At 40.7% G+C, this 142,281-nt stretch overlaps 10 protein-coding genes across 19 annotated transcripts; 3 read left to right on the top strand and 7 right to left on the bottom strand.

The window, feature by feature from the left end:
• Positions 1–42,333: 42,333 nt before the first annotated feature.
• Positions 42,334–92,296, bottom strand: neil3 (nei-like DNA glycosylase 3). 2 transcript variants are annotated; one of them, XM_085938265.1, is made up of 12 exons: positions 91,542–92,296; positions 91,268–91,380; positions 89,734–89,874; positions 89,366–89,579; positions 88,899–88,973; positions 88,087–88,253; positions 86,608–86,774; positions 86,019–86,256; positions 85,005–85,179; positions 84,056–84,170; positions 79,307–79,396; positions 42,334–42,425 (listed from the first exon to the last, which is right to left on the bottom strand). In XM_085938265.1, the coding sequence occupies exons 1-11, from the start codon at positions 91,644–91,646 to the stop codon at positions 79,308–79,310; spliced, it is 1,599 nt and encodes a 532-aa protein (XP_085794391.1). In that variant the 5' UTR covers positions 91,647–92,296; the 3' UTR covers positions 42,334–42,425; position 79,307. The 2 variants fall into 2 exon arrangements, with proteins under 2 accessions (XP_085794391.1, XP_085794383.1); XM_085938257.1 differs by lacking the exon at positions 42,334–42,425 and adding an exon at positions 60,557–60,924.
• On the top strand, positions 71,252–85,956 carry aga (aspartylglucosaminidase). 2 transcript variants are annotated; one of them, XM_085938325.1, is made up of 9 exons: positions 71,252–71,538; positions 77,315–77,468; positions 77,538–77,650; positions 80,089–80,201; positions 80,619–80,724; positions 81,379–81,454; positions 81,528–81,635; positions 82,716–82,849; positions 83,653–85,956. In XM_085938325.1, exons 1-9 carry the CDS (start codon positions 71,430–71,432, stop codon positions 83,745–83,747), a joined length of 1,008 nt encoding a protein of 335 aa, XP_085794451.1. In that variant the 5' UTR covers positions 71,252–71,429; the 3' UTR covers positions 83,748–85,956. The 2 variants fall into 2 exon arrangements, with proteins under 2 accessions (XP_085794451.1, XP_085794443.1); XM_085938317.1 differs by having other exon boundaries at positions 83,647–85,956.
• On the top strand, positions 90,997–100,547 carry LOC147061080 (zinc finger protein ubi-d4-like). 5 transcript variants are annotated; one of them, XM_085938298.1, is made up of 13 exons: positions 90,997–91,126; positions 92,482–92,600; positions 92,702–92,846; positions 93,728–93,888; positions 94,437–94,544; positions 94,656–94,849; positions 95,082–95,174; positions 95,672–95,756; positions 96,221–96,355; positions 98,433–98,564; positions 98,682–98,794; positions 99,463–99,544; positions 99,987–100,547. In XM_085938298.1, exons 3-13 carry the CDS (start codon positions 92,815–92,817, stop codon positions 100,070–100,072), a joined length of 1,221 nt encoding a protein of 406 aa, XP_085794424.1. In that variant the 5' UTR covers positions 90,997–91,126; positions 92,482–92,600; positions 92,702–92,814; the 3' UTR covers positions 100,073–100,547. The 5 variants fall into 5 exon arrangements, with proteins under 5 accessions (XP_085794424.1, XP_085794400.1, XP_085794432.1 ...); XM_085938274.1 differs by having other exon boundaries at positions 94,653–94,849; XM_085938306.1 differs by lacking the exon at positions 96,221–96,355 and having other exon boundaries at positions 94,653–94,849.
• Positions 100,548–101,470: 923 nt separating this feature from the next.
• Positions 101,471–108,972, bottom strand: LOC147061079 (sodium/potassium/calcium exchanger 3-like). The gene is given in 18 exon segments (XM_085902637.1): positions 101,471–102,183; positions 102,272–102,337; positions 102,685–102,797; positions 102,946–103,060; positions 103,507–103,673; positions 103,766–104,024; positions 104,581–104,628; positions 104,631–104,752; positions 104,905–105,041; positions 105,120–105,173; positions 105,250–105,275; positions 105,413–105,487; positions 105,570–105,673; positions 106,354–106,438; positions 106,552–106,626; positions 106,706–106,782; positions 108,303–108,407; positions 108,580–108,972. Coding segments are annotated over 18 exon segments (1,854 nt in total). The 5' UTR covers positions 108,695–108,972; the 3' UTR covers positions 101,471–102,072.
• A 518-nt stretch (positions 108,973–109,490) lies between these two features.
• On the bottom strand, positions 109,491–112,466 carry LOC147061078 (uncharacterized). The gene is made up of 9 exons (XM_085906695.1): positions 112,374–112,466; positions 112,188–112,238; positions 111,993–112,070; positions 111,853–111,945; positions 111,692–111,751; positions 110,862–110,926; positions 110,299–110,434; positions 110,129–110,187; positions 109,491–110,049 (listed from the first exon to the last, which is right to left on the bottom strand). Exons 1-9 carry the CDS (start codon positions 112,464–112,466, stop codon positions 109,851–109,853), a joined length of 834 nt encoding a protein of 277 aa, XP_085762821.1. The 3' UTR covers positions 109,491–109,850.
• A 94-nt stretch (positions 112,467–112,560) lies between these two features.
• Positions 112,561–115,798, bottom strand: zdhhc24 (zDHHC palmitoyltransferase 24). The gene is made up of 5 exons (XM_085905389.1): positions 115,693–115,798; positions 115,237–115,567; positions 114,725–115,002; positions 113,093–114,516; positions 112,561–112,605 (listed from the first exon to the last, which is right to left on the bottom strand). Exons 2-4 carry the CDS (start codon positions 115,539–115,541, stop codon positions 114,224–114,226), a joined length of 876 nt encoding a protein of 291 aa, XP_085761515.1. The 5' UTR covers positions 115,542–115,567; positions 115,693–115,798; the 3' UTR covers positions 112,561–112,605; positions 113,093–114,223.
• A 576-nt stretch (positions 115,799–116,374) lies between these two features.
• On the top strand, positions 116,375–120,163 carry LOC147061076 (uncharacterized). 2 transcript variants are annotated; one of them, XM_085905386.1, is made up of 11 exons: positions 116,375–116,580; positions 116,699–116,755; positions 116,850–117,003; positions 117,092–117,175; positions 117,607–117,694; positions 117,764–118,081; positions 118,159–118,297; positions 118,441–119,028; positions 119,115–119,261; positions 119,338–119,384; positions 119,458–120,163. In XM_085905386.1, the coding sequence occupies exons 1-11, from the start codon at positions 116,474–116,476 to the stop codon at positions 119,541–119,543; spliced, it is 1,815 nt and encodes a 604-aa protein (XP_085761512.1). In that variant the 5' UTR covers positions 116,375–116,473; the 3' UTR covers positions 119,544–120,163. The 2 variants fall into 2 exon arrangements, with proteins under 2 accessions (XP_085761512.1, XP_085761513.1); XM_085905387.1 differs by lacking the exons at positions 116,375–116,580; positions 116,699–116,755 and having other exon boundaries at positions 116,854–117,003; positions 117,089–117,175.
• Positions 120,164–120,248: 85 nt separating this feature from the next.
• Positions 120,249–125,365, bottom strand: pola2 (polymerase (DNA directed), alpha 2). The gene is made up of 18 exons (XM_085905388.1): positions 125,012–125,365; positions 124,739–124,863; positions 124,584–124,669; positions 124,428–124,485; positions 124,214–124,323; positions 123,925–124,124; positions 123,668–123,756; positions 123,440–123,592; positions 122,326–122,388; positions 122,176–122,227; positions 121,939–122,057; positions 121,798–121,836; positions 121,625–121,698; positions 121,302–121,404; positions 121,121–121,227; positions 120,765–120,821; positions 120,561–120,687; positions 120,249–120,452 (listed from the first exon to the last, which is right to left on the bottom strand). The coding sequence occupies exons 1-18, from the start codon at positions 125,094–125,096 to the stop codon at positions 120,300–120,302; spliced, it is 1,800 nt and encodes a 599-aa protein (XP_085761514.1). The 5' UTR covers positions 125,097–125,365; the 3' UTR covers positions 120,249–120,299.
• Positions 125,366–126,042: 677 nt separating this feature from the next.
• Positions 126,043–132,516, bottom strand: top6bl (TOP6B like initiator of meiotic double strand breaks). The gene is made up of 14 exons (XM_085905540.1): positions 132,230–132,516; positions 131,945–132,047; positions 130,350–130,403; positions 130,163–130,275; positions 130,011–130,094; positions 129,875–129,930; positions 129,521–129,592; positions 128,981–129,176; positions 128,747–128,840; positions 127,016–127,171; positions 126,808–126,929; positions 126,564–126,674; positions 126,390–126,488; positions 126,043–126,307 (listed from the first exon to the last, which is right to left on the bottom strand). Exons 1-14 carry the CDS (start codon positions 132,248–132,250, stop codon positions 126,272–126,274), a joined length of 1,317 nt encoding a protein of 438 aa, XP_085761666.1. The 5' UTR covers positions 132,251–132,516; the 3' UTR covers positions 126,043–126,271.
• A 713-nt stretch (positions 132,517–133,229) lies between these two features.
• Positions 133,230–137,605, bottom strand: LOC147061073 (thiosulfate:glutathione sulfurtransferase). 3 transcript variants are annotated; one of them, XM_085906356.1, is made up of 5 exons: positions 137,484–137,605; positions 135,701–136,481; positions 133,850–133,974; positions 133,549–133,711; positions 133,230–133,401 (listed from the first exon to the last, which is right to left on the bottom strand). In XM_085906356.1, exons 2-5 carry the CDS (start codon positions 136,477–136,479, stop codon positions 133,347–133,349), a joined length of 1,122 nt encoding a protein of 373 aa, XP_085762482.1. In that variant the 5' UTR covers positions 136,480–136,481; positions 137,484–137,605; the 3' UTR covers positions 133,230–133,346. The 3 variants fall into 3 exon arrangements, with proteins under 3 accessions (XP_085762482.1, XP_085762480.1, XP_085762481.1); XM_085906354.1 differs by lacking the exons at positions 135,701–136,481; positions 137,484–137,605 and adding an exon at positions 134,803–134,971 and having other exon boundaries at positions 133,850–133,978; XM_085906355.1 differs by lacking the exons at positions 135,701–136,481; positions 137,484–137,605 and adding an exon at positions 134,241–134,367 and having other exon boundaries at positions 133,850–133,978.
• Positions 137,606–142,281: the final 4,676 nt, after the last annotated feature.

The following is a 142,281-nucleotide window of genomic DNA, read 5'->3' as shown; positions in this document are numbered from 1 at the left end:
AAAACGTAACATCAATCATCCGAAGGATAGGCAGACAACACCTGTACAATGTTATTAACTGCAGCTGTCTTTACAATATAGTAGAGGATACAGAAGCTACTGTTCCAAGCTACAAATACACCAAGCATACAAGGACAATAATGCCAGTTAATGCTACAAGCTACAGTATAAACGTCCGGTCAAAATGTAACTGGATATATATCCATCCATCCATCTCTCCCTCCCTCCCTCTATCCATTACCAGAACCGCTCTATCGTCACGAGGGGCATAGCCGGCCGGGCTGGTGCCTATCTCAGCTGACTTCGGGCAGTAAGTGGGATACACCCTGAGCTGGTTGCCAACCAATCGCAGGGGACACATAGATAAACAATCATTCACACTCACAATCTATGCAACTAATGTGAGAAAAACCACTCGGGCACAGGGAGAACATGCAAACTCCCCAGAGGAAGGCCTGAGCATGTGCACGCATGTGGACAGTTGTACAATCAAGGTAGCACGCAAGAGCTATCATGTGTGCATTGTAGAAAACTTAGCAAATGTTTGCCATATTTAGCTAACCTGACCCCTCTAGCAACTATTAAAAACAAAAAACAAAAAAAGGGAGAAATAATGACAGTGGTCCTAAATGTTGGCAACATTCTTAATTCCTGCACGGTGTAAGAAAGAGGGCCAGGAGGATATGTTTTGTCTAAATACATGTTGACTTGGTCCTCAGCAAGCATTCCAGTTTCTCATATGGCCTCTTTTCAAAAGTTGTCCACCTTTGATGGAGAGTCTGTATTGGAGTTATACCTGTGATTTGACTGTTTCCATTGTAGACTATAAATGCATACTTTATTAGTCTATTACTGTGACAACCTGGGCTCCCTTGGTAACAACAAACTTGAATCTATCCATACATCAAGTGCTTTTCTTTGCAATATAATAGCCCATTAATCAATCAATAATCAGATAAGTTTCTGACGCAAAATCAAAAGTGCATCTTGGAGACTGACACATGAATAAAAAATATACTAGTGAAGCGTGCGTACCCCTGACAGCCGCACACACAAGCATTTTTGCAAAACAGATGAAGCCACCGTCGCCCCGCAAATGCTGAAAGGGCAACTCTTCCCTCCGTAAGCAATTTCTCGCGCCCCGGTACTGTAATTATATTTCCCGCATCAGCCAACATCTCCCCGTCGGTGACCTCTGTAAATAACGCTAATAAAGCTCACCGGGGCAGCTCCCAAAGAGCGTCCACTTGTCAGCCAGAGTGGCCTGGATGGCCATGGTGACAACGGGCCATTGAGGGGGAGAAGAGGGGACGTGGCCAGAGGGGCCTGGCGGCGTCTGTGTCTGCAGAGCCTCCAACAATGCTCGCCCCTGACAGCTTTGCATAATTCATCTTGTCGAGGCGCTCTCCTGCTCTCTCCTGGCTGTCGGTGCTAAGGGTATATGGGGGGGTTAGAGGAGGGAGTCAGGGCAGCATTCTATCAGATGATACCTGTTTTTTTCCGTGTAGTTTTGGAGTTTGAGTGCAGCATATTGCCTCGACTCTGAATTTTGAATGCCGTTGCAACCAGATTGTCTTCTTCTTCTTGGTGGAGGCTCAACGCCTGAATGCATTTCACTCTTCCATCCTGAAGGCTCACTCACGCTTCTAGTAGATGTGGAATAGATGCAGGAGCATTGTAAAAATGTGGTGGGCTATCATATCAGGGGTGGGATATGTTCTTTCAAATGAAAAACATCAAAACTGACTACTACCACCTTTGTAGAGTGGTGTCCAGTCCTGCTTCAATGTTCCTGATGGAATTTTAAAACATGATACTATAGATCAGGGGTCTTGCAGGATTATTATGAGGTCGATTATTTGAAAGGTGTGTTGGGGCAGGGAAAATTATAAAAGGCTGCATAGGGACTCTCGTGTAACCGGACTTGGACACATTTTGACTGGAATCATGATTGGAAGCACCAAAATAATCAGTGGAATTTTCAATGAAAATGTCAGTATTCCAGTTATTGTCGATGGAATCTCAGACAGACATTCAATATAGCGCCAATGTTTGTCTCATTGGAATCCCCGATCGAAGCATCAATTGATTAGAGCCATTTATGGACTATCATTGGAACAGCCAGTGGAGTCTTCTTTGAAAATAACAATGGAATGTCAATAGAATGTTCTATTAAAGAACCACAATGGCACAAATATTATGACAGGTATGGACCATGAAAAAGGAAGTAGTCCACAAACTTATAGACATGCTGTATGGGTTTTTTTTCCCGTATTTTTGTGAAATTTAAGACTTTGCCTTTAGCACATTGTTGTAAACTCTGGACACTGTCAGAACCAGATTGTCTTTTCCTTTGTGGAGGCTCAGCGCCTGAATCCATTTGACTGTTCTGTTCTTATACTGCATCCAATTGTACATGTACAGTGTCCTTAGGCCACCATGTGTTTGAGCAATGCTCTAAAGGGGGTTTCAGAAAAAACTCCTGAACTCCTATATCACGACATAAAAATGTACAAAAGTAATTTTTTTATATATTTGATATAGTATGGAAAAAAATAGGTAAAGGACAAGAAGGTAAAGGACAACCAGCCCTTCTTGTTAGCTGATGTCAACATAAAACTACCACTATTGTTGTTTTTATAGTATTATAAATCCGAAGTTCAAACTTTTACTGCATCCTTCATTTCCTTAAAAGGTGACAAACTATCTATGCCGCATAAAAACAACTATTGATATTTCCTAAAATACTTTCCAAAAAAGAGAAACATTTTATTTTGCATGCTCCTAAAAGAAAGGCACTCTATTGATGGTGCGCTTTGCTAAAAAGATGACTAACTTTTGATTAGCATTTCCCGAAAGAAAAACCTTCAATATTACACTTCCTGAAAAAAAGACAAACTTTTTCATCTCACATGAAACAGAAAGCATAAACAAACCCTGAAGGTTTTTTGTTTTTGTTTTTTAAAGCCTAAGGGCTGAGAGGGGCACTGTTATATGTTGCCATTAGTTTGTTTTGGGTGGATTACTATAATCTTAAAATAACAGTGACAGCAGAGCAACGAAGGGGACAAAAAGGAAAGTGTATGAGGGCGGCAGGAGGAACAACAAAAGTTGACTGCATTTACAAAGCAATTCAATCGCAGTTAACCACACTCTTTTCCTCAGTGACCAATGATCTTACTCCGGGTGGGAAGATGATGAAATCCTGCTGCTAAATCTCTTGTTTTACTGCTGCGCCGAAGATAGGCTGGGAATGCAAATCTTGGACACACGCGCGCACACACACACACACACACACACACACACACACACACACACACACACACACACACACACACACACACACGCACACACACACATCACCATATCTCATCCTAACCAGTTTGATTGTTTCTTTTTTTTCATACCCAGGCGAACATCGCATAATATGCTGAAAGGGGATATTTGCAAACTCCCCAAATAACCCCTAGCCAGTGGCACACTGACTTGTATTTATCCATGCAATCTTAAAGTTAAAAAAAAAAAAACACGACCACAGCCAAATTAATTTTTTGAGTGGAATTGCGCTGCACTGGAAGGGGGGAAAAAAACTGTTTTGATAAATGTTCCTGCAGCAAAAAGTTGCTCTTTTCAGTCGTATGCCTTTATCGACTTCCAATTTTTTATACAGGTGACAGCCTGAATGTAGCCAGCAGGTTGTTATTCACTTATGAATAATTTGACTGCCATTTGATTTACCACCAAGGACCATCTTAAATATTCATCTTCTTTCTATTTTCATACAGTATCTATCTATCTATCTATCTATCTATCTATCTATCTATCTATCTATCTATCTATCTATCTATCTATCTATCTATCTATCTATCTATCTATCTATCTATCTATCTATCTATCTATCTATCTATCTATCTATCTATCTATCTATCTATCTATCTATCTATCTATCCAACGATGACATGTAAATAGATTAAATAGGCCAGATTCAGTTTATTGAAAAACATTAAGCAAAAAAGATTAAAAAAAAAATACAAAATCTATTTTCATAAAACTTTGTAGAAGGCTGCTGTAAGGGCAAAGGAAGTGAGGAAAAAGTAGATCAAGGAGCACATGGCAGAATTTAATTAGATGCTTGTTTCATTTCTTCTGAACCATAAATTCCTAACCATCAGAAAAACTGTTAGTGAAGCATTTGAAACATCTCTCAATGGAACTGCCAACGGAGGCGTCGAGAAAACTGCCAATATAACTGTCAATGTAATTCTTGGTAAAAGTAATTTGACTCAAAACTGTCATTGGAACCATCAATGGCACTGTCAGGTTTTTTAATGGAATTGTTGATGTAATTATCAACGGAATGTCCAATGGAACAATTGATGCATCTGTCAATGAAATCATCAGTAAAACTGTCAATTGAACAGCAAACGGAACCGCCGTTGGAACCATCGATGGACTCATCAGTGGAACCGCCAATGGAACTGTCATAGAAAGCATCGATTCAACTGTTAATGGAAGTTCAATAATGCCATCCTCACCTGTGTTGTTGGTCATCCACCAGTGGTGGTCCTAAATAACCTTTAGACCGACAAAGAACTTTTTCCCGTATCAATCTTGACGGAGATTGGCACTCTTCTGGACATATATACATGGCAAGAAAGATGAGCGCATTTCATTCTTTTGGTCCAAAAACTATTTATTGACGACATTAACACTTTGTTCCTTTCTCTTTGCCAGCAACACACAGTATAGTGACGGAATAAAACTTAGATAGCAATCAAACAGTGTACCCAATGTTTATGACATATACTTGGTGGTGTGCAATATTTTTGTCCAATGTAAAATACAGTAACTGTGCTGTTTTCATTAAACAAAATGTTCAGGTCATTTCAATGCGGAATATGGAAATTTTTATTTAGTTCCAAATGTTCACTCAAGCATCAGCCTTATTTGAGGGTCAAATGTTGTTCCTTCAAACACATTTGAAATGCAGCGGGCATCACGCCAAGCTTGCCTGAGAATGCATTCTCATGCAGAGGGACGCTCACAAAGCGCTGACGCCGGGTGCAATTCGATTGCACCACGCACATACAGCCCCACAAACCGGGAGGGCGCACAGTGGCAAAGTGGGGCGGCGGCCGTGGGTGGGGTTCGGAGCATGCTTCCAGCACAATGGCAAGGGGAGAAAAATAGAGGGGGGTGGAGCGGGTGAATGCTGCAATGGCGGTGCAACAATCATTCCAGAAACCAATAAATAAAACATAATTTGAAGAAATGTCTTCTTCTACTTTATACAGAATATTATATCGGCTTTGTTTTATCTTAAGGCATCCTAAAAAAATTAAAATACATCAAGTAACTGCAGGATTTTATTCATTGCTTGTCAGCGTTTTAAGGAGAATGTAGGTCACCGCCGCGGATTGCCGTCGGCATACCAAGAGACTGCGGGCCTTATTAAAGAAACATCAATCTGAAAATTTAGTAATGTCGACGCCGGCTTTTTGGGCATCCTTAGTAGGCTCAGCCTTGGAATGAACACGCACTTTTTCCCCCAGTGTTCCCATCACACAAGCACACCGCCAGTGCGGTGGACAAGCGTTAAAGATGATGCCTCACTCCCCACTGGGCTGTCCGGAGACCACAAAAGAACAGACTGGAGATTCCTGGCAGTTCCACACAGAAAACTACAAAGTTCGATGCGCCTTTGAGCAGTACAAGAGACCTGACGTTCCGATGTTTACAGTCACTTAAGGCCATGTTCACATCAATGCACATTTTTTAAACCGAGCACCAGGCAGCTAAAAGGTCCCTATTTAAATGAATCGGCTTCCAGAATTCATACTCCATTTAGGGAATTCTTTTTTTTCTGGTATACTGTATGGATGGATAAGGCTTAATTCTGAATATATTTTTTTGCCTACACCATCTAATAGATGGAGCATGGCATCATGTTTGAAGATAATTTTGAAGATTTTCAGCAAGTAAAAAAATACTGGTTTTATCTATTAACAGGACATTGGGTGGACAAAGTGAAATTCAATGTCTGTCATAACCAGAAGCCATCTTGGGCAAACTCCAAGGCTTGTACTTGAAACTACATCTATTAAGAAATGTCCCCACAAGCTTGTTTGCTCTTTTCCCCCATTCATTGTTGTTGCACCATTTCAGGGAAATGGCTTTCTTCTGGCTTGTAATTAACTGAAATAATAGTCTAACCATTGGGAGTAATTATACATTTTGAAAATGTGGTTTTAAAGAGGAGATTTTTGTTTTGGTGTATGTTGGTAGTTTTTATATGCGAAGGTTCGGCGGGGAAGTAATTCTAAAAACACCCAGCAAAATGTGTACCCCATCTATATGTTAAAGATGGCTTCTAATAACATAGTGGTGACAGAAGCAAGAACAGAGAGCACAATACACACGGCGTATGTTCCCCTTCCCATCTTTGCCACACTCACTCTTGACCCAGAAAGTCTAGCAGAGCACAGCAAACCATAAACATTAATCGGCTGGTTAGAGGCCCGCGTCGTCCTGCGGCTAATCGCAAAACTGTCCACTCTATCATAAACAATTGTGTGTGTGTGTGTGTGTGTGTGTGTGTGTGTGTGTGTTCTTTTTAATAGCAACTGCCCACTCACTCATACAATACATAAATGCAACACAATCATGTAGAACGCACAGGGTTGTGCAGCCAGCGTGCGGCGGCCACTGCAGACGTTGCCTGGGCGACCCGACTTCCCCCGCTCCGATGAAAACGCGGAGACATGTATAACAACGCTTGTGCTCTAATTTAGAAGCCTGATAGTCTTGGGCTTAATCCTGCCAGTTTTTCATTGATTATATTATGAATAATGTTGAGTTATTTGGGCCAAAAGTGTTTGACAAACAGCAGGCATGGCATTGTACGCTGTTTATCTAACTTTGGACTGAATATCATGAATTCAATCCTCTTCAGTTTACATTCATATCTCGCATTTGTATGATTGTGCTTTAAATGTTGTCTGCGGGTCGTGGCGCATTGGTAGAGTCAGTGCTTTAAGTAGAAAATAAAAAGTGCCTGTACTATTTTTATTAGACTGTTGCCAGGAAAATTGGCCGATGGGTAAAAGCAGATCTTTAAGTAAATTAAATAATACATAATACATAAATGAATCATAACATTCAGCTCAAGATATCCCTGGTTTTAAAGCCATAGGTAGAGTTGGGAGTGTTTTGCTCTTTTTAAAAGAGTTAAGGATCAGTTCCTTACATGGGTGAGAAGAAAAAAACACTGCTCCGCGTTCTTAACAAAATATCAAAAACATCAAGAACAAAGACATAGTAGATAAGAAGACGTGTCAAGTCAACTTGATTTACAGTACATAGATTGCCTTTAATCAAAGGAACGTGTCAAAGAGCTACAGATGTTCACATTTGACAAATATCAACGACCCCTTATGACGCTTGTTTTAAATGTTTGCTTTAAATTTGTGTTTTAACATATTTTCAAATCCACACACAACTTTTTCAAACATTGAAATGTAATTTAGAAATAATTTGCCCTATGAATTCTAGTACATTGCAAAATATTTTCATTTCATAAGTTGTTGCATATTTGTCACAAATCCTGCAGTTGGACAAATTCTTCAGGCTCTAAATGACCCTCTGTCATTTCAGGTATGACTCCTGAAGCTTTTTTTATTTGTCTACTCGTTACAGACATGTCAATAAGATTTGCTGTTGATTTGTGAAATGTTTCAAACATTTATTGAAAAACCTTGAGTTGTTAGAATTTTGTGTTTTAGTGTGAATCATCAAATTTTGCAGTCAGGTTCTGGCCGTTTCCAATGACAAAAATGCAAATATCTTACAATTTAGCAACATCCGCCTGTAATGCATAAGTAATTAGAATTTGCTGTGCAATCAGATGCTAGTCAAGAAAAAAAGAAAACCTTTTTCAAGTTCCTCCTTTGAACGATTCTTGGAAATTACCCTGAAATCTCAAAACCAAAAAGGCAGTCTTCTTGTACGCCGTTTTCATGCATGGTTGCTTGTGGCTTTATTACAGTTTACTCATGTTGCCCTACCAAAGGTCATGCTATATACCTGTTGTGAACTATCCAGTTTGTTTATCTTTCCCATAATCCTAAATGTGCCACAACTTATTTTCCTATTTCAATTATTCATCAGGGCCTCTGTGTGTCATTGTGGGAGGAAATGTACCGTGTTGATGTGCCAACCACTAACACTAGCCACGGGGTAGCTGAGTGTTAACAGTAGCGGATTAACGTGGCCACAATTATGCCGGGTAAATATGTCACAGATGCCGCAGTGCATTTGACCAGTTTGTCAGGCGGCGTTAACCTTGGGGCATTTGATACTGCTGTTTGTCTGCTATCTCAAATTCATATAAAAAGGTCACACCACTGACCCCATCACGTCCATCGACTTTACGCCATACTCGTTTTTACGAGGGTGAGACTGCTTGATTAGCTACTAACAATATAGTATCTGGCCCCTGAGGGCCGTCTTGAGTGCTTCCCACAGGTGCTGATTGTCATCCCACACAATACTTCTGTGTGAACTATGATTTTTTCTAATATCCTTTCAAATTTGTGGTGTACACAGCATGGTGGACTACAGTGACTACACGTCAGTTATTCGCTCAAAATTTGACTTAATTAGTCAGAAACCTGGGTCGGTTTCGTCAAACAGAAACTATTACACAGGTGACTCGAGATAAAGGTTTAGTCCAATTTGTGACCACAAAAAATTCAAAATACTTACATAAGTGCATATTAAAAGAAATGGAAATGCCACGAATACTTTCCAACCTCTCCATAAAAACACAAAACGTTATGTTCTACACTTACTGCACTGAATGATGTTGTACCATGTCAAAACATATAATTATGATGTAATTAGTAGATTGTAAAGAGTTAAAACAGTTTTTGCCACTTTTTGTTTTTAAATTTAATTCAATGGGCATTGTGTTGCCCCTTTTTGTTTGTGCGCCTTAGCCACTTAAGCCATAGATGGGGCACAGTGGTTGGGAATCATTGTATTCAAGGGATATATTTTTAGAGTTATTGAAGGAAATACCATATTTATCTGACAAATAAAATGATGCTTGCGTTCTAACTAAAATGTTGAAGCGACATTCAGTTGTCATGCTGCACACAAATGAAAAGTGCTGCCAACAAAAGTGAAGTCAGCCGACAATGGTTTTAAATACAGGTTAAAAAATTGTTCTTTTGCCCCAAACCTTTCATTATGATATTTTATGACATTATATATTATATATTATATATTATAACATTTTATAACATTTTTATAAAATTTTACAGCATTGTCTTTTAGTAATTTTACAACCAAACTTTTATTTCTTCACTTTAGATTTTTGCTAATCTATTTAAATGTTGTCAATGCAATTCTAATAATTTTGGTAAGGTACATTTGATTTCTCTTCTTTGCTTCTGAATAATTTGTAAATACATTTGTTGTGTTTGTAAATAGCCTGTTAATTTTAACCTCTATGTTGTGCATGTGTGTGTGTGTGTGTGTGTGTGTGTGTGTGTGTGTGTGTGTGTGTGTGTGTGTGCGCGCGTGAGTGCGTGTGTGCGTGCGTGCGTGCGTGCGTGCGTGCGTGCGTGCGTGGACAAGAGCATCTACGATCGAAGGTAAACACAGCTATTACCTGTCTTTTGACTAATAGTCAAAAGACAGGCTTTTTTTATGTAGGCAACTAATTGGGTCACTGGATCTAAGAGGGACATATTTGTGGACATACAATAATTATCTGAAAAATTAACCCCGTCAATAGATACCACACTTGGAACCGATTAATTACAGTTACTTTTTTCCATATTTATATCCAAAAAGTTCTAAAGTTTACCTAATAAATCTTCATTTTGTGTGACGCTTTTAAATGTCACTCAGTGTCTATGAAGTCATTGAATTGCTTTATTATTCTGTTGTTAGGAGGATCATTAAAAAATACATCTGGGAAATATGTTATTTCATTACATATTCAACGCTGACAAACATGGATGTGGGACATTTCATTGAGTATTTCAAAAACAAGCTTAAAGGTTATCAAATGTCTACTAACATGGTGATGATGCACTAAATTCTAATAACTCAAACATCAAATTTGGTAAGTATATCTAGCATGAGTATGCCCACAAAAAGTCTAAAAAAAACTTACAAGAAAAAACAAAAAACGTTTTCATATATGGGCACACAGCATGAAAACGGACACATCTAGTTCATAGAGTTTTGGAATTTGGCTGATAATGTTGCACGTCTTTGGCCGTTCTGGCGGGCTGAGGGTTTTTTTTCTATCACACACTCATGGCACACCTGACAATTTGGTGACAGGAAGTCAGGTCTAAGTCATGGTGGTGTAACAATTTTGGTGGATTTGATCCAAGCGCTGGCAGACAGATTCTGCGCTCGGCTGATACGTGTTAGATGTTACTGGATTTTGGTCTTATTTAGGACATCAGCATGTATCAAAACTGCTGAATAAATGTAGAAATCAATTCATTGTGTTCAATCTCACAAACACCATTTCGACCTGCATCAGTCAACAAAAATAGAGAAAGAAAACCAACCACCCATGCGCACTGCACACTTTGAGTGCACTTTGGGCGAGATTTGAGCTGGGCAAGAACATAGGGCTCGTGAAGTCTTCCATCTTGGTTCACATCAGACCATATGCAGGGGTCTGTTATGCATAAATTCAACTTAAAATTTTGTCTGATTGCTACAAAAATTGCACCATAAATACTAAAACAAATGTGAGATTAGAAACTGTGAAGAAATTGATGTGGTTATTGTGTGTGGGTGGAGACAGGCAGAATTTTATATTAAGTTTTATTGCTCGCCATAAAATATGGAACTAATAACTCAACAGGGTGGACATTTGAAAATTGACCCCCCATTGCCAGTCTCACTTAGTAAACTGAAATTTGTTAGGCTTATGCATGTTGAGCAGGACCACAAGAAGTCTCCTTGCCTAAAAAGACACAGAAGTGCATTTTCGATCCACCAATTTAAGATAATTTCAGACAATTTCCAACTCATCCAAGAGGGTTCATCCAATTGCTACCAAATTTAAACCACATATGCTGGACAGATGAGCAGTGTTGGGACTGATGGCGTTAGAAGTAACAGCATGACTAACGCCGTTTTAGATCTTCAGTAACGGATCATCTACTCCAGTGATTGTCTACCTAATATTACGTTAAATGAAGTACTGGTCTATGCTGTTCCACTCTATGCAACTGTATTGACAAATTCTCAAAAATCATTGAACGTATTGGAAAATGCACTAATTACTTTTCTTTGTAACTAGCAACATTTATAAAGGAGTAATTCAATTACTACTACTTAAGTCAGTAGTTACCTTTTTTGGAAAGGTAACTAAAAATTGTCCATCCATCCATTTTTTGAACCGCTATGTCCCCACGGGGGTCGCGGGCGTGCTGGAGCCTATCCCAGCCGTCATCGGGCAGCAGGCGGGGGACACCCTGAACCGGTTGCCAGCCAATCGCAGGGCACACAGAGACGGACAATCATCCGCACTCGCACTCACACCTAGGGGCAATTTGGAGTGCTCAATCGGCCTACCAAGCATGTTTTTTGGCATGTGGGAGGAAACCGGAGTGCCCGGAGAAAACCCACGCGGGCTTGGGGAGAACATGCAAACTCCACACAGGGAGGGCCAGAGGTGGAATCGAACCCGCACCCTCCTAACTGTGAGGCAGACGTGCTACCCAGTGCTGCACCGAGCCGCCAACTAAAAATTGTAACTAATTAAATTTTGGAAGTAATTTGCCCAACACTGCAGATGAGTGATGCTAAACACTCATGATTGTGCGTGAGAAGAGCATGGCAGCCAATTTGGATGACTGGTCTCATGACGCGAAAGTCTAATAATTCAGCTCCATAATGCTAATCAGTTTCACTTAGCAACATTAAACTTAGTAGACATGTCTAAGAGAAAAAGAGAAAGTTTCAGAATTCATCCACATTTGTTTAACGGCATTTCACATTTGTGCCATACTAAGACTGTCAAAAACGATCTGAGTCCTACCAGGCCTACATCGGAGCTGATAGTAACACAAGCAGCATGGCAAATGTTCCAAATGTTCAATATGGGCCAATAAGTGTCATCCCAACGCCTCGCAAAGCAAGACGGACGGCTATCTTGGCGAGATCGGAGACATTTTCCACGCCCCGGGCGAAAGAATGACAATATCCATCACGTTTAAACAATCAGCGCAGACGCTCGCCCAACCCTAATCAAGGTAAATGATGGTGGCGTGATCCTCCCGCAGGGGGGGTTAACAAGCCCTTCATCTCACCAAGACGAGAGTAAAAATTCTTTTTTTTTTTGGGGACTCTGAAAAAAAATGAAGCTGCTGTGACCTCCGCTGCAGGGCCACTTTGCGACAAAGGCTATAAATCAGTGGGGCCCATAACAGACGCACTTCTCCAACAAAATCGGATCAAGCGCTTGCGTAGTGAAGCACTTAAAGGACTTCGTCGATGCTTCATGCTGGAGACTCAATAAAAGGCAAAAGAAAAGAGGGGGTGGGAAATGTCCAGACTTGACTTTGCGGCGGTCACAATTGCATCTGGAATCGCTGCACTTGTACTCAAATGAGATCAAAGTACTAAAGAGCAGCCATTTTCCTTGGCGGAGGCCTAAGAGTAAGAGAGCAGAGCCAATGTGTTGCATGTGGTCCTGGTAACATTCTGCCTTTGATGCTCTGTCAGCGGTCGGCAAATAGGGGCCCGCGGGCCAATTTTGGCCCGCCATCTATTCTGTCTGGCCCGCGAGATGACGTTAATATGATGTATTAAAAAAATATTTTTTATTATTTTTATTTTTTTTTTCAACCCCATAATTTTTTTAAAGAAAAAAAGGGCATACCTTGTATGGCATATAACAATCCCATCAATTCTAAACATTTATTGAGGTATGATAGTCCTTAGTGACAACAACAGGTGGAACATCCTGTTTCAGTTATCCATGAAGCACGTCGGAACGGTATTGACACGCGAGTGCGCGTAATCTTATGCAAAGAAAAACCAAAGTGTCCTGTCTCCCTCCTCCAGTGGCCAAGGTAAAAAACAGTCTATATTTTGTTAAATTAACAACATAACAAGGTCTGTTCAAATAGAATTAAATTAAATGCAAATTAAAAGTAAGATGATGATTATTTTAATATAATAGAATAATTATTAATTTAAATAGTAGGGCCCCCCCCCCAAAAAAAAAGCAATGGCCTGTGATGCCATTGTCTGAATTTTTTTGGGCCCGCGTCCAAAAGTCATTGCCGACCCCTGCTCTACGTATTAATAAAATGAAAATTCCTTTCCATTTTTTGCATTGCAAATCTTAAGAGTCGAAGCAATATGGGCTTCTAACACTGCGGCCATCTTGAAATCTTCATTAACTGTACAGGTGACGTCACATCATCAATTGTTAAAAGAATATAAAAAGTTTGACACTGTCACATGAGATTTTGGTTATACAAATGCATTATTTAAAAAATCACTATCAATATTTGTCCTTCATGGCTTCTTTTAATTGTATTGTACTCGTGTATGAAATAAAATTCACTTTTTAATGTTTCGTCTATAAATCGTTACGTCTTTAAGTTGTTGATACAGTGACAGTGGGGCAAGAAGAATTTGTGTTTGGTCAAGGGTCAATGCGCCACATACACGATGTGGCTTATTACACTCGTGAAAATGCTTTGCATTTACTCTCACTTTTTTTAGGCAGATCTGCACTCACAGGCATGCTTTTCTAGTCAATCAAATATTCTATAAATTGTGTTAGTGCTATACTAATGCTTAACCCTTGTGGTATACAAAAGGACGGTACAGACATTTTGTTACCACACCACGGAACTGTTTTAAAAATGGTAGAAGGGGACACAGTATATCAAAAATGAAACCGTTAACTGAAAAGGTAAGTGTTATTTCACGTCATATTATTGCCTCATGCAGGTCAATATTCAGCAATTTTAACTGTTATCCAAGTGTAAAAACAAAGTCAGTAGTAAATACGATAAAACAGGCGACGTGATGGCAACACTTTTTTTTCTAAAATGATGCACAATGACATGAACAACACTGCCACCACCTGCTGTTAACCAGATGAAGAATTGCCTTTTTATCACAGTGGCTTCTATCATTATAATATTACACTATTTATTTCATTTTGAAAATAAATCTCACAAGTCACGCACAACCAATTCACTCATACAATAAAAAAATAAAGCTAATAAAATTGTCTCAAACTTGTAATTATACTCGAATAATGATTCAATTTAAATGGATGAGCAAAAATTGCACTTATATAAGGTTTGAAAACAAACACTTTTAAAACACTAAATGCAAATGTCTTGTACATAAATGTTTAATACATTTGAACTCTACTTTAATAATCTACTCTACGGGACTGAGAAAAAAAACATTTTAATCACACAGTTTGAACATTCAATTCAGTGTTTCTTTGTGCATCACCAGAGGAAGCCTGTGGACTTAACACGCTCTCAATCACTGCTCTTGACAATTACAAAAAAATAATGATAATTTACATTGTATTATGATTGCTGCGGGGTTATGTTCTTGTGTATTACGTGAAGACATTTTGAGATATTCCTCAGTGGAAAACCACATGCCAACACAACCCAGGCATTGGCAGGAGTGGTTTTACGAGATTGTTCGGTCTTGGCGGTGGTCCAAAGTGTACAGTAGTATCAAAAGCAAAGGTTTCATAGGAATATTTTAATGTGCACACACACACACACACACACAGAGAGACATACACACAAAGATCCAAACACACAGACACTACAACTGGAAACCATAAAATGTGCATGATGGCGAACTGATGAACATTTCAATATTATTATGGGCAAAAAATTGTCAAGCATCTGAATGACGACTAACTGACGGATAGTAATAACAACAATAATAATAATAATATACAAATTAAATGAAATTGTATTTTTTATTTTTAAGAATGGTAAAAATGCAAATGTGAAAACTTAAAGTAAAAAGTTAACTAAAAGTAACTGATTTATAATAAAAACCTATCAATAAAAAGTAAAAAATTGAAAACCAAGCCATATATCTAAATAATTGTAAAAATAATTAAAATTAAGAATTACTTATTAAAAATCTATACAAAATATATTATTAATTGCACAAATAAATGAATGTATTAATATACAGTTGAATAATCAGTTGATTACAAAAATTAACAGTTAATTTATAGTTGAGAGTAATTTCATTAGCTATATAAATAAGTACATAAATTGACAAGTGGGGGCAATTCATTTAATTCTAATAAGTCTAATAATGATTAAAAGGGAACGAAAAAAGTTATTAAACAAATTATTAATTTTAACAAACTAAATGCCCTTATTGTAATTTTTTCTATGCTAAATATTAATAAGAAGGGCACATCTACGTGACGTCACAGGTCATTTTATTTTTGTCTATGTTTTCAAAACGCGTACAGGCTCTCTCTTAAAGACATTCAATTTGCAGCGTGATATTGACCCCACCGCTCTGAGCAGAATTACTAAATCGCATTCATCAATAGAAGACAAGTAAACACAACTGACCTGGCCTATGCGTGAGGCTTGCGTGCAAGTCAACTTCCAAACTTAGAGTACGTGCACGACGTAGCGCACCAGCGTCCTCGCAAGCGGACAAGTTCACCCACGGAGCTCCAATCGCGAAGGTCCTGGAAGGCAAGCGAGTACACGCGTGGAGAGCGCTACCGTAGAATTTGCAACGCTGAAATCTTCAGGGTTAGTCCCCACAAAAGCTACGTGTGCAGATGGAGGAGTATCCTGGTTGCGGAGGTCCGGAAAGGATGGCGGAGAGGGTCCGTCTCGCTCAGCCGCTTCCTCCGGGAGCCGACGTGCACTCGCCAGCTGATCAAGTGCGCATCCCGGCGCTCGTCGATGCTTAGCCAATCCGCAACCAGAGAGGAAAGAGAGATGGAGGAGGAGGGTCCGAGTCTGATGATGACGACGAAGATGATGTTGTGCATGGTGGTGGTGTCAGTTGCGTGGTGCGACCTCCTGCAGGTTCGCGGCACCTTTACTGCTGCCACTTGACTATTAAGTGGCTTTCCAGCTTGGAAAAGAAAGCAAGTCAAATGTTCCACAAATGAAAAGTTCATAGTTCCTTTCACCCGTTCCATTGACACAATGTTGAATTGCAAAACACAAGGTGTTGGGTTTGTTCAATTCCTATTTATTTTGAGAACTTCTTCGACAGGCTCTCAACTTGACTTCCTCATGTATACTATATGTACCTCTTTTCTCGACTCCCGTCCTCGACCTGTATAGTTCATTTAGTGGCAGGACCAAGACACCACACACGAGTATCCAGGTGCCGCTATCGCCCTACAATCTTAAATACATGAGAAAATTGCTTAAATTATCTTTTTCTTTCATGAGTTGAAACAAAAACATGATTGTGGTCCAGAATGTGCAAAGACAAACAATCTGCTGTAGGTGCCAGACTAAGGGAGGAAACAAAGGATGTACAAAGGAAGTGCAAAACATTTAAAGTAACATTATATTTGCCTTAACTTACAGTGAATGTATTATATCTTAACTTGTTTGTCCAAAGAACCAGAAAATGTCAATGATTTGGAACATAGAAGTGCAAAAGGTTAAGGTGCAAAGCCCAAATGAATTACTAAAACAACAACATAAAACAATCTCATTAATAGTAATTCATGGTTCAACGCTATTGAGCACACTGCAACGTCTCCTAAAATTCCTGAATGCTCTCGTGGGATAATACCTTATCGTTGTTGTTTGACAAGAAAAGGCAAGTGGGGCTGCTTGTTGTGCGGCTAAGTTTACATCGACGAAAGTGTCAGAGCACTTTGTTCGGTCCTCCATGCACACGTCGCATTTGATGACGGACGCGTGGTCCGGGATGCCAAATCATTTTTCTCATATAAATATATAATAGATATATTTAAAAAAAAGAAATTATATATATATATATATATATATATATATATATATATATATATATATATATATATATATATATATATATATATATATATATAATATTGCATATATATATATATATATATATATATATATATAAATATATATATATATATATATATATGTACACATACGGCTTATTATATATATACGGCTAGTAGCTAGCCGTGCCGTTATTTAAAGCCATTGAGCTGGACAGGGTGAGTCTCAACAAACAACTTTCTTTTTTTATATATATATATATATATAAACTCAAACTATGAAAACCTAGCTTGCTTTGTGCAAGGAGTCATTCATGAAGGGTGTGGCCTTGAAGGGGGGGGATTAGTGAATTGAGGCTGCACATATTAAGGAAATTAAACTGCTAAAAAAACATCACTTGCAATCATATGAAAGAGACCTGTGCAAAATATGAGCAGTTTTAGAATTGAGGTGGTTTAAGAAAAGGTGCTAAATGTGCTAATGAATATTGAAGAATTCTCGTGACCCTATTTTTCTTTGTTTTTTTTCTTGCTAGGCATACTGTTTGCATGCAGCTTGCCATGCATATGTTTGCCTGCGTGCTAATTGGCCAACTTTCACATCTTCGTTTTGTCACCTATTCTTCTCTGACAAGGCATGCAGAAAAATACTAATTAAATAAACAAAGATGCAGCGTGATCTAAGGTGTTAATGAAATCGTTAGAGGAAGGATAAAGATAAAGACAATGAGAACCTTTCACAGGCAGACAGGGAAAGTCTGTTTGGCAATAACAAGTAAATGCACAACAAATGTCTAATAGGACAACAAAGAAATGTGAGCATATATGGCTGAAGATTTTATCGTGGGGCTTTCGAGTGCTGAGGGCCGTCTGATCTGATGTTCTGCACTCGAGGAAACCTAATCCGCATCAAGCACACTGACCTCCTGCAGGCGCACTTGCCACTTGAAGCAAAAATCACATTTGCTTTGAATTAATGTCCAAATGCAACGCTGATATATCGGACGGGCTGTGCGGGGCAGCGTTAAGCTCATGTATTGTAATGGTGATGGGCCAACAGTGTTCAGGAACCGAATGAGGGAACAAATGCACATAAAATAATTATAAATCAAGTAAAATAGTCATAAAGATCAAGGAATGCTGCACTAAATCTTCAAATACTACCATCATAAAAAATATCAATAAAAGATTATGAATAAATGATTGAAAATATATAAATTACAGTAATTTACTTTTAAAATCAAACAAAATCAGTGGAGGGAACGAAATAAGATACCAAGTATAATAAAGTAGAAAAAAATCCAGGCTAATTTAAACAAGGATGCAGAGGTAATCAGATAGTGGCATATTGATTAAAACACCCATACATTATTCACTCAGACTTTCACACCATCACCAAGCCAGACCTCGGCTTCTGTTGATAAACACATTAATGCTTTCATTGCTGAACTTTTGGCTGGAATGGATGCCTTTGCTCTAGTTAAGACCAACATGTTGTCAGTCAGGAAATACAGCCACCAGATCTCTTGGGTCACCGGCCTAACCATAGAAGTCCAAACCTCAGCAACTTTTTTCAGCTTTTCGAGCGGCATCCTAAGACATTCTCAGGCCAGCCAGGATAGTCTCTTCAAGCACCTCCCACTGGGAAGAGGCCCCAGATTCCCCAGCCACTCGATACAGAACAGCAGCGACCCTGACGCTTTCCCACTCCTGCATGACTAAGCTTCACTCTTAAGGAGCGAATGGACATCATGTGGAGGAAACTCGTTTCGGCCGCTTGTATAGGTGAAGGCAGGAATGCAGATCAACAGGTATACTAAGATATTTGCATTTCATATCAGCTCCATCTTCAGCACGATGGCCTGATCCAGTCTGAATCATGGCAGACGCTGAAAACTCAAATGTCTCTACTTTTTCAGATTTCTATGTACACGTCAACGTGCTGAAAACTTGGCGTACATGTGACGTAACTCCCCCACGACTGAGTACCTCATCGTGCAATGCTTCACATTTGAAGATGTTTTCCCTTTTGTTGGTGTTCGTCATGCAAAATCAGTCACGAGCACAAAGGTTCAACAATATTGCAATAGCACCGCAGGGTTCCGGTTGGGAGGAGGGAGCGCATTCCCGCCGATCATGCCCCTCCAGGTCTCACTGTCAGAAGAACGAAGGGGTCCCCAATGGGAGCAGTCTCCATTACCCCCTCCAATGACTTAAAAAGGATGGGTATTCTGGACTGCCGTTTGACACAAACAACAGTCAGGCAGCATAAACCCACTGGAAAGCGGAGGGGTGGAGGCTACACTCTCATCCGCTGTGATAGACCCACAACTGCGCTGTGCTTATCTCAGAGATGGAGGCAAACAAACGAGTGCCGCGCCGCCTTGTCAGATGGACGTCACATGAAAACATTTAGAGGCCACGTTCATTCATTTCAAAAGTAACAGGCTGCTAATCCTCCTAGAAAGACTGTTATGCCTTTTCACATGTGAGGCAAAGAATAGCCGCGGCATATCATAGACCTTGCAGCTTCTGCTCCGAGGGCCCCTGCACCTTGACGGGAGGCCCCAACGCCACCGCCTCCCCTCCCCTTACTTTTGTTTAATCCCATTCTTGAATTTAGTCCACGTCGGACCACATGCGGCGATGAAGTTATCAGTGAGGACACCAGAAGCGCAACCACCGCCTTTCGGCGCTTTGAGTTTGCTCATTGTAGCCGGATCACATCAAATAAAAAACCGGCCTCCGTCAAAATGTATTATCTGCATGAAAGGCGACTGAGCGACTCGCAATCAATCTTTGTCCTTCGCTGAGTCGTGAAGGACATACACAAGGAGAGCAAATGAAGGAAGATTGACCCTGTCGCCACCCTATTTTAGGTTTTCTATTCGTTTATTGGGAATTTTAGGCCTTTGCAGAGCAACTGCTTGCACGATAAAAGTTAGTTACTAGGCAACATATTCACATTTTCAATGTGACTATGCAAAAGGGTTAGCTAAAGGTTAACAGAAAAGAAGTTTCTGCACGAGCTCCATTTTTTAAAATTACTTTTTTACTTTAAAAGAGAGCAGCTTGTGCAAGAATTTAGTAGCAACTCCAAATGTAGCGCAAGACAATGTAGTATAAATACAAAGATAAATCATGTAAAATGATAGAACCAAAGTGGATAAATAATAAAAACCTGTTGAAAACAACATCACGTATAACATTTTATGCAATATAAATTCAAGACATGCATGATAGGGTGATTGAGCACTCCAAATTGCCCATAGGTGATCTGCCGTTGCTATTCTTTGTGTGAGCGAGAATGGTTTTCTGTCTATGAGTGCCCTATCATTGACTGGCGACCAGTTCAGGGTGTACTCCATCTACGTTCAAAGGCTGGTGGGATTGGCTCCTGCGCACCCACAACCCTCGTGAGGAGAAGCGATTTGAAAGATGAATGAACGAATAAACGAACAATCAATTAAAAATAAATAGAAGCTATGACAAAAATCAAGTAAATTACAAGTAATTGCAAGATTACAATTGAATGATTTGCAGGTAAATAAAGTCAAACAATGTGGGTCTCCCTCCATTTATTATTATAATGGTGCCTTTGCGAGAGAAAAAAGAGGGGGGGTGGTTAAACAAAGATAGTTATCAGTTAACATGTTCACATTTTTAACATTGCCACAGCGTGTCGCGTAAACATTAGCAACCACAACCCGTTGCAAGGGAGCAGCCAGTGTTCTACAAAGGGGGTGAAATGATGCAAAAAATAAATAAATTAAACAATGAAAATGAGTGCAACGTAAAAACGAAAAAAATAAATTCACAAATAAATAATGCAAAAAAAACACCAAGCAAATGAAGCTATGTTTGTAACCCACAATAAAACTCGAGATAAACATTTCGTATTCTGTCTGAACATAGCATTAGAGAAACTTGAATACCTCACACAGAAAACTGGTTGAATCCGGGGTAACCTTCCTGTCGTCACGAACCACAGCTCGTGACCATAGGCGAGGGTGGGGAAGTAGGTCGACCGGTAAATTGACGCCCTCAACGTCAAGGCTGAATTTGAAAATTCTGTCCATAAAGAATATGAACCAACTCAATGAGTAGGGGCAGTGTTTGAGTCCAACCCTCACTGGAAATAAATCCAATTTACAGGACTAAACTCGGACACCAGTTGTACCGTCGACGTGGTGGAATGCCTTCTCCAAGTCCACAACACACATGTAGACTAGTTGAGCAAACTCCCATGCATCCACTGCACCAGTATGCTTTTTTTTTCAAATCCTTCTTGAATTACTATTATGTGGATATAATTTAGATCTGTATCAGATACAACTGCCATTTGGACGTTCAGGTCTGGCTCATCCAACCGACACTGTACATTATCAAAAGGCACCAAACATCACAAAACAGACGGCGTGAAAAGCAAGGGTAGACAGAGGAGCAGAAAACAGCCAGTGGCAAAAACAAAATGTGGTTATTTCAAGCACTTAGACCAACATTAAGGGTCATATTTACCACAGTGGCACAGATTTTTTGTTTTGCACGCATGCATGTCACTTTATGGATACTGTGAACAACGACATAATCACAAAAAATCCCATCCCATAGACTGCAGAGTCTACCGCTGTGGCACCAAGAGCTAAACACACAGCAAATTTTTGTTTCAGGTTGTTGTTTTTTTGTCTTATGGAAATATACCATCTCAGGCTACTTATGTGGTGGTACACATCTAGACCAGAGAAGGTTTCAGAAAAGAGGCCACGTTACAAAATTATACACTTGCAAGCATGAATTTGTCCCTCGGGGGGTCAGCCAGCACGTCGGACGTGTTGGCAGCTGGAATCTCCGGCGAGGAAAAGGCAGCTTTTTTTTCTCCCTCTCAAGAGAGTCAGTGGCCAGGCCAGTACGCAATATGCAACACAAAAAGAAAAAAGGTGCCATTTTGTGGAGCAATCACTGAGACACAGAATCACAATATATCCCGGGAAGTGGACTTCAATTTCCGGCTGGTAATCAGGGCTCTGTAGGACGTCTTTTCTTGAAGACAAAAAAGGTGCAGAAGTACATGAGAGCTTTTTGCCTAATCTGCACTCACTGCGGGGCACCAACAGCTGGGGGATATTGCTTGAGCCCTATTGATTTTTTTTTAAACATGCATGCACTTGGAAAAGAAGGACACATTTACACAAGCTCATATTGTGATGTAGCATATTGTGTTCTCTTATAATACAGAACGGACACTCAAGCACACTAATATTGTAGCCACAATCAACATTGTTGTTTCCTTAGCGACCTGGGGCAGAGGTCTAAGCTGCATCATAAGGCAGAAAAAAGTCAGGAAAGTCAGCAGAGTCAGCAAAGACACATACTGAACAAACAGACTGGATAGAAATCATGAGGTAATGCAATACCTTTCATACAAAAAAAGGAATTAATATTGTGGAAGCAAAACTTGTTGGGAGACAGAACTCACAGGGCTCATTAATTTGTGCCCTAAGCTCTATTTTAAGAAAACCATCTATTAATGAAACAAATGTAAAACAAAAGACAAAAATATAACTCCGTCTCCTGTACTGTATAGAAATTGTATTGCGAAAAAAGAGAAGAGGGGTCACTCCAGTCAAGTTGCGACTGTGGAGTATACTAATGCATCTTACTGAACAAAGACACACCATACATGCTAACCTAGGACAACCAAATTCTCCTATCCTAAAGCACAGATGGCATATTTGTTTTCCTCATTTCCAGGCTTGTGTCTTCAAATTTTCGCCGGATATGTATCCGGCTCATAATGGTTGACTGGGGGGGTGCAGTGTCTGCAGCCGAGAAGAGACGGCGACGTCAGATACACAAATGCATACAGTAAGCAGCTTGAAGCTCTTTTCATTCACATGTCACGTAATCCAATAAAGGTTAGATTAAAAGAAGAGTGTTTCCTGGCTTTGGCGCGAGAAACAGGATTTAATGGAGGCCAAAGAAAACAACATTTAAGTTTGAGCGTGTCGCGTCTGGTCTTCTGCGAGTTTAAAAGGCAGGCAGGCGGACAATGGGCGGTGCACTCGGCTGTATTACAGCAGCACTGTAAAGGCTGCCGACTTTCTGTGTAAGGGGATTGGACAGAAGTGCTCTTTTCATGTGGAAATGAGCATTTTCAAAAAAGAGAACAAAACCGCATTGAGCCCCACCCACACCTTCACACGGACGGAAAACTACAACTTGGTGCTGGACGACAACCGCGACAATGCGCATTATGTTTATTTAAGGACTCGTAGCCATGAGGAATAAGGAATGTCACTTGGAAACTACTGCATCCTCAGACACCTGGCATTAACTGACACTACTTAGTACCTGGTGTTATCCAAATGCTACCTGGCAACAGCACTCCCTGCTATTATTCTCTGGCACTTCTGGCACTGCCTACCACCATAACCTGGTACTCTTGGTATGATATATTACCTCATGCTATGTTGTGCTACTACTGACATTACCTGGTTCTATTCCTTCATACTCCTGGTATTACTATCCATAATCTAGTACTATTACCTAGTGCAGTTACTCCTGTATTAACAGTTCTATTAGCTAGTACTACCTGGTACTAGAACTTCTATTAGCCGGTACCATTCCCCTGATGTTTGTGATATTATCAGGCAAACCTTGCAAATCCATCTGACTGACAACCAAAAGTCAGCCCGTAGCAATCATGCAGCGTTGCTGTAATGCTGGCTAAGTGGCTCCATTATGTGCTCCCTTGCCGCTTATTGCACTCAGCGGCAGCAATAACGTTGATTCCAAGAGGGCTCGGTTAAAAGTGGGCAACTTTTGTTTCTTTTGGCGTGTGCTCAAAGAAGACGAGGCGAGCGTGTTCATCACGGGCTGAGCGAACGCTACTATACTCGCCGGGTGCTGGCTAATGAAGAGATATGTCCTCCATTAGGCCGCCCCGCACTCGGGATGCAGCGATTAGAGGAGCCTCCAGAGGGGCTTCTCCTATCACAGCCCCTCCATCATTGAGTTCAGCAAATCTTAATATCCAGCATCGTTTTCATAAATTGAATCCTAATGAGGGCGGTTGACACGGCCGTGATTTATGCTCTCCAATGGCTTAAGCAATTTCGGCCGCTGCTCTGCAAATCATGAATGTCAAGGGTTTAATCACACTCCCAATGTCTCACAGCCTTTATTGTGCGTTATGATAACTAACAAAAGTTAGCTGGTGTGCTAATAAGCTCCCCCAAGGCGTGGGGGCCATGTTAGCAGCAATATTCCGATGAAGCGCTCTCCTCGGAACACCGCCACAAATTACCTTGCCGTCGCTGTGAGTTCTTTCAGGACACATTTAGCCAGCAGCGGCGATGTTGATGATGTTGTGTGCGTAAGGCGCATCCCTTTGTATCCCGCACCGTAATTTGACTCATTGATTTTTAATTTCTCCCACATCGGAGCTGCATGGCCACTAATTCTTCTGCCGATGTTTTATGGAGAAATGAGCGGCTCTTCTATTAGGCCAAATATGTCTTCCTGCATTCTTGGTAAGAACTCAATTGCTTTTGGATAATACCTGCCACAAGGACAGAGGTAGAAGACGAGCAAATGCGCTTTAAATGTTGCGTTTCCGCTCTACTTTAGTCATATAGTAAATTGTAGGGATTATTGTTCTATGACTAATATCGGCTCCATGATTTCATTTCCACTTGTCTATTCATTATTATTTCTCTTCTCTTGACTGCACTGCACCCAGAGCTGTATGAATTTGGATGTTACATACGTATATTTGTCCAATCAGATTTCGGCCTCCATGTGTTGCCATGCAAATCTATTTGATCCATGGCCTTCAGAATCAGTAGTGTTGCCCCATGTATTTTAAACAAGGCCAGAGTGCTGGCCTTGAAGTTGTCAGCATTTTTTTTTTAAATCTTTGATATATATATATATATATATATATATATATATATATATATATATATATATATATATATATATATATATATATATATATATATATATAATTTACTTTTTAATTTATTTATTATATTACTTATATATATATGCTTTATAGCAGGGGTCATTTGACTTTTTCGCGTTTGCTACTAGTTGACCTTCTCCGGTGATTTAATCGTAGTAGAATGAAGATCCCCAGTGTTGGATCCTTGAAGAGGATGAGGTCATATTAGAAGACGCACCACTCTCATCGTCTGTCACTGTCAATCCGTAATTGTCCTCCGAACGATTTTGTTAGTTTTATTGCCGCCCTAAACGGTGACTTGTTGTTAGCGATTTACAGCCATGTTTTAAGAGCACATCCTCTGCGCTCTTGATCGGCGTCTTCCTGCGCACTCCAGCGCTGTGACAGCTTTCCAATGACATTGCCCTTTCACCTTATGGAGCGGACGTCGGCCATTTTGAGAGCACACCACCGTTATCGACGCGATAACATCTCAGTCGGCCCTAGGAACGAGAGCAATAAATTGAGACGAATGATCAGTCGATGACAATTTCCATAATCGTTATCCCTTCCGTAATTCATCAAGGTAATGATAGCCGCATCCCTCCAGTGTCACATTTATTCCATTTTGTGCACAGCGGCTGTGTGGAGGGAGCGCTGCACCCGCCTACCATCCCCGAAGGATTGATGACATACTGCACAAGCGCGCGAGCGACATGTTATCTGACCAAAAATAACAACTAAGGGGGGGCGGGTGGGGGGGGTTCGCCAAATGGAATCTAATTCCCCCACCCACCTCACTCCCACTTTGCTCCATTAGGGCCTCGTGCGACTCATTGAGATGCACCATCATCACATCTCTGATGGCACAGATGATAAACAATGAGCCAAAAAAGATTAAAAATGTTTCAATTTACTATAAAAATATTTTGTTGTCGTCAGTAGAAATGAGTTACAAATAATGAGATATTAGAATTTAGTCTGAAAAAAATATAATAATGAGTTCAATGAGACATTGCCAAGAGAATTTAAAAGGAAATAGTAAAAAATGTAATTTTGAAATCAAGCTTACCAAAATTTTAAAAATACAAATAGGGCTGATTTTTGTATAAATTGATCAGTGAAGACATACACCACTGATTTTCCTTTTAAAAATCAATTAATTTCACTGATAAAGGGTGAATTGCTGACTATTATCATTCACAAGATAAAAATAGTTTCTTTGAAAGAAAGACTATTAAGTATTTTTCAGAATTTTGATGCCTAATGTTTTTACCAATGTCTGTTTCAAATGAAGTTTCATGATTTGCAAGGTTTCCTCAAAATAAAATTTCCGTAATGTTTTCCATTTTCCTGTGATGCGTTTTCCATGAATGATAAAATAAATGCATCCCAAATATTCTTAGAGTTCCGTTGTGTTATGCTTTAACAAATGGTCCTTTTTTCTCACTCAAGTGGCTTTTACCCAGTGAATGGAACTGGAGAAAGTGTCATTATGTTGTTGCAATACACAAGCAAGATCTGCGATCTTAAGTGTCAGGATCCGGCAGCCATTTTGCATTCACACAATAGCAGACAGCAAAACAGATGGTGCTATTTCAGAGGTATGTATGAATTTGCGAGTGTTGCAAGATTTGCATGTCTTTACTAGTAATGATTTTATTGAGATAAAAATAAAAATGTGATATTGTATCATCAGTTACTGACTGATTTAGGGGTTGTCAAAAATATTTAGTAGGGGTGGTGTTGTACAAAAAGCACAAGATTGACTAGAAGAATACAAATATTAAAAAAAAAATGAAAAAAGTTACAGAAAAAAAAAAAAAAGACTAAAAGCGTTTGCCTGTTTGTTGTTCATAGGTGAACAAATACTTCCACTGGGGCATTATCATATAACTTACAAAAAGATGCAAAACAAAAGCTTAAAAAACTATTAAAAATATCACAAAAAAATTAAGCAGCGTCATTTGGACCAAAAAATGGGAAAGTGAGTCACACTGGGACATTATCAAGTGCATTAAGTTAGCAATACTATGAAAATACAATGTTCTAAAAAAGCTATTATTAAAACAATTCTTTAGAAAATGATTTCATTTGCTTTAAATATACATTTTGCAGTCATTGAGAAATAGGTTCTAACAGGATATTATCACATGACAATTTAGTAGGATATTGTATTTAAGTAATTAAAAAAACCTGAAACAGTTTCATTTGCTCTAAAAACTTGTCTTCAGTAACTCGGATGTGTGTTACAGTGGGACATTATCACGAGACTTTAGCAGGCAATTGTACCCGTAGGTACCCTCAATACAGATTTTAAAAAGGGCTTCATTTACATTTAAAGCATTTTGTTGTCAGTAATAGAGCAAATTAGTTCCAAAGGGGTATTATAACATGAGAGCCATGCTCAGAAAATAAGTCACCATTAATGCTTCTTTTCACATACAGCAACACAAAAAGGAGAATAAAATGTGGAAGACATGACATTACTCGATGCAGCAGCACAAAGATGCAAAACCTGCTTTCCGAAGGCACGGAGCGCCGGCTCATCAATAATGTATGGAGTGGCTGTCATTGTTTGCTTTGGATTAATACTCACACTGAAGCCATCTTGGAGTCAATTGGGTTAAAACAATTGGAGTAAAACGATTGGTCCGAAATCCAAAACTCAGCCGACAAAATTCCATTTGACTTGGGAACAGGAAATATGGTAGATATGTCGATAATTGTAAAGTTTCAACAATCAATCCCCAAAAATAAACAAGAAGTCTGCCCTTTATGTTTACAGTGTTTGTATTAGCCCTCAAAGATTGATTTTGTCCAAAACCTACTAAATGTTACACTCCAATAAAACCAGGTCAGAGTTGAGCATCACATTGCAACGTAAAATCTGGCAGACACATCTGTCATTAGTAGACACACAAACAAGATGCCATGCCCGAGATAACACAGGCATTTTGGTTTAAAGAAGCAATTTGCTGTCTTTTTGGACATTTCAAAGGGCCCACAATGACAATTTTGTCCTTGAGATCTTGTCCAATTGCTACAAAATTTAAAGGGAGATTAGACAGCTGGGTGATCTTAAATAAAAAACTTTGCTTTTTCCAGATTGTGCTTGGGTAAAACATAGTGGCAAAGTTTGCTCACCCCCCCCCCAAAAAAAGCTCTAAGTAAGGCCACAAGGGCACGTTCAGTCAGTATCATTTCACCACTTCGAAATTTGGTAAGCGTGTTCATCACAAGTAGCTCCAAAAAGAAGTCTAGAGAAGTCATGCCCCCCCCAAAAAAAGTCTGCCATTTCGGTCTGGGGCAAACATTTTAGGGCTAATTTTGGATATAGATATGAAAAATGTTCTACAATTGCTACCTGATTTGAACCATATTTAGCAGATGGGTGATGATAAAAGATGAAAAATTTTAGTTTTTCTCATTGCATGTTTTAAATGTAAAGTATTTTTAAAGTATCCGTCTCATTATCCGAGTTTCGATCGAGAAATGGAAGTATTGACAGTATCCACTCAAGATACGAGCACACGCATGCATGAACACACACGCACACACACACACACACATGCACACACACACGCAAGGGCACACACACACGCACGCACGCAGGAATGTTCCATCAGGGCCAAAAGTACACCAAGGTTCCTAATATGGACGGGGAATTGTTTAATACCTCTGCAACCCGCCCGAGTTTTGCACATGCGTTGGGGGAGTTTACCTCTGCAGGGCAAAATCATTTGATATAAGAGCTGGGCCGTAATGGAGGTCTATGGATTTCATTTTTTGTTGCAGAGAAGGAAAAATGGAGGCGTGCTTTCACATAAATCCACTCATAGTCTCTGAACTCCCTTGGTAAATGTATCATAAACAGGGGAAACATTGCCGTCTGTATTTGGTGCGGAAGCAACCACCAAGTGTTATTAGTGAATTATAAAACATTAGAAAAATAATTCATAGATTATTATATGCGGTATAAATAGAAATAAATGAAACCTTGGGCGCCACTACGATACTAGTACTGCTCTGAGCCTTTGGGGTTTTCAATTTTTCAATATTTTTTTCTCTTTTAAGATAAGTATAGTATGCTTTGTTTTTCTACAAAGTTGCCTTGTGTTAATGTTCCTTGTTAACTATTTTCTCAAATTTGGGGGGGGGGGGGTAACAAGAAGGCTGTGGGCTGGGAATCATTGTAACAAAATGACAGGGTGAGTGTTGTCTCCAACCGCTCGTCAACATTTACACAGAGCAATTCATTTTTCAATTAAATAAATTCACTTTTTTTTTTGTTCATTTGGAAAAGCTTTAATTGTCAGTGGACGAGTCAGGGCAACCAAGTGCAGCACAACTGTTTTTATTTATGACTTGGAGAAGAGGAGGACGGGGGCAACTTGGTTACTGGTGGAGTGGGAGCAGCGCTGGGATCACGCACAGCAGGTCTTGGAGCGGACAAGGGACAAGGCAATCTCGTAGTCGGGGATGGGCAAATGATCAAACCTGACAGAGCAAGTCGCGGCTCAGGCAAACCGACAGGCAGGATATGAGGCAGAATCGTGGTTGAGAACAGGTAAGAGGTCAGAGCAGGCGGCTTTCAGGATTGGTCGGTCAGACGAACAAGCGAGGTAGGACACAGGACTCAGACGGCGACTAGCCCAGCGTTCAACAGGGCGTAACAAGGGACCATCTCACAGAAAATGACAGGGATGCGGGATTTATATAGGAGGGCTAATAAGCTGGAAGCAGGTGTGATAATGAGCTCCAGGAGTGGGCAATCGGGGCATGACAGGACGGGAGGCGCAGGATGACAGAAGACGAACCGTCCGAGGAGCCAACCGGATCGGACACATGACATTAATACCTTTACAACATTTGTAATTATCATCATCACCATCCTTTATTGTTCTCTAATCAGCGTAATCAGTGAGAAAACAACATCTGCTTACTGCAATTTGTTAGAGAATAAGAATCCATTTGCGTGTGATAGGAATTTAATTGAAAGGACAAAAGGTTAGTGTACTGTATGTCATTGTTGCCTGCAATTGACTGAGCTGTTTTTACAGTTGCAAACAATTATTGCACTTGTTGAATCACTTGTGCAGTTTGTTTGCGAAACAATACTTAAATTAGATGCTTGACTAAAAAACTAATCTCGCCTGTTTCTGTTTAAAATGATCAGATTGTCGTAGTTTAAGCAAGTCATCAAACTATCCCGCCACGCTGCACCCACATGTTTCTGTAATTTAGTGTCAGCCATCTGTCAAGCATACGTGTTTCAAATTTAGTTACAGTCAAACTAAATCTCTATCCATCCATCCAGTTTTATCCGCTTATCCAAGGTCGGGTCGCGGGGGCAGCAACTTTAGGAGGGACTCCCAGACTTCCCTCTCCCCAGCCACTTCATTCAGCTCATCCCAGGGGATCACAAGGCGTTCCCAGGCCAGCTGAGAGACATAGTCTCTCCAGCGCGTTCTGGGTCATCCACGGGGTCTCCTACCGCTGGGACATCCCCGGAACACCTCCCCAGGGAGGTGTCCAGGAGCCATCCTGATGAGATGCCCGAGCCACCTCATCTGGCTCCTCTCTCAACGTGGAGGAGCAACGGCTCTACTCCGAGTCTCTGTAGGATCACCAAGCTTCTCATCTTATCTCCAAGGGAGAGCCCGGACACCCTGCGGAGGAAACTCTTTTCGGCCGCCTGTATCCGGGATCTTGTTCTTTCTGTCACGACCCATAACCCGTGACCAAAGGTGAGGGTAGGAGCGTAGATCGACCGGTAAATTGAAAGCTTTGCTTTTTGGCTCAGCTCTCTCTTTACCACGACGGACCGGTATAGAGTCTGCATTACTGCTGACGCTGCACCGATCCGCCTGTCGATCTCGCGCTCCATCCTGCCCTCACTCGTGAATAAGACCCCAAGAGGAAACTCTTTTCGGCCGCCTGTATCCGGGATCTTGTTCTTTCTGTCACGACCCATAACCCGTGACCAAAGGTGAGGGTAGGAGCGTAGATCGACCGGTAAATTGAAAGCTTTGCCTTTTGGCTCAGCTCTCTCTTTACCACGACGGACCGGTATAGAGTCTGCATTACTGCTGACGCTGCACCGATCCGCCTGTCGATCTCGCGCTCCATCCTGCCCTCACTCGTGAATAAGACCCCAAGATACTTGAACTCCTCTACTTGGGGCAGGATCTCATCCTCGATCCGGAGAGGGCATTCCACTCTTTTCCGACCGAGGACCATGGACTCGGATTTGGAGGTGCTGACCCTCATCCCGACCGTTTCACACTCGGCTACGAACCGCTCCAGTGAAAGCTGGAGATCTTAGCTTGAAGAAACCAACAGCACCACGTCATCTGCAAAAAGCAGAGACGCGATGCTGAGGTCCCCAAACCGGACCCCCTCAATGCCTCGGCTGCGCCTAGAAATTCTGTCCATAAAAATTATGAACAGAATCGGGGACAAAGGGCAGCCTTGGCAGAGTCCAACCCTCACTGGGAACGAATCCGACTTACTGCCGGAAATGCGGACCAAACTCTGGCATCCGTGATACAGGGACCGAACCGCCCTTATCAGTTGGCTCGGCACCCCGTACTCCCAAAGCACCCTCCACAGAACCTCCCGAGGGACACGGTCGAACGCCTTCTCCAAGTCCACAAAACACATGTGGACCAACGACCTTATGGCCACAGCTCCGGTCGGCTGCCTCAACAATGGAGGCGCAGAACATGGTCCACTCGTACTCAATGTCCCCCGCCTGCGCCGAGACGTGGGAAAAGCTCTGGCGAGGTGGGAGTTGAAGCTCTTCCTGACAGAGGATTCTGCCAGACGTTCCCAGCAGACCCTCACAGTACGTTTGGGCCTGCCAGCTCGGACCGGCATCTTCCCCCACCATCGGAGCCAACCCACCACCAGGTGGTGGTCAGTTGACAGCTCCGCCCCTTTCTTCACCCGAGTGTCCAAAACATGCAGCCGCAAATCCGATGACACAACTACAAAGTCGATCATCAAACTGCGGCCTAGGGTGTTCTGGTGCCAAGTGCACACATTGACACCCTTATGCTTGAACATGGTGTTCATTATTGACAATCCGTGTCGAGCACAGAATTCCAACAATAGAACACCGCTCGGGGGCCGTTCCTCCCAATCACGCTCTTCCAGGTCTCACTGTCATTGCCCACGTGAGCATTGAAGTCATCCAGTAGAACAATGGAGTCCCCAGAAGGAACGCTTTCCAGCACTTCTTCCAGGGACTCCAAGAAGGGTGGGTACTCTGAGCTGCTGTTTGGTGCATAGACACAGACAACAGTCAGGACCCGTCCCCCCACCTGAAGGCGGAGGGAGGCTACCGAGCCTTCGAGCCCCACCTCCAGGCCTGGCTTCAGAAGGAGGCCTCGGTGACCCACGTCTGGGCGAGGGAAATCAGTCTTCATATATGTTTTTCTTCATAAGGGGCTTTTTGAGCCGTGCTTTGTCTGGCCCCTTCACCTAGGACTCTTCTGGTAGGGTCACCCATGGCAAAAGACTAAATCTGTAGAGGCAAATTTGTCGTTGAAGGGCCCCTGGAAATTGTTAAAACGGGTAGATTGTGTCTTTTTAGCGGAGGCTTTTTAAAAGTATATTGTGAGTCTATTCCTCGTAGACATGCATCCCAAATTCCACCTTTCCGACTGAAAGTGGCTCTGACCTTGTAGAACGGATCAAGGGTTTTGTGAGTTGGTGAGTTGGTTTTTTTTTCTTTTTAATTGTTTATTTCGGCAAGTACACAACACATTTATAACAGTTCCATTTCACATTTGGCGTGACTTGTCGAAAAGGGGAACGGGTGGAAGTAATTAGCTTATTTATTTATATAGTAAACAAACTTTGACGCCATGCTTTGCCCACAAACAATGACAAAACGTGTAATTGTTATCATTGTGCATATGTCAAGTATACAGGGTTAAATTTTGGTGACAATCTTCACCTCATAAGGACAACTGGTAGGTACTATGGTTCTTGCAAATGGGAACAAATTTAGGTAGTTTGTTGAGATGTATTTTGTCCACTTTTTACAGTGTGGAAATGAACTGAACAGGAGGGGCGTCGCACTCAGACTTCTTTCGGATTCACAATTTACTTGACTAAAATTGTGAAAGATTAGACTTGGCTTGAACTTTCTGTCTTGTGTGCATTTTCAAGATAGTGTGCCTTTTCTTTTCATTAAAAGGAATGTTGTTTCCCTTTGTAGTGTGCACGGCAACTACACTATGATTCCGAGTATAGGATAGGGGGGGTTCAAAATGCAAAGTTTCACAACTCAAAGATTAGTCACTGTCGTTGGTGCCCAGGCTCGTTCATTCCAAAAATATCATGTATTAATAAATATTCATAGGGCCAAGTCCAAAATGTATATATGTATTGCAGTGATATTTTATGTCTTAATGAGCATATTTGATATTGGAGTCACACAAAAATAATTTGTAATAAATAATAATTAATTATAAAGTACTCAAGTTACTTTACTTAGATAGTATGGTACGTACATTACTAACTACATTTTCAACAGTTGACTAGTAACTGTACTAGAATACATTTTCAAAGCAATACTCTCAACTCTGGATCTTTTTTGTCTTTACGCTACCATGACCCAACATCCGATTTGTGTCACTGGAACCAAAGAAAATTCCACCACGGAGTTTCTGATGATAAACCACAACGAAAAAGAGAACCGTTGTGGGAAGTTTAACTCCACCATCAAGAACTTATTCATTTTAAAAAGAGGGGGGTATTTTTTTCAGCAGAGAGAGCAGGAGCAGCGGGGAGTGGATATAATTGAGTGTCGCGTTTTCCCTGTGGCAATTACCGTTATTTAAATCCGAGGTCTGCGTGCCATTGGATGAGCCGGCTCTCTCATCCCTTTCCTTTAAAGAGAGGCCCGTCTATTAGGCCAGTTACTGTCATATCTTTGATAGAGGACCTCGCGTTTCAAGGGAGAACGACATGATTCTTTGACCGTGTCCTCGTCAGATTCCCACAATGGATATTTTTACAATGCCCTTCTATCTACAAGCATCTGCTTCAAAAACATCGCTCCTTAAAGCTTATTTCATCAATGTTAGATGAAATCCAAGCCTCGTGCATAAGTATCATGATCTGTTTATGTTACTGTAAATGACAGGCTTTCCTAAGTTACTTGTCACTGTTCATATGCTGTAAAACGTACCTTCAGTAGTGCATACATTTACCATACCTATATTTTTCATGTGAATCAAATCAGCTAACTGTGATGTTTGCCATATTAAAACTTTTTCCATATTTTAGTCATCTTCAGGCTATGAGAGTGGAGCAGGTCTTTAATAATTTATTAATAATAAGAAGAAGAATAATTTAATTTTCAATAAATTCATTTGGGCTTAGTTTTGTTTTATGTTTATGTTTATGTTTGAATGTCAGGAGTTGTGCGCCTTATTGGTTACATCATACGAGTGCTTTTGTTACAAAGCCTAATATTCATTTACTTTTATATGCAATCTTAAAACTTTATCCATTACTGCTTGCAGGGTCACACTGTGGCCGTAGTTTATTTGGCTCTCTTTTTCCTCTTGCTTCTTACACTCAACTCAATATTCTCTCAATGTCCGTTCCAATCCATTCATTCACAGCCGCACACATTTCTTCCTTACATTGCTCTGCAAACACACATTACACACGCACAGCTGTCGTATATAACATTCGCATTGCGTCTAAATGGAATGTATTTGGGATTACACACGCGAGACAAAGAAGCGTGTTTCTGCTTCCCTCAGTCGTTAGTGAAATGGCCATCAGTGATGGATTGAGATGTTAGTTGGGACTTGAACTGAGAAGGGACAGTTACACGGAAGAACAAAAAAAACACTTCAAGTCCATCATTTGTTGAAATGTTTTTCATTCTTTGTCCACACAATTAGTGCCCGTCAGTGACATTGGTTACACCATCAGTTTGAATGTAATATTCACGAGCAACAAATACAGGTGCCTCGATTGAATTAACGTTTGTTTCTTTGCCCACTAACGCGGCCCTCCCCACAACACCTCTACTGAGTATACTATAATGTCCTTAATTGAAGCAGAAAATTTCACTTGTTTATACTTTGAGCTGCGCAGCTGATTGTAAAGGGGATAATCAATTGCTTGTTGCGTCTCTGCCGGATCAATATTTACAGGCGGGAGAAGTGAGTGGAGATGCTTTGCAGAAGAGGCGGTGGGTTCCAATGGTGTCTGCAAAGATAAGCCGGATGAGCCTCCAAAAGAAAAGCTCTTTTCGGGAGCGTTAAACCCTTAGAAAATCTCATTGCCATGTTAAAAAAAAGTGGCACTAAAAAGGGATTTTGACAGAAGTGCATCCAATACTATTAAAAAAAAAAAAAGCTCTCGGCTGCACCAGTTGAAGCTATTTGCAGCCATTGCGGTCAGAATACATGTAGTAAATGTCAATTGAGCAGTGTTCTCCATTGAAGCGCTACATTTCATAGTGGAGGATTTAGTGGATTATTAATCCCAATTCTGGGAGATACACTATTGTGTTGCATATAAAAATAATTCTGCATACAGATTATAACACCTCGTGGTGATGACGCTGGTGACAATTCTCTGAGCTTTTCACGTAAACACATTCATATAAACTGAGTATACTCTATGGAGAGTATTGATGCATGGGTGGTGTTCGCATACAGAATTCCCCCAGGGAACTAAGGGTTGAAGGGTGTGTTGAGAACGTGTTATTTGCTGTGACGCACTTGCATGTGGTTGTTCGTATTCCTTGTTCACGAGATGTTGAGTAAAGTCTTTTGCGACACACCGCCTACGTCTCCTATCCTTCGGCACCACACTCGTGATCAGTACTGAAGTTTCAGCGGCTGTATTAAGCATGGCGACGAGCAATGTTCTCAAGTTGCTGGAGTTTTGGGATACATCCATGATGACCTGCTTTACTTAGACTGAGGTTCAGGTTGTTCTGCACAGGATTGCTGATCACGACACACACTACGAATAGGTTGTTTCTTGTTGTTGTAGGGAGCGCCACTGCCTCAAGAGTGGTGGGTTTCATCACATCGCCTCCCGCTCAGTTTAAGTATACATAGTTCAAGGCTCCTCTCTTCAAGATCTTCGAGCTGTCGCGGTCGGAGCAAAAGATGGCTTTTTGCCATCAAAGAAATGGGGGACAGTAAGCTGTCTGAGTTCATGGATGCTGAACTTCCCTAGCAATGAGGAACCCAACTTTCTCTTCATTTAACTGTTTCTCCAGCACATGCCTACACATGTTCAGACTGCACTTGCCCAAACTATAATCACAAAACCTCGTGACCTAGCAGAAGAGGTGGATCGTCTCTTCCTTGGTACTCGGCGTTTTGCTCCCGATGTGACAGGCGGACGGACGGACCGACCAACGGACGGACGGACGGACGGACGGACGGACGGACGGACCGGCAGGCAGGCAGGCAGGCAGGCAGGCAGGCAGGCAGGCAGGCAGGCAGGCAGGCAGGCAGGCAGGCAGGCAGGCAGGCATCTAGACAGACAGACGGACGGACGGACGGACGGACGGACGGACGGACGGACGGACGGACGGACGGACGGACGGACGGACGGACGGACGGACGGACGGACGGACCGACGGACCGACCGACCGACCGACCGACCGACGGACGGACGGACGGACGGACGGACGGACGGACGGACGGACGGACGGACGGACGGACGGACGGACGGACGGACGGACGGACGGACGGACGGACGGACGGACGGACGGACAGACAGACAGACAGACAGACAGACAGACAGACAGACAGACAGACAGACAGACAGACAGACAGACAGATAGATAGATAGATAGATAGATAGATAGATAGATAGATAGATAGATAGATAGATAGATAGATAGATAGATAGATAGATAGATAGATAGATAGATAGATAGATAGATAGATAGATAGATAGATAGATAGATAGATAGATAGATAGATAGATAGATAGATAGATAGATAGATAGATAGATAGATAGATAGATAGATAGATAGATAGATAGATAGATAGATAGATAGATAGATATACGTGTGTGTGTATGTGTGTGTGTGTGTGCGTGTGTGTGTGTGTGTGTGTGTATGCGTGTGTGTATGTTATCAACAGTTATGAACAGAAAATTATCATTCTGCTGAATTTAAAAAAAAGGGCATTCAATTGAACACATAACTCCTTCAAGGCCAAACAATCTTTCTGGAATTTTACTGTTAAGACTCATGCATCCTTCACAGAAAAATGGAAGAATAAGCCGAACAAAACATTTTGCTGCAGTGGATCCTTGAACCAAACCCCAAACAAAATGGGATGATTTATTTCTTTGCCCACATCTCATTCTCCACTGAACTGCTCTGGGTATGTTCCGAGAGCTATGTTCATACACTACTATGAACCACAGTAGAGGGAACATTTTGTAAAATAATCCTACACTTTCATTGTTACTATGTTGGTAAAGACTGAATTATTGATACAACTCTCGTATTGGATCTTGTACATATGTAGCAAATGATTTGTTTTTGGGGGGGGGGGCTGTACATTGATAGCTTTATGTTTGCTTTTCCAACTCTAGAGCCCCCAATGAAGACAAAAGTATTCTGGAGAAAGAAGTCACTGCCACACCAACTGCTGCTGCTGTCACTCAGCTGACATTTTTCTCATGATAAATTCATGGCGGGCAGACACGGCTGAGAGAGTAGCGGGTTAATTCATCGGGAGGCCCCCCTGGCCAACGCTGGTGGCATAATGACAGAGCACAATGTCAACACGTCTTCACAGGCTAAGTGCAAGTAGGCCGTGAAATAGACAGCTGCTCTTAATATTTTTTGTGGATGGATGGATGGATGGATGGACGGACGGACGGACGGACGGACGGACGGACGGACGGAGGATACGCACAAACTTCATGATAACTAAATTTGTTAACAAAGCAAAAGAGCATTCCTAAAAAAAATATGTGAATATTAATAGTGATTTGCCCAAAGAAAGAACATCCTATGTACTGTATGTTCATGATGGCTCTTCAAATCCGACAGGAGGTATGACCTTTAAAAAACGTATTTCACATGTTGGTAATTGCACCGTGAAAGATTCTATTAACAGATGCACTTAATCACCATCACTTAGCATTGGCGATCGCTTGCGCTAATGGTGACTGTGGTGTTTGCCCCCATGAAATAAACCTTAAGTGGGCTGATATTGTTGTAAATTTTTTCTTGAAGATATAGTGCCGGAAAGTGCCTATTTTCATTCACATTAGTTGCTTGGCAACCAGAAGAGCATAGTGTATGGCATCTTATAACCGGTGAAGCGTTTCCGCCACCAGCATTGTTACATTCGACCTGCAAAAGGTGTGACCTTGTACTTGTGGACATTTTTAACACGGATGTAGTTGCAATGCCCGATAGCTGTTTTTTACAGTATAGTCTTTATAGTATATATAGTATACACACAGTTTAAATATATTTATTTATGGCAGTATATAAACCATGGCACTGGTTAGCACGCCTGCCTCACAAGAGGTGCAGGGTTTGATTCTGGCTCCGGCCTTCCTGTGTGGAGTTTGCCTGTTCTCCCCATGCCTGTGTTGCTTTCCTCCGAGTCCTCCGGCTTCCTGCCATATTCCAAATGTATGCAAGGTAGTTTAAATTGTCTGTAGGTGTGATTTTGAGTGTGAATGGTTGTTTGTATGTATGTGCCCTGCTATTGGCTGGCGACCAGTTCAAGTGTACCCCGCCTACATATCTATATGTAACTATTTGTATATGTATTGGTGTATATCGAGAGGCATTTTTGTTTATTTTACACTTGGCTTAACGTATCTGACATTATAAGAATATATTTTATGTCACAACTATGGTACGCCGTTATTATAAAAGGGTCACTTTGGCGTCAGTGAGCGAGCCCACTTTTATTGTCCACATTTGTTTATGTTTCACTGCTGAAACATGCTTTCCAAAGTCTTGCAAATCATCATTTCTGTGTGTGAACCCAAATATTTTTGTAAAGACAGGCAATGTTCCGGTAACGAGTATTTGAGTTTAATTAGTGCACGTTCACACCATCCAGCTAAGGGATCAAGTAACCTCCAGCTCAAGGGACACACTTCCACTCGGAAGGTCTTGAATCGGAATGAATGATTAAGAGGCTGGGAAATGTAAACGGCGCTGGAGCAGAGTGTGACAGAAACAAAGATGGAAGAAAAGGAGTGTGATTTATCCTTGGTGGAGCTATGAAGAGAAAGTAACAGCCAAGGTAGAATCATTCATCATAAAAACTTGTGATGGCGTGAATCTTCCTTGACGAGCATTCAGAGATGATTCATGCTAAATTCATGATTTGGAGCAACAATGGAGTTTAAGCAATACCAACAGTAGATTCATTTACTGACAGCCGTACCATATTGTCAATACAATACAATCTACCCGAGTTACAATTAGGTTCGCTCTAATTGTGATGACATAAAATTTACTACAAATATGATGCACTGTAATATAATTTACTCTAATTCTAGTGTACCATTTAGCCCAATTATATACGAATTTAGTCCATTGACGAAGCAATTCACTGTGATTGTGATACTATTCACTCCAATAGCAATGCCTTCCACTTAGATTACAATACCAAAACATTTTACTCCGACTAAAATGTAATACTTTTTTATTTGAAACATGACACACCCGACACAATTCACACCATTCACAATATAAGGTAATCCACTTCAATTCTGTTGCAGTAAGATTCACTCTCTTTGTGATGCAAAGCACTCTAAATTTGGTATAATTTGATACACAATAAATTATAACAGAATGCAATTCATAGTTGTACTAAGTTCATTCTGTTTCCTTTTTTCAATCACTTTTTGGTTCTTTTATCACAAACAGGGTATTTTAGGGTGTATTACCTGACATGTTTCGGCATGAACTTCCGCCTTCATCAGAGTCAAACATGTCAGGTAATACAACCTAAAATACCCTGTTTGTGATAAAAGAACCAAAAAGTGAGTGAGAATGCAATTCACTGTATTTTCCCTAAAATATTATTTACTTCATGCTATTCATTCCAATTACAAGATGGTTAACTCAAATTACAATTCATGTTTCACTCGCATTACAATCAAATGTGATTCACTCCAATTACAATACAGAACCATTCACTACAGTGCCTTTCCAGATGACTGACAAATGCACAGGACGAATGCGCAGGAAGATCGTGTGCACACTCCGTAACATCAACTAACAACACATGCAAAAATTTGCTGATCCCCCACATATAAAGATTTTAGTCTCTCAATCGATATGTACCAAATCAACAGTACAGTACTTCCTTTCCATCAATTACCAACTTCCCAATAGCCAGGGCTTTGGCACCATCTTGTGTCATTTTACAGTGTTTAAAAAAAAAAGAGCACAAAAAGACATTATAGGTTAAGCAAACAGCAAGGGATAGATGAGACAAAAACAACGTAAAGAGCTACATTCATGAACAGTGAACCACTGTATCGAGTGTTCAATGAAAAATGTCCTTACGGACATACTACGTATATGACAACAGTCAGTCGACACCTTTACCCCATCAAACCAAATCAGTTCGTTTTTCCTCGTGTTCTCAGTCAAACATGCAGATATAGAGGCGGAGCCCAAGTCCATTTCTTCCCCGCAAGGTACAACCCGCACCAATGTACCTCACAGCGCTAATTAGTCATCTCCAACATTACAGTTTGAAGTCCTCAAGGACCAAAAAGGTGCCGATAACATGGAGTAATGCCTCTTAATCCTAAAAATGGACATTTCGCGAGCAGCCTCGGGCCTCATTAGCCGCGTCGCCAAGTCACTGTTGGCAGGGCTGCTTTGGACCCGCATGAGGCCAACTAACGAGGACTATCAAGGCCACTCAACTTGCTTTCAGAAATAGTGGTACAGTGGGAAGCCGTTCCTGTTCCTGAAGCCACAATCGACACTAATGTGCCCCACCGGGCTAATTATTGGTCTCCAAGGTAACAGCTTTGCATGTATTCCAAGGGCCCAAAAAAGAGTCACTGATGTTCTGAATGTGTAAATGCTACAAGCGCTTTGAGGGCACCCACCCCAATAACAAACCATTGCACCCTGACGAAGGCAGTTGTCTACTTTTTGCACTCAACTTTTAAATGGGTCTTGGAACTGCTCAAATGATTTTAAGTGCAGTCAGGCTCAAAAGCAAGATGAACATTTGATAATGGATTAAAAGCAGAAGATCAAACAAAGCTCACTTTTGTTTGGCTCATCCTACACAGTTCACTTCAATTACCATGTCAGTCTAAATATAACTTGATACAATTTACTTCGATAATATGTGAAACGAATCACTCCTATGGTGATGCTTTAATGGTCACAGCAAATTATGCGGTGATGATGCAATACAATTCATGTGAATTTTTATTTAATACAATACAGTCTGGCTACGATGCAATGTTGTTTAACTCCAATTAAGAGTCAATGCAATATTCGCTTTGATTAAGATGCTGCAATAGAAATCCCTGAGATTATGAAACGATGCACTCCATTAATAATTACATTTCATTACGATGTAATAATTTTCAGACCAGTTACAATACTTTCAAGTCTATTGCTATTACGATGTGATACAAAATGATTCACTCCAATTAAGATGCAACACTTTTCACACTAATTATGGAATACACTTGTTGATTCCATGAGTCACTCCCATGACAATGTGATATAGTTCACTCTAATTGTGATCTAGATGTGATTCACACTAATTAAGATATAATACAAAACCACGTATCGCGATTCATTCAATTTACAATTACAATTGACTCAACAAATTATATTTTTCAGTGCAATTACTTTGCGATACTTTTCGATCCAGTTGTGATACTCAAGGATCCCCTACAATTAAATTGCAATACACTCCAATACATTCCTTCTTTTGCACTTATGTGACCATCACCACAAGAATAATTATTATTAGAACAATCCATCTGAATCCCACTCAATGTTTCTGCATGACGTTTATCTAATGTTGTTCCACACAAAGCACAATTATCATACGCTTGTAGTGCTAACTGAACCCCGTTTCTCCAGGAACCACACACTTGGGAAATGAAAGAACCAGAAGAGCTGTCACCTTGACAAGCGGACACAGGGACGACGATCAATCGCACTCAAAGCGATGTAGCCAAGACTTCTCTTGGCATCCGATTGGCTCATTGAATCAATGATGCCACAGAAAAGCCGTCACTTCTTCAAGACCATAGCATTATTATCTCCGTAAAGGTGGAATTCTTGCAGAGGAAATTATTCCGTTGTGCTTGTGTACCTCATAAGGTGGTTGGATCATTCTGCTCTGCTTCATTTTCTTTCTTTAAACGACCAATCACTGGAAGTCTCGCCTTGTCGCACAGAGTCCATTAGTCTGCAATAAAAAGAAATGGGTGTAATCAAATATCAGGAGATTAGATTACATAAACTGTCACCTTCCATTAATCATGCTCAGATCCTCAAGTCCCCACCCCCCAGTCCCCCCAGGGGTCCCTGACCCCAAACTCAGGCAAAGTGCCTGTGTCTTTCCTTCCAACAGATGATGTAACCTGTAAAACATGTCACAAGAACTCTTTTTTTTTTTTTGTCATAACTTGAAACTTTTCTTTAGAAAGCTTTCCAGCCTCTTATGTCAATTTGTCCTGGTCGTTTCACTGTGTGTGTGTGTGTGTGTGTGTGTGTGTGTGTGTGTGTGTGTGTGTGTGTGTGTGTGTGTGTGTGTGTGTGTGTGTGTGTGTGTGTGTGTGTGTGTGTGTGTGTGTGTGTACACTCCACCAGTCCAATGGTGTGATGACATAACACCGATTAAATTCGAATGAGTGACAAAACAGCTGTATGTGACCTTCACGAAGCTCGATCCATTCATGTGCTGGATGAAGCCATATGGCTGTGTACACAGTCATTTGAACCCCGCCAAACTCAAATCCAAGCCAGGTAAAATAACATCACAGGACAAAGCTATGGTCACTCATTGTCAGTTGAAACTAAAAAAGATGGCTGTGCGGTTATCCGCATTGTCAGTAGAATCCCTCAAAAATCAAAACAAACTGATAAAATACAGGATCTGGAATCTGCTGTGAAATCATCCATAGGCTATAGTTCAAAAGTTGACAAATGCAAACCTAGGTGTGATAAATGTGAGTTCTGGATCCATTTTAGCAATTATCAATCAAGCATGTGGCCACCCTGCTGCCACGCAGGTGAAGAGCTGAAAATGATGACGAAGGGGACAATTACGGCAGTAAGCACGCAAACAAGTTCCTCCTCATATCAAAGCCGGATATCGACAGGGTAACTTGTTATTTGACAGTGTAACGATGTACTAAATGGAAATATGTATGTATAGATGTACATATCAGGCAATCGCGTTGCTTAACTTCCTGACATCCATTCTGAAAGAGACAGTTTGGATGTCATCGGCGGAGAGCATTCAGGGCATCTCAGCAATTCACTCCAATTACTATTTAATACATTCCAATTACAATGCAGTTTACTAACATGCTGTTCAGGCCAATAATGATACAATTTATTCCAATTAAGATGCAATTCATTCAAACTATTTTAATTACCTCATTTTCAATATGATTCACGCCATCTATCATACGATTCACTCCTATTATGATACAATTTATATATTATATGATTTAATCAAATTACAATGACAGTGGCTCCAATTATGATACCATTTCATGCAATTACAATACAATTAACTCTGATTACAATGTTATTCACGGAAACTATGAAGGAAATTACATTCACACGATCTAGGTACAATTTATGTCAGTTTCCCTAAAAATTTACTCCAATTATGATACCAATCGCCCCAAATACGAATACAAATCACTTAAATTCCATTTCACTCCAATGATACAATTTATAACAATTAAGAAGAAATTGAGTGTTCATGATTCAATTGTGATATGACACTACAATTATTATACGATTCACTCTAGTAGTGATAGTGTACTCCATTAAACGTAGAACTCACTCCAATTACAACACTAGTTACTTTAGTAACAGTACAATGCGATTCACTGAAACTACTGTACAATATGATTTATTCTGATTGTGACACATATTGATGCAAGTCACTCCAATTATGATACGATTGACTGCAAATTAAGACACAATTCACTCCATCAAGAATATGATTCACTTTAATCGCAAATCACTCCATAGCCATTGGATTTTGATTTGCCGAAAATACAATGCACTGAGATCAAACAATTCAGATCAACAGTGTCAAGGGTGCAGCTCGTCATGAAACTGATTAAATGTAAAAAAAATATAATATAAATATGTATAAAAAATATAAATAATGAACTAGAGGAACATAAAAAGCCATCCCTACACTTACACTCCTCACATCCGTTCTGCTGAGAAACGAAATTACGTATGCTGCATGTAAGCCAGGCAGCAGCAGGGAACATTAAGGGGGCCTTGGCGACTGGGATGCCCCCCTGCTGAGATGAGAGGGGAGGCTAGAGCCAAGGAGGCCCACCAATCAGGACCCGAAGCTCGGGGGCTGTGTTGCCTGTTTTTCTCTCATGTTGTATTTCTGATTTTTTTTTTCCACACGTTCCTCATCGTGTTTGCTTCTCTAATCGCATTCCCTTCTTTTACAAGGGTCTCACACTTTTTTCAAAGGACTCTCTCTTATCCAGTAGTTGTCAAAACCTGGATGGATGGACCCCTTCATATTTCTAATGGCTTAAGTTTTCATTTCCGGTCAATAAAAAGGAACTTCAACAAATTGAAGCAAATATGAATCACTTGGCAGGTAAAATGCACAGCTGACACTAATAAGATGGCTGCAAATAGAAAGGAGATAGTTTTCCAGTAAGTGTTGCCAATTCAGCACAGCGGTCACTTATACTATTTCATTTCAGAAAGTGCTGGGACAGATTTGACAATTTAGGTATGCCCAATCCCCATCTTGTACAAATAACTATTTTATACTTCACCAGAAGAAATACGCTCCAAGCGCGTGATGCCTCTCTGGATACACCACCGTTTGGTGTCGAAGCGAATTTCCGAACGGAACCCTGGGTGCATGACACCTGTGTGACCTTGCTCTGCTCATTTTTAAAATGGAGACTGTAGCAAACTAAAGAAAAGTTGACAGAGAGGGCTGCGGCTTCCAGGACAAGCGCATTGGTTTCACTGAAATATGAAACAAAAGTCTGCCTAATTTGCTTAAAAACTGTGGCAGTTTTCAAGGAATTCAACATCAATGGCAGTTCAATATCAATTCACCAGTCAATATCAAAAGATACAACCAAATGAAACATGCACGCAACAACAAGGTGACTGAGAATGAACGCTGTGAAAGATTAAAGCAACTGGAAGCTGAATGTCACGTCAATGTCATTTGCATTTAATCAAATCGAGCCTTCTTTCCAAAAGGTTTGGACACCACAGGGTTGGGCTGTTTTAATAATCATAATAATAATAATGGATGGATAATAATAATCATCATCATCATCTTCATCATCATAATCATCATCATCATGTATCAGACCTCTATAGACTAATGACTAACTAATGACTTTAAAACTGTCCATTAGTCAAGTCAAGTCAAGTTTATTTGTATAGCCCTAAATCACAAGCAGTCTCAAAGGGCTATTAGAAATAAGCAATAGGGCCACACCCCTTCCATGTCTTGGTGGGAGTATGGTAGGTACCGGAGACTATTTCAAAGTCCTTTCAGAATCATTCTAAATACATGGTTAATAATGTCAAAATAGCAGGGATCAATCATCCCCAAAATGTGTGTGGCTAGCTATACTTCAACCCATTTCAACCACTGAAAATATGTCCCCCTCCCCCAAGTCCATCTTCATGGACTACACCACAGATGTCAAACTCCAGTCCTCTGGGGCCGCATTCCTAGTTTCCCTCGTTAAACACACCTCCCGATACTCAAAAAGTTTCAATGACGTCCACGCAGCCATTCTCTGCATCTCATATGACAGTGTTATGAACAAAATTTAAATGTTACCCATATTCTCAATAAGGCGTGCTCGCCTTCCAACACTTTTCTCATCGCTCAGATGTGGCGAATTCAGGTCCAAATAGTAACTATCCTGCCACAGTTTGACTTATCCACACGTACAAAACATAAATGGTAAACGAGCCCAGTTACCTGCTAGTTGAGTCGAAACACCTGTGGCGAAAGTCACCCTGCTGGCCTACCCCACCATCAGATTATCATTCTGCCAGTTGTCACTAAGGAGACGCACTCGCCATCCATCACAATGTACAAATTCTCCATGCGCTGCTGCCTAATTAAAACGCCTTTGTACTTGTTTTCTTGTGAGATGATTAGACTTTCATCTCACCAGGATGCCTCAGTCCATAGATCCATTCTGCACTGGCGGGGGGTGGATGTAAGTGGGGGGTAGTTTGAGATGGAAATAAATAAAGAAATTCAAGAGGTCTTTAACCACTCTCCTCTGGGGTAGCAGTCAATAATTAAAGCAATCGTTCAATTCCAAACACAAAAAGTCTTGAGTGAACGGACGGAAAAGCTAATATAGTCGATTCTTGCAGGGAAACTGAGCAGGGGCTGTGGGAGAACTGTTTTTCATCATTGATTGCTTTAGTGGGCAGCACAATGGTGTGTGGTTGTCATGTCTGGTTCTCAGATTGAGCCATTCTGTGCATATTCAAGCTACAAAAGTCTTTTCTTGGTCGAGTACATATTTTCATCACTTGTTGCTAGGCAGAATTCATAAGGCTCAATTTGGCTCAATCTATGGGTCAATAAAAAAGCCTGTTACACAAGGCCCACGAGTCATGTTCGTCCAAACATAATAAACCCCTGCTCTGTAATAAATATGAAATAGAGCAGTTTTACACTACATCTGGAGCCTATCCCAACTCACTATGGGCAGTAGGCGGGGGACACCCTGAACATGTTGCCAGCAAGGCGCTGATGGACAAACAATCCTTCGCACTCCCACACACCTACGGACAATTCAGAGTGGTCAATCGGCCTACCACGAATTTCACACTTAAATCCCTTCTCCTGCAGTAAATATGAAATTCTAATATTAAAACAGATTGTGAATGGCTCCATCTCAATGAACTGGGGGACTGCTCCCAATTGCCCTTGCAATGCAGTTGCCTTATTTCTGGTAGTTTTATTTCTATTGTGCAAGGTGGCGGTTTTTAAGTAATTGGCAAGCAAAACCATGGTATTACTCGCACATTGACCATTTGGCTTTAATTTTTCATTCCCTTTTTTTTCCCCGCAATTAGTTCTGTTGATTTCTGTTGTGTATAATAAATGTGCCACGGTTGAATGAAAATGCCCACTACAGTGTAACCAAACAATCTGATTCCAGGCAGCTGAAGGGTTGAATAATTGACGACAGCCAGCATGGAGGGAAAGTCATCGGACGTACCAGGCTATTGTGTCCATCTGCTAGTGAGGCGTTAATGTACGTAGGCAGTCAGAAGAAAATGAAAATGCGTCACTTTGTTAGCGTGCGAAAATTGTGATGATTGCGCTGTGTGCGGAGTTGCAGAGGTAATAATTACCTCACTTCTGATTGTAATGATGATTGGGATGCAGTTTACGACAACGATGGCAGCGGCAGAGTGTAGCGACCTCGGTGATGACTACACATGCTGTGGTGGTGCATCACCACACAAAAATTCAAAAACTTAAAAAAAATAAACTAGTCATATGTAGTTTATCATTGACAAAACCAGAGGGCCTTACTCTATGGATCATTTCTAGTTGTTGGACTTATTTGTTTTGTGCATCGATTATCACAAATAACTGGCAAAAGGAGCCATGACAATGTGCAACGAATGTGGCACTTTTTGGGGGGGATTCTGCGTTTTCTTATGCAAATTGGTTATCATGAATAACTGTGTTTTATAATCAAGAAAATGGCACTCTATAATAGCGTACTTCTTGCAAACATATAGAAATAACAATTTAATAAAATGTAAATAATTAAACAGTTTGTGCTTCATTATTCATTCGTCTTGGCTCCTGTTGTGCACGAATATAATGCAATCATTCAGACACAAACAAAACAGGTTTCATATCTTCTGTAAGTGACTCAGCAAAGTGCAGATAATTTCTCACATAAAGAATATATCTGTTGCTGAAAGTGAAATAACACCACCACATATTAATAGATATTTATTGGCCCACCTATGTCATTTCTCATTACTTGTAAGCAATTTATGTCCAGAATGTGTAATTGTCTTAGTGTTAGGTTTAATTGGACTCTAAATTTGACCAGAAAGTGGTATTACACAGCTTTTGTCCACTTTTTGAAGAGTTGTTTCCTATCTGACAAACTGATCCTTGAAAAACAGCTCGTATCTAAAAAACTCACAAGTCAGGTCACTTGTATATGAAGCATGTGCTGTACATTTCTGTTTTGTGCGGGATGCCAAGTTAACACATCCCATCTTGCAACGTCACCTTGAAACAACAATTGATTCGACGACTACCACAACTTCAAACAGAGCCACAACGAAGGCCATTGTTGCCACAATCTGTTGACAGTTTCACATAAGCACACCTGCCAGTGGAACGAACAGTCATCATTTTAACATTCGACAGGCCGATGAAAGCCTTCAAGATCAATAATAGGCCGGCATTCATTATATAAGTGATATCAGTATTCATGTGTTTATCCCCTGAGTAGCCTTCTTCCTCAGCACCTAATAAAGTTAGCAACGATTACCCGACTCAGGTGGGGCCGATGTGGACCTACCATGACAAGGGCGCAGCCCGGGATGGATCCGTTTTTGTTTTCTTTTTTTAAATCAGACAATGTCATAAGATTGATAAAAACACAGCTGGTGGACGTTCCCGTGAATAATTGCAGGGAGAGTATTTGCTCTTGAAGTCAAAGTGACAGTAATGGTAAAAATATGCTTTAATGAAGTGATTTCTGTCAAGCTTTCAAAGCTGTTTTGAAGCCCCTCCACCAGCACTCCATTGAATCTCACCAACGTTCTACCTTTGGGTGACACGGCGCCGGAATTTACTAAGTGCACAAAAAACCTGAAGTGATTGTAGTATGTGGGAGTGGTTGGGTGTGCGCATGTGAGTGATTCTGAAAGGGGTCACGCTTTTAAGACAAACACCCTTACAGAAGTCAGGCTTTCCATGTGCTTTCCAGATCTTTCATTGTGTTTCGACTAGTTGAGCTGCATAGAACATATTATTACAAAGAACATTTTGGGGTTAATTTCTCCTTTGATTGCTTGCCTACTCTCATGCTGCTTCTGGTTTCTCAAAACATCGCAATACAGATGAGTGATGCCATATATGTGACAAAACCAGACCAGTGAGTGAGTGAGTGAGTGAGTGAGTGAGTGAGTGAGTGAGTGAGTGAGTGAGTGAGTGAGTGAGTGAGTGAGTGAGTGAGTGAGTGAGTGAGTGAGTGAGTGAGTGAGTGAGAGTGAGTTTTTCTTTACTGTACATGAGCCTAACAGTGCAATAATGATGGCTCACTGTTCTCCATGAAATACGTGATGCAGGGCTTCTCTTCCTCATGTGAGCGCTAATGAGAGCGTCTTTAGGGGGATATGAAGTCGTTAGGTTCACGTAAATGCTTGTCTAACTCAGCTATCAGGGGAAAATGGTAATTGTTTGGGAACACTAGTTCTATGAGTCAGCCCTCGCAGTGAGCGTGAGAGTGTTCAAATGGAGAACCAATTACACTTGTCGACAGAGTTGAGATTCCAGATGGTGACATTAATTACATGAAACATAAGGCAATGTTTTTGGTCAAGTTTTTGTTTTGACAGTAATGGTGGAAAATTAAGAGCCAACGCTCATTGACAGCAAGACACACGCCTGCGGGAAAACACTGGGGCAAAATGAGTTGACTAAACACTTATTATGAGCAGTGATGAACAAGAGCCTTTGAAAAGTGAAATGAAATGACGTGAATGAAAACTGCAAGCATCAAAGTTAAAAGCTTTGCAACTTAATGTTGCCTAGGCAACTGGCACTCAGAATTCTACTCTATTTACTGGTGCTGAGCAGTTGGAAGTTGTAAAAACAACGTCTACGACTAGATGGCAGACAAGAGCGCTTCATCTGCATGAAAGAAGAGACAACAAGTCTATACCAATAGCCAGGATCAATTCAGATCAAGAAAATTGAACCTTTCAGGTAAAAGATGAAGATAGTTTAAAACTTTAGTTTAGTTTGAAGCTTTATTAAAACACAAAGCTGACTATTTTGCTAAGAAACACTATGAGCAAGACAGTCGCTACTTCAACACAGATCTCATAAATACACAACAGTTTTTTTTTCCTCGACAAGAACCAATGAATTTTTTTAAATGCACGGGGAGTTACTAAATTGGTGTCCTCAAAAAGGATGGATGTATTCAGCACTTGGTAGTGTTACAAACGCACGTGGTAGCTTATGTAATAGAAAAAGAGACTATTGTGATAGATGGATGGCGTCCCCGCAATACAGCACAGATAACTTTACTGTATTATACCCTTGAGAGTCATCTTGCTGTGTTTTTGGAGGGATTTTGAATGACATGGAAGACAGTGTTGCCCCGGTAGTTGTGGGAGTTATGTTTTAAAAAAATTACCTCAATAAGTGAAGTAGAGGTAGAGCTTCTTTTTTTTTTTTGGGGAGAGGGTTATTATGTCTTTTTTTTTCATTTATTATTTATCTTTTATATATATATTTTCATTTACAGTATGATTTGTGCTGATTATAAAGGCTTTTGTGATTATTAAAAATGTTTTTCGTGTATGTTTTTCTATTTTCAGTAATGTATTTGACTGTAAAAAGCATGACTCACTGCCCTCACAAAAAAAAACAAAAAAAAACAGTGAGGCTGCAAAAGATAAACCGCAATATAGCGAGGGAACACTATTTGCAAAAACCTAAACAAAATCTTGCACTGAAAGTCAGTTTGTAGCCCAACATTAGATGCTCTTCTGTACATTGGTTCAATAAATACTTAGAGATATGCACATATTCTGGCCTTGGTGTCATACATCTGATTAGAAACTGTGCCTAATCCAGTCCTTGCCCCACATCCCAACAAAAGAAAAAAAAAAACTCGCCGATAGGCAAACAAAACACATTTTTATTTGCACATTTTCGGTCTGGGTTTATTTTAACTAAAGCACAGATTTTATGTTGGTGCAACATGCGAGGGATCCTTTCTGCTGTTATCAGCGCTAAAAGAAAGAAACAGCCCATAATGAAGTTTATTTAACTCCTGAGGCAGAGATAAGAGATAAACAGTTACCAGCTGTATCCCACAAGACCGCAAGTGAGGTTTCACAGTTTTGCTTTCTCTCTTTCCACCGTTACGTTTGTTTCTCTGGAAAATCATCGATGTACTTTCAGTTGGTTTGAGGTTTTGGTTGTGCTGTTATGTTTTTTTTATAAACATTATTAAAGCAAGCAGGGAAGCTCGGGCTCTCGCACTAACCAGGATCATCAAATGTTAACACCATTCTCTGCATAGATGGCATAGCAAACACATTTAAAAAAAAATCCGGTTGCAATTTAGTATCGGCCACCTGTCTGTGATACCTGCTTTGGATCATTTGGACGAATTCCATAGAAGGATTGCGTCAAAGTGGGAGTACAGGAATTCGCTCTAAAATCGATTATTTAAAACAAAACAGTGGACTTGGTGTTCAGCTTGAAGGCATGAGTTCTTGAGACTTTTTCTTGTACCCTGTTATAATAGAGACAGTGGAAACAATGTTTGGAATTTTTTAACTTAACTTTCCGAGAAGCCTAAAAATAATGGGCAAAGTTTGACGCCATGCTTCACAGATTATATGGTGTAGGCACGAAAAAGAAAGCATCACAATTTAGCAGCATCCATCTGTTTGGAATGCCTGTTTTTGTCGGGGCTCATATGGATGAACTCCATACAGTAGTTAGTGTTTGTCAAAGTACAAGCCCAGCAATTCACCCGAAATGGCTGCTTGAAAACAAAATGAGCTATTTTTTGTGAAATTTCCGGCAGGCGTCATTGTGCATCCCAATATGATAGAATTTTGGGTGGATCATGAAACCTATTGGCCGCTTTATTTTGTACTTTCTTTTTCTTCCTACCCAAGGTATGCTGTTATTACGCACATGTGCATTCAAATTTGAGTTGAGCATCAACATCATCCCTGGGGGTTCCCTGGCATGTCATGCAATCTGTTGGTTTCGGACCTAAACCAAAACTTTAGGTAAGGTGTGGCCGATTCATCCCCGCTTCACCCTTCGGATCCGGCTCTCTTCTAGCTCACTCTCAGTTTATGAATGACTAAGTCTTCTGCAACATCTTGTTTGTCATTCTGCATATTCGTGAGATGTGTTGGTGTAACTGTTTCTCTTGAGGCCTTGATGTTTTTCAGAACAAAGAAGGCTAGAAACAGGTTTGAAGTCTGATTTATTCTAGATTTATTATTGATTCATATTAATGATTGAAATTACTGTTGGCTATTTTTCTTTTTTTTTCTATTTTTTTAGGGTTTCAATATGCCCATGATCCCATCATTTTTTGCATTTAAATATGTTTCTGAGTGGAGATGCATCAAATTGTAATGTTAATAAAATATTTGTTAACATCTCAAACGTGAATTTCAGTCCATGCACATTTTCATGTTGTGCATGGATAATAACTACAAGTAGTAGATGTTGGGATACAGTTTGCGCATTAGTCGTTACCTTTGATTTTCTGCCCTGTATTTGTTTGTTTATTTGTTTAATATTCATTTCTCTCTTTCTAGCCTTCTTTTTTATTTATTTCTATGTTTATTTACTTATTGTACAATGTGCTGAAAAGCCCCTTCAACGCCAGGACTGTTTTGAAAGGTCCCTTTGCCGCTCATGCGTCTGTACCCCTGGTCCAAGAAATTACATTTGACCCTGAATGTCTACTGTGATAGAGAACATTTGAGCTTCAGTTACTAATTGGCACTCGCAAAACCGAATGTATTCTAACCGCTTTATTTTGTGCGAAATGAGGACTGTTTTCCATCTGGAATACAAACATCCATTGTTGTTTGAATTGGTGTGATCAAGGTAAACAAAAGATTCCTCACGACGTCTTAGGATGGGTTACCTGTGGAATAATTATATTCATATACTGTATGTATAAAAATAAAAAAAATTAATAGAATACTGATAATAATCCAGCCTCCGGAGTATACATGTTATTGTGGAAAACGCTCAGAGGTCAGAGGATTGATTACATTTTCCGGTGTTTCTTCTCGACCTAATTAAAGATCTAAAGGATTGCCGTTCCCTGGTGGGGAGAACGTTCCACTGTTTCATCCCAATGCCGCGTCATCCCGCTTCGCACAAGTCAACCACAAGATGAAGGAACAGAGGATCCATTGTCTTGACACTTTTACTCCAGGGCTCTCCCTACTGGCAACGAATGTAAATAACTAAATATGAGGACATAACAATATGCCAAAAGCCAAAGTGTAGGGATGAGGGTGATGTTTTTGGGGATGTGCAACATCAATTGTTAAAAAAAAAAAAAAGACAAACACCAGCAGTAACTATTCAAAGACTGTCAAATAAGCTAAAGTAGAAATGGAATAAATCAAGTCAAGAAATAGAAGGCACGGTGAGTCACTGGTTAGCACATCTGCCTCACAGTTCACCGCAGGTTTCAATTAAACTTCAGCCTTCCTGTGTTGAATTTGCATATTCTCCACATGCCAGCATGGGTTTGCTTCGGGTTCTCCGGTTTCCTCCCACATCCCAAAAACATGTATGATAGGCCGTTTGAACACTACAAGTTGTCCGTAGGTGTAATTGTGAGCGTGAATGACGACTGCCTGCTCTCCTACTCATCAGTCTTTGTTTTATTTAACTGGAATACTATAAGTTTGGCCCTTGTGACTAACATCTCAGCAGTCTGAATGTGACTTCACCATAAAGATTTCCGTTGCAATTTATCCACCACAAGATGGCATGCAGTGTTATTTCATCTCTGTGTGGAACAGAAGTCGTCTCGTTTGGACGTGTCAAAATTGACAGAGGGGAGGGAATTAGCATCGGGCCTCATTCTCCACTAATAAGACAGATGGCGTTCGCCACTCGATATGATTCTCCGACAGGTGCCAATCAGACGAAGTTGATGACGGAACATGGACGTTACGCGCTTCATTACACTGCTTCATTACGCTGGCAAAGGCGAGGACGCCCATTCATTTGAATTCAAATCAATATTCCTCTCTCTTTCTGCGAGCTGAGCGAAAACGATGATCCAAACATGGATGCAATGCTTTAATTAAATTTGGGGAGGCGGCAGAGGGGTAGAAAAAAACTATTTCCTTCGCAAACGGCTGCATGTTGTCTTGTCATTATCAGAAGTCAGCAGGGAAGAGAAGAGAGGTGTCCAGGTCCTGATTGGCTGCTCGGGCCGCCAGAGCAAAACAATTCAATTGAAGAGCGCAGATTGGTTATTTGTCTCAATCGCCCAAATAACTTCTCCAACATTCATTCTAATTAGTTTCAATTGAACAGGCCGTGTTCTGGGAAGCGGGGCGAGCCTTGGTCAGTGCTCAGAAGATCGTCAGAGCTGATTGGATTACTAGGCCCTGAAGTCTATTCAATTGAAACGTCTCCAGTGTATTCAAACACACTCGGCGAGGTGAAAAATGACCTCAGAACACTGCGCCCGAGCCATTAGGCGACCGCCACCGCAAAGCTGCACAAAAGAAGTCTCGGAATGCGTCAGGGTTTGATGGGGTTTGAATGACATACAGCCTCAACTTATTGGCGGGACTTCAGATTGACAACACAGGGCAACTCGAAATTCAAAACGTTACAAAAAAAGAAACGAATCAAAATGGCTGTCTGGTAGTAAAACAGGCTTAACGTCATCAAGATGAGCAATTTAAGTGGCAAACACTAAACTGAGAAAATACAGTATAATACTTAACTATATTTACAATGTCATATGTAAGTGATTGAAGAGCAAAGCACAAATAGGTCTAATAATTGCATGTCTCCCTTAAAACTAAGTCCTTACAGTTTTGGGGAGCTTTGCTTGCTTCAGCTCTGTTTGATTTTGCTTTCATGCCTACATGGCAGCTTTCTCGAGTTAAGTCAAGCATCTTGACAGACAAACTGCTTCTTAAGGACGCCCGTCTTTCACCAGTGACAGATGGCAGAATGAGGTGCTTGTCAACCCTGTCCCTTATTAAATCATCGTCACTACTACCTGCTCTCTGCACAAAGAAAGAGTCTGCTTTCAAAGATCTGTTCCAAGAACACTTTTAAAAAAAAGGAGAAACTCAATTCTATCAGAAATCAATTGTATCATCCCACTCACACGGATGTGCAAATGATTTCACAGTCTCACAATCTCGACACTCACAGTGATGTCCTTCAGCGACCTGTGATGCGTGTTGGTTTAATTTTGAAACCCACGTCAACTTCATCGAAGGCTGAAAACTGAAATGGGTTCTTACAAAGGAAGCTAGTTAACAAAATGATAACATTCTACTTTAATTTCAGGTGCACCTAAAAAAAAAAACAATATTGGATGTTATGGAGGATCTTCAAATTGCAAAAAGCTTTTCTTAAAACTCGGAACAACGGCAGGTACAAGAAATATTTCAAGGAAAACACAATTGTCTGGTTGAAAATGTATCAGCAGTGCCTTGAGATATGAACAGTTTGGCAAATATGGAAAACGGGTTTTCATGCCGTTTGATGCCACCCCCAAGTGGACTTTACTGTTTATTAAACATGAACCCCAAAGAATGGCATATTTCCACTCCATTTGAGCTAGGTGAAACATACAACCGGAGCTGCTTTTTTGAAATTTTGTAGGGGGGCGCCACAAAGCCATTTTTTAAAAATGGCACCATAAACTAATAACATTTTTATGATTTTTGACAAACCTGATATGTTCTATGAGTTTTCCTGCATGCTTAGACACTAAAACTTTGCAAAGGAAATTTCAGAAAGGGCAAAGACAATATGGCTAAGTTCAGCAAATGTGCTTACTACTTTCCTGAGTCACAAAACAATGTTGGCATCCACTGGGAGTCAAATAATCTGCTATCAATTGATTCCAGTTTTTCGGGCCAGACCACAGATCAGTTGCCTGCCACCTTCGAGCCACATAGAATGACTTTGCCGCGTGAGATTGACCTTGTGAGAGTGGTTTGTCAGTGGGGTGATACACGCAACAGTTCTCCTTTTGTGCATGTACACTTTAAGAACCTGGTTACCTGGCAGTCGAATAACCAGCCCTACGGGGTTCATCAGTGTCCAAACAGACTCCCCACTGTTGCTTTACTCCAGAGAAGAGCTTTTAAGGGACTATTCTGGCAGGTAGGCGTAGTTGGGGGAGAGAGGGGGAGGCATTCATACCTGTCACGCAATCAGGTGAGAAGACAAATCTGAATTATGCATAAGGTACAGTATATATTGTAACAAGGTGAGGACAGGTCTATACATAGATGGAAGTCTCAGATGGACGGCAGGCGAAAATGGACAAAAACCGGTGAGATGCGAAGTTAAGGACTACAGAAGACAAGTTGTCAAACAAAAAAACAAAAAAAAACAATGCTTAACTACCAGAGGATGAGATCGTTTCACGCTACACAGCAGGGGCAGGCACCGCTTCCTGCTAATTAGCACTTTTTCTCATGCATAATTCTCACTCGGTGGATTATTTACATACCCGCCGATGGCCATTAACATCAGCAGCTAAATGAAGAGACGCCGTTATAAATCCCATCAATTGGAGGGTGTTTAGAAAGCGCTAAATCTTTGGAGAAGTGTTTTTCTCTGAGCACACACTTGACGGAGCGGCATGGACTCACACTGGGCTGGAATTTGAAGGCCTTTTTAAAGCCAACATCATTCCTACAGAAACTATAGTGGTGGCTCGAGATACAGGTGATCCAAGTTAAGAAGTGTTTGAGATTCGAGCCATCATTTGCATATTTTTTTGCTTTGACTTGCCATGGGAAAAAAATTAGGTGTGAGCATTTTATGGTGGTGGAGAACTAAACTTTCACCACACCACGCAGCAGTTTGACAGATATTAAACAGTGCTTAAAAGAGAGGCATCAAGCTACTTAATGCCACCCCCAGTTGAACTTTACTGTCAGAACTTTACATTAAAAAGTCAATTACACGTTGTGCATTTAAATCAAAAATAGGTTTGCCTTAAGCAATGCTATTGTAATGTTAAAACTTACTATAACCATTCATGCAAAAGATATTTGAACACCAATAGTTGAGCAACACATGCAGACAATTAATATAACAATAATCTCAGGCATATAATGTTTATTCTCCGTTAAGATCAACTAAAATTGTATCTTTCTATACCAATCTCTGGTGGCCAAGGCACACACATCGGAAGAAGCGACAAAATGTCAATTGAAATGAAGCAAAAACAGTGGCAAAATGTATTTGATGTCTTAGCATTCTATTTAATTACGTCAATACTGTGTGTGCGCTATCATGTTTGTATAAAGCACAATGATAAAGTTGCAAATCGCAAAACATTACCCTCACTTTTTGTTTTGTTTTTTTGATTGGAGGCCGGAATGGAACAATGGCAAATGAAAAATGATTTGAGATATGAATGTTTTCACAAAATCAACAAAATTGTCTTAATTTTAATATTTTCATTGTAACTTACAGTTATCTCCTGGTTCATAATTAGACTATTATAATGCATTACAATTCTGTTTTCTTTAAATGTTTTTCTTACAACTTGATATCACTTTGATAAAAATATTGGAATATCATGAGTTACTTAATGAGTCCCCCCCCCTGCCTAAACCTGACTGACATCCACTGAGTCCATAGTGGAAATAAATAAATCCATATTGTCCAAAGCCTCTACTGACTTGCAGTCTGTCAAGCCGAGTTCATATATTGATTGACAACTTCTGAATTTGCTATTAAGCAGCGAAAGTTATCACTTGGCTTATCAACATGGAACAAGACAAACAATAGTCCACCTTTGACCAAATCCAAAAGTTAAACGTTTGCAAGAACTTAGATTGAAATTGGGTTTGCTTTTCCAATTATTTGATAACAATCCCTTGTCAATACGTCTTTGGACAATTCAAAACTAACTTGAAGGAATCAAATGAAAACTTAGTTAAATAAGAATCCTACATTTTGAGCCACAACGGAAATAATCCTGTGGATATACACAAAAGTAAGAATATTTGTGCTTCAAATTAATATTGCCACTCGAGGGGGTTCAAGTGTAATTTTGAGATAAGTCACCTTGTTAATAAAAGATGTGATGACACAAGACCCGCCAAGCAATTATTTACTCATTACAGTAAATGTGTTAGCTGGTTGGCCTGCAGCATCTGAAGGCTAATTAATAAGGTAGTGGATTCCATCTCTGCTGACGGCGACACGTATTCCTACCGCAAGCCTGGCAACTGAGTTTTAGCAAAATTTTTCAACTGAAATCTAAATTTGAGATTACAATTACAGTCACAAACTGCCAAGTAAAATACAATCGATAAATGTCTTTTTTTATATCTTGTTTTATCCACCGGCTTCAATGTATTATAAAAAAAAAAAAAAAAAACATAACCTGCTGGGGTATTTTAAGCAGTGTTGGGATGGGGTGAATAATAATACCCATTTCACACCTTGAGATATACACAACTGGTGAAAATAGCTTAGTGTCATCTCCCATTGCTTACATATGTTCCACTGAGGCTCAACAGCAGATTATAGAACGACATAAGGACGTGATTGGTCCCAAGAGTGGGAAATCCATTTACACTTGTTGCAGCCATGTACGTCATACATATATGTATATACAGTGTATATACTGTAAATAAACAGCCTAACAAGTAATCCTTTCCTCTATTAACAAAGATTGCTATGGTTGTGTGCTTCATAATGTTAGACTAATTTCCCTGCATATCTTGTAAATGCACAAAAAAAAGAAAAAAACAATACTGATAGAGCTAGAAGAAATCAAAGTTGAGTTCAGACCTTGGAAAGAAAATCTGTACTTTCTTAAAACAAGACGGTTTACTGGATACGTGACAAACACAAGATTGTATTTTAATATATTAAACACCATTCTGGGATATTGTTTATAGCTAAAAAAGAAATGTTAACAAGAACTTTGGCTGCGATTACTGCAGCTTGCAATTTCAGTGCTTGTATACTGTACATTCATGGGCACAAGCTTCTCCCGTGTCTAATTAATAATATTTCATGGCCACTTTCTCTGGGAGGGGCAGCTGCCTGCTCCTTCCGTGACCAGATGTTGTTTCCTCTATGCACCCAATTGGAGGGCGGCAAATGACATCTTGTGATGTGGTCCTGTGAATGTACAATATGTTGCTGTAAATTTTGATACAACTATAAATTAAAAAGTCAGATTTTTAAAGGCACAGTAAAGCGAGCCAACATTGGCACTTACATAAGTGATAGAACTGTATTACGTAAAAAATGTCAGTGCTCCAATTCCCCGCTGAGAAATAATTCAGACGAGATTTAACGGAATTTTGGGCAGTGCACTTAATGACACCCACCTTTTAAGCAGAGTCTGCTTTATTTGAAACATCAGCCTGACTACGTCACAGAAGGAAGCGATCACAATTTCCCAATTAACTATTGCTTAAAATGTCCAAAGAAGCTGGTCATTTCTTTCTCTTAAATCAGCCATAGAGAGGCTAATCCTTGTGATATTTTGAAGTAGTAGTCATAAATCGAGCTGTCCATGTAAAATTTGGTGCCAATTGATCGCTGTTATCTGACATTCAAGTGATAGTCTTTGCAATGATTACCATAGGGGAAATTGTGATCTTTTCCTTCCGTGACGTTACAAACCAAGACATGGAGGGAAGGGGTGTGTGCCCCTATTCCTTATTAAAAGTGGGTGTTTTTAAAAGCATTTGTTGTTTCATCATTTCTCCAAGATGAATGGATAAAAAACAAAATGCTAACATTTTTCATTTTCCTGATAAAAAATATACATGAACTGGCCTAGTTTGTGAAGAATGAACCATCCTCGCTTTACCCGCCCTTTAAATACCAAACAGAGTCTATTTTTGTCAAGGTTATCACTCATCAATGGGATTTTAGGAAAATCACTTTACTTCACTTAGATCTCCTTTTGCCACCTCCTGCATGAAGAGACAAACTTTTTTTTTTTTAACATTTGGTCTGAATGGACGGATTACACACGAGACAAAGCAGAAATGGAAACCCATATCTTTGACAGACTTTCATGTTCATGTTCCGAAACGGACCGCCAGACAAGCTGAGGGTAAAGAAACGGAATGAGAAAATGACACGGACAGACAAAAACCCGCTTCAGTAGTCCTGAGGCTGAGCCCGTCCTTTTTTTGAACTTTCTCATCCCATGTCCTTCATCCACAAAATAGACATTTGTCAATCCCATCCCTGGGACAGCAAGCCCACCTCTATATTTGAGGGGAGACTTTAGGTTTATGAATGGTTGGAATGTAGACAAACAATGGTTACTTGCATGTTACAACAAGGATGGAAAGTGTAACTGCTGTATGGGCATGTGAGAAGGCTGACACATTCAATTACTTTAATACAGCCTTATAAACTGCAGCTTTCACATTGAACCTCAACAATGCTATAAACCTGCGAGCTTCCAGGTGAGCCACCCCAGGTGCCTTTAATCCATTCTGCATTGTTGTGGCGATAAGACTTAAAAACAAGGGGGGAAAAAAGCCCACTTCAAATGTTCTCCAGTAGAAAGACAGGTCCGCAAAACACACGAGAAACCCAATCGGCATCTCCATCAAACAATTCCACTCCTCCTGCTCGTCACGCTGAGCTTTTCCCCCCTTTCGAGATGCTTGTGCGTCTTATCAGACCGTCTCAGGCGAGCCACAAACAGCTGGAGAAAAAAAAAAAAAAAGCTAATAAAGATGCCAATGCTGGAGAGGAAAGAAAAAAGAGGCCACATCTTGCTCTCATGTATGAAGAGGACTATAACTCCCCAGAGTGCTACCTGTGGTTTTGTGATACATTTACCATCTTTTTCCTCAAAAAGCCAGTTTGGGGGTAATTTAGACATCAGGATTTATTTCCTGTAAGGATTCCGGACCTTGCTATATTTTTATTACATTTATATTTCTTCCTCGGTAGTGTGGCCTTGAAGCAAAGTTGGTTCAAATGTACAGTTAGGATTTAGTTTTCAAACTTTTTGTCAGACATATACAAAATAGAACTGGCGGAATGCTAACATGCAAACAGTTGGTATGCTAATGTGGTATGATCATAACCTGAGTAGATAAGAAGCAAAGGCTGATTCATAAAGGTTTTCCTGCTTGTCACAAATTCCGGAGTTTTCAGAATGCAGAATTTTTCAAATGCCAACATGCTATATAAGTCGGTACGATAAAATACGGCAAAATAACAACCTGAGTTGTTCAGTGCGAAGACAGATCACTAAAGGTTTAACATCTTCCCCATTGTTACATGCACAGTACTGTATGTTAGGGTCATTGGAAACTAAATTGATAGGGAACTAAAAGTTTGACTTTTATCGGAACAACCTGACTGGGACAAGATTGGCGCAATCTGTCCGCCATTGCTGTGTGTTTTAAGTTTTATTTTAGTCAGATATAGAATCACAAAATGACATGTATAGAATTCCATAACAATGCATTTCTACAGATAATGTGGGGGAACTCACAGCGAGGCTGCTGCCAGCCTTGTTTCTATCTTAAGTCTATAAAGTTGTCTGCAACACAAACAAGACACGGTTCAACAAGGCAGCTTGGCTTGGATCGAAAATAAGCATGTGGCACCCTCTTTCAGCAATTAAGGGGAACTCATTTTATTAATAAGTTATTCATGAGCCCAATGTGTTCACGTGAACACACGTGCATACCCAGCTTTGTTTTACTCATATAAAGTAAACTACTGTATACTGAAACTACTTCTGCATTTTAACTCAATTTTGGACCAGAGTTATGTAATGTTCAGTCTAAAGACATCTTCTGAATCTACAAAGCATTTTCAGCCCACCTGTCTGATCATCCAACTAGACTGCCTTGGCCAGACAGGATCACATACACTTTTACAGCCTGTTTCTTGTCATGACAAATCATTATTTGATTGGAATAAGGGTTTATAAATTCAGGCTTGCAGGCTGTTCGAGAAATTTCATGTGACTGTCAATTATTATGCAGTGATACTTCGACTTGTTAGTTGTTACTTGTTTATTATTATGCGCTATTACTGCTAATTGTTTTGTATTCCACTGAGTTTAATTTATTGCTCTGGACTTGAAGGTGTGTTTTTTTTTATATTTAGTATTAGATTTTATTAAAGATTTCATTGTTGTTCATTGCAGTGACCTATAGGTTTGTACACTGCATTCCCAATTATTATGCAAATTATTTTTCTCAGATTTTCCTAAATAACTAATGCATATAAATATCAGTCATCATAATTTTCAAGTCATCAGCAATGACAGGGCTTCACAATTGTTGCGTCCATTGACAGTTGCTTCTAGGAATTTCTTTGCAAGATAACAGAACGGCCTCGCATAGCTGCTGTTTCAAATAACCAAACCAATGTGAGTTTGTATGCCAGGTGAACAACAATGCAACAATGCAGAAATGCCAATATTTTGAGATGAATAGCTCGCAGCAATATATTGTTAACAACAAGAAGTATGAACTAGTTCATTCTGTGAAATTTTGTTGCATATATATATCTAAAAAAAAATCGTCAGTGAAGATTTAAATGCCTTAAGGCCTTTAATGTTTGACAAAACTGTATCTTGAAGACATCTTTGAAGACTTTAAATTGTCTTTGATGTTGAACAAAATAGTTTGTTTCTTTATCTGTAAAGGTAGAATTGTACTGTATAACGTACATATGTTGCATAATTTGCAGTTGCATAAGACTCGTTGAAAAGAATAGATTGTCTTTGCTCTCAAACATGTATTTACGCTTTATAATACCTTCAGTGGGAATCGCTGGCGTATCCTATTGCATAAGTATACTGAGTTCATGAAATTCACGGTAAGTACAGTATACATTTTTAATATGGCATCCCAGCATGTATGACATCCGTTGTGATAGTGAAAATGAAAGATTCCCGACACCTCACCGGGCTTCCCGTTGCACTTTGGACCACTCGGAAATGTATTTCATCTATCAGTCTCGATGGGAGCTAGAATTTCATTTACTGACCAAAGAGAGGCAGCAGCATCATTAGCACTGGAGGGCATGTGCCCAGCAACACGGCAGCACTGTGGTTAATGCTTCAGCCCCATCCTCTGGATCACAAGCACCACTGCATTGGGATCGAGCCACTGAGATTTGCGGATGTCTTGCTTTATTCAAATGGATGAAATCAGCAATTAAATAAGGAAGAGTAATCGCTTGTTGTCAACATTTTAATTGCTTGTTTTGGAAAGGAGCTACATGTTTAGGAACCCGTTTATCACCAAACTCTTGTGGACATAAAGATGCCAGAGAACATTATAAATGGTGCTCAGCATGTGTAGATTGTTGAAGAATAACATGCTTTGAATAGTTTAGAGAAAACTTCAAGGCAGCTCAATATGAATTCTGTGCCATTCAGCAAAAAACAAAGATATAAACATATCTGTTTGATGAACTTATAATTGATGTTTATACACGCACGGGCACACACACGCACACACAGGCGCGCACACAAACACACATACACTTCACACACGTGTTCAATGGAATGTTTCCAAAAATCATGTAGGGTTAATACTACAATACATTTATAGAAACTTCAAACTTTTCTTTGATATTCCCGAAAACATTTAACAGGTGTTTGATTTTAAATTGCCTTTGATGTTTCCAGAACTACCGTAATTTTCGGACGATAAGTCGCAGTTTTTGTCATAGTTTGGGTGGGGGGGGGGGGCGAATTATAATACTCAGGAGCGACTTATATGTGATTTTTTTCACAAATTTTTAAAATTCAAAAATCCGCGATGTAGTGAAACCGCGATAAACGAACCGCGATGTAGCAAGGGATTTGAACTGCTAGTGACGTCACCCGTGCCGCACGGCGGTTGTTTACATAAAGGGTAAAGGATTCGATCACGGGATGACGAAGATGACGAAGGGCCCCACGTACTACCGGCATCATTAGCGGCTTTGTTTGTAAGTGACACGGAGGACGAAGAGTTTGAAGGATTTAATGATTTGGAGTGATACAGAAGGTTTGAAAAACTATTATGGCTTTTACGCATGCCCGGTCCTTCTTGACGGGAGCTCTCTTTCACCTCCGTGGATGGAAGTCGGGGGCCGGCGCTCAGCCGAGTGGCTGTCCAGGGACGGTGGATGGGGCTCGGACATGGCTTTTATGCACGCCCGGTCCTATTTATGGAGCTCTCTTCCACCTCCGTGACTGGAACTTCAGTAGTTGTTGGCTCGTTAAACTCTTGTTTCCCAAACCCACGTATTTCCTGGTACTTTGTTAACGCTCCAGTTATATACTAGATCTGTGCGGCGCGCGTGCGCGGCATTGTTGACATGAAGGAGGAGGAATTTGATCGATGGATTTAATGATTTGGAGTGACACAGATGGTTTGATAATACTGTTGTAATATGATAGTTATTTGAAATATACTTTATATATCGTTATATGGGTCTGTGGAATAATTAGAAATGCAATTTACAACGGGTCCGACGTCAGCATATGCGGCGCATACGCGGCATTGTTTACATAAAGTAAGATCGATGGATTTAATGAATTGGAGTGACACAGATGGTTTTTCTAAACGTGTTATTTATGTAATACTTACTTGAATATCTCTGAATGTTATGTCAGGCCTGTTCTCAGCTCTTCATTTGTGTATATGTCACGTTAGCATACCGTATCGTTTGTCCTGTTTTTGCTGATTCATGTCTGTTTTTGGTGTTGGATTTTGACAAATAAATTTGCCCCAAAAGTGCGACTTATACTCCGGTGCGACTTATATATGTTTTTTTTCACTTTATTGTGCATTTCATGGCTGGTGCGATTTATACTCCGGAGCGACTTTTAGTCCGAAAATTACGGTAATACATTACCGTAAATTCATTGAACTATAAATTGTGTGTGATGATTTGTTCATAAAAGACCAATTACGTTTTGTTTACAACGACATATATCTTGCGTTCTTTAGAAGAACATTGTTTTGACGTTGTATTAATTATGTTACAGTGTATCCATTGCTGAGTAATTTACTTCCAAAAATATTCCAAAATATGTCCTTCGGTAATTCCTCCATGAACACAACAACAAAGTCATAGACGCAATTGTAAAATTTAGAGTTTTCAGACATCATTGAACATAACATGTTTTGGGATATAAAGAAATTTTATTTCAGTCTAAACGTCTTGATTCATTTCAATTAATGGAATTTGGAGGTACAACGGCTTTATATAGAATTTGCCCCTGGAATTTTTTGTGTCTTGATAACATTGCCAAAATTACCAACCCTTTATTTCAAATTCTTGTCTAGTCTTTTATTTGGGTGCCTCTGTTTCACAAAAAAAAAACACAAAAAAAACACTGAAGGTGTGACATACTTTATCACATAACCGACCCACAAAGCCCACTTCTCTCGTGGCCTCTCAGCTAAAAATAATGTGCAGCAGGCTATGAAACTGCATGCCAATGAATAGTCACGAGACTGCCATTCAACACCCGTTTTAAGCATTGAAACGAATCCCAGTGTTTTTGCAACACCACTGTGCTAACAGTTGGTTGATTGGCTATGCATGTTTTATGACTTGTCATTTTTCTGACGTTTCCCTCCCAGTGATATGGCGGCACACACGTGACTGAACTTCCCCGCGGGCGCTGCGCTAATCTGTTGTTAATCCGCCATGTCTGACAGCGAGCTGGGCTAGTCCCTTGCATGACACCAAAATGGAAAAACGCAGAATTAAGTCGCGATATAATACGAGCCAGAATCATGTTGTATTAAGCATGACAGAACAATGTTTATACTAGTCGTTATTAAATCGTATTCTTAATTCATTCATACTTTGTTTGCTTAGTTGATGTTTGGGTGATGATCTTAGTAAGGTGCTGGCCCTGTGAATGTTCAGTCCAGGGTGTGGTCTGCCTTTAGCCCGGGGTCAGTTTATATACTATTTATGTACTCTCCCTCTTCTCTGACAGGATAGGCGCAAGCTGTACTAAAAAATGGATGCATTGCAATGATGAATGTTTAAATGTCATTTCATTAAATCAGACCTTGATTAAACAAAGAAGGCCGCTTTCAACAAAACGCTAGCTCAGGTATTTGTCAACACCACGTGACAGAGAAAAGAGGAACATGATAAATTTGCACGCTCACTGGAATTTCTTGGTTGCACTTGAAAGACAAACTAACAGAATGATTCCCACCATGTTGTCATAAACGTCAAAGAGGAGTTCTTTTTTCTCAAGTGACGCCTGATAGATTTGGGTCACGTTCCTCTCTGAACTCGAATGAGTCCCCGCAGACTATTTCTTCCATTCTTCCTTCTTAGGATGTTTATTTCACATTTTTTTCGCTATATTATGTGCCCTGCAACTGGCTGGCGACCAGTTCAGGGTATAGTCTGCCTTTCTCTCGATCTCAGGTGGTCTAGTACACCCCATGACCCCGAACAGGATGAGCGGTGTTGAAAATTGATGGATGAATATATTTTGCATTCCAACAACAAATGTTTTTACGCACCTTTTAACCAAATTAATATTTTCTTCACAAACTAAGCCAACATTTTGGTATTATAATTATAATGCTCTTTAATTTGGGTGTTCAGATACATATTATCTATCAGATTTTGCTGATGGGCAATTTCCTTGCAGGCTGTAGCAAGTTTGAAAGACAAAGATGATTTATGCATTGAAAGCACATTTTTTAATCCTATTTTTATATTGCAACTTTTTTGTTAAATCACCCTAATGTACTTAGTGTCAACATCCTACTAGTATGATTGTGATTTGTCTTGATTTCATGCATTGGCTATAAATCTATGTTAAAAATCTCCCTCCCATAACTGTCAATCCTGATAATTAACCAAAGGAGGATGTTCAGCACAAATAAAACAACATTAAAAGTTGCCCAAGATGGGCCAAGACACATTTTAGTGGTAATTCAAGTTTTTGTTGAGAACGTTAGCAAAGTCCCATGATTCTGTGAAATGGCCCTTGTGTTTTCATCTGAATTATTTCTACTTTGGAATTTGTTCTTAAATACATGATTGATAATTGGAAAACACACTTCACATAATGAGCATTTACTATGTGTTATTATTTTCTTCTTAGTAACAATAGGAAACTGTTCCTAATGTTCTGTCTCGTTGAAAAAAGGTTTAAAAACATTTTTTTTTAATTCCCCTGAAGGTTTGCCTGTTTTTAGGGGCCTGTATGCTGCTTTTTATTCTAATTACAACATTTGTCCGGGGCAAATGACGAGTGCAGGCAGTTCAACATTCCAACTGATTTTCGCACCCCAAATAATAAAAAAATAACAAAGCAACTTGTGAGTGCTTGTTCAAGTTATCATTTCAAAGTATTATATTCTATGTATGCCTTTTTTCTAATATTTTTACACATATATTTTGCATACTTGCAATTCTATCTCATATTTTTTCATTTTTGTCAATACTTTTTCTAATATTTGTTATGACGTTTGTTATGGCTGTTATGACATTTTTAACAATAGTTTTACATTATTCACAAATGTGTATTCTGTGCATTACTTTTGTATTTGTATTTTATAAATGTATATTGTTTTATTGTTTGATCTTAATTTTTGTATTTATGTGAATGAGTTTCCTAATGTTTTTAAAAACATTGTAATAGTTGTGTATTTCTGTTCCATTGCGTTTTATTTATTCCAAATATTGTTTGCATTTTCATCAAAATGTTTCAACTAGTTTTCTTTTCACATATACCGATTCATCCCTGCCGCACAAAATAAATAAGCAAGCAGTTTGTGAGTGATTATTGAAGTAATCACTTCAAAGCGGTGATGTTGTTTAAGTCGCTGCGCTCTCATCTGTTTTCTCTTCTCGCAATCTGTAAGACTGCATTTTGTCTAAAAGTAAAAAAGAACAATGAATAAAATATCAGAGAAAATTGTATGCATGGTATGAATAATGTAAAGTCGCCTCCTCAAGGTCAGACCACGTTGTTAGTAGTCCCCCCTACCCGCCTGCTCGCTGTTACGTTTTGATCTTGTTTGCTGTGAGGAAGTCATTGTAGCCCATCCACTTGTCTCTTTGAGGCCCATGGCGGGAGAGACGCTATTTTGAGGAGAGATGTGTCTGTCTGTGTGGGGGGGAGGGGGGGGAGGATCAGGATGAGCATGTGGTGTGAAGGCGGTAGAGTGCCGTGTTAGCACATTTGTGCCAAAAACTTTCTCAGCACTGCATGTTTGATTTACTCAGTCACAGTAAACATTCTCACTGGGGGAGAAACTGAAAGAATGTTGGCTTTGCGGTTTTATATAATTTAAATGGTAAAATATTATTATCATTATTATTATTATTAGTAGTAGTAGTATTGTTAATAATAATAATAATAATATTGGTTGTTTTTCTAGGTATGCTCTGCAGCTGACTGGTAACCAGTTCAGAGTCTTTGGAATTGTAATTGTCTGTTTTTGATCAGGTTTGCTTAAGTTTACTCTTGTCGTATTCTACAAATTGACAGACCTAATTTATATCAAGGTTATTTTGTTCAGATACTTGTACTTTAAGCACTTTGTTATTGTATACTTACTCGACACTTTTTCACGATTGTATCAAATGCATAATCCTTGGCTGCCATTTTAATCGTCTTTGGATTCTGCATGATACTGATGATGCACATGAAGCAAAAAATCGAAATCAAAATAATGATCAAATATATTGAATATGTGGGTTTTCAAATGTATACAGGCAAGAGTTAATGACAAGACATGTATTTAAATTCAAAGTCAAGTCAAGTTTTTCTTAACACTTGACCAAGCAATTCCCGAGTCGTAAAATATGCGATTTAAGTAAGTTTGACTCCCATACCTTGAGTAGCCAGGACAGAATTGTGTGCATACTACGTCACCATACGTTCCACTACACTTTTTTTTTTTTGCAGTCACTGCTATAATCCCAATGTGCCATCAAAGACAGCAGACTGACAAACGGCCAGCAACAAGTCCACCTGTTGATATTTGCCAAGCACAAACAGAGCATCCCAAGCCAAGACATCCGCCTGAGGCTTCTGTGCACTAAAAACGAAGCCCCCCTAGAGAAAGGAACGCCACAAAGGCCCGGCCCCGAGTTCCTCCACAATTTCGATCCCGCCCGCCTTAAACCAGAGCACTCTGAGTCAATCTGCAAGTCAATAATGAGCATGTAACCATGATATCACCTGGATGAAGGATTCCAATTGAAAAAGCCCAGGGGAACCCACTGGTTCCATAGCTACAATGCTAATTAATGCTAATATTGTCAATGCAATGGATGTTATGAATAAAAAATCTGCCACATAGGAAGGGTGAACATAATGTAACAAGTAAAAATGCTCTTGTTTTTTTATTTCTTTAGGAGAAACAACAGCTGGCGAGAGCTGAGGTATATTGTGAGTGACAGGTTGACTGTTAAATTCACCTGATATTGCATCTTTGAAACCAAACCAAAGATGTCATGAATACATGGTTAGGCCAGGTAGAGGAGTATGCGAAGCGTAAAAAATATTCATAATGATTACATTAAATCATTTTCCATTTCGTGGCTCAAAATAACTTTTTCTTCGAGAAGTTTTACCAGAATTTCCTCGAAGCCATCCGGAAGTCATCCTCCATGGCCTCGCCAAACTCTTCCCATGCCCGGGTTCTTGCCTCAGCAACCGCCGAAGCCGCGTTCCGCTTGGCCATCCGGTACCTGTCAGCTGCCTCCGGAGTCCCGCAGGCCAAAACGGCCCTATGGGACTCCTTCTTCAGCTTGACGGCATCCCTTACCACCGGTGTCCACCAGCGGGTTCGGGAATTGCCGCCACGACAGGCACCAACAACCTGTCGGTTGTGTGACTGTCCCTCCTAAAGTTGCCATGGAGAATGACTTCCGGACGGCTTCGAGGAAATTCTGGTCCACCATCCGGCGTCTCAGGAGGAGGAAGCAGTGCACGGTCAACACTGTTTACAGTGGAGATGGTGTGCTGCTGACCTCGACTCGGGATGAGTCGGTGGAGGGAATACTTCGAAGACCTCAATTCCACCGACACGCCTTCCATTGTGGACGCAGGGCCTGAAGACTCTGAGGCGGACTCTCCAATCTCGGAGCTCGAAGTCACTGAGGTAGTTAAAAAAACTCCACGGTGGCAAGGCCCCGGGGGTGGATGAGATCCGCCCAGAGTTCTTAAAGGCTCTGGATGTTGTGGGGCTGTCATGGCTGACACGCCTCTACAGCATTGCGTGGACATCGGGGACAGTGCCTCTGGATTGGCAGACGGGGGTAGCGGTTCCCCTCTTTAAGAAAGGGGACCGGAGGGTGTGTTCCAATTACAGGGGAATCTTACTCCTCAGCCTCCCTGGTAAGGTCTATTCAGGGGTGCTGGAGAGGAGGATCCGTCGGGAGGTCGAGACTCTGATTCAGGAGGAGCAGTGTGGTTTTCGTCCTGGCCGTGGAACAATGGACCAGCTCTACACCCTCGGCAGGATCCTCAAGGGTGCATGGGAGTTCGCCCAACCAGTCCACATGTGTTTTGTGGACTTGGAGAAGGCGTTCGACCGTGTCCCTCGGGAGGATCTGTGGAGGGTGCTTCGGGAGTACGGGGTGCCGAGCCAACTGATAAGGGCGGTTCGATCCCTGTATCACCGATGCCAGAGTTTGGTCCGCATTTCCGGCAGTAAGTCGGATTCGTTCCCAGTGAGGGTTGGACTCCGCCAAGGACAGAATTTCTAGGCGCAGCCGAGGCATTGAGGGGGTTCGAATATCTCACTGAAGGTTTTTGCTAGTTCTTTCAGCCTTTTATCTTGCATCAGTTTACCATTTTAATCACATCATTGAGTTTTAAAACATCTTACACTGTAATAGACAATAATAACGACACTTGTATTTGTTGAATTTATTTTGAATACGTATAGTACAGACTACATAATCCCCCTACATTTCCACCAAATTGTGCCATGGTCCTTGTCAGTAGCTGTTTACTATTTTTGACAGGTTTACAGCACGGCTCCTTTAAGAATATGACTGTCAAACATGTGACGTAATCAGGAAGTAACTCGTGATGTTTCTCTGCAAAACAAAATTTTGGCACTTCATTATTATTATTAGCGCAACATAATTTATTTGAAATTAGAGGTGAAGCAAACTATTCTGTCGGTTGAGCATGAATTTACAAAATTAAATAGTCGAGTGAGGTGTTTAAAGGTCAGAATGCTGACGTCGCTGCTGCTTTTCTCTTTAATATGCCTGCTCGCACTTGGACAAGCCGCGCTACCACTGGTTATCACTACATGGAGCTTCAAAAATGCGACGGCTGCAGGTATCTCATATTTCTTTGATTTATTTATTTTTGACTGCAGTCAAAACAGCCAACACTCGAAAAGAACTGCGGTGAAGCTCGCCTTTCAACTAAGTCATGCCAACCGCTCCTTCGTTTTTAATTTCGCCATTTTCGATGAATTACGGTAGAAAGCGCAAAGGGACGACACCTGGTTTTTAAAATCAAATAACTTTTCAAATCAAAATGTGTTGTCTCAGTTTTTATGTTTGATTTGGTAAGAGGCGTGTGTGTGTGTGTGTGTGTGTGTGTGTGTGTGTGTGTGTGTGTGTGTGTGTGTGTGTGTGTGTGTGTGTGTGTGTGTGTGTGTGTGTGTGTGTGTGTGTGTGTGTGTGTGTGTGTGTGTGTGTGTGTGGCTTAGGTGGCAGATATGTTATGCACTATTTATATACACAGTCAAACCTCGGTTTTCGACCACAATCCGTTCCAGAAGGCGGTTCGAGAAGTGATTTATTCGAATTTTGAATCTATTTTTCCCATTACAAGTAATAGAAAAAAATCTAATCCGTTCCAAGACTAAAAAATAACCCCGCATTTTTTAAGCATTTTTTTCATTTGAGCATTTTTGTCCGATCGCGCAACTGCAGCGCACTGCCGAACGCGCAACCGTAGCGCGCCGCCGACCGCGCAACTGCAAAGACGCATCAGAATGGATTCAGCCGTCGCTGAAATTTAGAAAATATTTTTAAAGTCCTGATGTACTTTCCAAAATTTAAGCGGACTTCAGTGCGCAGGGAGCTTAATTTGGTCCGATCGCGCAACCGCAGCGCTCCGAGCGCTCTCTGTCGCATTGCTTTAAGAGCGTCTTTGTGTTTTAGGATGGCTTTACTGCTCACTTGCTTTCTTTGGAGACATGATTAGGGGTTAATACGATCCTCAAAGTAACGAAAATACAATAACAACGAACGGAGTCAGTCGGCCTTCGGGCCGCGCGGTCGGGTTTTCTCGGGCCCACTTGGCTCATCTCGCAAGGTTCGATCTCCGAATTTTTGTTCGACATCGGAAGCAAAAGAATCTCAAATTTTAGCTCGTGACCATAGGTGAGGGTAGGAAAGTAGATCGACCGGTAAATCGAGAGCTTTGCCATTTGGCTCAGCTCTCTCTTCACCACGACGGACCGGTACAGAGTCCGCATTACTGCCGACGCTGCACCGATCCGCCTGTCGATCTCGCTCCATCCTGCCCTCACTCGTGAACAAGACCCCAAGATACTTGAACTCCTCCACTTGGGGCAGGATCTCATCTCCGATCCGGAGAGGGCATTCCACCCTTATCCGACCAAGGACCATGGACTCGGATTTGGAGGTGCTGACTCTCATCCCGACCGCTTCACACTCGGCTGTGAACCGCTCCAGTGAGAGCTGAAGATCACAGCCTGAAGAAGCCAACAGCACCACGTCATCTGCAAAAAGCAGTGACGAGATGCTGAGGTCCCCAAACTGGACACCTTCAACGCCTTGGCTGTGCCTAGAAATTCTGTCCATAAAAATTATGAACAGAATCGATGAAAAAGGGCAGCCTTGATGGAGTCCAACCCTCACTGGGAACGAATCCGACTTACTGCTGGAAATGCGGACCAAACTCTGGCATCGGTGATACAGGGACCGAACCGCCCTTATCAGTTGGCTCGTCACCCCGTACTCCCTCCACAGAACCTCCCGAGGGACACGGTCGAACGCCTTCTCCAAGTCCACAAAACACATGTGGACTGGTTGGGCGAACTCCCATGCACCCTTGAGGATCCTGCCGAGGGTGTAGAGCTCGTCCATGGTTCCACGGCCAGGACGAAAACCACACTGCTCCTCCTGAATCCGAGTCTCGACCTCCCGACGGATCCTCCTCTTCAGCAACCCTGAAAGACCTTCCCAGGGAGGCTGAGGAGTGTGATTCCCCTGTAATTGGAACACACCCTCCGGTCCCTCTTCTTAAAGAGGGTAACCACCACCCCAGTCTGCCAATCCAGAGGCACCGTCCCCGATGTCCACGCAATGCTGTAGAGGCGTGTCAGCCATGACAGCCCCACAACATCCAGAGTCTTTAAGAACTCCGGGCGGATCTCATCCACCCCCGGGGCCCTGCCACCAAGGAGTTTTTTTAACTACCTCAGTGACTTCGACCCCAGAGATTGGAGAGTCTGCCTCAGAGTCTCCAGGCCCTGCTTCCACAATGGAAGGCGTGCCGGTGGAATTGGAGGTCTTCGAAGTATTCTCCCCACCGACTCACATCTCGAGTCGAGGTCAGCAGCACACCATCTCCACTGTTAACAGTGGTGACTGTGCACTGCTTCCCTATCCTGAGACGCCGGATGGTGGACCAGAATTTCCTCGAAGCCGTCCGGAAGTCATTCTCCATGGCCTTGCCAAACCTCTCCCACGCCCGGGTTTTTGCCTCAGCAACCGCCGAAGCCGCGTTCCGCTTGGCCATCCGGTACCTGTCAGCTGCCTCCGGAGCCCCGCAGGCCAAAACGGCCCCATAGGACTCCTTCTTCAGCTTGACGTCATCCCTTACCCCCGGTGTCCACCAGCGGGTTCGGGGATTGCCGCCACGACAGGCACCAACAACCTTACGGCTACAGCTCCGGTCGGCTGCCTCAACAATGGAGGCGCAGAACATGGTCCACTCGGACTCAATGTCCCCCGCCTCCCTCGGGACATGGGAAAAGCTCTGCCGGAGGTGGGAGTTGAATCTCTTCCTGACAGGGGATTCTGCCAGACGTTCCCAGCAGACCCTCAGAGCGTTTGGGCCTGCCAGGTCGGACCGGCATCTTGCCCCACCATCGGAGTCAACCAACCACCAGGTGGTGATCAGTTGACAGCTCCGCCCCTCTCATCACCCGAGTGTCCAAAACATCCGGCTGTAAATCCAATGACACGACTACAAAGTCGATCATCGAACTGCGGCCTAGGGTGTCCTGGTGCCAAGTGCACACATGGACACCCTTATGCTTGAACATGGTGTTCATTATAGAAAATCCGTGTCGAGCACAGAAGTCCAACAATAGAACACCACTCGGGTTCAGATCGGGGGGGCCGTTTCTCCCAATCACGCCCTTCCAGGTCTCACTGTCATTGCCCACGTGAGCATTGAAGTCACCCAGTAGAACGATGGAGTCCCCAGAAGGAGCTCCAAGAAGGGTGGGTACTCTGAGCTGCCGTTCGGTGCATAAACACAAACAACAGTCAGGACCCGTCCCCCCACCCGAAGGCGGAGGGAGGCTACCCTCTCGTTCACCCCGGTGAGCCCCAATGTGCAGGCGCCCAGCCGGGGGGCAATAAGTATGCCAACACCTGCTCGACGCCTCTCACCGTGGGCAACTCCAGAGTGGAAGAGAGTCCAGCCCCTTTCGAGAGGGCTTGTACCAGAGCCCAAACTATGTGTGGAGGCAAGTCCGACTATGTGTAGTCGGAACTTTTCTGCCTCACACACCAGTTCGGGCTCCTTTCCAGCCAGAGAGGTGACATTCCATGTCTCTAGAGCCAGCCTCTGCAGCCGGGGATCGGACCGCCAAGGTCCCCGCCTTTGGCCGCCGCCCAGCTCACTTTGCACCCGACCCCTTTGGCCCCTCCTTTAGGTGGTGAGCCCATGGGAAGGGGGACCCATGTTTTCTTTTCGGGCTATGCCCAGCCGGGTCCCATGGGCGAAGGCCCGACCCCCACCTCCAGGCCTGGCTCCAGAGGGGGGCCCCGGTGACCCGCATCTGGGCGAAGGAAAACTAAGTCCATTTACATTTGTCGTCATAAGGGGCTTTGGTGAGCCGTGCTTTGTCTGGCCCCTCACTTAGGACCCTTTAGCAATGAGTGACCCTACCAGGGACATGAAGCCCCAGACAACATGGCTCCTAGGATCATAGGGGCACGCAAACCCCTCCACCACGATAAGGTGACGACTCATGGAGGATATATATATTATATTTATTTATATTTATATTATATTTAATGAATGTTAACCTGAATTTGGCTGCAATAACCTCAACCAAAGATTTATAGTAGTTTCAGAACAGATATGTACAACAGCATAGTTTTTGTGCCATTTTTAAAGGCAATACAGCGGATTTCGTTCACAGGACTACTTAAGTGCTTCACACAAGCAAAGGCACGGGACCCAGATGCATTTGGAAATACTACAGCTAAAAAAAAGTAGATTCCCAAAACAAATAAAAGAATGTATATTGAGGACTTTTAAGCACACTAACAGCAGATGACAATGGAGGGAGAAAAGGGTTTTTTTTTTCTTTATAAAGGACATTTTGTAGCAAAAAAGGCAGATTTGAAGGGGTCACATAAGGATTTTTGAGAGTTGAGATTTGATCTCGACTCAAATCCATAGCTGCTATGTTATCTGGTGATAATGTGAAACTTAAGCATCAGCGACTGCGTTTGAAACCGAGTGGGACTCATAACTGCCAACCCAGGGAGGGTCTGCCCTCGCTCCACTGACTTGTGTGTCGAGGATGATACAGAAAGTCGTAGATTGGAAGTGAAAACACTTTCGCATTTACTCTGAATTTTATCTGTCAAGGCGGCTTTCCGCCAGGTGCGCTCCACGTAGCTGCCCTGACAGATGAAATCTGGACGAGATGGGAGTTAACTGGAAAAAAAAATTCTCGCACTTGATAGATGGAAACTCTTTAATTTATCGGCTGTACATCATTTTTTTCCTCCTAGCCTCCTGAGGCTGATGGTGTGAAAGCGGGCAAATTGACTCACTGTGTGCTACTGGTATCTTATAGTAAGCGCAACTTGCCGGCCTTGGAATTTTGCTGTACTCTAAAGTTTCTGTTAAAACATCAGTGTAACACTGGGCATGGAGCAACAAGAAGCCCTACCCCCACACACGTGAACATAGGGAAGCATAAAAAAAATAGTGACGACAGAAGATGTTGTTGCCCCTGAGTTACATCATGTCTTCTTGTGACAGCAATTTGGCATCTGCGGATGTTTGCCCGGTTGAAGGAGTGAATTTAAAGCTGTAGCTTTTGAATCGCTTGGATACAAATTGTTGTGTTCTGGACTATGTGTTTGTAATGCAATGGTCCCTTGAAAAATAAGTGGTTTGACTGTTATGAGCACTATTTGGTGACAGGTGACTCAACTTCACAACATATAGCAATTTAGTGGATAACAAGGAACAGATACTTGAGCACAAATGGTGAAGCAACACATGTAGACAGATACTAGCACAATACTGTTCCTTTATACCAGTGGTCCCCAAGCACTGAGTTGCTCTAGGTCCGTTGGCCACATTAGACCGTGCCACACAATTGAACAAAAAACTTACTGAAAAAAAAGTACTATGGGTTTATTTATTTGCAGAGGCTGTAAAATATCTCTATTACATCTGTCTATAACTGATTCTTGATACATTTCAAGCTGTCGTTGTAAATCCACATGCTAGCAAAATTAGTAAAATAAACAGACGTATTTGAAGACGTTTTTTTTTTCTCTCTGAGCATTAAACATGAGCCTATGCCCAAGAAGAAAAAGCAAGGTGCACAGACAATACTAGAAGCTCCACTTGAAATATGGATTTACGGTGACAGGTGATTTTCACTAACGATGACCAATATGCTGACTTCAAACTGATCTATCCAAAATGTAAGTTCCTTGAGAGTGTCATACTTAGTTGCAAGCTGCATCTCAGTCTTTGCACGTTTTCAGCAATTACGTATCTTCAAACAATTGAAATGTATTGAGAAACAATTGTCTGAATTCACTAGTAACAATCAAAGTGTTATCATGTGTTTGTGTTCCCCGTCCAGCGTGGGCAGTCCTACAGTCCGGTGGCTCGGTATTGGACGCTGTGGAGGCGGGGTGCAAGCGCTGTCAAAAGGAGCAATGCGACGGAAGTGTGGGCTATGGTGGGAGCCCAGATGAGAGCGGTGAAACCACGCTGGATGCCATGATTATGAATGGGTAAAAAAGATATAGTATATATTTCAGAAAGTAAGGGGGCGAAACTGTCAACCGTGTCTGTATGAGTAGTAACACGATGGAGGTGGGCGCCGTGGCCAACCTGAGGAGGATCAAGAACGCCATCGGTGTTGCAAGAGCTGTGATGGAGCACACAGAGCACAGTATGCTGGTGGGAGAATCAGGTATGACAATCAGAGTGTGAAATCTATCACCTGAGACGTACTTCCAACTCCAATTTGCGTGGAAAGCAATTGTCAACATGTACCCTACCCATGTTAGAAACCTTAACGCAGTCCTGACACCGTATAAATTTCAAAACCTTAAAATGATTCCCTAACCCTAAATTGAAACCCTAAACAAGACTTCAAACCTTAATTTGGAACACTAACCGTCGAGTGAAATCTGAAACTGTAACCTAAAACCTTAACCCTATCTTGAAATCCTAATTTGAAAGCAGGATTTAAAACACCATATCAAAAACCTGTACTTGAAACCCTAATCCTAAATTGAAACCTAAACTTGAAACCCTAATTTGAAACACTAATCTTGTCTTGAAAGGATCATTTAAATGCCTAAACATGACTAAAAACAAATACAAAAAGCCTAACCCTGAATTTCACCTAAAACTTGAAACACGAAACCCTGCTTGAAACCCTAACCATAAAACACAAATTGGAAGACCCTTACACAGGATTAAAAACATCATAATTTGAAATTCTAATTGGAACCCTAACTCGAATTTCGCACCATCATCTGAAATTCTAACCATGACATGAAATCTTAATTTAAACCACTAAACCTGGTTTGACAATAGAGCCGGTGCCATATCCAGCTCGAAGTAAGCATGATGTTTGTGGTCAGTAACAATACACAGGGGAAGGTTGTAGCTTCTAAATCCAGTTGTTACTCAGAGAGCAAAGAAAACATCTTATGGATGAAAGCAACTCGTTACGGGGCAGGACAGATGCTTGCTTCCATGTTGCTTCCACCGCATTCTGACACTAATCACATGTCAGCAGAAATGGAGACCCATCAGACCGGGCGAAGTTTTTCCCTCTCTCTTTCAGCTGTCGGATCCGTCCATATTGTAGGTTCCGTGTTGTTAAAACAAACAACCGACTCATCAGGTGTGATCTTCAATGTTACGCATATTTGAGAAATGCTTTCCTGCATACATATATTCCACTTCCAAGTCACTCTGGACATTTCTTCTTTGACCTCCTGCCATCGTTAAGGCATTTTCTCCAGGAGAACTGCCGCTAACGAGATATTTTCTCTTTGGTTTGTGTCCCCCTCAGACAATTTAACTCTGTGAAGCCTCAGTTATGTGTCAGGGAAAATCCCACCAGTGTCGCAGATATTCCCCACGACAACCAATCACTCCAATAACATTACAGCACTCGATTTAAATTGGAGCATATTGTCACGGCCATCTTTGCTTGCCAATGGAGTGACTGATTAGATGTCGTATTTTCTCAGATAATGGGAGTGCATACCATTAGTCGAAATAAATAGCGACACTAATCATTTCAGTCATGGTCAAGTCAAGGGTACGCCCTTGTACAAACCGTAAAATGCTATGAAATTCTTCTGTTCGTTCCGAATGGGGTAAAAAGTATTGCCGTGTGGTGCGAAACTCAAAAAGCAGTACTGGGGTGCTCCAAGTTAGAATGCATCGTAGTCTTTAACTAATATAAGGTCGTAAATAGAGTAAATATTGGAAAAACATGAAGCCAAAAGTATAACACAACTGAATGAAAAACAAGTACTATTTAACAATTCATAAACTAAGCTGAATAATTAGATTACAAAAAAAGGACTCAATAAAAGACCACTACCTCAAAGCTTCATCTTTCCAAGTGGACCAATGTTACTGCAGCCGCATGAATCATTTTGTGAAGAGGTCGGTTGGCGTGTTGGCGGCGAGTCTGGAAAAAGGGAAAAGACAAATTGGCTAAAGTTTGGGATTGTTCCACAAAAAGTGTCATGTGCACCACAACAGCACGTGTCATCTACACTCGGCAACACAATGTAATGAATCGTTGTCGATTTAATATAACCTAAAAAAGCAGTTCACAGCCAGATAACTAACTATACAGCCGCCGGTAACGCCCACGTCACTCACCAGAGTTGGTATTGATTTGAATGTTGCATCTGTTGGACGAACTTGAAAGCCAGTAAGTAGTCCGTATGGACATTTTTAAGGATTGCATTATTTGATGTTAACATGAAGGTGGGATCAAAATGGCATCAACAAATATGAATCGTCCCCCGGCCAATTTGACTGATTTGGATTCAACATGGCCAAAAGTGACCTGAAAATAAAAAAGTGAATGGCACAAAATAAGAAGAGGCTCTCATAAACATTCATTATCCTACATTTTGTGATTAAATTGGCGTTCGAAGCCACCCTGGGTGAAATTTATTCCGAAACTAATTTAAAGCAACCTGAAGGCATCTATTGAGTGCTCCGGTTTCATCCGACGCATGTTAACCCCTGTTGGACTGTGTCTGGCTCCTCAGTTGCGATTACATTTTGCTACGAGAGCAAATAAGGGCTGTAAAATTGGCTCTTATATCAACAAATTCTAAGAAGGCCATACGTCAACTTTTTTTGCAGCGACAATGTTCGCAGAAAACATGGGCTTCATCGCTGAGGACCTGACCACCGTCAAGTCGATGGATATTTTCACACAGTGGCTGAAGGGCAACTGCCAACCTAATTACCGAAAGGTAACTGTGCCAGTATGTTGATCAGTGTTTGCTCCGGGCATGCTGCTACAAAAAGATATTGAGCAGCAAACTCGACTGGCATGCTAATAATTATGTTGTTTGTGTGAAGAAAATGGCTTGTTAGGGTTAGAAATTTTTTGTTTCATTGGTTTGATTTATCTTGACCTTCCAAGTATAGCCCTAAGAAAGTACTTAACTCACTTGTGCGTGCGTGCGTATATATGATTTTATATTATCATCGGCTGATCTAATTTCTGATGAAATATGAAATATATTGGTGGCTATTTTTCTAACCTAGCTAACATATTCTTGGGCCTTTGTAATTAAACATGTATGTATTCAGTAAGTCACATTCTTTACTATTTAAAAAAAAAAAAACTATGTATATAAATAATTCATATCCTGATTTTTCCTCAGAATGTTTTTCCCAACGCGTCCAAATCGTGTCCTCCCTACAAACCCCAAGTGCAGCTGCGATCAAAAAAGCACCTTCCTACTAATTTTCGCTCCCACGACACCATAGGTGGGTTTTTATGGATTTGCATGAGCTGGATGATCATTTCATATTGCCATAATGACTTAAATGCATTGCAAAGTCCAGTTTAAACACTATATTACTAATTCCTACTCAACGCCCCTTTACTGTTTTTGTATCTTTATTTGTTTAACGTCCCCAATGCAACTACCCAAAATTCCCTCTGCCCCCTGTAAAGAATATTAATTGCAAATTTGGGTGGACATGGCTATCACTACATAACATAAAGGACCCGCACACAAAATTTAACAGGATATTAGCTATTCTGCGATTCAGAAACTGGATGGATGGATGGTTTGAAGGAGCCATTTTGGGCAAATACCAGGGTTTGTATAACCTCCTGGGGAATCCAATCATTTTCAAGCTTGTGTCCTGGTGGAAATATATATAAATATTAGTTGTCCTCAAAATGCCCCCCACCACCACCACACACACACACACACACTTCACTTACGCCCAAAAATTAAAAAACCCTGTACACGCTCGACTGGGCTATCATAATAGTACGTCCAAAAAGTCAAGCATCCATGCATAAAATCGCACAGGAAGTCAGTCAGCCATTTTGGGTGAATTCCGGGGCTTGAACTAAGGTAAACTCCGATTTAGCAATGTACAATTGTTTGTTTGTTGTTTTTTTTCCAGGTATAATTGCGTTTGATCAATACGGCCACGTGGCAGCAGGGACGTCCACGAATGGTCTCACTCATAAAGTTCCAGGGTAGGACTTTGTGAATTATTGTGATTTTTGTGCAAAATATACATGTACAGGCATTTTGTATGCCAACACACAGTCGAGTTGGAGACTCTCCTATAGTTGGTGCGGGAGCATACGCTGACAGCTTGGCAGGAGCTGCCGCTGCTACTGGAGATGGAGACCTCATGATGCGCTTTCTGCCCAGGTAGCTCCTCTGTGCTTTTATGCTGCGAGTATAACCGTAACATTTGTGTTTAGTTCAAGTTCCTATGATTTCACCTTTTTTCCATGAGATTTTTCTTTTCCGGGAGTTTGCATGGTCTCCCCATGCTTGCGTGGGTTTCCTCCTGGTGCTCTGGTTTCCTTCCATGTCCCAAAATTATGCGTGGTAGGCCAATAGAGTGCTCCAAATTCCCCGTAGGCGTGAGTGCGGATGATTGTTCGTCTCTGCGTGCCCTGCAATTGGCTGGCAACCAGTTCAGGGTGTCCCCTGCCTGCTGCCCAAAGTCAGCTTGGATAGGCTCGAGCACGCCCGCGACCCTCGGGAACAAAAAGTGGTTCGGCAAATAGATGGATGGGGTTTGGGGTTTTTTTCCTCTCAAATTATGGCTTTTAAGTTCAAGAAAGAAAAAAAAGGAAACATCTTCATTTGAAAATGCATTTTTGTAAGCTTTCCAATGTTGCTGTGCAAGCATAACTATCCAAAAGTAGTCAGGTTATGAATACTATTTTTTTTAGTATTACTAATTTTGTTGGAGGGATACAGTGGATTCACGTACGTTAGTTTTGTTCCAAAATACATTTATTGCAAGATTAGAACATTGTGTACAAGAAAACAATTTAATTCCCATAAGATTTACTTTTGACTTGAGGAAAAAATTCAAATTCTTTTCTCAAGATGAAAGCTTTTTTTCCTCAAGAAAATACAGCTTTATTCTCAAAACGTTACTATTTGCATAAATTCTTGACTACTACTGTTTCTTATCTGCGACTATCTTGAAAAAAAAAATCACGTTTTCGTCACATTATTACTACTTTTTTCTTGTAGACGTATTTGAAGAACTTCTCATGTAACATTGTGACTTTTTGTCAAAAGTACAATTTTATTCTTGAAATTGCAAAAAAACTGACCTAGGAGTACATTAATTTGTCCTATGAAGAGTGTAGAGTGTTCTGCCTTGAGGGACAGCGATGCACCCCAAGCTTACTGAGACAGCTCGCTTAGCGGCCGTGACAAGCGCTCATTAGTTGGCCTGACGCCTGTCCAATTCCACACTGCCGACAGTTACTTGGCGGTAGAGCTGATGAGGGCCGGGACGGATCCCTCAGCAGCCTGCAAGATGGCCATTTCCAGGATTAAGAGGCATTACACTGACTTTTTTGGGGCGGTCATCTGTGCTAACGCCACAGGCCATTATGGTGAGTGTTTAAATTCACTTACACACATGGGATGTCACTAAATGTGCCAGAATGCCAAACCGGATTATTACTTACCTGAGAGACAATATTCAACAAATTGTCAGTTTTAAAAGTAGAACTAATATAAGATTGGTTACATTTTCAAGATAAGTGAGAGATGGAAAAATGTACTTCATATTGCCAGCTGTGTTGAAGGGAACTTGAGGAATGTCTTCGACTGGGGCAAAATATAAAAACAGCGTTTTAGAGCTTACAGTGTTAACTGTTCTGTTGGTAAAATAAGCACAAGTACCTGATCATGACATACTGAAGATCTCATTTGTTCATCAGCCACAATGTATCTACCAGGAAGACACTGTGGCTGATGAACAAGTCATATTATTGTTGAAAAGCTGCAGCTATTTTTAAGTCGACTTTGTTGGGCATATCCAGAGTCCAAAACATGATTCTGAATCACCTGAAAGCCTTAAATGAGATATATTTATTCATATGTATTACAATTTGAAGCCAAGAGTACATAAAACATGAAAATGTGCCTCAGAACTGTTTCAAACGTGAATAGCAGAAAGACAGAAACCCAGAGGCTACAAAGATAACTTTTCCGTCACTCACCAAAACATCCAACAAAAATCCATATTAAACATCCCCAGAGGAATCATTAAGTATGTGTGAATGGAATTGACAACCCAATAGTTCAGCTGTTTAGGGACAGGCACAAAAAAGATGTTGAGCAAGATTAATTGTTTTTTTATACCCTAACAACAAACCAATGATTTGTTTTTGCTCTTTTTAAAAAGGTGCAGCTTGTAACAAGGTGCCAGGCTTATTGAAGTTTCACTACATGGTGTCTGACATCGAGTCAGATGTACCACTTATAAAGTCGGTGGACTGTTTTTAATCTTTTTTTCTTTTTTTAACCTCAAGTTTTGATGAGAAATTGTCAACAATAAAGTAACAATTGTGATGAAAGGCTTTGTTTGGCGTCTTTAATAAATATATAAAAACTTTATAACACATTATAGAGAAGAAAAGTAAATACACATTTATGCGTTCGATACAATATCATCCTTTTTGAAAGTATGGTACTTTAATGTGTTTCTTTGTCATGAATTAAACATAATTTAGCCCTAAATTAATGCTAACAGCCTGGCAGGATAGAAAGGCCAGGTCCGCCCTCTGCCCACTGAAAATAATCGCACTGTTTACCCTTTCGGAAGCCGCAGGTGTAGAAGTCGCGGCCGTTGTTGGGTCCCAGCTTGAGCACCGTCCTCACAACGCATCGTTTGCCATGGTGACAGAAGGGAAAATGCAAGTCAGCCCACTGGAAAAACAAAACAAAAACTTGCTGAATTGTGATGTTGCAATTAAAAAAAAAAAGTGGGGGGAGGAACCTTATTTGGTATAAAAAAATAAAATAAAAAAACAGATTTATTCAAGAAAAACATCTAGAAGACCCCCCCCCTCCCAAATATTGGCAGTACGGCACCTTTTTGCCTTCTTTTTCTTAATCCTTCAAACGGTCTGTCATGTAGTTGAGTTCTTTTTCAATCACATTTGTATCCCCATTGCAATTATAGGGGAGCGTCAAATTTCTGCACATTTTCCCCATCTACATCAGAATCTCCTGAATAGTATTAGGGGAATATACATATATTTAATTTTTATTTTAAATTAATCGTCTTACAAGATCAGTCTTTGAAAGGTGTGGTATTGCAACAATTGCATTATATTTAGTTTAATTGTAATCTTAAGAGAAAAGATACATCTGAGAAAAAACAAAAATGACAAAAAATGTCTCATATTTCGAAAAAAAAACGACACAACAAGGAAGTGGTACAATTACCAATTAAAATTTGACACAGAAATAATTATTGTCTGGAAAGAAATTCCGATATGAGAATAACCGTCCATTTGTTTGTCTGAGAAAAAAGTTGCAATCAGGGAAGAAACGTTTTGTTTTCTTTTCAAGAAAAATGTATTATCTTAAAATATTTTTCTCAAGAAAAAGGTGATTTATTTCTACTAAATTTATAATATTAGAACATTTATTGCTGAAAAATATTGTATTATTTTGTCTAATTCGGAGGACTAACAGAACTAATACTAATCCTTAGTGTCAGCAAAATGTGCAGACACAAGGAGTGTGACTTCTCACCTGAAAGAAGTTGCATTTTGCCTCGCGGGGAAGTGTGCAGGCGTAAAACCGTCGTCCTTTATTGTCACCGTCCTTGTGGACCACTCGCAGGAGAGCTGGGCGACCGTGGGATGCACACAAAGGCGAGGTGCTGGGGCTGGAGGGGCTGCACTCCATCCCTGCAGTTAAGTGCGCACTAACAAAAGAGAGAAAACCGCTATAAAATAATAAAATACTTTTTTTGCAGGATGGGGTCTTTTTACTCAATAGTGATTTTATTCTTTCAAAGTTAAAGTGTTTTTTCCAGAAAGAAAAATACAGCTTTATTTCTCTGAGATTGACAGCTTTTTCAGAAAATACAGTGGACCCCCAGATAGGCATGGACCCCCCCCCCTAATATTTTTCAATATTCTTTAGAATTTTTAAGGCAAGTCAAAAAAAAATGCGTATATCCCTGATTTTCAAAGATGTTTTTTTTCACTCCAGTGAAATTATAATCATCAATTATTTGCATAGTTTTGCTATTTGCAGGCCAGCATGGTCCTTACCCCCGCAAATACCAAGGGGCCACTGTATATTATTTTATTCTTGTAACAGCGTGAGTTTTTTAAGTAAAACTATTTTCCTGAAATGGCACTTTCCTCTTGGAAAAGCAAATAACGTTCATGTATGTAATTATGACTCTGATTTAAGATTATGATTTTGTTCTTGTTTCTCAAAAAAAAAAACACTATTCTCACATTACAATGACAAGTCTAATAAGTTCAAAATGACCCAAATGAGGATAAATGGTACAGAGAAAAAAAATCTAGAAAAAAACCCATCCAATTTTATTCTCTTAATATTGTGACTTTGATGCACATGTGTGATGCAAGTGAGGGGGTCCGGCGGGACCGTGATGTGTTGTTACTGTTGTGTGTGCACTAAAGGAAATGAAACTTGTCTCGTTAAAGTGGGAATAACCTGAAAATAAAAGTTGGGTACCCTCGGACTTGGGAAGCTTTTATTATTGTTATTCATGAGCGAGTCACTCACCCCAACTTGTTAGAGGGAGTGCCATCAATTCTCATTTTCTTGCACGGCCGACTGGATGAGGCCGGCATTTCCCCGTGAGACAGCTCAGGCACCTCGCTTAAATCAGAGAACAGCAGGGTGGACGTCCCGAAAGCGGAGCGCCAGTTCAGTTTGCGCTCCTCTCGGGGTTTTGTGAAGGCAGTGCAGGCGTACCGCACCAGATCGGTGGAGCAGGGCGCAGGGGCGTCCTCTCTGTGGACTGCAGAGGAAGCGAGAGATATTTCATATTTATTCTGAAGCTCCACTCAAAACATAGCTTGTTAAATGCACACTTTTATGACAAACAATATTAGAGAACATTGTCATGTCCAGCAGTCTCACAACTTTTCCCTTTGGGCCATTTCAAAGTATCCAAACTTGAAACATAAAACACTTGATTGGACTAGGGATGGGACTCGATAAGCAAAATTGCTTCAACTCTCCTCCCTTTTCGACAAGTCATGTAAAACAAAGCGTAAAATGAAATTGAAATAAGTGTTGATGATGTACTTGCCGAAATAAACAAATCAAATAAAAAAAGATTTATGATACAAACTAACAAGACTTTTACCCGGAGCTCTTGGAGTGAGGCAGGCTTCGCAGCTTTTGGCGGCGGGCCGGTTCAGGAGTGTGCACAGGTGACATGTCCAGTCCTCTTCCTCCCTCTTTGCCACGTTCTCATTAGATGCTCCCCCACTGCTTGCCCAGCCAATCAAGGTGTTTCTTACAGGAAGTTGACTGCAAACATGAGACCTCAAAATGAAACTTTGCCAAAAAAACAACAACTTTATTTTACTGTACTCATTTCTTGTCTATACTAGTTAATAATAAGACACATATCAGTAATAATTTCAAGAAAAATGAGAAATAATAATACTAAAATGTTTTTTTTCACTTTAGGAATAGTAATAGGAAATAGGAATAGGAATAGGAATAGGAAACACAAATGTAAGGAATGGTATATTATTTCACATACAGTATGTTATGCATTGATTTGACTGTATTGATGAAAATGGAAGTGATGAATCATAGTTTGTTGAAATATTCAAGTTACTGTCATAACGGGGTTTGTAAAAAGAAAATGCTTGCTGTATCTTATCATTATTTAGTACATGAGACAATTTGAAATATTGGTACAGAGGTTAGCAAGCATCATAGTCATGCTTGATTCGCTTTCACAGGCCACATAGAATTTTGTAAATATACTACCACAGCAATATTGAAAAATACTGCAAAATGGAAAAAAAGTACCAACCCAAGCCACCACTCAGAAAATGATACACAAACTGCAGGAGGAAGCCAACTAAACATTTACACTTGTAGCAGCTGGCGAGGCAACAACAGTAGCAGGCGGCGTGCATTTAAATGTAAGTGCCGCAACATAAAGCTCCTCTATGTTTGACAAGAAGGCCGCCAATCATGGTGAGGATGGACGGAGAGATGGATGAAGGATAGAGTCGTGCTGATGGCTGCTGACAGCAAACTTCCCTCGCAGATTGATCCGTCAGCTGTGTAATGTGTTTGAAGGGCTTTCGGCAGGGAGCCCTCGCTAAGCCTCGCACAAACACCAGCCAGGAGGTGTTGAGCCCAAGCTCTGTCTGGCAAACATACACTGAACACGCACATTGGTGGCGCCGGAAACACTTCTATGCTCCCCGCCAAGCCCATCTGCTTGCAAAAGATGGCTTCTCAGAGCTGAAACCTTCTATCCGGAAAGCTTTGTTGAAGATAAAAAATGGTTGCATAGCTGACTTAAGTAGTATTTTAACTATGTGTAGCTTCTAACTATCCTGTTGTTTTGTGGCAAGAATTAAAAAACAAAAAACAAATAATCAACTAAGTTTGGGTCAGATTGACCGAAGTAGTGGATCGGTCCCTTTTTTACCGCAAGTGGGTTAATTTTGAGCCAACTGTATCTTTCAAAGGAAGCTCCGAGTGTGGAAGGTAGTTTACCACCAACTCTGAGGCGAAACAAATTATTCTAAGAAAACCATTATTTAAGCAAAGTAACTAAAATCCCACATTGACTGGTCACTTCATTAGTTCCCACCTGATGTAGATGCTGGTGGTGTCACGCTTTTGACAGCGCTCGCAGAAGTACGTCATCCTGGCGTTGTCACCGAGACGACAGACGGTGACAGCGCCGGAGCAGCGGCCGCACCGTGGACGTTTGTATACTTTGTAGTGTGTGCTCAGCGCAGAGCCAGACTTGCGACACTGGCAGAGACAAAGAGGAGAGGGTAGTGTGTAAAAATGCCAGATGAGTTATATGGACACCATATTGACTAAGTCATCAATTGCAAACAAGCTATCTGCAGGTTACAGAAATTGTCAGCTTACCCAAAAAGGGCTATAAAAATGTTCTAAAGAATGTGGCACGTTTTTTTTAAACTGTACGATATGTTCATCATAAATTTGAGGTTTAGGATTAGAACTCCAGTCTAACTTTTAGGTGGAAAAAATTGCCAGAAATACAAAAGATAGACAAAAAATACTAGCTAAAATACACACATTTTAGGTATTTGTAAATACATGAGAAAAATAGTAAATGTTTTGGGGGTTTAAAAAAAAAAAAAGAAAAACACTATATATTAGCCAAAAAGCGAAGATATATGTAAATGTTTCTTTGATATTTTTTATGCGAAAACAAACGGTTGTAGACAGAATACACAAAGATGACATATATAATGGCTTATTTTATCCATTATGTCATCTTATGCTCAAATTTGTATAAAATATTACAAAATACGCAAAAAAACAAAGGTATAAAATATTTGAAAATGAAAAATAAACAGAAAATTACAAAAATGTGATTTTAAAAAATACACCAAAAATGACTCTAGCAAGGGAGTCTTATCTCACCTTGTAAAAAAGAAGAGTGAAATCACGCGTCATCTTTACCAAATGGTGAAGCTGCTCGTCCGACAGCTGCTCCACCTGAGGAAAGCACAACCCTAGTGAGTTATTACTATGTGTAACACAGGCATGTTCAAAGTCCAGCCCGCGGGCCAAATGGGATGACTGTACAGTATTCTACATTTTCCAATTTTTTTTAATACGACATTTCTAAATAAACTATATGGATATAAATAACAAGTATAAAAATGTACATGTTCTTTCAGATGGAAGAAATTATATATTTTTTATATCTGAAATCATATCAAATCTCCAAATGATTCAGTTTCTCCAGCAGCATTGTGTTACTTTCTGTGTCTTAGCCCCCTCAACTGAAACACATCACTTGATAAAATACCAGAAAGTTACAAAGAGTCTAGCTGTCTCACTTCCCAAACCACCATTTTTGGCTGTGCACCATCCATCATCCGTACCTTCACGGCCGGGTGTAGGCCCGCGTCGAAAAGAGCTTCGTTTTTAATGATGTTCCCCACTCCCGGCATGACGGCCTGGTCCAGGAGGACGTCACAGAGCATCCTGCCGCCGTGGCGTCTCACCGCCTCGGCCGAGCGTGAGGGGATGAACATGGGCGAGCACACGTCCAGGGACTGAAGGGCCTGCACACGCTTCTCGCAGTCACCACTCAACCTGTGAGAACACAAAAATTCCACACACACTTGAACACAAGCACACACATACGTACTTACACCGAGTTTGAATCACTTGGGGCACGCTCACTGGACGGGGTTTGCAACTCAAGGTAAACTCGTGGAACCTAAATCCAGTCTGATATCGGGCTTACCTCAATTCCACCGTAATGTCAAAGAAGCACACTTTGTTGTTGTCCAGGTGGATTTCGAGCACGGGAACAGAGCCGCTGCCAACGCTATGTTTCTTCTCAGCGCCGTTGATTCGCATCGAGCCGTTCATCCCAAAGTGGACTCTAATAGAGGATTCACAGTTTTAGTGAGGAGTATGAAAGCAAATATTTATCAATACAAGCAGGGAAGCGGCTTTTGCGGAGTGGGAGTCATCATGGCAGAGTGTCAATCAAAAGTGAGCATTATTTTCTTTGTAGAGGCAGGACCCTTTTGATAAAGCTCTTATATTGGGGTTTATTAGATCAGAGGACATCCAACTCCAGTCCTCGAGGTCCGCCGTTGTCCTGTGTGTTTTATATGTCTCGCTCTTCCAACACACCCGAGTCATTCAGCTCAGTCAGACCAGACAGGAGTATGCTCCCCATTAAACTATTATATAAAATATAACTCTCAGTTATATGGACTGAGCAGATTTCTGGAGACATCCAAGATTATCTGTGTTCGGTCCAAAAAAAAACAACTACAAAAAAATACCTGCTTTCACTTTGGAAACCAATGTAAAAAAAAAAACAGTTGCATTTTTTCTGACGTCATGGGCCAGACCACCAGTAACTGAAACATAATTCATTTGTTTGTCCTGACTGCACTGTCCCTTGAAAATATTGGCATCTGTTTTTTTGTTTGTTTTGTCAATTCCATCTAGAGAAGGTCAGTGCTTGAGACGTGCAGTCCGCATGTTTACATATGATTGTTTTATGAAACGTTGAAGTAATAAAGCCACCGATTTATTTGCATTATTGTTGTAATCAGACATGACTTACAGTACACTTGTTTAGTAGAAAATTGAGACAGTCATAGTGAATGCTTAAAAGACTGCAAATCAAAGTGTTTAATAGGTAAAAATAATAAACTGTTCCATATTAATTAATTTACCTTTATTTTAACATAGTAATAATAATCTATGAAACCAAAACAATTATATATAACGCAGATACTTTTTAATTTAATACAGGTTAATTTTATTGGTTCTGTTTGGTAAAAAAAGACAAGTTTAACCTCATTGCATCATAGATAGCAATAAAAAAGAAAAAACAAGATCTCACTCTAAAGTCTACAATATTTTATTGTTGTCCATTGCTCTTGCTTTCCTCAATGCGTTGATTTTAATACATGTTTGTATTCTTTAAAAAGTGTGTTTAAAGCGTGATTGGTCTGGAATGTAATCGCCACGTCAAAAAGGGGCGGATACTGTGTCTTAGAAGGTGGGAAGCACTGAGTAAATCAATATTCGTAGTGCATTACTGGGCGGTGGATGTCAAAACAACACTGAATAAAAAGTGAACCTGACTGACGTGTCCAAGGTCCGTGAGATGAGTAAGTCGATCACTTGATAAAGTACAATCGTGTCTGTCATTGAAAAACGACACCTTCGCACTGTTTGTCACTGTGTTACAGTGCCACTTTGGACACGAATGATTAGAACCACTGCCTAATCACATTCTTTCAAAGTCATACCTCAACGCGTTAGCACCAAAATACAAGAAGAGCTCCTTCCCCAAGGTGTCAACGCCGGTGTACTGACAACCTTTGAGTCTTTGGATGGCGTGGTTTCTTTCCTGCTTGAATCCCTGCAAACACACAAATGTCACTACGGACTGTGCACTACAGAGAAGTTATGGTCGAGTTGCACTGACTTTTACCAGACGATTACTAGTTATTTTTGTTTTCTAGGTGCATTGGTTGTTATTGCAACATATTCGAGTAAGAACGTCTATTGCGGACACCATACCTTCGTTGTGAACATGCTGCCTCGCATGTCTTTGACTTTTTGTCCTTTCTGGATCCTCGTGCTTACCCTCTCGCCGTTTAATGTACACCCAGGACCTTCCACCATCTTTTTTTTTTTTACTAATGAAATACTAATTGCAAGCAAGTACCGTGAGACTTGCGCTACTATCTTCCCGGGCACTTATTCAAATTGGTGCATGCGTAGTAGTTTTTGTCTTCTTCTTTTTTGGTGTTTAATGGCGGTTGGCAACCAGCTTCCACTGAGCATTACTGCTACCATCTGGACTGGAGTGTGGTGCAAACGTTTCCCTCCCTGAAAGACTAACCTAATCCATCCATTTTCTGAACCGCTTTGTCCCCACGGGGGTCGCGGGCGTGCTGGAGCCTATCCCAGTCGTCATCGGGCAGCAGGCGGGGGACACCCTGAACCGGTTGCCAGCCCATCTCAGGGCACACAGAGACGAATAACCATCCACACTCCCACACAAACCTGGGGACCTCTTTTGAAACCCTGACCCAAATTTGAAATCCTACTTTGAAACCCGAACCCTCCTTTGAAACTCTAACCCAAGTCGGCAACCCCAGTTTGAAACCCTGACCTTAGTTCGAAGCCTCTAACCCTGTTTAAAACCTTGAAATAATGTTTCAGACTAGAGTTGGTATTTAAACGAGGGTTAGGATTTCAAAGTTGAATTTCAAACTAATATTAGGGTTTTAAACTCGGTTACGCACGTGCATTTATTTTTCATTGTTTTCAAGCGACACAAGTAGACGCACGCGTCACCACATATTAGTCAAGTGTTGAAAGACGATCCCTTTCCCATCCGCGGGTAGGCAGTGTTGCTGTCTCCATTAAACGGGAGCGAGCTATCTCCCGTTTGTTGTTTAAAATTTGTCAATTGATAAACGGAACGTGTGTTCCCCTCCATCCCTATTGCCAGCGGCCCCTAAGGTGCCCCTTCCTGGCTTTCCCCACGTGTCTCCCAGTCCCGCACCAGGACAGAGCTCCGATAACCCCCTCTAGGAGACGCTACACACCCATTTTTTCTGATCGCGGATGGTAATTTTAAAATAGCAAATTTTCCGTCGTTTGTGCAAAATAGGGTGAGTTTTCGTTCATGTTTAGTTCCTCACAATAACAACGAATAATGATTTCTACAGGGAAAAAAAGGGTCCTTGCAGCGTTCGCTGTCAACGTCTGCCGCAGTGGTATTTGCGTTGCTGACAACAGTGCGCTTGCGCAGTGTCACACCGCACAACTGCACTAACCAAACATGGCGGCGGCCGTCGACAGTGTTGTGAAAGTGTAAGTTTGCCTTTTTATCTTTTTTGCTACAAAAAACACGAGTCGTGATGACCTCAATTCATAGTGATTAAACAATTAGCGACAAACCTTTGGAAACCATAGACAAAGGACACCCGATTTTGATTACAAAATGCGTCCCAAGAGAATAACGTTATCTTGTGTGTGCTAAGGATAGCTTGTGAGCCACGGGCAAAGAACCGAAGCACAGCGATAGATAAGGCTATAACTCGCATACCACACACACAACACCATCAATTTAAGATGACCACATTGTATTTTCATCTGCTTGGTCGGTAGTAGCTTGCCCGCTGATAAACCTGTCTTGTTGATCGTTGCTTTGTTGTGAAGAAAGTCGTGCTAACAATCAATCTATTGTTCCGACCGACGTCGCTACGCTACACTCGTGCATTTAACGTGCGTTTGTCTTCATGTATTACTCGTTTGGAAAGCGGAATGTGTTTATTATCGTTATTATCGTTGACAGTAGTGTTTAAAAAAAAAAAGCCGGAATTGCTATGAGTTTTCTTTCCAATATTTTCGTTACCCAATCGAACTTCATGAGAGAAAGGATTCAGAAACACGTGATAAGGTTCTTTTTTTCTGCCAAGAGTAACGCAAGATCTTCCACATTTTTATACACTGTCAGGCCTCCCTGAAACTATTTTTAATAATAGTAAAATACTCTAGTCTGTAGGTGTTAGTGGAATTAGTTGGTTCTCTATATGTGCTCTGCTGCTCTGGGATCGGATTTGACTTATCTACGACCTTTACGAGGGGAAAAGTTGTAAAAAATGATCAATGGCTAAACTTAATGTAGTTGTCTATCCATGTTTCTGATTCTGATTTTTGGCATTTTTTTCTGCTGACAACCCAAATTATAGGCTGGGGGAGCAGTATTACCGGGATGCCATGGAACAATGTCATAGCTACAATGCCAGACTGTGTGCTGAGCGCAGCATCCTCATGCCCTTCCTGGACTCGCAGACTGGTGTGGCTCAGTCCAACTGCTACATCTGGATGGAGAAGCGACACCGAAGCGCAGGTATAAAAGACAATTACAAACTATTGTACAGCACATTAACTGATTTTTAAATATATATACGTATATATAGCTGCGGCTTATATTCGTACTTAAGTGTGGGGGAATTTATTGTACACGAGTCTAAAGTCAGCTAAAAGCTAAGATATTACTCAATCCCGATTGCTGTTAGTTTAAATAGAGGATTGAAAGTGTGGAAAAATACTTGGTAGATAATTTGCTCTCTGTTCGACATCATGCCGCTTCTGCACCGGTGATGCAATGCATGAGTACAAAGTTAGCTGAATGCCAACGAACGACTTGATTCTGCCTGGGTTGCTGCTAGTTCTAATAGATTTATATAACTGGCAACAAACAACTATATTGTTCTTGTCAAAAGGTTAAAATATGCAAATCCAGACTAATTGTTCTTGAAGTGAATTTCAGTAGGTTGGCCGCTCTGTATTATAAATGTTACACGTGATTAACAATGTTTATTATTGAATTAAATTATCCATCTTGTGTGGCACAGGTCTCAAACGTTATGTATGGTCCTTCAATATGTTGTTCAGGTGTTGCTCCAGGTCAACTGTACACGTATCCAGCTCGTCGCTGGAGGAAGAAACAGCGCTCTCATCCCCCTGAAGACCCCCGATTGGCCTTCCCCCCTCTCAAAACAGGTATTACCACCTGAGACATTCTCCCTTTTTCCAGGACCATGAAACGATTTCAATAAACTGCTGCATTGCCATTTGACCACATATGCTGACACGCCTGTGTGCTTTTAGCAGATTTGGAGCTGGGCCTGAAGCGAGATGCCTTGGGAGCGGTGGATGGGAGCAGTCTGGAGGCTCTGTTGAAAGGTGAGCCCCTCGACAGAAGGAGCGGTGTGGCAGACGTCCGCGGTTCCGAGGACGATCCAGCCACCATAGACCCCCCTGCTAGCTCGACGACGACGCACACATCCTCCGGACGCGTCCGCAAGGTTTGGCTTTATTTAGTTTTTGGTCATGTATAATAATGATGTTGCGCAGGTTGGTTTCCATTAATTTCATCAGCAGTAGTACCAGGTGGTAGTGGGTTCCAAAATAAAAACAGATGAACAGGTATTGAACAAACATTTGAATATCCTATGGAAGTTGTTGGGAAAGCTGGAAAATATAAAAGGATAGCGTCTTGGGAAAAGGAGTTCAAACCCTGTGATGTTTTCACTGCAGAGAGTCCTTGACCATGATGACTATCTGGATGACTTGGACGATGAAGACTTTGAGGATGAGACCCCCAAAAGGAAAAGCAAGAGCAAATCCAAGGTGAGTGTTTGAAGCTTGGCAACTCTTAAGGCCAGGCAGGCCTTGCATGGCAACTTCATTTGTATAGCGTCATTAATCGAGCTGAGAAATGTATTAATTAAAACACTAAGCTCGTATGACATTTGCAATTTGAGCCCTTAGGCACTGTGGTGTCATTTTCAGTTTAATGCAGGTGTCAGTACAGGGCAAAACTGCTGTCCCCCAAGATGGATAAAAACGAGTGGATATTGTGGCTTAAAGTTATAGTCTACAAATGCTATATTAACCAGAATGCCGTGTTTAGGCTAGGAACACAGAGAGCATGTTATTGTCAAGATTTGTTTTTTTTTATTTGACTCCCTCTTTATTTCGTGCCCCCCCCCCCTTTATTTGTTAAGACTGCTTCTAGTGATGTATTGAGTTTTGTCCCGGTATCATTTCCATATTTAAGTGATCATTTTGATAGTGTGGCAAACACTAATTTGTAGTATGTGACATGTCACGATTGGGTTTTTTAGGGTCGCAGTGACAAGAACAGCAAGAAGAAAAGCGAGGCAGCGGCTGCGGCTCTGGAGGAAAGAGACAAACCGTACGCCTGCGACAGTGAGTCAAAACTCTTTGTCTTTCTCATATGTGTTCATGTCATGCATGATGACAATGGAGCCTTCTGAATTTTCCCAATGAAAGATGACAAGCCTACTGCTGTGCATGATGTGATCCGAAAGACTTCTTCTGGAACTTGAGTTGATATTTAAAAATTGCTCGCTCGCTTGGAGGTCGTTCCCATTTCTTCTCCTTGAGAAGCTGTCTTTTTTTTCCTCCCCTTGTTTTTGGCTGGACTGTATAATTGTTGGCTTCTGTGCTAGTTCTCAACTCTGCCGTATGAGCTTGCTACTACTGGGATAGCATCTTCCAAAATACATGTGGTGTAAATGAAGCTCAAAGAGGAATGCTTGCTGTGAGCCAATGAACAGTACTTCTTCCTGGCTCCACCTGAGAGCCCCTTTTTTGGTATGGTAATTCAACCATCACTATAACCCCTGTGTATTACCATGTGTGTATGTCAGTCTGTGGGAAACGCTACAAGAACCGCCCAGGCCTGAGCTACCACTATACACACTCTCACCTGGCGGAGGAGGAGGGCGAGGACCGCGAGGAGATCGAGGCACCACCCACTCCTCGCCAGCCTGAGGAGCAGAAGAGTGAGTCACTCTCAAGTATTGAGAGAGCTAAAGAAAGGAAGGGGGTTGCATGCTATGTAGCATGTGTGTGCTTGAAAGAGGAAAATCATATCCTCATTTTTCCCCCCCACTTGCGTCTATTTTCCCCCCCCTATATTCACGCTCAGATTTTGAAAATGACTCACCTGATGATTACGATAGATAGTGTAAACTGGTATTCATTCATATTCATAATTTTTATTATTTTTGTGTCCATCGAACGTGTGTCTGTGTGTCTGTATCTGTGTGTGTGTTTACATACTACACATACATATATGTACTGTATCTGTGTGTGTGTTTACATACTATACATACATATATGTACTGTATCTGTGTGTGTGTATACAGAGATATTTATTTACATATATGCGTGCAAATCTGTAAATACTTCAGTTCACATCAGCTAGTGCACATGCTCAATTTTGTTTTTCTTTGTCAGTCTCAGGAGGTTTGGATGGTTGTTTGGAAACTGCTGTTTTTCTGTTTTGTTTTTTGTACAATCATTGGACACAATTAGATTCACTTGCACAATCTAATGAGTTATTGGAAGAGAAAATATTTTAGTTCTTACAAAGATAGCAATGGTGTCAAATAGGTATTTTAACACTGATTAATATTGTGGTTTTCTTGTGCTGGTGTGAGTTTTCTGTGGCTAATCTTGCTTACTTACACCCTCAAAACAAACACGAATAAAACTGCTGGGTTAAAAATTGGACCGACCCATAAAGTTGGGTCAATTTGACACAACATTGGGTTATTGTTAAAAAATTGTTGGGTTGTTTTGTACAACAAAACGGGATGTTTTGGGCAAAACAACTTAAGAAGTTCCTGGGTCGGTCCAATTTCCAACCAAAATTACGTTGTTTTTAACCCAGCATTTTGAAGGGTGTATATTCATTAATAACTAATTGTAATTGTCCTAAGATGCCAGTGTGAATGGATGTTTGGTATACATGTGCCCTGTGATTGGTTGGCGACCAGTCCAAAACAAAGTTATTAAAGTTAATCAAAATGAAGGACCTAAGGAAACCAAAATGGAAAAAAAATGTTTAACAAAATAAAAAATTTTGTTAATTTTTTTTTTTTAATAATAACTGAAACTGTATTGACCGTAATTTGGGAGATGATATATATATATTTTTTTCCGGCTTACTGCTCAGTCAGTCGCTACATGATGGGAGGTGGTCAAGCAGTCATAAGGGAATTGTGGCCCTGTTACGGTGTCATGTAGAAGGGACGTCATTTGGCAGCAGCCAATGAGCAAGTGCTACCAGATGACGTCGCTCCAAGGCGACAAGCCTGCATGCGGTAAAGTGACGTGTTTGTTGAGGCCGTCCTGCTTTGAACCTCAGCCCGAAACGTAACACTGAGCAACAGTGTTTTTTTATTGTCAATCTGTCAATGTGTTTGAGTATTTCACGCTGGGTCAGTCTGTCTATCAGCGTAGACAATGGACTTACTAGTACTACGACCCACGCAGCTAAATATAGATCAAAATAAAGATAGACATTCGGTCCCACAGACCGAAGTGACATGTCTGACATTGTTTTTATTTCACCAATCACCATTCGGTGCGTGTGTATGTTGTTTTTATTTATTCGTTTTTTTCCTTTATTTGGCTGTGCGTCTGCTTGTGCGGGAATTATGTTTTCGACACCGATTGCTGTCCTCATTGGATGGCCCTTGTGGATCGGCCCAAAATACTGACAGTACCCGTTGCCCACCTATGTTAAGTAATAAGTGCTCTCCTGTTTTTGCTTCGTGTATGGAATGCAATACAATAGGGTTTAAGTTTCAGCCCCAAAAAAAAAAAAAAAAAAAAAAAAAAGGCAGACGTAGGCATCCTCAGTCCATCAGTGAATTCACATGCAGGTGCCGCAAAAGCAGAAACGCAGCCAAATAAAGAAGAAATTTAAAATAAAAAAACACACACTGGTTCAATAGGGTTCTACATCACTACAAACAAGTATAACAATAATTAACTACAATTAAAAGGTATTATTTTTATTATAAGTGGTATGCTTTTTCTAATTATCTTTGTGTTTATTCTCCTGTGTAGCAACTAAAAAAGGTCCAAATGGTCTAGCGCTGCCTAACGATTATTGCGACTTCTGTCTGGGAGACTCCACTTTGAACCAGAAGACCGGCCAATCAGAAGAGCTCGTGTCTTGCTCAGACTGTGGACGTTCGGGTACGGCTAGCGTCGCCCCCCCCCCTCCCCCATCCCCCAACAGACTGCTCATTGTGCATATAAAGCTTGATGGTCATGTCTGGTTTCATAGTTGTGTCTGGTCCCTTCACCCCGCAGGCCACCCAACATGTCTGCAGTTCACGCCTGTAATGATGGCCGCAGTGAAGACCTACCGCTGGCAGTGCATCGAGTGCAAGTGCTGCAATGTTTGTGGCACGTCAGAGAATGATGTGAGCACGGGCTTCGATTTTGCATAGTCGAGACTGAACACAGTTAAAGTGTTATTTATTTAATTAATTAGTGACATCCAGGCTTCGATTTCCTCTAGGCGGGACAAGAGGAAATCAAAGAAGAGTACACATTCTTTTTTTTTTTTTCTCAGCGGGACAGTTCTGACAGTTATCCGCATAACAGTGGAAGGAAATGCCATGTTTCTGTAGGATGAAACTAGGGGCAGCAAATACAATGAAAACATTAAGGGCCCAAAATAGATCCCTGTGGAACACCATATGACAGTGGGGCAGAACGAGACTCAAAGCAACTGAGGATAGCACAAAAAGCCACCAGCCAGATAAGATCAACGACTCTAGAACACTTCCAGTAATGCCAGCCCGGTGCTGCAAACGAGCGATCAGAATATTGTGTTCAACCGTTTCGAACGCTAGGTCCACCAAAACCAGACCCACATAGTCTCCAGTGTCAATTAAAAAAACAACGAAAACACAGCCTTTAAAGAGCATCAATAAATTTACTCACCCTGCCCGAGCGCATCTGCTTTTCTCTAGAAAAAGACGGCATTTTGTTCTCATGGGAAGTCACGAGTTATAAATAACCGATGTTATTTAGAAAAAGAAGTCAAAGTTGTGAAAGAGCGTGATTTTTTTTTTTTTTTTTGCAGGACCAGCTGCTGTTCTGTGACGACTGTGACCGAGGCTACCACATGTACTGCCTCAGTCCCCCCATGACGGAACCGCCTGAGGGTAAGACGACACTCAACGCTAACGTAAATGTTCCAATTTGATAGCAAGTGTCTGTCTTCAGTGATTCCCACCGCAGTGAGAAATCATCCAGTGTGCTTTGGGAAATAGATCTCTTCATCCATGAATCATTCCACATCATTTTTTATTTATTAATATGGTTCAGCCCTGCCGTGTATAGCAAAAATATTTTAAAAAATGGATGTCCCCTGAAAAGGCAGCGTGTTATTGCCTGGAACAAGCAGGCAAACAAACGTTTAATACAAACATTTAAAAACAAGTTGCAAGTTGAAGCAAAAAAAAACGCACAATCAGCAATCATGAACACAAGTTACATTTGCTTAGAATATTCAGCACAAACAAACCACCTTTGCTGTGAGATCATTCTCAATAATTGCTCAATAAATCTGTTGGCAAACACTACATCCCATTTGTGTTTTTGCAGGGAGCTGGAGCTGCCACTTGTGCCTGGCTCTGCTCAAGGATAAAGCCTCCATCTACCAGCAGAACCAGAGCGCCTGCTCTGAGTGACAACGCCAGTTAGGTGGGCTCACCCCCTCTGTCACATGACCACCGTTTGAGCATTGAGCAAAGCAACACGTCAGAACGCCCACTTCTGTGTAGCTCAACCGGCTCAGTCTTGTTCCATCTGCACGGGTTTGGACGGGGAAGGGGGGGGGGGGGGGGCAGCATGACTCCAAAACAGACCTCAGATCAGTTCAAGTGTGGCTCATACTGAAGCGCCGACCTGCCAGCGTAGCTGTCTTAATACATTCATCTGTACACAGCTGTCTTGGACTGCTGCTACAAATCAGACACAGACGACAGAGCGGGCATGTGGTAACCATAGCAACCACTGTCTCCATGGGAACTCGCGGGAGCAAACGGACTCTCGTCACAGCAAATATCCGCATCTGCACTGTGTCGTGTATTGCTGTGTTTTCCAACAAATTATCTATTTTACAAAACACAACACAAACAGTATGTTGCTGGAGAATTATATTATCATTATTATTATTGTTCTGGTTACTAGTGGACTTTAGTAGTGACATTTGTCTGTGTACTTCATCGGGTCTTTTGGAGCATTGAAAGATTTTCGCCAAGGCCACGCGGCTCATTATGTTGCTGGATGGAGCCGAAACACTATGAAATCATATTCTGTCGATTGGGCTCAGAAGGAGGAACATTACGTTATAGTTGACTATCATTTTTCCATTAGTATTTATCCACCAAAAGGTGCTCACAAGGCTACAAGGTTGCTTATCACTTTCCCATATCATTGCTTGGTGTGAGTTCACTATGAAGCTACCACAGCCACATTTCAGACATGTAGAGACCTCGCACAGTGACATTGTCAGCAGCAACCCAGTGAATGCATTCGCCTAATTATTTTTCTTTTTAAAATGGATATATGTGTGTGTATATATATATATATATATATATATATATATATATATATATATATATATATATATATATATATATTCCATCTGTATTGGGAGAATTTTCTAGTAGTTTTGTAAAGTATGTGGCGTACACTTCCACATATACAGCTTCTTAAACATTCAATGTACTGTGTTGCCTTGTTTGTATTTCTGTTATGACCGTGACATTTGGATTCATTTGACTCCTTGAATATGTCAGACCTCCATTCTGCGTATTTGTAAAATGATGTACTTTGTTGTACTATTTTTTTATTTTTTACATTTGTTCAGCGTCAGCGCCAACTAGCCTGACTTAAATAAAAATTGTGTACTTACTTGAGAAATTTCTTTTTTTTTTTTCTCAGCTACAATCAACAGTAGTGTCTGACTCTCCTCAAACAGCAGCACAGTTCTGCCTGTTAAAAAGCCATATTAAGACTGATTGATTTTGATTTGGACATCCCAGTCTCGCCCACTTCCTGAGGATCGTAGAGAGCTCCTTGGTTGATTAGGCTGAATCAGCAACGGGTAAAAGCCCCATTTCAGCTAAGATTTGATTTCATTTGCAAGTACACTGAAGTCCAATACCGGAAAAAAACTAAAAACTCCCAAAATACTATGCTCCATTCCATCTTGCAACTGAAATCACAGTTTTCACATAATACAGCATTTTAATTAACAACACAGCCAAGTGCAACAGACATCCAGAAACAAAGCAAGTTTTTGTTTTTTCCAAGCACAAAGTCTGCTTGTGAACATAACCAACACACCAATCGCTAGCACATGATCAGCCAGTCATTTACAACCACCACACATCAAAGGCATGATAAAACTGCATAAAAATGTTTGAAACAAGAAGCAACTACATACCATGTAACCTCCCATAAAGTTGGCAGTGGTGAAATAATAATGAACATTTTTTTCACATTACAAAGTACAGCAGGTCAAATACAAACTGAATTATAATTTCCCATCTGTGGCCGGGGTGCTGATGTGGCATTACAAAACCATGTAAAATACTTGCTTATCAAAAGGGAGCTCTTGAGGCATGAGGCGTGAAATTCATTCCAGTGAGGGGAAAAAAAAAGCGTGTTCGTGTCCTCCAGGCTACAGCCTCTCGAAACTGATGGAGCAGAAGAGGAAGATGGCGTAGAGCAGCAGAAGCCAGAGGCCCAGCTTGCGGTCCAACTTCCAGCGGTTTAGATGGATGCACAGGACCTCAAGCAGGGACAAAGAACCATTCATAAAACTTCTAAATCGAAGAAGTCCATGATTAATTGAACAAACTTGAGTCATATGTTCTTACAGTGAGTGTAACTGAGGCCAAGAGCAGGATAACGGAGTAGACCAGCCCCTTGCTGTTGATTGTTACCTAAGAAACAAAAGTATTGGGTCACTTAGAGGACTGATGTCCAACCACTGTTGTTGAATTAACAAAGGATAAAGACGCATGTCCTCATACTTGAGTCCTTCAAACGTGAGCCTGCGTTCTGCTCATGTTTTTGCCTCCCACTTCTCAAAGATGTCAATATCAAGATTATTTATGCAGCAGTAGTCTATTTTCAAACATGCCCTAGTTAATATGAATGTATTGTTGACTTTTTTTCTGCAGTGAGAATGCTGAGGAGTAATCACATTTCACAGAATACCCCCCCCCCCCCCCCCCACATAGGAATATCTCATGAAGCTCAATGAGAGGAATATAATGTTCAAGCTTACCACTGTGCCATGGCTGACAATGAGTGTCCTCAGTGCCCATGGGAAGCCCAAGCCCAGCAGCACATCAAAGATATTACTTCCAATGGAGTTGGACACGGCCATGTCACCCAAGCCTGCGAGAAAACGTGCAATGGAAGGAACAAGATGAGAGCCTCCATCTCATCTTGAGTTTGCAGAGCCTAGTTTGTGAAATATACGTTTGAACCTTCTCGGATTCCAAACTCATCGTGGCGATGTGTTAAAATGTAACAAAGTGTGCACCTCGTCGGGCAACAATGAGGCTGGCCATGCAGTCAGGTACGCTGGTGCCGGCTGCCAGGAAGGTAATACCCATGATGACGTCGGGAATTCCGAGTGTGTAGCTGATGATGGTTACCTGGACAGAGAGAGAAATACAATTGAACCAACAAGAACTGGAAAGGGTAAACTCCATTTCACCGACGTGGACGTTTATCCTCGTCAACTGTGATCCACCGACATATATATTTTCGTCAGCTACGTGAAATTCAATCTTGAACGTAACTGTAATGACAAACAGATGCCAGTAGATGTCAGCGTTGAATTACATTGAATTTGCAATTAGCTCAGCTTTCGAGTTGAAGTCAAAGATTCGATGGTGAATCCCACCTCGTCACATCGATTACGAGGGAATGAAACTCCAAAAAACGGAAAAAAACTGAGAAATCAACTCTTTTTTTCCCTGGCTGGCAATGTGAGCAATTCTGCTTTGAAAACAGCTACATAAGGATAAAAAATGGAGTTAGCCTGCTGTCCTTCTCATCGACTCAGTTGTCTATCGTTGCCTATGTGTGCGTTTCGTACCATCCAGACCATGAGGTAGGAGAAGAGGGCGATCCAGAGGGTGGAAGCCAGGAAGGTGAGCAGGTACCAGCGTTCCCACTGTGGAAGGTTGCAGTCGGGCACCGTGCAGTGAAGCAAGAGGCTCACCGGCCAGGAGAGCAGCCACTTAACACGCACGCACGGGCCATCTGACAAACACAGAAGCGTAATTACAGATTCAACCATTTACATCACGGATGATATGATCGGAGTCAACAAACAATCACCATCAAGTGCTTACCTGGTATGATGAAGGGTTTGAAGGGTTCACTCTCTTCCTCCTCCCCCTCTTGCTCTTCCTCCTCCTCTTCCTCTTTGACATGAGCAGCGCCTGTGACCGCTTCACCGCTGTCCTTTCCCTCCCCCCTCCCCACGTCTAAATGCTGACATTCCGCCTCGGAAACTGGCCCGTTCTCTCTCCCCCGTGACCCGCCGGCACCGCAACCGTCGTCCGCGTTGCCGTCTTTGGCCCCGACCTGAGTTCGGATCAGTCTCTGCCTCTGTGGGAAGGATGCCGAATTCAACCAAGTTAGTTCATGTTGGAGTACGTGAGCGGATAGACGAGCTGAGATGAGCCACGTGCACGCGTCATCAATTGCGCGCCATACCAATACAGCAAATTTACGTAAGAAGGGAAATGGTGAGGATCCATGCAAGGGAGTACGCGATCAAGCCATTGGGCAGTTGCTGTTGTGCTTTGATTTGTGAGTGCTGTTGCTGAGGACAACTCTAATTATAAACTATGCTACAATATTATATCGAGCTATTTTTCAATGATACGATCAGAGAAAGAAATACACGAATGTATCTTTTTAGATCTTGAAGGCTCCTGGTCCTGGGGCATAGGTCATTTCCACACCATTTCTGGTCTATGCGACACTAAGCCGCTATGAATTGTATTTTGCAACAAACTTGTGATGGCATATGTCTATGAATTCTGAATAATCAAACCCATCTCACTTGGCCGATGGTCACGATCTGTTTCAAATGGTTCACGAGCACACTTAGGGCCCGAGAGCAGGGGATTGGTAAAAGGGCGTGAGCCATGCGGTGTACCTCGTTGATGAGCGTGCGCCCCGCCATGCGCAGGCGGGTGTAGGGGGGGGGAAATGCGCGCTGATGAGAAGGCGGAGGCTTGCCTCTGAGAAGGTGAGCTGGTGCGGATGCAGGTTGAGCAGCTCATCCACCCTCACCACCCCCGAGTCCTGACCGACCACAGCGCACGAGTCTGATCGAGGTGTGGGCAAAAAGCAAGAGGAAGGAAATCACTTTATAAAGCAGACACGCGTGCAAGCTTGATCGTATCTTAAAATATTGGGCATTATTCAAATCTCCATGAACTCCATTTTTTAATGGTTTATCACATGTAAACAGATGTACCCGACTTAAGCGGCACAATGTCTGCATCACAGTCGCCGGTATTCCCCACCGCCGTTGCACGTCGCAGACCGCTCAAACACGGCTGACCTGCCTGGTTGCAAAATCTCTCAAGTAGACTGCACAGACAGCTATTGAACCTAGACACCAGACACACACACGCTTCAGAAGGCATGGCAGTTTCAGATTGACAAGGAAATAAAGGAGATTAAACTCACTTCATAATGATTATATATATTGCATACATGGAGATCAATATTATGGTCTCCCACCTGCATAAAGAGACACATTTAAAAATACTCAAATTACAGTACCGGGTGGATGTATACAAATTTTCTCCTGTCCTACCACTGGACTTTTTCGTCGTAGATCACCTGCAAGTTCACAAGTAAGCACAAAAGTAAAAAGTCAATGACACCGCAGAGTGAATTGAAATATCAGAATCATATTGTCTAGAATGGACAAGTACGCAGAAAAAAATTGCTTAAGGTTTCTGAGCGGGCTTTCTCACCGCAATGAGCACAATGATGGACAAGATGTAGAAGACAGCATCGCGAAACAAGGGCCACCAGCTCAGAGAGATTGGCTGAAGAGAGAACATCCAAATATCTGACATTTATTTCTCAGCTCCAGCAAATGTGACCATTTTGTGTGTGTGTCTCTAAGACCTGTCCTGCAAAGATGCCACAGAGACCAATGATGACCAGGATGTTAAAGACTGCCGAACCCACAATTGTTCCAACACCAACATCTCCTTTTGTGATAAACACTCCTGAAAAATAGGTTGAAAATGATTGTGTCAGTATTTATCAACTCAAAGTAGCATGATGTGAATAATGTTTGTTTCTTGCAGTCCGCCTAGCTGCAGCAGCTTGGCAATGCTATACCAAGTTTTTTTTCCAACCAGTGCCAGAGAACCAGAGGTCACAACTTATGAGTGAACAATCGGTCATGTTTTCAACAAACAACTTTTGTCTCTTTGACAACAATGAAAATAGTTATTTTAAAAAGGGTTCTCTTGTGTGAAGCATTAGTGAATTGCTTATCTGATATTTATTTCCACCACTAACAGGACCATTAGTTTTATTTTTACTGCATGAATCCAATCAGACCGGTTCCGGGCACCACCAAGAAATAAGCATGACACTTGAATCCCATTCTGTAAAATCTTCTATCAAGTAGTGCCTAAAAGCAATATTTGTCCCCGACTGCATTTTTATTCTGTTTTTTGTTCTTGTTTTTACTACGTGACCTTTTTGGAAACAACACTTTTTGTCTTCTTACCAGCTCATATCTTTTTTCTCATCTTATATTTCACTCTGTGATAGAATTGGTTTCTCGTGCTTCCTTTGGATTTTGTTTTTTTTTACAGTTCCAATCAGGTCAAGATGCTGATGAGTGTGTTGACTCCAGAGTAGAGTAAGTAATGGATGAAATGAGTTTGGTACTGACCAATTAAAGATGTGAAGAGCTCAGGGGCAGAGCTCCCGGCGGCCATGAAGGTTGCCCCGGCCACATCCTGGCTGAGTTGCAGGTTCTAGGAGGTTCATCAAAGGTGGAATGTTTTGATATTCTATTTTTTCTTTTCAAAATGAAGGAACAATGTTCATTTCTATTTGGAAATACATCACAATGAAAAGGCCCTCACACCTCTGAGACTTTTTCCAGTGATGGCACGAAATAAACATCACACACAATGGCTAGTGCATGAAACATGTAGATTGCCTGAAAAGACCAGATTGATTTTGAAAGAAACATTCAGAGATTTTTTTTCATTTTTCATCTCAGCTCTGCGTTGACTCACACAGAGCACGTGAAGGACGACAGCTCCCTGTCTCCGTTGCTCCAGTGTAAAAATGTCTTCCGGAAATTCGCTGATGGCTGCGCAAAGAGACGACGACAACAACAAACAGTCGACTATTAACTGACGCATGAATAATTCACTTCGTCAGGTTTTCAACATCAGACAGAAAACTGGTTGAACCCTTTTTTTAGAGGCAACTCTATCTATTTCCTTTTGTGCTTTTTTTTTTTTTTGCGAGACACTTTAAAAGCATTACAACTATACAAAGAGGGATTGACAAAAACCTCTTTGCGGAACCGTCACTTAACTTGCTTCCCAAATTAGTTTTCTGGCCTTTTTTCTTGTGACTCTCCGCCATGAGTTCTGCGACATTTCTCAATTACGTTATTCACTTCAAAGAGCCCCAAAGCTGAATTTCTCCTTGAGTATCATTACTAAAAAGGTCAGACAGTGAACTCAAGCGGACAAAGGACGTTGGACAAAGGAGCCATTATCACCACCCACTGTTTGAAGGAGACTTTGAGAGAAGAAATATCCTAGGTTGACTAATTTTTTATGAAATAATATGCATAATTTAATAATGTCTGTTCTGTTCTAAGACGTTTGCTCACTTGAAAAGTGGGTTGCTTTAAACAAAAGGAGCTGTTTTACACATCTTGATGAATTCAGAACTTTTAGCTGATATTCATGTTTTGATCTAAAACCAGAATGTCTTCTGCACAACAAAAACAAAGGAATTGACCTTGGCGTTCCAATACTTTAGGAGAAGACTGGATATTCTCTACTTACACCTTAAAAAGCTCCTCTGAGCACCTGCCTCAAAGTTGGCCCCACGACCGGAGAACATGTTTAAGTGATGAGATGGAGAGCTATAGATGAATGGGTTCACTAATCAGCAGGTCATTACAGCAGGTCAGCAGCTTTGATTCGAACTAGCGAAGCAACCTTTCGTTTCTTAGCAACCAGAACCCTCAAAGGCTACATACAGTATGTGAGCATCAACGTTTCAATGTGCAGTTTAGGCCCGCCATTGTTGTGATACTCAGCAATTTGCGGTGGGCACGTCATGATTTCATGAGACAAAGTGCACACAGATTGTTTGAGCAGGAAATGAATCAGCCTCTCAATCCAATAAATTTTATTACAATTTTTCAAGTCTGTTCAATTGGATTTTTAAGTACAGTTAAATTGTATTTCACTTTTAAGTAGCACGAAAACATTTGCATTTGATCTTTAGGAAGAAAAAAAACATTTACATATAGTTCCTATTTAATTTATATGCAATAGAATTTAATTTAGTCATTATTCAAGATCAGTTTTTTTCTTTTCCTGAATTTAATCAATGTATCAATGTTCCCACTGTGCATAATGTTACAGTGGCTCATGACAATACTTTTTTTTTTTTTAATAAAGTCCTTGCATTATTTTTAAGAACACGGGTTAGGTCGACTATACTTTAATGTTGATCATTATGGTGGAGCTAATATGAGAGCAACGGGATTTTTTTTCGAGGTGGTCCTGGGTTGGTGTAAAAAGTTTTGAGAACTGCCAAATGATGGCAACCTCTAATCTGCCTCTAACGCAAAGAATATTTTACCAGATTTGGAGAATGAGTCTGAGGATTGATTGTTGTCATCTTTCTGGATGATGACCTCTTTTTTGGATAAGAAGACTTCAACATCTCCAGAGTTTCCACGATAGTCTGCAAAGAGGGGGAAGCTATATCGTCAAATCACAACACTGCGAGTATTTTTAATGATCAAAATGTGGTTGATTGCTAAAGGCATGCGTTCATAAAAAATCAAATTTAGCTTTCTAAATTATTGATATGCTTGAATCCGAAAAAGGACATTTCCACATGTAACTGCAAGCACCTGTAACGGCTACATCATTGAGATGTAACACCCAGACAGCTGCGAGCAGACCGAGTCCACTGACGCAGAGCCGGGGGACAAGCAGGTTCTGCCTCGGTCTCCTCGGCGCCTTCATCCCGCCGCCGACACCACTCGCCGGCCTCTACGTTCAAAACATGTCGCCGTTCGTTCACGCGTTTTGTGGCCGCTCCCCTGCGCGCAGCAATAAGTCAAAAAACGCAGGCTGCTGCTATAAATTTAAGGATACGATCGTCTTTATTGGTTCCCCTCCGACGGATAGGGAGTCCAGTCAAGAGGCTCAGCCCGTCAGTAGCATCTCAGCATCCAACCCAGATGGAAGGAGTCCGGGTCAATCCGCCCAGTCGAAGCATCAACCAGCGCACACATGAAAACGTCGAGTAGTCCTCATATTCTCACGTCTCGTGTCACAACATCTGATAGCACGCAAATGCTGGATAAGGGAAAACGGGAAAGGAGGTGGTTTCGTGGAGCGATAGCACACTGCGCCACCAGAGGGCGCCTTTTAGCTTGCAAAGTTAAAGTGCTGTAGGAGTCAATGACCGCATCCTGTTTCAATTCTCATCTGGAACCTGAATAAACAAGATCAAGTCAGGCATTTGTTACCATGCTCGAGTAGATTTTTCAAGAATCTGTAATTTACCAGTTTTATTTTAAAACTAATATATACAGAGTCTGTATACATACCGTGGACCATGAGGTAAAATAGCTTCGTTTTAAGTTTTCTAACCACCATCGGATGGGCATGTTTTTTTTATTAATTGTCCCCTTGATTGTTTTTTTACACGTGCAAATATTTCACATGAATGAGTATCTTTCCACTAATTTTGGCAACTTTGGGTATTTTTAAATTTTTTAAATATAAAACAATAATCCACACGACTACAGAGTAACCCAGCAAACACCCCCACTCCAGGTAGATGGGAATTTCAAGAGTACTTTTATTATACAGGTGATAATTTACAATATAAGATGATAATATTTTTAATAATTCAAAGAAGCGGAAACATTTCACCAATGTGCTACTTTAGTAACAAAGAATTGTGACCATATCGTCAATACTCCTACACAAGGCATCACATACTGGGGTGATGTAACAGGTGATCAATTTGAAATCTGACTGAAATTAGATCAGATATAACACTTGACTTTCAGACAAAACATGCCGGTATTTTTTAACCACTAAAAGAACTGAAAATGTGGTATTCAACAAGAAATGAATCCAAGGTACACAACAAAAAGAATTGCTTGGCTCAGACAGGAGGCAAGGCTCCATAGTGTAAATGAAAGTAGGGTTGTAACATCAAGCGCACTGTCCTCCATAGGTGGTGGACCGGAAGAAAGTCGAGATATTGTGCATAACTCCCTGCAGCCGGAATAACCAAAATAGCAATAATGGCCATACAGATGATAAACACCTTCCGGGTGGAAGATTCCTTGGCCTGTGTGCACCTAGAAGGAGAAGGAAACGATTGAAGTACAGGTGAATTGAATTGTCAATAGAATACATAACATGATCTGGCCATCTCACCAGTTTGTTTGTTGCAAGTTGGCGGGAGGCCTGGTAGCTTCATTTGTGTCTGTTTCCTCCTGTCCACAAAACTCAAGTGTACGTCACTGAGCGCTTACGTTACTTTCATAAAGTTAAATCAAATAGTTTGCAAGTGTGCTTTGGTTATTTATGTGAAAATGGCTTCATACTTGACTTGTATCTGTGGAGGGTACCATCATGCTTCTTGTTTCACTTGGAGTGGCTAAAATCTGGAGTTCCTCTGCGAAAGACATTTCCGGAAAATGGGATTCCTTTTTTTTCTCCATCAAATCACTGAGAACAGTTCTGGGAAACCAGTGACGACATCAATTCAAAAAGTGAACAAGGAAGACACAGTTCAACTGTTTCATTTGCTCCGCGAATACAGGCGTAACTCAAAACAGTCATATCTTATACAATACTTCCACAAGAAAAGAATAGAAATGCCACAATCTATTCCAACTTCACAAACTAAAAAAAATTAAATAATTGCATATCGTAATATTTTACTGTATAAAAACATACTCCAAAAAAAGTGCAGAATTAAACAGTAAACCTGTTTTTGCTTGAATTCAATGCTGCTTCTTCTGCAGTGCAAGCCTTAAACGCCTGGGGCAGTATAATACTAATATTGCTATACACTGAGAATGTCACAACGGCTCTTAACTCCAAAAAGCTGTAGGCGGGGTCACTCATCTCATAGCACCACTGTAGTATTTGGGGATTTACTTACAGCAAGGCCTCATCTTCTCTGTCCTCCAAGTGATTCCTCAGCTCCTGATTTGCCAGCCTGAGATCCTCCAAAACACACAAACAACTAACCTCTAAGCATTACCACATTCCTCTGGTCACAAGGAAACACAGATGTGTTATAGAAAGACAGTGTATTATAAAAGGTTTCTGGAAAAACCTGTGGTTGTGTATTGGTAGTACTTTTCCAATGTTTTTGATGGCTAATACGCAGCATCTGCACAGTATCACAAGTTTAACAAAACAAAAGGCTGTAAAGTACCTCCTCTCATGTAAGCTTGTCACGACAATTACATTATCGACTCATTACTCCATGGGAAAAAATGGACACACTGATATTTTTTGACTTAATAGATGGTCATTTAATAGTTTGTTTGTTTACATGTCATCAATATTTATTCGAGCTGCTTCGGTTCCAGGCATTCACATGCGTGCCTACACCCGGGAGGTGGAGAGGCTTTCGAAACCCGCTTAAACGGTTCAGTCCAACAGTTACATTTTGGATCGCATAGTTGTACTGCCTTGTACAACCTTGTTGTTGGTTCAGTCACACGCAACTCTTTTTTTTACATTTATTAAGGAGGCGAGACCAGCATACCGAGTCTGTATGTCTCCATACAAGATTTGTGGTGCATTGTGAGAGATTACAGCTCCCTTGAAATTGTGATACATACTGGAAAAGAAAATATTGGGAAAGGCCCAACTAACACAGGTTATTATTAATTCATCCAACATGCCAATGACGTGTGAAGAAAGTTTTTCTGAAAATGAGGCAAATACATCGAGATGACATACAAGTCAAACCATCCTTACCTTGATGATATTGGAATACTCCTCAACTGTTTCCTCTACTTGCTGAAGTTGCAACTTGCTCTACCAAAGAACAAAGACAATATATTACGATGCCAACTCTACAATACGATTGTGCTTGCAGAGACGACGAAACAAGGTACGCAATCAAATAAAACCTATACCTGTTGAATGACCTCATCCCTTTGCTGCAGTTCTATCTGAGCCTCTTCTGTTCTTAACTGACACACCCAGAACAAATAAGTGAGAAAGCCTCCCTCAAATCCTCAAAAGATGTAAGAAATTAGATCGAGCTAAAGTTTACTTCATTGTTTTTCAGGGCAACACTGAACTTGCTCAAGCTCATCTTGTCCTGTTCTCTTTGCTTCTGGAGCCTCTGAACCTGGTAAATCATGAAATGTAGGAAATAAATAGTGTTGCACAGGGTTTCTGTTGCTTACTGAACCTGGCAAGTTGCCTTTTACAGCACACAGTGATGAAAATAGAATTGTTGTCAAACCTCTGCAATCAGTTTCGCATTTTGTTCCTTCATCTCACTGCATTCCTTCTCCTGCAGATATGTAAAAATCAAAGAGTCATTCTGATATGAGCAGAATTCAAAGGAAAATGGAATAACTCCGCAGGTAGGGATTTGCAAACGCTCCATAGGCAGCAACCACACACAGTTATGCACGTCGTAACCTACCAATACTTGTAGCTTAATTTCAGTGGACTGCTTTACATCGAGGTCGCCCCCCAGTGGTAACCTGCAGGGCTGTGCTTCCACGTGCTGGACCATCTGTTGTGTCCTACAAATATTGAGCAGTACAAAAATACCTAAACATAATTAAGACAGTAAGACATCTCAGTGTTGAGAAGCTTCAGTTGACATACTGTGATCAAGGTCAGAGATTTTCTCAAGCGACTCCTTCAGTGTCCTACACACACAAAGTCAATCTGTACAGTTTGAAAATTACTAATTGAATTAAAAAAAAAATCTGTGTACATTTATCTATATAAAATCATCTACATATTTTTATCCAACATATTCATGTTGTCATGCCTGGGATTGCAAAATAAAAGTAAGTACATGTATCTATATAAAATAATCTACATATTTCTAGCTAACATATTCATGTTATGCCTAATAAAAGTGAGGGAAAAAAGCGAGAAAAAGACAAAACAACAGATTACACATATTAGTTCTAATAATCCAACCAATTTGTGATCAAATAGTCTTCATTGTGAAACCTATTGACTGGAAAATGCCAAATTGCTAGAAGCAAAACTAAAATAATGTAGCTTAGTTTAGCTACCTTAAACCTCACGAGCAAAGTACGCAATTTACCAATACTGAACCAAACTGTCACGAAATTAATTTCTTTCAAGTCAAATGCTTACGTCTTCTGTACAACAAACACTTACCACACTTTTACTTTTTTTTTTTTCAGTTTTGATGGTTAGCGATGGCCCGGTGTCGGTGCGCGTATCGCTTGAAAAAGTCACGTGACCGAACGAGCAGCAGTAGTCTGTCAAGGAAGCGCATTGTCAACGGGATGGATCTGCTAAAACAATATCTGATCTTTTGCGGTCCCCAAGGCAGAAGAGACTGGGACAATCGAAAGACCCACCACACTGCACTCCAGCCTCATCTGTGCCGTGTGAATGGGTGTTTTCAACGGCGGGAGAAATTGTGTCCAAAAAACACAACAGGCTGACTTTTAAGACATTGGAAAAACGTACTTTTTTAATAAAAACTTGTAAAACACAAATCCCAGTGCACAAGCACATATATATATATATTATTATATTTTACAATGTAATATATAATGACTTAAATGAATTAATGTATATACTAGGTCATCAAATCAGTGTCAGTTGAGTCTCTCAACTAGTGATGTGCATTCCAGTTCCGAACCAATTTTACTCGCAAAATTGTATAATATAAAATACTGCAGCCAAAGATGGTCATATGAAATCATCTGGACGCTATTCATTTCAGCATGGCCAAAGATATAAATAAACAGCAAATGTTTTAACACAATGTAGAGAATACTGTAAAATGTGTAAAATAAGTTATTGGCAGAAGACACAATAACTACTTTACCAAAATTAAAAGGGTTTTAATAAGGCAACCGGTGCAGTAAGAGCTGATGGATAGTCAATTTGTGACTTTTGTGATGCCACAGGCTTATGTTCATCATTCTCTGGTAAAGTAAGCCATGCCGTATGAAATAATTAGAGTGGGGTCCTTCGCAAGTTACACCCTTGGTCTGATGTTCCCCAGTTATGTTCTCTAAATGACTTATTACAAAAACATTGAATGGTTCAGGATGGTAGTGTTTCACTAATTGAGGACTCGATATACATGGAAGGTATTTTTGGCAGTCTGCTACTACCATTAGTCCTAAGTGATAATGACAGAGTGCTTGAGGGCAATTGTCATAAAACCATAACATACAAAGTAATGATTATTAACACACATATTCAGTGCTGAGTATTCCTGTTTGAGTCCAGCCTTTACAAAAGTCATTCAGTGATGTCTTTGCTCAGGAGTTATCGTGTGGGTTCAAGTGATCCCGTCACCTGAAAGTGTATCCCATCTCCAGGTAGAGGTGACGGGATAAGTGGGCAGAGCCAGCAAAGATACCAGCGACTGCCAAAAGTGTGACGCAAGTTGCCCAGGAGTCCGAGGTTGTAGGGGCGGCGAGACGAGTACCACTCTCTTGTGGTTTGTCCCCGAAAAAGCAGGAAGAGGTGGAAGAAGAAGAAGGCAGAGACCAACAGGAAGCCCACGACGCATGTGTCGGCAATGAAGGCGAAAGCGAAGGCACGCGCCGAGACCTGACCTGGTGGGAAAGAGGGATATTACCAGTACTATGACCATGATTCAGTATTGTGCCCACTCTTCACCATCTCAATTTTAATATTAGCAAAATTTTTGAAGAGCCCTTATGGCTCGACAAAAAAACAAAAAATCGCCCATGCTTTACGTAACAAAAAAAATTGAAACTCAGGTCACTCTTAAGTTAAAGTACCACATAATAAATGAGTGACCTGAAATCAGCATGATCCAGGGTATCAGCAGCAGCAGGATGCTGTGCAGAGTCACGCCTTCTTTCAGAATGACGATGAAGACCTCAGCATTCATGAGCGTGGCGTACAGCAACCCCGACCACATGAACAGCAAGCAGCTCAGGAAGTAACGGTAGTTGCGGAAGCCCACGCATTGCCCAAAGAACACACAGTGGTGGTCCCGCCGCAGCACGCACACATTGCAGTCGTAGCAGTGGGAACAGCGTGGAGGAGTGTGCGTTTCACATGCGTAACAGAACCTGATTTTGTAAAAAGACAAGGATCATTCTTAAAAGTTACAACATAGATGACAGTGTTGAGACAATTCACAGTAGTGATGACACCAAATCAGTCAACCTGGGCAACAGAAACACAACAACAACAGGAATAGCAACGCCAGAACTGTCAGGTCCGTTTAATTGAATTGACCTCAAGCTGAATATTTGTTTAAAAAAAAAAAAAAAAAAAAAAAAAAAAAAAAAAAACCTGCTCACCTCCATCCTTGTCCCACACCATCACCTCCCAGAAACACGCCTTTGATGCTGGGGCTGGTTCGGATAAATAGCAAGGCGTTCCAACAAATGTTGCAAAACATAAAGTATTGGGCCAGCAGGTGCACGGATTTCCACCGCGAGGACCACTCCGTCCTCTTCTGGTCAACCTGCAGTGGAGCCTCAACCAGCACCAGGTAGCTCACCTCCGCGGTAATGGAGAAAACCAAGAAGGTGTTTAAGATCACAGGAAGATAATGGCACGTCCTCTCCACCTTGCGAAACACGATGGCTGCATAGCTCGTCATGTCTCCTGTTCCTACTAGTCCAAAAACTGCAAAAAAGCGATAAAGCTGATTTGAGAGACGCGCCGTGGAAGCGAGCAAGCTTCTGGCAGCCAACAAACTACTCTGTTAGTCTGTTAAGTAACGAGGGAAAACTTGAAAGGTGTTACATTACCTGATGTGTGTTGGCTCCGATTTATTGTAACGACATAGATAAGGCATAACAATGTTATTAGATACTAGTCGTGCGTACCTCTCATAGTTAGGTGACGTCACATCCGTGCTAGGCTGTCTTCCGGTAGATCAATATGAAATGTATTTATGTATTATCTGTATAACAGCAACTTGGGCAATTAACGCCCCTTTCAGATAACAAACTTGTAAGGTTTGATGCATTTTATTGTTCGTGTTTAGGATTGCTTAGAAACCAATTCTAAAAGAAGAGGTGATTGTTGTGGATTAAAAATACGTTGAAACGAATAATGAGTCAATAAAACCACATCATGCCTATTGTAAACATTTAAACTAACCACACGTCAAAATGAAAAAAATTGGTTATATAGTTCTTCCCCTAACCAAACCCGGAGGTTTCGACAAGTAGTGTTTTCTAAAAATACGACTGTGTTGGAACGGCCGGGTGCATTTTCCTTTCCTCCAAGATGGAATATGCACAGTGCACAAATTAAATTAAATCAAATTAAATTAAATTAACAACCATTCATATATGCGCGCACGAACACGCACGCGCGCGCGCACACACGCACACGCACATTCACGCACACGCATACATACATACACTAAGACTTCAGAACTTTAGTTAAGTAGTTATTTTTATGCAAATAAATCAAAGGTAATGTGCTTGTATATGCAAATGATCTGAATTCAAAGAGGATTTCCTGCCTCTGGTCCCACCCCAAAGTGACCTTAATCTCAACAGCCTTTGCAAATCTGCAGCCATGGCTGCATCTGAGGAGACTTTAATGTCAGTTGGTCATCTGAATAGACCACATGTAAACACTATCAGCATTTATAGAAATTTGAGGGGAAATATGCACAAAACAAGGTAAGATCATTATCCCAGGAGTGATAAATATGGGCTCTTATTTATTTTTTATTTTTTTTGCAATAGTATTAGTTCAAACTAATGATTAATTGTGTTGTTTTATGTTTTCAATATCCAGTACCCAAAAGCCAATTGCGTTACATTATGATTTTTCATGTCAAAGACACCAAATGCTGTAAGTATCTGAACTTTATTCTTAGTATTGTTGCACACGTGGAGAAATAAGTTATTTTCTTGTTCTTTTAATTGTCTTTACATGTTCTCTTTAGTCATACCATACGTCTGCAACAGCGTTGGCAGGAGCTGAAGGACAGAGAAAGCGCTGCCCGACATCATAACCAGGAGCTGATGCAAAAGTTTGACAGGGCTCAAGACACATTGAAAGAAATGATGGCCGCCACCGCTGCCATGAAGTCGATTCGGGTAGAGAAACATGGCCGCTAAACATCAAAGAGGCTTTATCTTTCTTTTGAATGTAAAATCCTGCTCATCACCCGCTTGATTCCAGTAGATGGAGTATGATCAGTTTCTGGTGGAGAGCTATCCCTGCAGACAGAAACAACAGAAAGAGAAATCACAAGTTCATCACAAAACGGTAATCATCTTTAACATATTGTTGACCTTTCTATATCTGCCCCTTATATAAAAAAAACTGTACTGCATCTCCAATAAATACCTCAATATAAGATAATAAGATAAGAAACTTTATTGTCATTGTATGGTGAGATACAACGAAACTCCAAACAATAACACAGTAACTTAAAGTGCAGAGCAGATGAACAATAATATGAATAAAAACAGAGGCAGTGAAGTAGATCAAGCTACCCTGTTGCATGGCGAAATTGTTATGTCATGAAGGAGCATACAGAATCAATTCTTGCATGACAAAGCAGCCAAACAAGACATCACAGATTCAGTGACTACTGTTGTGAAGAGGCCAGACACACACTTGTTGCTGTTCATCATATTAAATGTGTTTTAACAAATGTGATAATAACAATAGTACACTGCAATTCTCTTCACCAGATGATGGCAGAGGATATGAAGATGTGTCAAAAAAGAGAAGAAGAACATGGGTCCACATCTTCGGTTGGGAAAGCTTTATATTCACATAGTAAGTGAAATAGGTGCACTGTACATCAGTCTACCTGTCATTAACAACATGTACGATATTTTTGCGTAGGTCACGGCAGAGAGCCACAGAAAGATGCTGTGACACAAGCGTACAATGGCCAAGGCGGTTCTTATCAAGCCTTCATGGACTCTCCATCTCATTCCCATTCAGACCAGACCATGGCAACATCTGTATTCCCTTCGACTATACTTCCATGTCCTCAGGGCTTCCAACTCCAGCATCTTGTTTCCACTCCACCACAAAATGCACCAGGATGGGCTCTCGATCAGGCGAACGGACCCCGGTCCTCTGTGGAGGACGCAGAGACAAGCAGCTTCTCGAGGAGGATGAGCGTTCGTTTATCTCAGGAGCTGGATTTTAAACCAGGTGTGAATAGTAAATATCTCTTTTTGCGTGTACAGTATTTTTGTTTCCTCATGTGCTAGTCACTCTTTGTTAAATAGTTCGCCTGTCCAGTGAGCATGTTGAAAACAGAGGTAGCAACACCAGCAACAGCAGCAGCAGCAGTGTGTGTGGACGGATGAAGTGTGACAAGAGGAAGAAAAGAAACAGCTCAGAGAAAAACAGAAGCAGTTCGCAGAAGTAAGACTTGTTTTAAAAGTATTGTTTACAGACTTAAACAATACTATTCTACCGCATTGTCATTTCCAGTGAGAACCGCCGGTCAGAATAAATGCAGTGCACTTGAATTAAATAATATTTTACTTCTGGCTTTTTCCAATCAGATCATCAAAGACTTCTTCATCTGAAGGGGCAAAGACATCTGAGAGTGAAGCATCATCACACAAAGGCAAAATGAGGAGGAATATCACGGCACTTGTTGCTGGATTACCGATGACGACCCATAATGAGACACGAAAGCGAGAAAGCCCAAAGAGTCGTTCTATCAGCGGAACCCAAAGTGAACATGAAGCGAGTCAGAGTCTTTTGAGCCAGTCAGATAGCAGCCGGGGCAATTCACCATCCCAGTCTGAGGAGTCGAGTGGTGGAAGCGACACAGCCAGAGGAAAGAAAGACAATCAAGAACGGGAAGAGGCAGACAGCAAAAGTCACGAGAAAGAAGAGAGTGATGTGGAGGGGGACAGCGAGGATGAAGAGGCGTCACCAGAAGATGAGCGGGAGACTGAGTCTGACAAAGACCGAGGAAGTGACGACGTTTCAGACAAGCTGAAGAGGCAGAATAAAGAGCAGGATTCGGCTTTGTTGCAGGATGAGGAAGAGCACGATGACCAAAGTGAAAACGAGTCGGATGAAGAGGAGCAAGCAGAGGAGCGAGATTCAGATGACATCATCATCTCACCTCAACAGAACAAGTTGATTTTGAATTTATGAAGTTGGACAGATTCAGTTGGTTTCTCCATATATATTATGGAAGTGAATACAATTGATGTGCTTTCAGGCCCAGGGTGCATTTTACTCCGCAAGAGGCTTCTGAAGATGGCGATGGCAACGAGGGAGCCACAACAGCAACATCTGATGAGGACTCAAGTGACCCTGATGATGATGACATTGAGAATCTCCTTGCACCTCATCCTCAGACAAGAGAGTAAGTCAAGAAGAGGTGGAGAAGTGTCAAAAGCATTATTTGTTAAATGAATTGAACTCCATGTTTTATTTTACAGAGAAAAAGACACAAAAACAGTCGAACGCAATAGTACAACCCCAAAAGGTATCAAGAAGAGCAAACAAAAATGCAAACCTGACTTTTGTGGATGTTCATTCAGATTTTCTTTGCTTTCCAGTGATTTGCAATGTGGCGATTTTCCGAGGAGAAACACACACGGATCAGCAAAGCGACTCTGATGAGTTTGACCATTTTTATGACTGATAGCTATTATTTATTTTGTCTGTAGTACCTTTTCCTACAAGGAACGTGCCTACCTAAAATGTGTGTGCTACTCTTTTTTTTTTTTTTTTTTTTTTTGCTGTGCAAGGAAGTGGCATCGTCCATTTTTATAAAAGGGTTGACATTGCTGAAAGGGATACAGGCAGTATATCTTGTTTTAAGAGATATAAATGTGTAAAATGAATGGTTGGCAGACCCTCACCACAAAGTTTTATGCTGATTGGTCAAGCTATGTGGCAACACTGAAACATGGCAATCTTTTGTGTGTTTAGGCAGGCTTTACACTTGCTAGCCACAGCGATCAGGAAATAGGAACAGTTCATGGTCTGAGATCAAAAGCACAAGTGTCTTTAAAGACAAAAAATACATTAAAATTACATTTTAAATATAATTATGTTTTGTTTTATTTGATGTTATAGAGGCAATATGTACTAGTGGTAGTAGTATGCTCACCCCCCCTTCCACTGAGACCAAAATATTAAACACCAGTGTTTGGTCAATCATTGTCGATGTTGAACATGTAACCTATATTATTAACATTACACATACAAAAACTCACACATGTAGCAATTTTGATTTATTGCTGCTCACTGGTAAAAACACCATAGTCTGTATAAAGATGATCAGACTACCCCGCCCAACTGCATTATATAAAAAAATAAAAAAAAATTATTGAGACCTGGTTGGTTTGAAACTGGCCTCTGGTGGGTACATTAGCTTTATTAGTCCTTATTACAGTCAAATTTTAACCACCTGAGCCGCCAAACAGCAGCTGACTCTTCTGTCGTCAACTGTTGAGATGGCACGCTGAATCAGCAGCCTTCCATAAGTCCCGCCCACATGACCTTTGGTCAGGCGTCCGGGATTGACACAAACACAGCCAATGACATCCTGCAGAGTTTGGATGAATACACTTTAATAGATGAAAGGGGTGTGTGTGTGTGTGTGTGTGTGTGTGTGTGTCGGTGTGTGTTACGATCTGATATGGTTATTCTGTACCTTAACAAAGTAGCGCAGCTCAGATGGAACGATGAGAACGTCCGGTGTGAGTGGCAGCTGACCAAAGCTCTGAAACTTTTCATAGTCCATGTTCACATCCTCAACAGGTGGGTACAGCGGGTAGTAACTGAGGGGCAAGAGGGTGGTTGAACGCTGATGTAACATAAGGACAATAGAGCTTTTGACAACTTTTTCCCAGCCTACCTTCTCTGGGTCAGTATGTGCTTCAGAATCCGGGAAAATCTGTCCGATCCAGCGCCACTGCAACACAAATTGAGAGCAAAAGGCTAAATAGGAGATTAGCACACAATAGACAAAGTCCAATAATTTAATATCATTCTATCGCTTGTAAAGGCAGAATGAATGAGTGTTTTAAGTGGCATTATTGGTGTCCTGATTTTTAACATCTTGTATTTTGAAAACATGAGACTCCATAGACTCTAGTGTGTCTGTGTGCGCTGTACTCAAGATGACCCAACAATCCATGTTTTTAAAGCAGTGGTAAAAGTGTCCAAATGAGGCCCAAAATTACTGCTATTTGTCCACTACTGCCTTCTCACCAGCTGATCTCTTCTGCCCCTAAATGGAACAGGATGTCAGTAGAGGTCAAGCCAAAGGTCACACCGTCAATCAGCAAGGTGCAAGGATCAGAAACCAGGGTCACACGCTGCAGGGATAAAAAATTATTTTAGGTTTGTCTAGCCAGAAATTACTTTAAAAACAAAAAAAAGTGTATCTGACTGGGTTCTTGCTGAAGTTGGGCAAGGTGAAGGGAGGCTGCGGGTAGATGTAATGATGATGGACGTCTCTCTGGGAAGGAACAAACACCAGGCGACAACCGACACTACAAAAGGAAAACAAGCATCGGGAAGTATCAAAAAAACTGAATGTCAAATGATAAAATATTTTGCCATATCTACTTCAAACTGTGTACTTTTGTGCTCTAAAGTGTTTGTCACCGTGGGACAAAAAGAATTGTGTGAGGGTTCGACAAGCTATTTTAAGCAAAATGGACTTTGTTTCAAAAGTTTCCTATGTTGCACGGAAAGGATGGTGAAACGTACGATTTTGTGCCTTCCACGATGCTTTCGATGCATCTCGAGAAAATGGCTTCAAAAGGCTCAGTCACTTGGGATTTCTGTTTGAAGAAATAGGGAATTTTATGTGACTGATGGAAGCAGACACATTTCTTTTTGTAATTTTGATGATGCAGAATGACCACTAGCGGTGAACGTACCTCAATGTGTTCGTGTTTGGAGTCAACAAAAGGACCCAGCTGCAGAATAAAATATGGATATAATGGTCACTCATGTTAAAAATGGACAGTCAGAATTTTGCAGACATTCGAGTGCTATTGCACGGTTGAAAGAGAATTTACCAGTATGCAGACGTCAGGACGATCCCTCCCAATGACATGGATCAGGTCCAGAAGAGGTTCAAAGTTGAGGCTGTCAGAAGGGGTGTAAGGTCCACAAGCCACAAGCACATTGACTGGCTCTGGGAATTGCACGAGATTACGACAGAAAATTACAAACATTTAAATTTTTTATTTCCGCTAAAGGTGAAACAACAAGTGGCCGAGATTCAAAGCAACCGATAACGCATCCATCCCTACCTTCAACTGGCTCCATTCTCCCAGCTGATGAGTAGAAGGGAAGTGGAATTCCCTACAAAAAAAAAACCCCATCATCATGATCCAAATATATTAATAGAGACTAGCTCTGGTTTCAAAACAATGAAGTGGATGATGTCTTTTAAATCTGACCTCATAGAGTTTAGAAACCACCAATTTCCCTCCTGTGGTATTCATTCCTTCCATCGCCACCACCTGGAGAGAACGGAAAATGTTTCAAAAAGGGCAGGAGAGCGAGTTTCCACCGAGCAGATCAGCCTGTCAAGTTACAGTTTGGAACACGCAACCCTGATGCGGTTGGTTAGTCCAACTGCAGGTTGTGAATGAACAGAATTGTTTCTTCCTAATTCCATTCTTCTTACTCCACCAAAGTACAGATTTTATCCCAACCAATCATCAGATGATATTGTGTACACCTTCATCCTTTGGGTGGGATAATAGGGACCAGAGGGTACAAGTACAGTAACCAAATATTGTTGTACTCAATTAAGAGCAGTGTTACTTTAGAATAATATGACTCAAGTCAAAGTAAAAAGTCATTTTTTGATGATCATTTGCATTATTCATGATCATCATTTAAATCATCTTGAACATCAAATAGAAAAAAATATTTAAGTATGAAAAAGCAATTTCAGAAATTGTCTAACAATATATCCAGGGTTCCAGAGTAAGTGAAATTTAAGACCTTTTAATACCATTATGCATATAAATTTAAGACCAACATGATGTATTGCTAGAAACATTCGAATTCAGGTACTATCTATCATAGGAATTATTTTCTACATATTACGTAGAGTTTGCTTATTGGTTTACCACCTAAGTCTACGTATTAGCAATGAATCTGAGACTAGACTGGTTAAAATTTAAGACCGAGGACGAAAATATGGGTGTTTTGAGGGAGATATTGCATGAAAAAAAACAATGTGCTTTCTCAATTTCAAAGTGGAGTTCTTATAAGCTGAAATGGGAACATTTTTAGGCAGAGCAGACAGTGCACACTTCAGTCAGTCCAAAATTTACATGTGAGTATTATTGCTGTGAGAGCTCTCGGTCGGATGCTGGCTGAGTCTCAGGCCCAGCTTCCATGGCACACTCTGTTACTTTAGGTGGTCCATATAGCCTGTTGCACACAGTCTCAGCGCACAGGTAAAGGAGAGACCACCGCAGTGTACCCCCACAGCCACGAGGTGGGCAAGGTGCTTCAACTAAGAAATACGCCCTTTAGAGGAGCTTTGACCGAATTCACCTGGCCAGGAAACAGGGAGTACTCCTGGAGCTCTGACAGGTCCAGACATACTTGCTGACCACCTTGCTCTGGGCCCGCTTCCAACAACACAGACTGCGCGTTCAACTTGCCGTTACTGTCGCAGCACACCTGGCCCAAAACTGACACGCAGTCCTAAAGAATGGACAAATTCAACGTGAGAGTACCAGCCAAAATTCCACAACGGATATGCTTGTTAGTATGCTGCACCTGTTCTGGCAGCGAGACAGGAGAAAACTCTCCAATGTTGAAGTGGGACTGGAGCTGTTCTCCCAGCTCCTCAATCTTCTCAGTCAATACTTTAGAAACACAAAATCAACAATTGGTTTATGCAACTACAATTTTGTAGAATTTCTTTTAAATCGAAAATCTATTGAAGGTTTGCACATTATGCAAAAAATAATATTGACAGTAGGGTTTGACAACTTTAACCCTGTTAAGTCTTCCTTTCGTTTCCCTTCCCTCACCATTGCGAATGTCACGCAGTCTCTGGAACATGTACTTGTAGCTGGAATGCAGGGTATCCTCAGTCCCTTCCAGCAGCTCCAGTTGTACCTCGGTACCAGAAGCCTTCCTGCCAGCCCAACGTGTACCCTGCACAGCCCCGAACGAGACCACTACTTCTCCTTTGCCTCCACGTTGGCTGTATTTCTGAGAAGGAGTGGCGCTGCATAGACGATGGCAACAAAAATCCGTTTCAGTCGACTGAAATTTAGACTTTGTACTTTTTGAATGTGGATGTTTATGGCAGAATACCTGGGAGAAAAGCAGGCAGGAGACAGCAGTACACCGGGACTGGTCAACAAGGACGAGCTCCTCTTTGAGTGAGGATTTTCTGGAGTGGTTAGCACTCGTTTCTGAGAGCCCTGCACACAAGCGCACAAACTCAGGGAGTGTATGCAAAGACACAAGGTGGATACATCCATCATGCAAGCAACCTAAAGAGCAAAATGCTAAAGTATCAATTAACCTTTGCAGGAGTAGAGTAGCAGTCCAGAAGATTATCCTCTTCTTCTTCAGCTTTTATTCTGAAGGGAGAAGTCAAGGTCTGTGACACATTGACTTTCAGTTTGACAGGTCAGTCTAAAAAAATCATTTCATGGTTACTTTAAAAAAAAAAGGATACATGTCCTGTATTGTGTTAATGTCTCTAGGTCTGTTTCGCTCTTCCCTTTTGAAGCTTTGCTTGGATTTATTCCTCTTGCTTAACACCTACAAAAAACAATGAACATCTTTGAGAGGGAAAAATGTCAGACATGAAATGGGTTTAGTGTTTCTTACTTCGTATTCAAATTGCTCCAAGGTGTCTACAGAAAGCAACAGTCCATTTTTTGTGGTGCTGTATGCAACCCACTCCAAAACCCACTCATCTGCCTGGATCCTATTGCAAATGCATTGCTCCACCACTTAGGGACAACAAGAGCCACACACAACACAGAGAAAGGTATTGTCAATGCAAAAAGACCCAAATATAATAATAATCATACAGTCCCAAATAAATGGATGGACACGGCATGACAAGTGGAGAAGAATTATGTTAAAATCGCGACTTACTTTTGTCCAAGGCGGAGTCATCATTACAAGCTATGCAGAACATTTCGAGTTCTGATTTCAAGTCCTCTGATGTTATTGGTGACATTGTTTTTGAATTATTTATCTACGAGGAAAACAAGACCGAACGCAGAGCTCAATTCGATGTCTAGTGTTGCTTTAGCGGCTAGCAATTGCGTGAATTGCACGTCATAGCACAGATCCAAGCTTTGGAAATAATTTTCAAGGTAGTTAAAGTCTACATTGCTTTAACTCCAACGGCAGTTGCCATTACGATATTTACTCAACACTGGAGAGCGCCGATTTCATTTTACCGCGAAATTGTGCCTGAGCTCTTTTTCCGTTTCCGTTTTTTTTTTTTTATTAATTCCCGGCGGATGAACAGAAAATTGGGCGCGTACCCGCCCTCTGCTGTTTCGGAATGCACATTACACATTCATTTCCAAGTTACCACCCATTTCGTGTAGACCGGTCTAACCTCATCTGAATCTCATCATTACTTTGTTGGGGATATGTTTGACTGCAAAACCTAACAAAATGAGGTAGTAGGTTGGGGTCGTGGGTTTAGGTGACAGTGTTTTGTATTTATTGAGTCAAGACCAAGACACCAATTTTATATTAAAGAAGTGACAGAACACCACCAAACAAAAATATTAATTTTAAATCGTATATTGAAATAAACAATAATCTTATCTCAATTTAATACATGTGAAGTCTGGGCCTGTTTAATAAACACAATTGATACTTGCTGGAAGCCCTGACTTCTGGTAACAAGTGGATACATTTATTGTACCTTTTGCTATCTAATAATTATTCTTCCCATCACTATACACAGACATATTTTCAATTAATAAATCATATATCTTGTACAAATATCCAATGAAGTAGATCATCTACCCACAGCACAGATTGCCAACCATGTCAGATACACATTTGGTTTCGTTTGAAGTTGTTGAAAGCAATAACACAGCTCTGCACACACATAAGATAAGCTTACCGGTGAAAAATGAAAGCGTTCAAGTTCATGAGCCAGTCAAGAGTTTATTTGGGTCAAGGTGATCTTTTACGTGCATACACATGAATGGGTTCAATGAATGTGGACAATTCACTATTGGTTGTCAATAGTATACTGTCCACTATAGTTACATGGCTTTTTCAAAAAGCAATAGTGTGACTGTGTATAAACTGTTATTTTAACCATTGCTTCTACAGAATTCAACCATGAGCGAACGTCTTTAAAAAAACACCGGATTCAATTTCTGCTCAGGTTTCATGGGCACCTTCGAGACATTCTTCAACCTGTCAAGTAAAACAGACACGAAAATGAGCAAATAGTTCATCACGTGAAAGTCGATCCAAACTGAACAAGCCTCCCAGGTACCTGAACAGAGTAGCACCTTTTGCTGGGGACACATCTCCATGATATCACTCTCAGCAAGGCTTCGTGGAGAGAGCCCGCAAGTTCATGAGTATTGATCACCTACACACATACAGTAAGTGAATGGATCGTAGCCCTCGGGGAAATCAAAATGGCTGCGGGGCAATAAAATGTCACCTGCATGTGACTCAGGCAGGCTTTTCTGAAGTCCAAGTTGGTGCTCCAGCTCACAATACTGAGAGATGCGCTGAGAATGACCTCAGCTGCTGCAAGTAGTTTCTCTTGCTCCTTTCCACACCCCATAACACCTTTACTACTCACACTCGGACACTTGTGTGTGTGTGTGTGTGTGTGTGTGTGTGTGTGTGTGTGTGTGTGTGTGTGTGTGTGTGTGTGTGTGTGTGTGTAAGCCTTTACTTGCCTTCTTTCTGCAATCTTGAGCCTTCAGTGTGTTACTTAACTCGGTGTGCAGCACTCCTGTGACCTCCTGCCTGTTGTTGTTCAGAATGTCCTCCAAGTGGCGCTCAATCAAAGCATCAGTGACTAAAATGACAACGCATCCTCAAATTCAAGTTCTCCGCAGCAGACGAGTGACTAAAAATCCTGGGTTTTCTCCATCAATCTCTCACCCATGACATCTGAGAGCTGCGAAGCAAACGGGTCAGTGTGCAGCAGGAAGAGGAACATCAAGAGTTTCTGTTTGACGGGGAGCAGATGTAACCTTTTCTCAGGCTCCTGGCACGTTTCGTGCCCCAAAGTGTACACAATGCTGCCGTCACAAGGATCTGGAGAGGAAGATTGAAGCAGAGGCTTAGTTCACACACTTTAAGTCCACAGAACATTTGCTGATAGAACATTAGGTTTATTTTGTGGAGTGTGTTCAAATATCTTTACTGCAGTGTTTATTTACAAGAAAAAGATGAACCACGAGTGCATTCGAATCAGGCCAAGCTATCATATTTCTATCAGTGTCACTGAAATTTATGAATATTGAATGAAAACTATTCCAACTAAAAGTGGCACGGTTGTAAAATTTACTGACAATTCTGTTCAATTTCAAATTTACACAATGGACACAATGGTCCATTTTATGGGGAATGTATGTAGAGGGTGTATCACAAAAAAATTTGATTTCGTTTAAATAACCAATGAAGGCTGCAGAAAACTAATTGTTCAAATTGCAAGTCAGATTACCATTGAAATGAATAAATTTGACAAGATATACGTAACTTTTCAGTGCCGGTGAGGTGGTACAATTGGTACCTGAGCCTTTGGTAGAGACTTGCTTGGCTTAATCCAGCTCTTAATACCACAACGATCATTCGTCAACATTTGAAAAATGCAAAATACGGTGTATTGTACATGCATGCAACTGTGCCATGTATAGCTTTCAGTGAAGTTAAGAATAAGTATTGGACCTGACCGTTAATAGTCCAAAGTCATGTGACTAGGTGACATGATGGGTAATTTTACAAAATAGGCAAAATATATAGTCAAATATCTTATATCTATTGTATGAAATATCTCAAACGTCGTCATAAAAGCTCAAGTGCAAGCTTGTGGCATTTGAGCAGTTTGATTTAAGCTTGAGGCAAAAGCAAAACAAACAACTTTTTTTCATCTAACCACATTGTGTGAGTGTAACCAGATGTGAACATATGCTAAAGCCAACTTCACAAATGTATGTAGCATTTTGAGAAATAATGATTCATATAATTTCATGTGACCCAATTTTTAGCTGATACACCTCAACCAGAGGCAAGTATGCAGGATAACGAGGATAAAGTAAAACACAAGCTAAAGTCTTTCTCAAACCTGGAAGTAATTTTGTGCACCAGAACAGGCACCCTGAGCTTGTTAAAATAATTTTGAACAGATCTTTTGTTCAACAAAGGGAAAACAGGCCAATCCAAAGAGAGTCGGCTATGTTTTCTTGTGACTTTGCTCCTGCTAAATACTAAGCAGAGTGATTTAACCTAATCTGTTTTGCCTCTTTTTATTTTGCAGATTACTAACTCCCATGAGACAGAAGTAGAATTAAAACTGCCTTTCACTGTTGTCACATAGAGAGAAGTACACGTATATTCTTTCCAATGTGGAAACTATTATTCTGTTAAATTTTAATTACCGGTACATATTTGGATTTAAATGATTCCCATGTATTCTCTTAAGGCTTGAACAAGTCAATCCAAGCCAGTTTAGTGATCGCACCTACGCTTTGGCAAATACAAACACCGTTAAGCTCTGACATGATGTTCAAAAAGTCACTCGTGTTTCAAAACATCACTTTAAGATGCAGCCGTGTTCTGGAAATGACGCATCATCTGTGAGTGCTGTTCCTTGTAAAAATTGTTGTTAACCTGACAATTCTCGGCAGTCCAGATCAACTTGGAGGTTTCGGAAGAAGGCGAAGGGCAATGTCATGGGAACGTTAGTAGGGGTGTAAGCCAACACCTAACCACAAGTTAAGGAACTATGCGAGTTGTGCTGTTAGTCGGCTTGGTGACTGCAGTCGAGGTACCCTGAGCAAGGCACCGAACCCCAGTCTCAAGTGAAGAGGTACAGTCACTCATTCACTCCACAGGAAAGGATACTTCCACGTGCGTAAGAAGGGTTTTCAGGTTGGGGTAGTGCAGCACACAAGGAGAAAGCAGGGTTACGAGCTGCATGTTGAGTTCGCCGTACAGGCCGCTGTCCATGCTCTCAGGTGGGATGCTGAGTGGCAACACGCTGCCCAAGACAGGGTGGCCCCCGGGACACCACCTTCCTTTCTCTACCGGCTTGTCGGCGCTTTAAAGCCAAAGAGATGGAAGGAGACCTTTAACAAACATTGAAATAACTTTTGATCATGGGAGCATCATATTTTCAGCCTCTTGCATTGTTTAGTTAGTTAATTAGTTAGTTAGTAGTGCATTAAAAACTCAATAATAGAGCTTCATCAAGAACTCTGGCATGTTATGACAAGATTATTTCATTATTGTCAAATCATTGACATTATTACAAGATTCAAGAAAGAAGCAGAATACTATTAGTATGACATCGTACAATAATAAATCTAACATGGACTATCATGATCAGAAAGGCACAATTTGTGCTTATTCATCTTGACAAGAACTGAACCGCCAGTTACTGACAAGGAACGACAGGTGACATCCAACATCAGCGACGGTTTTATGGCAGATGTAAGTCTCCTTGTGAAGCTCGCTCTGTAAGAATAACAGCATTATGTTATCAAGTTGGTCCTAACACTTGCTGAAAGGCAAAACACATTCAGTTGGTTTCTGTCACTTGGCTTTTGCATTCATTTTGCTGAAGTTTCAAATGCAATGAAGATGGCAAGATCAAATATTGAAGAAAACAACAGAGTTGAACTTAATGAAGACATATTGTTTGACTCAACTGATTATACAAAACAATAACACATCGTTTCAGAGAATTTCTGTGACAGATTTACAGTATAGAGTAGAACAGACATAAATGGTACAAACCTAAATTCTTGTTGAATTGTCTGCTGAGGAAATTTGCATCGCAGCTGCACGCTGATCTATGAAAACAGAGTCATCATTTTCTTCGACTACTTGAATACGAGAATGTCAAAATTTGTCAAGGCAGAACCACACCTACCGTTGCATTTGCCAGACTAAATACATTTAGAAAAGCTTTCACACGGGCAGACCACTCTGGACCAAAGCATATAAAATCCTTTATCTGTGCAGCAAATAGAGTCCCAAACAGTAAAAAAGTACTTATTTGTAAACAATTAATGTTCTTTTTACCTGGAAGGTAAGAACTAGTTTCAAGAAGCCATGCACATCAGTGAAAGCGCACAGATCCCTTAGGTCAGGCTCCGGAATAGGTCCGGCGCGGGGAAACTTTATATCTGTGAGGACTAATGCAAAAAATAAAAATAAAATAATATACTGTCCCAAAGGTGACATCATATGCGTGCGTGAGTGTACATGCCATTTTGGAGTTTTTCCGGTTGGATTCTTCTCCATTTGGAACCTGCAGCTGCAACTGCACCGCATGGGGTGGGGGGTCACATTCTTTTTTTAGACTTTGTTTAGCTTTCCTCTCTCAAGAACAGATGTGAATAACTGCAGGCTATATGGTATGCATTGTTTTGTAAGTGAGGAAATTAAAAGTTAATTTGTCTTTCAAATCTTACTTGCTGGACATATTTGCTCTACAGTAGGCGAATCAACCAATCCCATTTAAAAGTAAGGTCGTACTTGTAGCTGTAGAGTATTGCAACAGCAAATTTTAATCAGAGATTTTATGTGTCCCTAAACTTATTTTGGATGCTGATTTCAAAAATATCTTTCATATTTTCCACCATGTTTTGGAGATTTTTAAGTGTAACCTATTAAAAACAATATTTGCAGTGGCTCATTCCAAGAAATTCAGTTATGTCATCAATTGCGATTCTCTCGTCTTCTCTGAACATTCCTTGACTCGCGCACTGTTTCCAGAATCATTGGCTGAAGACGGCCTTCCACTTCCTTGTTTGTCCCAGAGGTCGCTTAAACTTGGATCTTCTTCCTAACCTTTGATCCTGCATTTGCACTTTTTGACAATGCTGTCGCCTACTTCAGCAGCCCGATAAACCTTTTCTAATCTTCTGAAGATATTTGTGGGAGGGTTGCACTTCCCAAACAAGCTATTTAATCTCTATTAAAGGGTCACCTTAAGGAACATTTATGAAACAGAATCGAAAAGTTTTAATCATGCTGTGTGTTTAAAAAGGTAATCCAATGACGACGTTATAAAATGGCCGAGAGAAAAAAAATTGACGTGAAGCGGATGCTTTCAGTTAAAAAATGGAAAAATGTAATGAACTTCCACGATATTTAAACAAAGTATTTTATATTACTGAAATGTCTGGGGAAAAATATTTACGATACTAAGTCGGGTAAAATGAGCAGGTTTCAATACGTTTTGTACAAATGAATGATTTGCTGTTTTTATCCAACATTTATATGCTAGAGAAAAACGAGAGCAGGATCTAATTATGGCAAAAATTATTTGAGAAAAGTTTACTAGCAATTACAAACTAAAAAAACGTACAAAAAATATTGACTAGCGAATTTTGATGATAGGGCAGGGGTGTCAAACTCGGAGGACCATTATGACTGTCAACCCAAATAAAGGCATTAGCACCTCATATTATATACAGTAAAAGCTACAAAACAAACTGACATAACTCGTTTTCAAATCAGACAAAAACTGGTCAAATATTCAAAAAATATATATGTATTATTAAAAGTGAAGACAATTTGCAATTCTAGCAATGACACGAATTTGATGCACAATTTGTCTTCGCGGGCCACATAAAATGATGTGGTGGGCCGTGTCTGGTCCCCGGGCCTTGAGTTTGACAACAGTGTTATTAAAATAACGAACACGTACATCAAAACAGCGGACACAGTTTTTAATTTCTTAGTGAAACATAAATAATTTACTAACCTTTATTTGTACATAGCTTTATAATTATTTGTCACTTTGGCAATATGAGCTGTAGCCGAGAAAGTATCTAAAACAAGTCAATAAGAACTTACCAGTGCAGTAAGAGCGTGTAGATCCTGGTTCGGCCCAGAAAAGGATCAAAAGGGCCCCTTGACAGTGACTTTTCTTTCCCAATAGTACGACGAGCCGTAGTGCCTAAAAGGTTGACGAATACTTCTCGATTAATGCAAGTATTGTATGCTACATATTGTTATGCTAATTAACGTTGGAAAATGCATAATGTCGCAAGCATTCAAGGCAGCTCTCTACAAAAGCACTGGTAATGAAAACTTTGATGTTAAATTACGTGAGTTTGGTTTGCGAAACACATTAGTTACCTGTTTTATTTTTTCCAGCATCTTGACGTGTGAGACAGCCACAGGTGCCGAATAAGTGACCGTAATTTGAGACTGTCTTGCATTATCATTACATTATTTCCATAAAATAAAGAATCAGGATATCGCCCTGATATGACTTTATTTTCATATTTTATACCAGCACTAGACTTCCTCCGACGAGAAGTTATATATTGTATAAAATGGTATTGTAATTTTGCAACATGACAAGAACAAGGGGTTCTCAACTGTTTTTGTCCAAGGGACCCCCATTATAACTAAGAAGCAACTCGGAGACCACTGCTTTGGCGAAATATGATTTTAATGTGCACCGAAGAATGATAGACCTATACAGGCTATTTATTTGGATCTGTATGTCTATTTTGGTAATCTCAGCTGCATTTGACATAATTTGGATGGGTAAATGATTCACAAAATTAGCTGGAAAATAGATTAAGTCTAAATGATAAATACATTTTATTCTAAAAAAATGTTATTTTCCATTTCCAATTTCGCGGACCACCTGCAAGACCGCTACGGACCACTAGAAGGCCGCGGACAACCAGTTGACAGGTGTGTTAAAAAACCACAGACACACATTAAATGTCTATTCTATGTAATAAGGGAGTAAATATGAAAAAATCTTTGTTGTGCCTGTCATTTTCATGTCTGTTACGTATTCTTATTTTTACAATGTTTCTATATGGAAGTGTGATTAAAGTGTGAATGCTTGTTCGTCTCTGTGTGCCCTGCGATTGGCTGTCAACCAGTTCGGTTGACCTACTGCCCAATATCACCTGGAATAGGCTCCAGCAAGCCCGTGACCCTCGTGAGGAGAAGCAGTTCAGATAATGGATGCAGGGATATGTGTTTAACAAGGAGACCATTGCACACAACAATATAGGCTCTATGTATTGATATCTATGCCGGCGGTGAACGAATTATATATAGCATAATATATATCTATTAGTGTAATGGATTGACAATGATGGGCAAACGCAAGTGGGCAAATACCACTCTTTATTAAAAGCATGGAGTGTAAATGATAATAAAACAGGATACAACAGATAAGCACAAAAACGTGGATTTATTCTGCGTCCACGTTCTCCTTCAATAAAAGTCAGTTCCCTCCTCTCTCAGACCACTCTTTGTATCCTCCGGCGTAATTACGTGCACTGAAACACAGAAACACAAAAGCGGCGCTGACTCCGTGAGTAACAAATGCACCTGCATACAACTTTCCAAGTAACAAGAGTAAATAAAAAATGCCAATAGGCCTCAACTTCACCAGGCACTTTATGAGCACAAAATAATTGTCTTACTTCAAGTAGCCAAGTTGGTTTGCTGTGGTTGTGGCTGTCGCCCCTCGTTTTCCCATCTGACAGTGAAAGACCAACTCTGAAGAGTTCAACGACGGCTTGGTGACTCCGTATTTGGCCTTGAAGGCGTCTGGTTCCAACCCAAAGGCACCTTGTACTTCATCAACTGGGTTATTGGAGTGAAATTAAATGCAAATATTTTATGTAAGCTAGAAAGACTTGCATGACAGCATTCCAAACTAGACTAAGCAGCAGACCTGTTTTTGACTACTGTATTTACACGTAATGAAGGAGGCAGGCTGACCTGGGATATGAAGCGATCCAGGTATGCGTCCCATCTCCACTTCCTGCTGAGTACGGACATCAACAAGAAGTAGGTTTTGTCCTTTTTCCATGAGTGCTTTCAGATCATCATATGATACATCCATAGTGGCTGTAAAGCACAAAGAAATACAACACAATTACAGTCATATTGAATGCTTTCTTTTAAGCCAGACTCCAAATGATAGGACATCATTACAGAGTGCAAACTTGAGTACAGAATTTGAATTTCACACCTCATTACAAACATGGAGTCAAGTTTCGAAACATTCACATGATCGGTGTAGTCGCACAAATGACTATCATGAGTTAAATGTGGTTTGAGCAAATTTGTTATTTCAGAAGTTTGTATCAAACTGGTCAGCTCTTCGTACCAATCAGGAGCCAGGAAGTGCTCTCAGTTTAAAAAAGATTTGTCATCCCTGTTTACAGTGTATTCATTCGAAGTGTACAGGCAGCGATCCCCTGTAATTCACATTACCTGTGAAGAAAAAAGTTTAAAATATTGTAGCTGGATAGAAATATGGTTTTGTTTGCAGATAGATAAATTAATTAAATTAATTATCCTGCTGTCACTGTCGTGTATTTTGTTACATAGGCATGCCAATGTTTACGTTTAATACATTTTTGTGTGTTTGTATTGGGTTGCTGCTTGGAGAGCCTTCAAACTTCCGGGTTAAGTCTCCTGCTGCTTGAAGTTTGCTGAGTCACTGTTTGTCCTCCAAGTAATACATGAATAAACATCGTATTTCTATAAGCATGGCTTTACTTCACTCAGCTACGGTCTCGTTTTTTTTTTAATACGATGCACACGATTGTCTAAATTGAGCTTAAAATAATGAAAAGATGTTTCAAGAAAAAAACCAAAAACGTTGAACAAAAATAAACTAAAATCACAATGGACTAAGGAAATAGTTGAACTATGTATTCACTCACCTGTGCCCGCCATTCTTGTAGATACGCTCCACCGTACGCTCCTCAATGCAGTAAGTGTTTTTCGCGGCAACTGCAGGACTCGCGACATATTCGACGTCACTTCCGCTTATGACCATAACCGTACCTTTTCCGTGCTGTTCTGTGACAAATCATTGCCCTGTGTTCCCAGAGGAGGCGGGACTTATTTTATTCTCAAACAATAATGTCAACGTTTTATTGTGCTCCTGTAAATGAAAAATAAAAAAAAGTCTTAAAACGTTGGAGTACCATACAATATAATACAACACAAATGTATAGCGCATGTTACAACAGCTGCAGCTGTAACAAAGCGCTTCATATATAGAAATGGCACAACCACAAAGGCAATGAAAACCGTCAGTATAAAATTATGATTTTATTTTATAAAGCCTGATTACTTACTATATACTATATCAGGAGACTATCATAAGAATCCATCACAATTTAAGAGGCCTGATACATTATTGAAAAAAAAGTATTGACTTGTTATTAATATCAAAATAATTGTTGTCGCTCTTATTAATTCATCTACCTAAATGTTATCTCACACCAAATAATCCCAAAGCTGAGGAAAGAAAAACATTTTAGCCTCATAAAACAAAACGCAAAATATTCAGTTCTTGTCCACACAGGATTATTTTATTACCAAAGTTTCAGTCATGATCACAAAAATATTAAACTTTACTAGAAATCTACATAAGTCAATTGCCAGCAAAAACAGGTAGTTCTAGCCCTGAAATGTAAATAATTAAAAAGAAAACAACAGCTGATAATTTACTATCTATATTTACACATTACCTGATGTGGTAAACAATCCTCTCTTGGACTGTTTCCCCATATGTTTAATATTGTACTATAATTGTCCTGTCTGTTTCACAATGTTCCTTCTGTGCTGTATGAGGGATTTCCAAGTCCATCAGCTGAGTCTCTCTTTGTGCTTCTGTTCTTATAACACCTCCAGAAAACCACACCTAAGATGAGAAGCAAGAGAAGAATCCCTCCTCCGATAATACCTGCCAGCACTTCATAGTCTGATGAAGAGGGAGGGTCATATCGCATGCAGGAAAACTCTGTGGGCATGCTGTGTCCTGCTTTGTTAACTGCCTCCACGCACACCTTGGTTCCAACTTCCAAAGAGCCCACCAAGCCTTGTCGAGAAGCTTCCCCGAACTCTATAGCTTTTCCGTCTTTTCCTTCCACCACCACTCTGTATTGAGTCACCACAGAAGTCGGAGCACACCATTTGACCTCAACCTTGCCCCTGTTAGCCCCCTTATGGATTGGCATCATTTCATGTAAGCGTGGCGGGTAAGGAGGCTGGTCAACCCCACTGATGCCAGGGCAGAGGCAACCAGTCTCGGCCAACAGCTTGGCACAGGGGACCTGATTTTCCAAGCAGGGGTTAAACTTGCAGAGCTCCCGTTGTAGGAGCTTCATCCTTGTGGTGGCGAATACTTCTGGAGGACGTTCGCTGACGGAGTCACCCTCTTCATCATAATCCTCATCGTAATCTTCACCTAGACCAGTAATAAATGTGAAACGTGGACGTGTGATGGGAGGAGAAGTAGAAGCGGCATCAGCGACGAGGTGGGAGTGAAGGAGAGGCCAGGCACTCAGAAAAAGGAGAAGCACAGTTGGGTTCCAACGTAGTGATGTCATGTCTGTTGAGAGACATCATAAAGATGATAAGAATAATTTTGCAATTGCAATAATCTGTACTGACCAATTCAAACAACTGCTATTCTGTCAAATCGTTAGCCTCAGTATAAATTATAATTGCCTCTGTGATTTTTACCTTTCTGTCACAAGCAATAAAAAAAATACCAATGTGCTTGCTATTTATTTTTTCTTTATGTCCGTGTAGATTTTAAGAAATCAGAGTCATGGTAATGCGCACTGTTTTTGTATGTTGAAAATAAATAAATTGGGCAATTCTTCCGTTGGGCAAAATGTATAGACTTAGCAGCTACATTAGGTACACTTATAAGACTCATCTGATTTAGGACGAGCGTAATTATTTTTTTTGTGTCGGAGTCACATTAGACAATGCAAGTGTCCCTAAAGTTAAGTGTATCTTGAAAATGATGCGAAGAAACAAAAACATAAAATAAGAACAATGTCTCAAACACAGTAGAAACAATATAATACCAACTAACTAGAAACATTACACAGTGCATCCCATTTGAAAGCGCAAGTGTACCTAATGTAGTGTCCATTTTGAAAATGATGTTCATAATGCTTCAAAGAGAAAGAAATTAATCAGCATGGAGCATTATGCCGCAAACACAGTCGGAACCAGAAAAACAAAATCATCAGGTTTTTCTTTTGAAATTATTGTTGATAAAACAAACACCGCTGAGTTTGTAAATTGGTGTTTTACCCAAATTGGAAATGTGGAATTTTTTTAATGAGAAATATACACAAGGATTAATATTCCTGAGCTCCACAAAGGACAGCATGGGCCTACGACTGGAGTCTCACCAAATGAATGCATTGACAAGCTCAGAGGTTTCCGTGGGAACTTAACGGTAATCCAAGTGCAACAAAAACTGTTCCAGATGATTGCTTTCTTTGAATACCAATGGGGATAACTCAATCACAAAGGGTAAACCATCGCATGATTTGGCAATTTGAACAGAGAAAAGTAAATTGCTGTACTGTACCTGTTTGGTGATGATGAATATTTCAAGTGTCTTCTTAGCTGTTCCTCATGTGTGTGCTTGCTGTTTTGTGTTCTCACTGTGAGTTTCTAAAAACTTCCCTCCTCCTCCTTTACCTCCTCCTCCTCCTGGTCAACATCCCCGCTTTTCCTCCCTTTAGTGCCTCTCCCTCCCCCCGTCTCTCTGTCACATGCTGCCTCTGCTCTTTTTCTCTCCCCTTATAAACCATTCTGCCTTTCTCAATAGCGCTTCAAGCTGCGCTAAAACTTTTATTTGTCTTCAGTGGAATTAGTAATATGAACATGTGTTTTCAGGACCAGTGCTTGTGAGGTTACCATCAGCTGGCTCAGCGCTCAGCATACCAATTGGTTTGCTGCATGAATGAGACCATTACGTGTTGTGTGTGCTGTGTTTTTGCAGCTGCTGTTCATTATTTACAGCTAAAAAGCTATGTTTAAAAACTTCCGGCAAACTATGCAGGTGTTCTGGTAAATAGGGCATTAAAGTCAGCATCATGGTGTGCTTTTGAGAGTAGGGGGTAAGGAATGCATGCATGTTTATTTCTGATAGTCTCCATCCAGCTCTTGAAGTCCCCATTGTGAGTTTAGCGGAACAATGAGTGCTAAGCCCTTTGTGGGGTAAAGCTGGCAAAGATTGCAGGTTCTTTCTTCTTATTCTTGAAAAAGAGTGAAAGGCAAAAACTATTCCCTTTCTTGAGTAAATTCCTTCACTCTCATTATTGTTTTCCTTCAAATAGATGATTTTTTTACTGCTCACCGTCATGTAAAAACAAACATCTAAATGAGATCGTGTGAATGTGAACTTTCCTGCCTTAATCTAATCATGTTCATATGAAGTGAAGACTATTTGATAGCAGCAAATGAAGTAGCAATAAATTATTGAAAAGTTTAAACAACCCTTTGAAGAGTTCGGCCAAATAAGACGACAGTGCACGGACTTGTACATTCATGCTGCACATTACACATGACACCAAAAAATGTGGTGTTTAGATGTCCACACAGTTGTGTGTATGTGTGGATAATTTGGCCAGATGTACCGGATAAGAGAGAATTTGTGTCAAACCACAACGAATGAGTATGGACAGATGGAAAGCATTTTAGTTGAGGCGAAAGATACAAAATGGATCAACAAAACTATACAATAGATTTAGTATGACTGTAGTTTTGTATTTTATATTGCTTATGATTCCAAAGTGTCACATTTGAGTCACTGAAGGTGTGGGAGTGCATTTGTGAGTAAGACACATGTTCTTTATTAGTTGTAAAGCACTTAAGCTTCATCATTCTATAATTTACAGCCAAACGTAGAAGAGTCTCTTTAATACATTTGTTTATTGTACATCTCCAGGCAGTGTTGGATTTATTTCTCCTCCGGGCCTCTTGCGCCATCCTGTCCAGGTATGCGGGCACTGATAAGTTTCGCAAACATGTAACTGGATGGTACACGTTGGTGTGACTTATCTCACTTTGACTCATATCAGTCGTCTGGACAGTCTGAAGTATTTATTATTTTGAAAATTATATATACAGGTATGTCCATATATATATATATATATATATATATATATATATATATATATATATATATATATATATATATATATATATATATATATATATATATATATATATATATATACGTACACATCATTTTTAATCTATAGTTGATGGCACAATTCTTGCTGTCAGTCAGTGTCTTTTTTTCCATTAGGAAATGCACTGTCGTCAATTAGTAATCTATAAATATTCTTTGAGGAAGTGCTAAATGCCGTAAAGACACGTCAAACATGATGACAAATTCACAATACTTGAATGAGAGAACTCGTAAAAGTTGCGCAGTGACGAGATGAGGACCATGGCTGTGGCTTGTTCAATAGCTGTTTCATTTCTGAAAAATGTGGAGAGAGCATATCAGGCAAAATCTCTATATACCTTTCAAACAGTGCCAAAAAAACCCCCTGATTATTCTCTAAGATAATGTTTGAAGCAGATTTTTCACGCTTAAGTGTGCATACCTGACTTGACAAAACCTCTTTGGTCAGGTTGTGCAATAGAGACAGCCTACACAATGTAGATTCCATAGCCGATATGTTGTTTAGTCTTCAGCGATTTGCCCTTGTGATGTACCCTGTACAGATCAAATTTCATTTGATCTTAAGCAAAATTCTCAATGTCCAACCAGAGTGTTTATCATGTATATCATTTGATTACTCTGTCAGTGGACAACCCAGCCCGTTGATGTTTTGTACAAGTTTTGGTTCTATAAGGCCCCCGAGGAATAAATGAACCCAGAGTGAGTCATGCTACTACAAATACAATTCAGCTTGCCAGTGCAAAATTCCACTCCCACCACTGCAGCATGTTGCAGCATGTTGCACAGACTGTGCCATCCTAACCATTGTGTGATTGTAGCTGATGTTACACTTTCATCACAGAGTCATGGAAAACTATCCTTAACTATTTCTCAATGTGTCAACATTAAAGATATTGACCACTCCCACTGAGCAAGTTCAAACTAATAAATTCCCACTGACTGTGTTCCTCTCAGGACTTGTCTGAGAAATGTGGGGGCCTCATGATGTCCGAATTTTGTTAGACAGATATTTGTTCCGCTTCTACCCACACCTCTCTTAGGATTTTACAATCCCCATTTTAACCGAAAGCTCTGTGATTGGATAGTAACATGTCATCATGACAATATTGCATCCCCATCTAATGACTCATCAATTCATCATGTTTGAGTGATGATGAATCAAGGAAAAAATGAAAAAATCTTGGAAACTACACTGTAGGATGAAACCATTTATGAAACCATTTACAACAAGATGTGTTAAATTAATGCTACTCACGATTTAATGACGGTCAGGATCAGCTCAACGCAATGTCTCATCTAAATAATTTTAATAAAGCACAGTTAAGCCCAAAGGTCTCTGGCTGAATTTTAAATGTTTTCTAATTTGTTGAATGGGCACCCGCTGATGTTTTTATTTTATTTCATCTTGAAAATTCGTCATAGTCATAAGTCATGACGGTTTTGATTTTGCACCAAGGCATGATCCAAAACAACTCTTTTGAAACCGAGAGCTGCTTCTTGGTCTTTAATCAATGCTGTTTGATACACAGAACTGAAATCTTCTCAAAATACCATCAACTATTTTATTATGTGTTGTAACAAATAATTGATTAATCTAATAATGTATGGAGAAGCCCAGAGGACATTGATCATGTCAATGATTTGTCACAATCAATAGGAAAAATACAAATATCAACACAGTATGCAGAACTTGATTTCTATAAATCTCAGCCAAGAATGATACTTTTAAATGATCCCTTCTTCAACATTCAATCCTACTGATGAGATATTTTCGGAACAGTCCTAGAGGGTAGTGACGTGTTGGGGATTACCCAACATGCATGTCGGAACATTCTAATCAAAAATTGATTCAGCACATTTGATATTCCTGTACTGGGCAAGACTAGTTGTATTTGTCTGTGACATCCTACCACAATATACGAAATAATGAAAATAAAACAGTAATACAGTACAGTGGAATGAAGTCATGTAAAATAAAATAAAATAGGTGGTTCTGTTATATATATCATACAATTTTCCACTTTCTTACAAACAACAGTGTGCTAAGATTTGGTTCCAAGCACTAATCATATGATCAAAAATTGAGTGAACAATGGCAAAAAATAATGCTGAAAACCAAAACAAAACGGTCCAAGTGTATGAATGTCATGTGAATCACACGCTATGTCTTTGCAGTCAGCAAATGTCAACATGACTGAACACCCTCGAGAGTGTTACATTATGATCATGCTTCCAGAAGTACAGAATCGACAGCCAATACAGAAAGTGAACACAATCCGTTGAAAAAAATGTGACCAACAACAAATCTTTGGGAAAAAACAACAGCAATTTGAGCTGTCAATTAGAAATGACGAGGAAACAAATGTGTTAGGGAGAAAATACACATTTCTTTTATTTCACGGTGCATCGAAACTATTCAGGGCACTCTCAAAGGCCTGACAACACACCCTGACATTTTCTTTTATTGTCCATAAGTAGAAAAGCCACTGGGGTCATAATACCAGATAAACCATGTGTAAAGAAAAGTAGCTATAATTTATGTTTCATTGTGAATTTGTCAACATATACGCTGTGAAAACAAAACGTCAAAACCGTGTTCATTCTTACTAATATTTGCGTCGGCTAATGTTTTATGTGGAAAATACTGAAATAAAAATATAGTGTGCATTATTTTGCTATTTTAGTCCTAGTCTAAGTTCAATTTATCTGGGTTTCTGCATGTTACCAGTAAAGTTTTTTTCATCATGGGCTTGAGCAAATCTTACAGAGTTGCAGCACCACTTTGTGGTAAATTCTGGTTACTGCGCATTTTATCTCAAGTAACGCTTATACAACAACAGAAAGAAAGAAAGAATACTTGGCCCTAGATGTAAATTCCTCACTAAATGCCTTTAATGTGAACACAAGACAGTACAACATTTTTATCATTACTGTTATTGTATCCGATACAATTTTTACAGGACCTTTTAATGTTCACGTCATTGAAAACATTTAGACAAATATTCTAACTAGGGTTGTAGTCACATATTCGCCTGACTCGTACGTGCGCAATTTTTCCTTGTTTCTGTGTATCATCTATTGTCCTACCCAACAGTTAATAAACAGAAGGATAGTGGGTCATTTGATTCCAAATTGCTCTCACGTTTAGGTACGCATGTTCACAAATGTTCGCTCCACCTAACATGAG

Source organism: Syngnathus leptorhynchus, chromosome 2 (assembly GCF_054491065.1).
Source record: "Syngnathus leptorhynchus isolate UIUO chromosome 2, UIUO_Slep, whole genome shotgun sequence".
In the NCBI taxonomy this organism is placed as follows: domain Eukaryota; kingdom Metazoa; phylum Chordata; class Actinopteri; order Syngnathiformes; family Syngnathidae; genus Syngnathus; species Syngnathus leptorhynchus.
Note: the sequence above shows the minus strand (reverse complement) of the source record. Positions and strands in the feature narration are given on the sequence as shown.

What these genes read in the sequence shown, in the direction of transcription:
- aga (XM_085938317.1), top strand. Translation starts at nt 71,430, where the DNA reads ATGCTGACGTCGCTGCTGCTTTTCTCTTTAATATGCCTGCTCGCACTT. An exon ending in CTCACTCATAAAGTTCCAGG is followed by an intron (nt 81,455 to 81,527) that starts GTAGGACTTTGT and finishes GCCAACACACAG; the next exon opens with TCGAGTTGGAGACTCTCCTA. An exon ending in ATGATGCGCTTTCTGCCCAG is followed by an intron (nt 81,636 to 82,715) that starts GTAGCTCCTCTG and finishes CACTGCCGACAG; the next exon opens with TTACTTGGCGGTAGAGCTGA.
- neil3 (XM_085938265.1), bottom strand. Translation starts at nt 91,646, where the DNA reads ATGGTGGAAGGTCCTGGGTGTACATTAAACGGCGAGAGGGTAAGCACG. An exon ending in GACATTACGGTGGAATTGAG is followed by an intron (nt 89,580 to 89,733) that starts GTAAGCCCGATA and finishes GTGTTCTCACAG; the next exon opens with GTTGAGTGGTGACTGCGAGA. An exon ending in GCCTACACCCGGCCGTGAAG is followed by an intron (nt 88,974 to 89,365) that starts GTACGGATGATG and finishes TGCTTTCCTCAG; the next exon opens with GTGGAGCAGCTGTCGGACGA.
- LOC147061080 (XM_085938274.1), top strand. Translation starts at nt 92,815, where the DNA reads ATGGCGGCGGCCGTCGACAGTGTTGTGAAAGT. An exon ending in CTTCCCCCCTCTCAAAACAG is followed by an intron (nt 94,545 to 94,652) that starts GTATTACCACCT and finishes GTGTGCTTTTAG; the next exon opens with CAGATTTGGAGCTGGGCCTG. An exon ending in CCAGCCTGAGGAGCAGAAGA is followed by an intron (nt 96,356 to 98,432) that starts GTGAGTCACTCT and finishes TCTCCTGTGTAG; the next exon opens with CAACTAAAAAAGGTCCAAAT.
- LOC147061078 (XM_085906695.1), bottom strand. Translation starts at nt 112,466, where the DNA reads ATGGTCCAGCACGTGGAAGCACAGCCCTGCAGGTTACCACTGGGGGGC. An exon ending in TTGCCCTGAAAAACAATGAA is followed by an intron (nt 111,946 to 111,992) that starts GTAAACTTTAGC and finishes TGAGGATTTGAG; the next exon opens with GGAGGCTTTCTCACTTATTT. An exon ending in AGAGAAGATGAGGCCTTGCT is followed by an intron (nt 110,435 to 110,861) that starts GTAAGTAAATCC and finishes CTGGTTTCCCAG; the next exon opens with AACTGTTCTCAGTGATTTGA.
- zdhhc24 (XM_085905389.1), bottom strand. Translation starts at nt 115,541, where the DNA reads ATGACGAGCTATGCAGCCATCGTGTTTCGCAAGGTGGAGAGGACGTGC. An exon ending in GGTGTGGGACAAGGATGGAG is followed by an intron (nt 115,003 to 115,236) that starts GTGAGCAGGTTT and finishes TTACAAAATCAG; the next exon opens with GTTCTGTTACGCATGTGAAA. An exon ending in CTGGATCATGCTGATTTCAG is followed by an intron (nt 114,517 to 114,724) that starts GTCACTCATTTA and finishes CTTTCCCACCAG; the next exon opens with GTCAGGTCTCGGCGCGTGCC.
- LOC147061076 (XM_085905386.1), top strand. Translation starts at nt 116,474, where the DNA reads ATGGCTGCATCTGAGGAGACTTTAATGTCAGTTGGTCATCTGAATAGA. An exon ending in GGAGCTGGATTTTAAACCAG is followed by an intron (nt 118,082 to 118,158) that starts GTGTGAATAGTA and finishes TTTGTTAAATAG; the next exon opens with TTCGCCTGTCCAGTGAGCAT. An exon ending in ATCTCACCTCAACAGAACAA is followed by an intron (nt 119,029 to 119,114) that starts GTTGATTTTGAA and finishes ATGTGCTTTCAG; the next exon opens with GCCCAGGGTGCATTTTACTC.
- pola2 (XM_085905388.1), bottom strand. Translation starts at nt 125,096, where the DNA reads ATGTCACCAATAACATCAGAGGACTTGAAATCAGAACTCGAAATGTTC. An exon ending in TGGAGCAATTTGAATACGAA is followed by an intron (nt 124,670 to 124,738) that starts GTAAGAAACACT and finishes TGTTTTTTGTAG; the next exon opens with GTGTTAAGCAAGAGGAATAA. An exon ending in GCTACTCTACTCCTGCAAAG is followed by an intron (nt 124,324 to 124,427) that starts GTTAATTGATAC and finishes GCTTGTGTGCAG; the next exon opens with GGCTCTCAGAAACGAGTGCT.
- top6bl (XM_085905540.1), bottom strand. Translation starts at nt 132,250, where the DNA reads ATGCTGGAAAAAATAAAACAG. An exon ending in AACTAGTTCTTACCTTCCAG is followed by an intron (nt 130,095 to 130,162) that starts GTAAAAAGAACA and finishes TTTGCTGCACAG; the next exon opens with ATAAAGGATTTTATATGCTT. An exon ending in ACAATTCAACAAGAATTTAG is followed by an intron (nt 129,593 to 129,874) that starts GTTTGTACCATT and finishes TTATTCTTACAG; the next exon opens with AGCGAGCTTCACAAGGAGAC.
- LOC147061073 (XM_085906356.1), bottom strand. Translation starts at nt 136,479, where the DNA reads ATGACATCACTACGTTGGAACCCAACTGTGCTTCTCCTTTTTCTGAGT. An exon ending in TGGATCGCTTCATATCCCAG is followed by an intron (nt 133,712 to 133,849) that starts GTCAGCCTGCCT and finishes CCAATAACCCAG; the next exon opens with TTGATGAAGTACAAGGTGCC. An exon ending in AACCAACTTGGCTACTTGAA is followed by an intron (nt 133,402 to 133,548) that starts GTAAGACAATTA and finishes TCTGTGTTTCAG; the next exon opens with TGCACGTAATTACGCCGGAG.